This window comes from Pelmatolapia mariae, linkage group LG18 (genome assembly GCF_036321145.2).
Source record: "Pelmatolapia mariae isolate MD_Pm_ZW linkage group LG18, Pm_UMD_F_2, whole genome shotgun sequence".
In the NCBI taxonomy this organism is placed as follows: Eukaryota; Metazoa; Chordata; class Actinopteri; order Cichliformes; family Cichlidae; genus Pelmatolapia; species Pelmatolapia mariae.
Window position 1 is genome coordinate 23,986,778 of NC_086243.1, and position 144,179 is coordinate 24,130,956.

The window sequence follows — 144,179 nt, forward strand, 5'->3', positions numbered from 1 at the left end:
TGCAAATACAGTGAGCTCTCACTTCCCCTCAAAGGGGCTCGGCTCTCTGAGAGAGTTTAACAGTATGATTTACATTCAACTGATGACTTCTGACCATGAAACCTCTTACAAACTAAAACTGCAGCTAATGTTTTTCTTTACTGAGGCAAGGTGCATATAAAATGCCTCACAAGAGAAAAGGGAATGATTGAAAAAGTTATCAGATCTTATGAGAAAACCCAAACCTGACCCTGAATTGGATAAGTGAACGGAAATGGATGGGTAGGGGTGCAGCATGATGGTACAGTGGTTAGCGCTGTTGCGTCATGGCAAGAAGGGTTTAAATCTACCGGCTGGGGTCGTACAGCTGCGGCCTTTGTATGTAGAGCTTGTGTGAGTTCACTCTGTGTACTCTGGCTTCGGTCCAAAGACATGCAATGGGTTCGGTTAACTGCCAGTTCTAAACTGGCTGTAGATATGAATGTGAGAGTGAATCTCTCCTTGTGTTAGCCCTGTCCAGGGTGTGCCCCGCCCTTCACCCTATAGCAGCTGGAACAGACTCCAGCAGCCTCCCACGACCCTGAATTGGAAAAGCGGAAGAAAATGGGTGGATGAATTGAATTGTCATAACATGACATATATGATCTGATGGCAGCTCCACCAAATACATGCAAAACATTCTGATTAAAATCTGAAAATAATGTGTTATTCTTCTTTTTAGTGCTCTTACTGGGATTGTATGGGGAAGTTGCCCTCATAAGAAAAAAAAAAATTGTATCGATTGTTCATTTAGAAACATGAGCAAACATGAATGGTAGTTTTGCTTAATTCATTAATTTATATGCTAGATGAATAACTTAAGAAAAATAACTCAATCTGACCACAGTGCTTTTGTTTCTTGGAAGTCCTTACAGTTACTTGGCCCACTAAGAGAAAGGCCCTGAGTCACATGACCTATTCGAAAATCCTAGGGAAATGATCAATTCTGTGCTTACAAGAGAGTAGAAGATGTATGAGCGGTTGACTTTAACGCTTCAAAAATGTCATTATGAGGAAAGGTATCGAGGAAAGAAGAAATTGTACAGAAGACTTAGTGAGTATCGGTGACAAAGTAGAAAATGCTCATTAATTCTTTTTGCTGTAGTCATATGCAGTGATTGCTAAGTATGCCATAGGCCACCATTGCTGAATGGTCTGTCGAACTGAGACGAGTTAATAAGTAAAACAAGAGAAGGTAAGAACACAGCCACCCTCCTCCCTGCTCGCCCGTATGGTGTTGCTAAGTCTCCATGAGGACTCTATCAGTGCTACCCAGCAATTAAGATCTCACAGATCAAAGCAGTCTAAATGAGCTAATCCTCAGAGAACTGCTGCTCTCTGTCTATCTCTCTCTCCGTGTCTCCCTCACCCCAGTTACTTCCTCTTGACTCATGGGCTCCATGTGCTGACTGCGCTTTGATGCTTGACAGCGGTGGGTCTTCTAAATGTAAAATGGTGAATAAATGTGTATTAATGGGTAATGCTTTCATATCCTTAATGTCAATTTGCACAGGCTGGGGAGCATGTTTTCAAAGCTCTTAAGACATAATTGACGATCACGAATCTGTAGCCACTGTATCTGATGTCCACATGCAGTGCACAAAACCTCTGAGGACCGCATCAGCAGGAAGAGATTTAATACAACGTTTGATAACAGGCAGTATTAAAATGTCCAGGCCTGCATTAAAACGAATGATGCAACAAGCCCCTTCTGAGTGTGGCGAGTTGGAAGCAGCAGTGGCGTGAAAGCGAGTGACAGCTTTGAGGTCAATAGTTGTTCACAGGAGCGTGACGCTGGTAGCTGCTTAGCAGGTCGGTCATTATCATAGGAAAAGCAGAGCATCTGCCTGTGACTCCCGGGGACAGGTTTAACGAGGTGGTGGTGCTTGTCATGGGGGCTTGCTTTGGCAGGGTCTGTCTGTCTCTAACCCCACCTGCTCACCCCCCACCCCCCTTCATGTCTACCTCTTCTCCTCCAACCCTTTCCTTCAGGTCTGCCAAATGGGGGTGTTCATGTTTACAGCTGCCTCCTCCATCAGGGAACCATTGTTTCATGGCAGCCTTTTGTGATGAAGGTCTCTGTCTTCCCGCTATAATTTCTCCCCACTTGATTCCCTGTGTTTTTTGTTTTGTTTTTGTTTTTTGTCCCTCTTGTTTGCATCTAAGCTGTCTATCTTCATGTTACTTCGGTCTTCGTCACTCTGTTTTTGTCATTCTCTGTTTATATTCTTCTGCTTGTTTGACCCCCATTATTTGTGCCACTACCTCCTGCTTTCTTTTAATACATGTAATAGCAATCCTTTGATTCACTAACTGCCAAAGTCAATACTGCTTTGTAATAAATCACGAATAAATGCTTAATAAAATAACGTTAAGTCTGTGTGCTGACTTGGAAACAGAAACAGAGGAAAAAGTATTCTGGCTTTTCACAATCCTCCCTGTTTATCCAGGCTTGGACCGGCACTAGATGTATACCGGCATGTGACCCCCTTGTGGCTGGATCAGAGAAGTATGTAAGTGTGGCAATGGTGATGTATGAAGCTGACAGATGAGGACAGGCAGGATTCTCTGTGGACTATGACGTTTGCAGATGATAATGTGATCTGTAGTGAGAGTAGCGAGCCGGTGGAAGAGAGCCTGGAGAGATGAAGGTATGCTCTGGAGAGAAGTGGAAGTGTGTAGAAGCACAACAGAATACATGTGTTTGAATGGTGAACGTCTAAGGAGTAGAGATAGTGCAGGTAGATGAGTTTAAATAACTTGGGTCAGCTATCTAAAGCAAAGGACACTGCACGAGAGAGAGGGAAAAGAGAGTGCAGGCAGGGTGAAGTGGGTGGAGAGGAGTGTCAGGGGTGATTTGTTATAGAAGGACACCAAGCAAGAGTGAAAGGGAAGATTTACAAGATGGTAGTGAGATCCACTATAATGTATGGTTTGGAGATGATGGCACGGACAAAAAGACATGATGCTGATGTGGAAGTGGCAGAGTTGAAGATCTCATGATTTTAATTGAAATTGACCAGGATGGAAGTTTAAAAATGAGTATATCAGAGGGGGTAAAAGAGACAAAGTTAGAGAGGTGAGGCTGTTATGGTTTGGACATGTGCAAAGGAGGGATAGTGAATATATTCACTATCCCTCCTTTGCACATAAGTAGTATGTTGGAGAAGGAGCTGCCAGGGAGGAGGACAAGGGAAAGACCACAGAGAAGATTCATGGATCTAGTGAAGGAGGAACTGCAGATGGTTAATGTGACAAAAGAGGATGTCTATTTCATGTCAAGATTATGGCCGTGAAAAATGTCAGCTGCAGAACATGAATTACAGGTGTAAAGAAAAGATTAATAAAATCCAAATATGCTTTAATTGGAGGGAAACGATAAAGAAGGTAGCTAATTCCTGCCAAAAGCAAAACATTCCAGCAGTCAGTGTATTCACATTATGCAACTGTGTGAAAAAAGTGCTATGCAGCAGTCTTGAGTCACACCTCACTTTTTTACATGTTGCTAGAAAAATGAAAATAGGTGCACTGATTTATTGAAACATGCACATATACAGTGAAATAGAGTTGTAAAAAAAAATCAATCCATACTAAACATTAAAATTGAATTAAGATGTTGTTGCAAATGAATATTGTAATTAGTAGTTAAGTAGTTTCATATCACTTTAGGAGGAATTTCAAAGGTCAGTAAAGCTCCTGTTTCAGCAATATCAAGTATTAACTATATAAAATGCTAACTTGGTCTGTGCACAACGTAATGTTAGCTGTTTATTAGCAATCACCCACATTAGCCATCCATTATCATCAACAGAGCACCTAGCTCACTGAGGGTCATGGATGGAATATTGAGCTGTGGCGTAGCGGATTGTGGACACATGGAGAACCAGGGGAACTAATCCGAGTAAATAAAGATTTAAATCTGGAGCAGAGCAGAAGAATCAGATGGTTTCAAGCCTGAAAAGTAGAGCTGAGAATGTAAAAAGCTGCAAAAATGAGGCAGAGCAGTGTGAATGGTGATGAGAGGCAGACATGGGAAGCTGCAGGCAGATGTGGAAAAGGTGATAAACTTTAACCTTTCTACAATCATTTATTAAAATGTATTTTTTGTTTTGTTGTTGCCAGCTGTGTGGTCAGTTTTAAAATGCAGGCAGTTCAAATATTTCACAGTGAGCGCTCTGTTATTTACATCACCTTATTTTATCATAACTAATACCACACTTTATCCAAAGTTCATTTTAAATTTTTCTCTAGGGCTCTTTTTCTACAATAATGAAACGATTTAGATGTATTGAGGAACTGTGCTTTTGTGCCCTTTGCTTATTAGTCGGTTATAAAAATATACTTTACGTTTGGGATCTGTAATGAAAAAATGATGACGTGTAAAATGAGCTTAACTTAATCGTAAAGTACTTATTTTGTTAAATCTAATTTACAATTGGGAAAATTAGTTAAAAATTAAAGTAAAAAGGTAATTAAGTTACCTTGCATGTCTTTTTTGTGTCATGTATGGCTGGGGCAGGCAGGAAGTGGGCCCAAATGCAGACACTCGTGCATGAAAAATAAACTTTATTTTATTTTTTAGCTTTATTTTTTGCCGGAGGAACATCCTTCATAGCATAAACTCATAATATATATTCATCACTTCACAAGTATATTTCTTGTGTAATTTGGAGCACTTCAGCCATTTTTCTCCCTATTTCTGTTCTTAAGATCGGGTTCTTGACAGCCACCTTTCCACTGAAATCAGGTTTCAGGGAACAGTCGATGAATCTGCTGAAGGGCTGGCTGGATCTCTCAGGTATTTAGTATGTAGGCATGTCCACAATGGTAAACTGACTGGTACTTAAATAGCCTCTTTCTACTCAATTGAGCACTCAAAGTGTGTTCTCGTAGAAGTCTCATTCACCCGGTCCCACAATCATCAGTTTTATATGTGCCTAATCATGTTCTAATATTCACTATATTCTAATACTCCAATGGATGCATGGGGGTGTACTCAAGGAACAGTAACTTACCCAAGGATACTTGGACTGGAGAAGTCAGAGACTGATTGACTTGGTAGTCGGCCTGCTACAGCTGCAATTTAGGACCAACAGGATCAATACAACTTCAATTTTAAGTTTCAATAATTTGAATCTCTCATTTGGAAAAATATTTTTCCCATACCCAGAAAACAACTCAGATTTTCTTAATATACATGTAGCCTATAACTGCATCTCAGTTTATATATCACAGTCTGAGTGTAGACTGTACTTAATAACAGGTGGCAATCTTTCACACATTCTCCAGGTGTGTTATTTTTATTTTTCCAGTCAGACGTGTTTGTAATGCAACCTAGGGGTTCAACACAAAAAAACACATTCTTGCCAGCATGCAAAAAAATGAGGATAAACCATTTCTTCCAAGCTCCAGGAACTCTGGAACAGACTGTGAAAGGTATCTTTTATTTATGGACAGTGTTGGTGTGATACATAAATAATTTCTTCGACAGGGTGTTGGGGTGCTCGTGGTGCCAATCCCAGACGGAGCTGATTTGCAATTTAGGTGTGGCACTGAAGGCCAGAAGTGCTGGATCTGGCTCTGAAGAAAACAGTAAAAGACAAGTGCTGTGATCATGTTTGACACTGAAAAAGACTGCAATCTGTAGCAAAGATTGTATCGAAGTGAGGGGGACATCAGATTGATTTAAGCAAAATTTTCTGTAAGGTTTCTTTTAATCTCTACAACATGACACTGCTCTGCTTAAAGCTATCTATGCTTTTCAAGCAAATAAGAAATATTTTGTAATTATTTCCCCTCAGTTAGACAACTATTATAGCACAAGTGTCCAACAACACAAGGACTGATATCAAAACATTTTGAACAATAATATTAATCCCATCTTCCACAAAATAGTTAAAGAGTAAAAGGACTTCCACATTTAAGAACAGAGTAAATGGGTATTTCAAGAATTCTTCAGCAGGGGCAGCTTAACTTCCTCTTTGTTCTGTCTATTGATTCCAGCGTACTCTGGCTCTCTGTGCCAAGCCAGCAAACCACCCACCAGCTGTCCTTGCAATGTCAGGAATGTGAATAGCAGTTTGATAAAGCCACATATGGCATGCTGCTCCAACCTCTCCATAAGTGCCATTCCTGATGTGGTGTCACATAAATGAAGTCGATAAACATTGATCAGGATGGAGGGGGTGGAAAGTCCTATAGATGCTGGTGAGTCAGTGTACACATAAGCGCACAGGTGATGCAGGTTTGCAAGTATGCTTCTTTCAGGCTGTCACATAAGGTGTTAAACCTCTTTATGCTGGCTCAGAAAGTAAATATCTAAAAGTGCTAAATTACCCTGCTCAATTCTGGCACCAAAACAACATTACTGCCATTTATCTGTTTAATAAATGCTCTTATTTTTTATTCAAAACACCTGACTTGTGCTCTGCTAATATGTGGATACAGTAGCTGTGTTAAAACAGCAGATATCTCCTTGCAGAGGTTTTCTGCACCTCCATGGTCTTTTTATTTTTGATTTTCTCAGGTTGAGCGAAGTTTTAAGGCTGTAAGGCATCCTCATGGTAGCATTTAGACGAACCCAATTTTGAAGTAAAATCATTTTAAACAGGACTGTTGTAATGAAAAGATTTACTTGAAAGGACCAAGACTGTCCGCTCACTGGTTCCTCTAAAGGGTCCAAAATGAAAATTTTATGCTACTGAACTACAGAAGGAATTATTTTAAAACAGTTACGAGAGATATGTTGTCCCTTATTTACTAGGCTCACTAACTGATGGTTAAACCTGACTACTTGACACTTAATATTACTGTACTTAAGTTCAAATCAAAAGTTTATCCTAAAGATTATTAAAGTTTAAGCAGAAAGTTTATTAAGATAATGTACAAAAAATGCCTTTAATTTGATGTGTCTAAAGAAGAGTCGCATTTAACTTTTTTTCTTTTCAAATGGGAGCTAGCATTTGCAAAACAAACAAATAAAACTATGAACAATGCAACTGTAAGTAAGTCAGTAAGCGTAACTCAATAAATGAAACGATAAGTAAGTAAGTGAATAAATAAAACAACTTTCACCGCAATGGATAAAGTTGCTTTAGTGCCGCATGAACAAGACAATCTTTATGGAAAGTGCAACTCTCCATATGGTGTCATCCCCTCATCCTTTCTTTTGTTACAGTGACAGCTGAACCAGCAGTTGAAGCTTGCTAAGCGACAGGGTCAAGGACGAGTTCATGTTGCAAACAGAATGGAGTTTATCAATATTCAAATATTTAGACAAATTTGATAGGTTTATGGATAACAAAGTGCAGATCATTAATACGATCTGTAATGCTGATTGACAGAAAAGTGGAGATTTCTGTCGTGGAACAGCACCAGTTCTATTGCTGGGTATTTTAGAGCTGAATATGGATATTGGTTTGCTCAGTGCTCCAGTCATGTTGCTGAGCCTCTTCTTTCCTCGATATTGAATACCCCTTGTCTTACGTTATGTAACCTTCTGTTGGTGCCACCAGTGCTGACAGTGGCAGAACACAAGGACTGCACATGTCTAAAAATGTCCTCCTAATACCCCCTCCTGAGTCTTAGATGTGAAAGTAAAAAGGACAAGGCGTTGCTGTGACATAAAACAGTAGGGAACAGAGCTAGTGAAGGAAAAAAAAAACCTTTCTTTCTCTCTGTGGTCTAAATTCTGGTGACCGAAAAATCATCATGCATTACAAAATCATCCCAGTTATTCAACTTCCACTGTCGCCACCAATAAGTTAGTAAGAATTCTTGAATAAAAATATCTACCTTCCACCTTTATTTTTGTTCTCTCCAAAGACAGATAAGGTAGTGAGAAAAACATATTGATATTACCATTAAAATATGTCAGTGCTAAGCAGACTGTTTCCTTGTGAATCTCAATGCAAGAGTGTTGGAGCAGCTTTTGAGTTGGAGCAATGCTCCCTATCCAGTCATTCATCAGTATTTAAGGGCAAGAGACTTGGATTTAACCTTAAAACTTTTTAGTGGCAATAGCTAAATACAGCCCAAAGCTAAGAGAAAGGGTCATAAAGCACTAGTTTTATTGCACTAACATGTCATAAAGGTAATTTTCTTTTCTACACACACACATGCTGGATCACACTGCTTTAAAAACTTCTTTTCCTTGAACTATAACCACAGCCTCAAGTGGACCACTTCACATTCTCCAAAGCCAGTTCGGAGACAGGAACCTTGAAGCAAAGTATTAAATCACTGAAGGCGATATAATGCTGGACAGATGAAGTTGCTGCTGTATTTAGGATAACAGTGTAGTTATTTGCCAATTTACTCACACATCCTAAAGAGCTGAGCACAATCCCCCTACTGCTGAGACACATATGAAGCCTTCTGTTCTCACATGGTGAATATAACAATGGAGCCAACTTTACCATTACATGTATTAGTCATTCCGGATGAAAAATGGATAGTCATTTCTAGCTAATTATAATAGCACCTTTTACCAAATAGATTTTATTAGCTAGTGCTGTTTCTGGCTCACTTCTTTCTGCTTTAGATCAGGTCATTTAAAAAAAAAAAGGATGAAAGTTTCCATTAATCTGATGCCTGCAATATAATGTGAAATAATTAAAGCTAAAACTGTATGTCCCAGGGAAAAGTCTGCATCACCAGCTAATGATTTCAGACATTCAAATAAAAAAGCTGCTGTTTTTTAAGATAAAACAAGTATAATAAATCACAGGCCTAATTATAGCTGAGCAGCTTAGCTTACGCACTTGCTTGCTACATAGGATACCTGAATAAACAAGATAGAAAACGTAGCTTTTACGTTTTTTGTCTGTCCCCTTGTATGTTTCTTTTTTATTATTATTACAGCCCTTTCAGTGAAAACTGTGATAAACTCAGAGCTGAATATTTGGTAGTGTGTGAACCTTCATGAATCCATCACAGAACTGCAAGTGGTCTATAAACTACAAGTCGGACAAAATTTGTGGCAGAAATCTGGCACCTACAGACATTAGACAAATACTCCACAGTATATGCACTACTCTGAGTAGAGACTTTCAAAATATGAAATTTTCCTTGGCTTTAAAAGCAGCTCAATTATTGCTGTTGCTGGTAAGTAGTTAGCTTGCAATCCTTAGCGTAATGTTCAGTTAGAACCTCTCAGTCAGATGACTGTATTTCAAAGTTAGACGTAGCTTTTGGATATCATTACGACTGTGGTCTAATTTGTTAGTTTTAAGTCTGGTTGAACACAACATGATGCTCACATCATGCATTATTGCTCCCATGGACTCCTATATAGGCTACAGCTGTGTGTGCTTTTAGGGTGGAGTGGTAAAGTGTGCAGCATCCCCTTGTTTCCTTGACTTGTGTTGTCAAGATAAAAATGCTCAGCTCAGTGCTTCATGACTTGTCTCCATTAACCAGTGGGTGATGTCACATTGGCTATCGTCATTATTAATATACAGAGGATGGGACAACTATAGTAAAAAAGTAATTTCCCTTCTGTAATTTCCATCTGCAGTAGTTTGGCAGCATAGCACTGTTGGAGCAGAACAGGGCCCAGTCCTTCCATATGCATATGGAAGGACTGGGCCCTGGGCCTCGTAATTGAAAGAGCAATGCCTAACATAAAATTCAACCCTTTTAATCAGCTTCAGATATTATGTCTGCTTTATTCATCAACAGGCCTCAGCTGGTCATGAAAATGATTGTCAGTCAGTTGTTAGCCAGCTGTTAGTTATCAATTAATTTTGAAATGGGGAAAGTATGAAAATGGCTGTAATTCCCAAACACTTAATATGTTTTTTGTAAAACCCCTTGCATTAAAGCTACATGTCATGCACAATATAGATCTAACTGTACCTGGAAATAATACGTGGGGAGAGCAAGAGTGCTCAGCTGTCTGCATTAATAACACTGCCAGCAAAAACACTTGCTCATATTTTCTGCTGAGCACATTGTCCACATGTGTTTTTGTACTTCATGTCTGTAAGGTTGAGTGTTAATTCTCAGCATTTCAGGTTTTGGTTGAGGATTTGGTTCAAATTTCTGAGCAAAGGTAAACAAATAATATAATATTGAGATCAAAACAAGGAGTCGTAAGAGTGTGGTGGTGGCCTGTGGGGTGATGATGGACTGAGGCCTATGCAGACAATTGGTCATCACAGTCTCTAGGATCCTGGAGATTGTTCTTTCTTTGCTGATCCATCAGGATGACACCTTATGGGTCAGCTGATACCCTTCTGTGCAGCTGATGATGTGGCTTGGCACTGAGATCAGCTGATCTCAGTGGGCTTGGCACTGAGTCGCAGGCCCACGTAGGGTTTTGAGACAGATTTTCACACAGATCCACAAATGTAAGCTGCATTCAAGTCCTAGTTGAAAACTGGGACATCTGGCCTTCCACTGTATTCTTTTGGTAAGTAAACAGAATAGCTCATCACACCTCAACTAGAAAACATAGATTTAGCCTTTTTAATACAGTCGGGTGTAGACCAAACCTGTTGCTGCTGACTCATTTTCTGAATAACTGATAAGTCTGTTAGTGTTTCCTGCATCAGAAATTCTAAGCAAAAGATTTTGTTTTTTCTCTTCCAAAACTTTAAACCTTGCTAAATAAAATACATCCATACCTTTCTAGTGATTACATATAGCGAATTAGCCTTTTTCAAATACCCTGTGTTGGTTCTCAAAGGACGCTTTATAAGCAAGAGTCTGTCAAAAAAGGCATTTGCAACTCTTATCATAGATAGTAATTTAATGAGAGGCACTTATAATAGACTCTAGCACAATTAGATGTTTCATGACAACCTTTGGGAGTACAATTAATCTCTCAAATGAAATTGGTCTCAGTGCTCAATATGTCACCCAGTGGGATGCATCTTAATTTCTATTCATTGACCCTGCATGAATTAAAGCTCATTTCCTCAACGTGTAGCTTTGTGGTGGCTGCCACAGCAGGATGCAGGCTTTCAGTCGCACTAGCTCAGAAAAACGTCCCCTCTTCCCATTTGATTCAAGGATTAGATCTGATTACAGACTTGAGCTGAACAACCTCTGTGACAGCGGAGCAATCTCCTTTTCTTTGAATCTTCTTGTTAAATTTACATAAAATTGATGGGATTTTGTCTTGAGTTTCTTTTCATTCTCCCATGTTTCATGAGCACAACAAGAGCGTGTCACAGCACAGTAAAATAACCAGCCATGGACAAAGAACCAGGGAGTTACGCGTTAACTGATATTTTTTATCAGCAACTGCTTTGGGTTTAAAATCCTTTATAATGACATTCATCTATTGTCACTGGTTTGCACCTACCTAGAAACAATAAACCCGTAACTCTACATATGTTGTTTCAAATGTTACTGACTAATAATGTTACCATTGTTCAACAACAACACAAAGACATGTTTCGCTTTTTCGCTTTGGTGGAAGTGTATTGTGTAAGTGGGAATGTAAACATAGTTTTGACAGCAGTTCTCAAACCATGAAGAGAACCATGTGCCACACAAGCAAAGAAATAATACAACCAAAACTCCTTACGCACTCATAGTCCACATCTACTATATGACAGGTCGCCAGCAATAGAAAACAAGTAATACATCTTTTTTGTTTTGCGTAGTCATGAAAATATCTGTTTTATACAAAATTAAATACAGTTACAGTATGTTACACCTTTTTTCCCCCATACAGGTGAGTTCAAGCATGACTACAAAGCCTCTTAAAAAAAAACAAACAAACAAAAAAAAACATACTAGATTGGTACTTTTAGGGAATTGAAAACGCATGTGCAGCTTTTGGCAAAACAACAGACGCCCTTCCGTAAAGTAAAATCACCAGGGTCACCAAAGCACATGAAGGAGAAAGTGAGGGAAAAAGGCCAGAGTAAAGGAAAAGAGGAAAGGAGAGAAGATGGTAGCAAGTAAGGAAGGAGGCAGTGAGGCAACATGATTTTAGTCCCGTCCACACTATTATATATGTATATATATATATACTTTTTTTTTTTTTTTTAACTTCAGATGATACTTAGAAATCATGTGTGTAGTTTTATACAGTTTGCTCTCAGGATGTAGGTATCTTTATCTGAGTGGAGTATCCAGTCTGCCTTTATTGAAGTATAAGCCAATGACAAGATCACAAAGCAAAGGCTCCAACCGTTTCCTCTGGGAAGTTATAAGACAGCAGTGATTTCACCAGACCTTTCATAAATCCTTCTATCATTCAGTATAACACATCAGTGCACAGCCATTTGCGCTAATAACACTGCCATCCACCACTGTGGCCTTGGATATACAAAAAAGAGTTGCTTATATTGTCTGCTGAGCACATTGTCCACACATTCTTTGTTCTTCATGTCCTTAAGGTTGAGTGTTCATTCTCAGCATTTCGTGTTTTGGTTGAGGATTTGGTTCAGGTCCCTCAGCAAAGGGAAACGAATAATAGCGGGAACACTACAAGGGTAAGAGTGTGGTGGTGGCCTGTGGGGCGATGATGGAGCGAGGCCTGTCCAGACAATTGGTCATCGCAGTCTCCTGGACCCTGGCAGCGAGCTCTCTCGCACAGGATGCCCGTGAAGCCGGGGGAGCAATGGCAGCGTTGATGGTGGTGGCACGTGCCGCCGTTCTGACAGCGCAGCATCGCGTTGTCACACACCCGAGCTGCAGAGACAAAGCAGAAAGGGCAGGGGAGACAGGAAAGCGTGATTAATAGATCACTCAGTGATAGGGCGGCAGAGAACATCAACAGGCAGGTTCACAGGGCACAAGCTGCCTCTTCCTGTCCTGTCTGTACTGCTCTGTGTCCTTAGAGCACAGCTGACACATTAGAGAGGGTAAAGCCAAGGACTTCAGAAAGTGTGCAAAAAAAGGAAGAGGACACCGACAGCAAGGGTACATATTAAAAGAACATAACGCTTCCAACAGCCTCTGAAAATACTTAACAAAGGAACACAGACATTGTATGGATTCATGGATATTTTTAGTAGCGCCAAAGGGACTTTATAGCAAATAATTCTGGCAAAACAAAAGAGCAAGCAAACCATGGCACTGATGAGGTGAATTTAATTATTTGAGAATCAAAGGATGCCAGAGTATTGTGAAACAGCCCCTCTGTGCTGAGGTGAAGAGAACAGAAAGAGGAGAAGACACGGGATGGATACCTGGCTCCATCACATCACCACAACCTTTCATATGCAAATGAGCATTTCCAGGTATTTCACCAGTAGCTGTTATTTTCTTCTCTGTGGTTAACCTTACAGCAAGCAATACAACATTGTCAGAAGAAGGATGTAATATCAGTGGCTGGAGTTTTACTGGCTAACAAACATTTCTTTGTTTTGATGTAGACTGATTAGGACTACATAAGTTAATATCCACATTTCCAGACAAAAACTCACAACTCAATTATCCCAGGAAGCCTCTCTGCTTGCAGAGGTGAAATCCTGGAAGAGGTAATATTTGCCAAGAGATTTCAGTGTAATTGGATATCTCTCCTTGCATAAATAGTAATCACATTTTTGGTTTTCAGTAATGTGGCTCATGCATCAGAATAAACTCAACAAATAATCATTGCTCATGCCAAAACCGATTAAGAAGGCATTGGTATTGCATTTAACTTAATAATATTCCCACCCACTGCACATAGACACCACTGCTGTTATGCACTTTAAATGGAAATTCCACCTGTGGACACAGGGTTTTATCTTTAATATAGGATTTTCAATAACTTTGTGATGAAGTGTTGGAAATGATGCTTCTGGTAGATCTGCTTTTCCTGACATGTCTGCATCTTCTTTGAACAGTCTCCAGACTTGTTTTGTGTTAGCCTTGTTATGTTTAATGGCCTTTCTGTGCTTTTATTTAAAGCGTCAATAACAGTGGTACTAAACGAGCAAATATGGTAGTCAAACCCTTTATTTTAATAGCAGCAGGTCTTGTAAGTTTGTTACTGTATGCAAACGTTTTTTTCTTTGTGTAGCTGTTTAAAAGAATGAGTCTGGAAAGGAGAGTTCTAAAAAAGACCCAAATGCAGAAGGGCGGGTAAGGCAAACAAAGGTGAAATTTAATGAAATTTACTAGAGTTGAATAACAAAAAGATGCTTGAGGGTTAAGACATGTAATACCAACAAGCCAATAAAATAAAAATCAAAGAAACAACCCACCCCACCAAATAAAACAGTAAGAGAAAGAAATAAGCAAGTGAAAATGGGCAGGAAACACAAAATAACTCACACATGCACTAACAGCTGACTAAAAAACATAACAAGTAAAACTAACAGGGTTGGGAAAAGCAATCAAACTGACTGAAATAGAGACAAGGGCAGGGCAAAACAAAGCATGACACAAGCTAAGTAACACATGAGACAGGAATATAATTTACATGTAGATATATGTAAATGCCATAAACAAACTAAACTAATTAATAATAAAATGGGCCTATGGCAAATCCAGTCTCTGTACACGGCTTGAATGCTGTGGGACTTTCAGTTTACAACCTTTTCATAACTAAATAGGTTGTCAATCAAATGTCAATGCATTAATCGTGTCTTTCTGTTGTGTGAAACTGACTGACTGGACCACCACGTGGGAGCAATGTTGTAGTTGTTGCTCTCAAAGAAGGGGCAAATATGACTGGGGAGATATTTTAACCAGGTGTGGTGGGAATGGACTCATGAATTATGGGTCCAGAGTGGGCGCAAACATTAATGGCCCTCTGGCAATTCCCCAATCAGTGATTTCTAGTCAGTTAAAAAAAATAAATAACTAAAAAATTCTAACAGCTAATGCAAACACCTGCTCAGTGTGTTTTGGAAAACACTTCAAGTCTCAGCAGTTTAGTCAACACATTAACATTGTTGCCTGTGGCCGAAGGATAATCTGTGTATCCTCCAGCAGACCCTCAGGACCATTACCTCTCTAAAAGCATCTGTAAAACCAATTAGTTTGCTTATGCAGAGGCTTAAGACTGTTCTGTCTTTGTTGTGCTGTCGTGACAAAAGATGCTTTACGCTATAAATTAATTATTTTTTTTTGTTATCTAAAGTGAAATGAAAACTTTCTCAGTGGTTGTATTATAGTAACAAAGGACAGCAGACCAAGCATGGTAGAATACAACATCCACAAAGTAAACTACCTGGATGCAATGCATTTCACATAACAGTGTACAGAGTGGACAACAGAAGAAGAACAGATTGGCTTACATCCACCCCAGCCCTCAACCCAGAGTGCTTCCTAGGTTTAAAATTGGGGTGTGGAACGTTTGTTAAATTACTTATCTTTTTTTTTTTTTAAGAATAAATCCTATCTATTTTCTCAGCTCTTCTGCTATCGCTGAAGTGACTAATACTGGGTCAGCTTTTATCATGAAGTCTTTGTATATACCCAATATTTTTAAAACTACTGGGCAAACATTAGAGTAAATCTGTTACTCAGTTCTCCCCTGTGGTGATAATAGTTGTCAAGTTATATCAAGAAATATTCTTTAAAGACAACAAATGCACCCAGTCTCTCCAGGCCTGCAATCTGGAGCAGTAAGATCATATAATCTAAAATAATTCCTGACATGAATATATGTATTTATTCAAGACCTGCTATTAGATGTGGTTTACTAACACTAGGTATCACACCATCTTCCATGAGAGAAAAGTGTCTTTGGAATTGGAAGGCGTGAATGAGAAATTCGTTATTATGGGTAGTTTAAATTTCCTGAGCTAGATTGTTACTGTAGTTTACTTTTTTAAGTGACACATTAAATAAGTGCACTGGCAGTGAAAGTTAAACTGTCCTCCTGCTTCAAACCCATCCAGTGGCACAAATGCATCTCTTAGTCAATAGGCAATGGAGCGGATGCTGGCAGCACAGTAATAATGTGTGAAATTCGGCAGAGCCGGTCCTCCTTCTATCTTCAATTTACAAAGATGAGCCTTTCCCATGTAAGAATAATGGAATCTGAAAGGACACCGTGGGACACTGTGGGGAGTGTCCCTGTAGAGATTCCTCACTGTATGCCACACCAGCTCTTAGCTTAAAATTTGTAGTCTTCAGTCTGGCTCGGAGGAATTAATGAAAACATTAAAGGGCTATTTTTCAGCCTTTGTAAAGCTCCCTCCAGAGGACATTAAAAATCTTTTTTTCTCTCCCCCCCCCTTTTTTTTTTTTAATGCAGTGGGTCTACAAATTTACCCTGTCTGACATCACTCACTCTTGGGCTTGTGCAGCAAGTGAAGACACAGCAATTCCAGTCCTACCCAAGGACCGGCGTACTCTGCGGGAGACATATGTGCACCTCACACCTCTGTCAGATGTGTGACATTTTAGCAGTATAACTGTTATGACAGAGCCACTCTGGGGTTTTGGTGCTGCACGAAGCAACATGGAGAAAATTTACCAAAGCAACAGCACAGAAGTGACAGGAAGGACAAACACCTGAATTATGTTTCCCATTGCCTTTTGTGGAATTGCAATTGTGACACAATTTAAAGCAATTAAATGTAAATCTGTCTTGCATTGTACTGCAACTGGATTAGACTATTGTGGATACATTGAATCTATTGTGGTTGTGACACTTTGGACTTAGTCATCCTTCTTTTCTGTTTTTTAAAAGGAGATTGTTGTCTGTTTGTCCAAAAGCACACTCAGACAGTTCTTTTATCCTCTCATCTCTGTGAACTCTTGGTGTCCTCAGATACTCTGCAGCTGAAGTGTCTGAGATACAGAAAATCACAGCACGATAAGTTAAAAGACACAAATCGATAAGCTGGATCATACTGTAGCTAGTGTCACTCTTTTAATGAAAGATCTAGATATGTCATGTAGTGGAGGTGTATTCTGTTGAACATCCAATCTTGTTACATTCATCTGTCCGTATCAGCCAGTTGGATATTACATGAATGAGGTTTGCTCATGATGACTGAAAGTGAGTCATAAAGTTTAAGATCCAATTTTTTAAAAAGACGACCCTGCAGATACAAAATGCCCCTGTATTTAATTAAAGTTTAAAATATATTCATTCACAGTTATGCATTTAATATTTTTAAAATGTCTCTATAACTATGGATTCGTACAGGTAATTGACTTTACCTGGAGACAGTTGTCAGATACAGGATCTTCTAATTATCTGCTTGGAGACAGAATACTGTTGTTTCAATTACACTCAGTCAATATCTTTTGCCATGATGTCAGTGAAAGCTGAAACTTTCATTCAGCCATATCCCCAGTTATCATATTAGCATGAAGGCTTCATCATTAGTCAGTGATTCAGCGCTCTGAAGTTCAATATAAACTGTCAGTTGTATAGTAGCATTTGAAGGTGGTGAGGATCTGAAGACAGAAAGTGCATGATTTTTCCTTTTACTCGAGTGTTGCAGTTGTTACTGCTTGTCAACTCAAAACTGCAAGATCTGAAAGTTGCATTTAAGAAAATTTTAGTATATGTGCTTAGTTACTTCTGGGCTGACAGTATGATGAGGACAAGGCTATCACTTTTATGTTGATATGCTATACTTCAATACAGCTAACATGCTACCAGTTTAGCTTAGCACACGGGAAACACGGGAGAAACCTCTGCTAATGTAGTTTGTTAGTTGATTTTTTTTGTGTGTTTTGCTTTTTATTGGGTCTTGGCAAACAACAGAAGTGCATATTAGGTTAATTATATACCCATTATTATAGTCCAGACTGGTTTGTTGTAAATGCTATTTACACTTAAGAGCAATTAAATCAGCGGCTGTTCAGGTTAAGGTTTTAGTTTTATATATCACAAATCAACAGAAAATTAACAGATCATTTTCTAAATAATTACTCAAAACGTCTGCTTCAAACTACTGGTGGAGTAAAATAATCCATTTAAAGATGTCATGTTTGATTTAGAAAATTCTTGATGGAGTTGTTGTTTAATGGCCAATTTCATTTAATTATTTTTTGACGGCAGAAAGATTAGATTATTGTTTAATCTCATCCACAGTTTTGCAAATCCAGAAAAAGAAAAAAAAGAGGGAACACCCCCCATCTCAATTGTGGAAATCCTCAAAATCTTCTTTTAATTTTTTTTCTCTCCTGGTTGTGAGAGCAGTGGTGCAGATGTGACTTAACACACACTACACAGAAAATCTGGGCCTGAGGATTATCTGGAGATAGCTGGAGATCAATCTACATAAACCCCCCCTGGAGCCTATTCTCTCCTTCCTTCTCCTTCTTCTCTTTTTTCTCCCTGTTTTTTCTTCTTCTTCATTTTTTTTCTTTCAGAACGTGGCAGAAAGGGTGCACCCCTAGAGAGCGTACTGGGTAATTAAAAAAAGGGCATGATCAAAGGGGTTAGAAGGCTGTGGACTCGGTGATCACGAGGCATGTGGTCCATTCCCTGCAGTGTTCTCACAACAAAAGGTCTGCCTTGTAAGGACCAGCGTGTGTTTGTTTGCATGCAGGATGAAAGCATTGGGGCTTTGGGAAGACAACCTACTGCACACAAGAATTTGCATATTCTACATTACACTTTTGTTTTTTTCCAAACGGTCAATCAATAACCAGTCGGTAATTTTTTTTATCTATGGGTAATGTCATGCTGAAGTTACAAAGCCAATAAGCCTACCTTGATTACGATTTGCAACACCAAGAGATGAAGCATTTGCCCGATCTGTGTAAAAATGGGAAAGGTTATGTATTACACTGGCTGTCAAATAAGTCATGCTGTTATTTAGTTAAAGCACAGGGACAGCATGCATAGTTGCTGGTTTTTACAATAATGACCTTTATCAGGCATCAGGCCAAAGATATGTCCAAATTTCCAGAAGATTCCTGCCATACATTTGGAGTAGTAAATGGCTTAATGTAGAATAGTGTGCATGCAGCTTAAATGAATTTTCCACAGTACAAAGATAGCAATGTGTATGCATGGTAGCTGCTTTTGTTATCCAGTATGTGGAGACACCTTCAGGCATCAACATGCAGAGGGAAGCATGGCTGGAACCACACCTTCATAAAAAAAAGGTTTTCCTTTCTTTAGGGCAAATATCTGTCTGTGCGCTTAGAACAAATATTCTAGTTTGAAAAGGAAAAATCATTCTGATACACTGGCCAGACACTCGGGACTTCCACCATATTTTATAAACTCGCCAGTACCAAGATGTATCAATTGTTACCATTATTTTGCAAGTTTTCACATAATAGCTACCAAATATACATAATATTTCTAACCACCAATCCAATTTATGCATAGCTTAAAGTAATGAATATGGCAAATCTTAAGATCTGAATTTGTTTTAAACCTCAAAGATTATTCAGACTGGCTTATGGTATAATTAAAACCCAGAAATTTGAAAGCTTAATTCAAAGAAGTGTAACTGATTTAGTGCCATATGGGAATTAATGCACACTGTTTTTCATTTAATATGGCAAAAACACAATAACTCCAAACTATGAAAACCGGCAGCATGAAATATGAAAAACTGCTGGAATGTGAAGTGGAAAAGGTTTGAAATAAATTAGAGGAATGTTAAAAGGTTAAATTTTTATTAGTAGGATAAACTTTAAAGTTTTCAAACACTCTTACTTTTATGTCAGTGATCATTATTAGAACTACATCAGAGAAACTCAACCTCACGCCATGCATCGTTTCACCCCCTCTATAAACGTAGGGTATTAGGATTCAATTCTACATGAGTGCCCTGGTAGGATGGATTTTTTTTCCCACTGTGGAAAACATGCTGATCAATGGTAATGGTAACGTACAGCACAATTTCTTACACAACATCATCAGTCAAACAAGAGTTAGCCATGACTGAGGGAGGAAAATATTAGTCAGCATGCCAATAAAAAAGCCTGATCAACTTACGCACTGGTCCATGATTACTGGGAATACCTGTGGAAAGAGCAAGGAAATAATGTATCATTAAGGCATCGACTCATTTCTTTTTACTCGTGAGAGAAAATACTGTTGATGGTGCTGTTTACTTTGAAAAAACAAAAAACAAAAAAACAAAACACCAGCACTTATCACATTGATCTCCAATGCATTCGCTGATTAGCAGCAGCTACTGTATTGCTCTAAAGAGAACCTGACCACTCCGCCTTCTTCTGATGATAATAACAGGCCTGCCAGCAACAAAATGCCAGCTGAATCAAAACTCTATTGAAAAAGTCTTGTCATCAGCAGTTTCATTCATGTTTTCAATAAACAGAGTTTTTCTCTCTCATCTGCTTTTGGCTTATGTTCACCATTTTTCAATATCATCTTTGAACGAATGAATCAACACATCAAACGTCATCTACAAATGCTAGCTGCCGTAATCGTCTCTTATTGTCAGGTTTGCTGAACTTTCTAATATGTAGAAAAGAGAGATAAAAGCCCATTAAACACACTGGGGAAGAAGAACAACAGAAAATTACCTTCAACTGTCGAGACACAGCCGCAGCCTTAAAACAAAACACACATTTGCAAACAATGACAACCTGACAATCCATGTGTGTTTCGATCTGGCTGTTGATTCACCATCTTTGTGTGATATTTATCACCAAGCAAATCTGACTCCAGGATTAGTGCAATTTTGGATGCCTTTCACAAGCTTTATCACTTTGCGTCACGTGATTATGTTTCACTGGGGGTTTTAATATTGTTTGCAGCCTATTCATCACTAAATTACCTGTTACAACAACTGTTGAAAAAAACGGAAAATCAGAGATTCTGAGCTCCAATTTGCAAAAAGCACATTTAGGCTGCAATTTCTCACTCATAGCTTTATGTGAGAAATGGAGGGCAAACAATATTGCCCTTTGAAGCCAAAGCACATTCTACAGTCTGATCAAACTCTCAGACCCAACCTGCCTTAACCTCTGAACCTGCTTTGGAACACAAGATGAGTTGACGCTCTTTGCAAAGTGAACTGTCAACATAATTCTTGAAGTGATTCCTCTTCTGCTCTGAAGGCAACTTACAGACAACACCCCTTTCCCCCACCACCACCACACACACACACACACACACACACACACACACACACACACACACACACACACACACACACACACACACACACACACACACACACACACACAGAGCTATTTACTTCAGAAAATCATGGATTTGAATCACTCTCAGTCTTTCTGCTGCTGACAGCTATGGCCCCTAGCAACTCAGTGCACCATTTTGGGCTAAAATTTATTAGATGAAGGGTCACGTATGTCCATATATCTGCATGTACAGTGGTTTTGAATATGTAATAGACCCTGCCCTGTTCCTAGCGGTGAGATAAATGACTTCCGAGATTAAAGAGGAAGACTTGATGACAGATGAAAGCTATTAAATCGTAATTACATTTCGCATGTTCCACATATTTGTGGTAATATAAGGGCTGTATGTTTAATATCCTCATGGGAAAAATGAGCTTCACATAATAGGTAAAGGCATATTATGGGACCCAAGCTTAGAAATAAGAATCATTCAAGACAAAAGTGTGTTCATTCAACACCTGGGGGACCAATATTGTTACGTCACTACCATGTGCAACATTATTGCATTTTATGCCACTTCCAAACAAGTGCTAATATTGCTTTTGATATGGGTAGACCTTGGTTTCATCAGTTCAGTGCAGATGCGGCCAAGTGTTGGATTTTTTAATAACACCCTGTCAATCTGACAGTGAGCACCACATTGCCAGGAGATTCATAACACAGAGGAGGTGTAGGGGTAAATCCAGCAATATCTCCTTAGAGTTCACAAATGTTCCCACAAACAGACTCCCACACACAATCGAGTGTGGTGCGTGAGCGTGTACGTCATGCGTGTGCGTGCACACAGCTTAGTGTGCATACATGCAAACAGGAGACTGATAAAAAAATTCAAATGAACGAATAATCATCCAATCCATCAATGAGAAATTTCCCTTAGAAGAGCAAGAAAACTAGTGTTACTGCACAAATTTACCAACACAGTGGATCAATAGCAATACCATATCTCTGTACAAATCTAATCATAACACGGTGTCTGAGAATTCAAGTGAGACAATCAAACTGAACATCTGAAGAACTTGCTGTCAATCCCAGCAGACGGCTGCTATGAGAGAGTTTCTGACTGGAGGCTGAATCAGAGCGAATGGGGGACCAGAGGGCTAGATCTTCCACCATCTGGCCTTGCCTGGCCGTCTACCACCATATCCCTGCGTGGCTGTATTAGATTTATTGAAGCAATGAGCCCCCTGCCTCAGGCATGGGATTTGATAAATGTGACTCAACTCCAGTCCAAGATTATAATGGGGATAATGCAAAAGAGCACCTTCTGCCTCAGAGATACCAAATTCACACTTGTCATGGAGTTGAGGTAGCAATAACAAATTCAATGTTAAAGTGTTACTACTGTAGGAGGACTATTGACACTTATTTAATAGTGAATACTAAATGAATGAAATACAGAAAATAGCTTGCCAGTGATGCAAAGACCCTAAGACTAACAGGTTACAGTGAATTTGTGTCAGTGATCCCATTGCGTTCGCATCCCAGGGCACAAAATACTTCTATTCCGTCAGATGCAGAGATATGGACAAAGTGTCCTTTGGTGTCAGTGCCTTGACTTGCTGGCTGCAGCAATATTAGACACAGAGAGATTAAAGTTCTCTGTTAAAGCTCGCTATAGTACGCCTTACGTTTGTCAGACAGGAGAAAGCTGTCTGTGACCTGCTCAGGAGCTTTCCCCTTCCCAACATTAACCCTTCACACTGAAAAATGGAGGCTTACTCAGTATGTTTAAATGTGACACCGATGAATCCTTTACATACACATACATCCATATGTCACATGTTTGGACTCAGTGGCCCATCTGGTTATTGCCTGACAAAACATGAATGTGAACAGGGTTTTTTTTCTATATTTTTCTTTTTTTTTTTCTATATTGGCTTTGCTAACTGCTTGGAAATACTTTAAAATTATTTATAAGTAGCAATTTAAAACAATATCCAAATAAGAAAAATAATAAAATTAATTAAAATTATCTGAAAAAAATCATTAGCGAGAACAAATACTAGTGCATCTAGTATTATCAAGAAATCAAATACCATGAAAATTTCATTCAAAAGGGTAAATTTTCATATTTTATATACACATTCAATATATGTTACACATAAAGTGAAATATTTCTGGCTTAATTTTTGTTTCAATTTGAATTATTATGGGTTACAATTTATGACATTCAGAAATCCACAGCCTTGAGAGTTGTAGGCGTTTCACAAGTAGTGGACTGAGGCTGGTCTATGGACAGATGTTTTCAGGAAAGGGGCTCGTTGTATTTCCAATATCAAACCACTTCTGAGCAGAGACAGTTCCCAGGAAGCATCTTTCCTGGGATAAGGAGAAAAAGGTCTAAACTCGTCTTTTTAGGTGAAAGTAAATTTCACCTAAAATTAAAGAGTCTGGATGAAGAGTGGAGGGACACAAAATCCAAGTTGCTTGAAGTCCAGTGTGAAGTTTCCACACTCTAAAATGATTTGCTGTGCCATGTCACTGGAAATGTGTTTTAATTCCAAAGCAGCAATCTAATAGAAATTTTTAGTGAGCTTTATGATTCCATCTGCTGACAAGCTTGATGCTGATTTCCTTTCCCAGCAGTACCGAACATCTACCCACAGCACCAAAGCTACTACCAAATGGTTTGCTGACCTTCAGATTACTGTGCTTGACTAACCAGCCAACTTGCCAGACTTGAACCACCAGGTATTGTCAAGAGACAGATAAGAAACAAATGACCCAGAAATACAGATGAGCCAAAGGCCGCTTCTAAAGCAACCTGGCCTTCATTAACACCTCAGCAGTGCCAAAAGCTGATCTGCTCCAAACCACACCACACTTTACCAAGCAATTCTTGGTAATCTACCGAATGTTTAAATGGACATACTTTTTGAAAGCTGGACATCATTTATTCTAATAAATTGAGACAATTGAGTTTTGATTGTTTTTTTTATTGAAAACACAAAAAAGCTTGAATTATTTGACTTTACATGAAATGAATATTGAATAAATGAAAGCTCACCCTTTTTATTTATGAAAAAAAACTTTTCATAATTTAATGTTTTTGTGTTTATAACTAATATGTTGTAATTTCTCTTGACAAATGATTTGATTAAACTATGTTGAAAGGCAAAAGAAGGCTGTGCACTCTTGGAATACCCAGCTATTCACCAGTCAGCTTGTCACAATGTAAACATGGGTCTTTTAACGAGTTTCACCTCAAATGTCAAAAATACAAGTTATACTACTGATCATTGTCAAATATGATGTGACATGCAAGTCCTCAGTATGCAGTTTGTTAAATCTGCCATGCACTAGAAAACATAGTCAAAAAACTAGGCTAAAAACAGCATCTGGCAAAGATGCAGTGCAGTGGCAAAAAGCTGAAATCATAAAGAGGTAGAATAATCTCTCAAAGAGAATGAAAAAAGATGTTTCATTGTGGCTCCTTTTATTGGTAACAAGCAGCAAGAGTGGAAACAGTGTGCTGCCAGCCACTTGCAAATTAGCTGCATGGCCAGTGCTTGTCCACATAGCATTACAAGCGCTTCTATACTTACATATATTTGCAGTTCCTTTGGGTATAGGGAGGTAGGACCCCACACTCCAGGCTCTTCCATGGTAGTGCTTCTTACAGCGGCTGCAGTCTGGCCCTGTGGTGTTGTGTTCACACTCACAGCCCAGCTTCCCCTTGTCAAACACACAGCTGTTGGCATGCAGGTTACACTTGCACCTGAGACACAAGAATAACAACAAAAGACAGAGACATGAATAGGCATCATTCTGCATCCATTGAATCAATACCTTCTGGAGGGAATATGCATACCCTGTTTTTTTCAGCTTTCTAATTTTTTGACAGTGGTAAATTAAAATCCTGGTGGGTTATCTGACTTGGATCGTTCCTCCACAAAGCTTCATTATGCTCTCCTTTAAAAAAAAAAACAAGGCCTCATTTGTTACTGCCCCTGCGGAGAGAACAGCAATGCGAATAAGGTCACTTTTGCCACTCTGAGAGCTAAATGAAAGGCACTCTGTAAGATTCGCTAATTGAGCACAAAGCAGGGATCTGATAGAGAGATGATAGAATAAAGAGAAGCTGGGCAGCCAGAGAATACTCCTTTTTTTCTTTCTCTTCAAAGTTATTTGGCAAGGGAGCTTTCAGACAGGAAACCCTACCAGTTGGCAAAGCTGGTTTATTAGACCGAACTGTGGCAGAGCTGACAGATTCTCCTGACAGGAGAAGAGAAAAGGGCGGATGGCTTTCAGGCACTCCAAATCCACCTCCCTTCTGACCACATGGAAGAAGCATGCGCCTATGCTTGCTGAAAAAGAACAAGCTGTTTGCAATTTGAGTCTCCTCTGAGTGTTTCTAAGAGAGTAAACTACGTGCACTTAGAATATAACCTTTTTCATTTGTGTTTACTCCAAGGAAAGAGCTCTACCTGAGGCAGAACAAGCTGTTTTTGTCGCCAAATGAGATAATACAGTTTCAAATAGTAAGTGTTCCAAATATAATTCCCTTTATTTGATTTCAGTCCCATGAGGGTAAAAGGTTACAGCTAGTGACCTCAGATCTTGTAAGGAGGAGGGCACTGATACAGAAACAGCTGGGATGCAGGCCATTGAGTGAATCTGACACGGGAGACCTCCCCAGAGGTTTGGTCGGCTCATGGTTTCACATCATGCCTTTGTTTGTTTTTACAATGTGCTTCCGAGGGAAGATTTCTCTCATTTGAGAGTCAGGATCTGGGTATCTGTTTTCTATAATCACCGCTGAACATGAGACAAAGAAATAGCAGCAGCAATCTGAAATACATCTGTTCTAATTGACTTTCTGGCCTTACTGTGACATCTCACTTTAATGATAGATAACTGCGGGAAACAAAGGAAACTAGACCCCGTCTGGTATTGCTGTTAAACAGCATTAGAGAGTCAGTGAATAAGGTTTAAAGGAGCGGTTCTCAAACTATTTCTGCCTACTTCAATCAATACCAACAAAAGAAGTTCAAAAGTGTACTTTACATAAAATAATAGTAGAATTTAGATAAAAACAGGACATTAAATAACCATCAGCACAATAGTATCAGAACTATTTTAAGATTAGGATTTAGACTTTCCTTTTTCACTTACAGTATATACAATATCAATTGGATAAAGTGACCCTGAATCCACCCTTGGTTATGCTACATTACTTGGGCTACTGGAGTGTTTCTCCTTCTCTCATACTTTTTCACTCATTACGCATTTATACACAACTTTGTAGTTTTAGAAGTTTTTATTCATCTCTGGTTCTCTTCCACACGTCTTTGTCCTGTCTCCCTCCCCTCTCCCCCAAACCGTCGTGACTTGTGTGACATAGTGACATTAATGTCGTCACATCCTTGTGACTGCTTCTGCTGGAGGATTCTTCCTGTTAAAGGGGAGTTTTGCTTTGAGTGCTTGCTCAAAGGGGATCATCTTTGTATTATTGCAGGGGCTTTACTTTACAATATAAAGCACCTCGAGGTGACTTGTTGTGATTTGGCTGTGTATAGATAAAACTGAACTGAATAGAAAAAGTATCTATCTATCTATCTATCTATCTATCTATCTATCTATCTATCTATCTATCTATCTATCTATCTATCTATCTAGCTATCTATCTATCTATCTATCTGTGTCTGTCTAAATGCACGCACACAAATCATCTTTCCTCATTAGCAACCATTATAAATTGCGATGAATATTGGACGACAATCACAGCAATGAAATACTAGTGCCTCTTACCACGCATTCCCTATAGTCCTTAACTTTTTAATCAATTAAAGTCCCCGCTTCATAAAATTAATGACTGGGTGTAGCTCTTCTGCCATGCAGACAGCATCAGCTCCCTGAAGTCAAGAGCGATGAGATTTGACCTTCCACTTAATTAAAAACCAGCAAAATCTGGATCATCAGGCCCAACCGGTGCAGCTAGCAGGCTGATAGAGTAGAGGATGTGGACTCGGGGGAGCTTGGGGATGTGACGCTTTTGCCACTGGCATTGTCATATTGAAATCAAAGAATTTTATTTTTTTATAAATGGTTTTGGCCACAAGAGGAAAGCGGTCCCCTGTAATTCCAACCTATTGAGCTCAAAACACTATAAAAACACATTTTATAATTGCTGGTTCAGTACTGATATAGGCGTGTTTTGTCTGCAATGAGGGGATTATTAAACAATTACAACATGAGCATCTCAGTAAATACAAATGACAAAAACAGGTAGCTAGCACTAAAATATTAAAATCTTCCTGTCAGTCAATTATGCAACAAAGTAACAATGAACTCTATTTCAAATGCCAAAACAGCTGACTGCTGCTGTGCAAAGAAAGAAAACATTTTAAAATGTGGTAATTTAAAAGGAGCAACACTGCAGATTTAACAGGGTGGAATAGATGTTTCATCCTACTACTGCTGTCAACAAAACAAAACAAAACAAAACAAAGCAAAAAGAGTCTTTAATCTTGACATTAAAAAAGAAGACATTATAATACTGCTAATTGTTGCTACATGTGGAAAATAAAGAGACATACGGATCTTGATTCCAACTAATTTTGCTCCCTGTAAATGTTCATGCAATTAGCAAATTATTAAGCAAGAAGGATTTTTGGTTTATTTTCTGTTGATACTCTCAAGTAGACAGCAGAAGTGCCTTTTCTTCTCCTCTGGCTGCTGCCTAACCTTGGCTTCTCCTAGCTGCTTGGCACTGTGTTGACAGGCTCACTATGTCTAACACAGCTTTCCTTCCCTGTGACAGCTTCTAGCATCACTGATTCAAGACAAGAGAGAAGTACAGAACTTAAGTTAAATAGAAAGCCTGAACTGGCAGGTTAGTGAAACTTTCTTTTTGTTTTTATTACAGTTTTTCTTTCTTTTTTCATTTCCCTTTATTACATTTGTGTTGCTAATTTTCAAATTGGATTTTCCAAAGAGAAAAAAAACATTAATTTATCTACTAGAGTGTAGTTTTACTTCAGATAAATGCCTGTAATTACTGCAGTTTTCCACAGTTATATAAACGTATACCCTGTTTTATTGTGAAGCAGTACTGACTAATAAACCACTGTAATAAACTATTTTGATAAAACGATATTATTATTACAATTTCATTTAAGAAAACTGCAAACATTTCAAACATTTTAATAACAAGAAATCTTAGTTAAGAAAAGAGGCATCATACTAGGTACCTACTAATTTGTGCTTATTAACATGAATAAAAAAACTCCACCGCAAAAATGAACTTCTTGGACAGTCTGTTAGTAACGTTACCTTAAAGAATCATATTAGATAATTCCCTTTAAAATGCAATACAATCATGGTCAAGTGATTGAAAACCTTGAGTTAGTTCCTTAAATTATTGATACTTTAGATATAAGACCAGATATCCACTTTTTAAGGAGGTCAAGGTGACCACAGTTGGCTTGTGGAGCCAGCCTTAAGTGGGCACTCGAGGAACTTAATGTTTTGCTTCTGCACTGGTCTGAACCTGAAAAAATATATACTTCTTTTTTCCTTTTGACAAGCTATATAAGCTAAAGGACAGGCATGAATGATATAATTGATGGGTGAAAAATTCAATTTAGCTGTCATGGTTTGCAGGCTTTCTAAGTGCATCTTGATCTAGCTCTTTTTGTATTCACTTTATACAACACAATCTTTCAGGTTTGTGTGGAAGGCAAAGTTGATGTTTTATTGAACAAACAAAAACAAGAAGTGACAAAGTGCAATGGAAACAGACAAAAAAAAATCATTTTGTGAGATTACATTTTCTGCATTGCTTTAAGGGCACTTTCAAGATACAGTTAAGATGAAAGAGAAACCTGTCTGCAATTTATGTTTTCTGAAGCACTTTATTAGGACAGAATCAATATTATTAGTAACATATATACTTTTCCTACTAATTTTCTATGTTGAAAAGGTCTGCTGGTGCACTGAGTCTGGCCTTTACCTTTTATAATTCCCAGGAGAGCTCTGCTAACTTTAGCCTGAACATAGGTCCAGTCAATCAAGTGCGCTGGTGTGCAGGAACATGTGTGCAGACCACTGACATTAAAGAAGATGTTGGTTATATATAAACTTGTTCCAGTAGTATTTTACTGTTAGCAGATTAATAAATCAGCAAATCCATGTCTACCAAAAAGCTACATAAAGCTTAAATGCTACAAACTCTCTGTTTCTAACTTATTTCACATCTTACTTTTTTATCTTAGGTCCATCCATCCATCGATCCATCTTAGTTATTTATCTAATGAGTCTATCACGGCTGTCACAGGGCAAGAGACAGGATATACCCTGCACAGGTCCCATTCCATCACAGTGCTAACACAGAGGGACAGACCATTTACAGTCACATTCACACCTATAGCCAATTTTGAATCACTAATTAACTTAATAGCAGGACTGTAGGAGGAAGCTGGAAGCCCTTTTTTTCTTTTACCACTTCAATTAATTTGTTGCTGCTATAAATATTATTTCATGTTAATGTGTTAATGTGCGATGTGCCTTGTTGTAACTGGTTCAACTTGGATTCTTGAAATGATATAAATTACTGTGTTTGCATGCAAGCTGACACTTCTACATAGTTAGGATATAAACTGCTAAAGCGTTGTCCACTGCTATGAAAACAGGCAAAATAAGAACACCTCCAAATAACTTACACTTAAAAAATACAACAGATTAATATTATTAAATTATTATTATTATTATTATTATTATTATTATTATTATTATTATTCATTATTATTCTTTTTTTGTCAAAGAGCATCACTGCAAGAAAATTGTCTAAAAAAGCTGAAAATGTTTATGTTGGTACTACTTTCAGATTTTTTTTTTCTAAAATGGACACACAGTATCTTAGAATGGAAAGCCTTTCTCCCTTTTTCATTCGAGATTTAACCCATGGCCGACACTTTGACTGATAAGACTGAGCAAACCAGTCTCCCTCAGCTCCATATCTCACCTGTTTCCTCACACAAGTCACCCATGGTCAGAGTCTGTAATGTGCCTCCATGCTGTATAAATACATACTGAGGTTTCCTGACACTTTTTCTCTACAAGACACTGTACAGAGCCTCACATATCCTGACCAGTGATAGCTTTGACAGATATGGAGAGATCAAGGCTGTTGAGGGAAACTTTGGCCTTGGTGAGAGTTTTAGAATGTCAATGTGTTGCTGGGAAAGACAGAAAAAAGGCCACCACCTAACAGAGAGATGGTGGCTGTTTGAAGGGACACTGTAGTGCAAGTAAGTTACAGGGCTTCAAAATAAGAAAAAAATCACCCAAGTCCTTGTTTTATTTTAAAAAGAATTATTTCCCCTGAAACAATATCAAACCTCTTAAGCCCCAAAGGGGTTTCTGAGCTTCCTGCTCGAAAATGAAATGCCCAAAATTAATTGAATGGCAATGGCCCTTTTCTGCCGTGGGCATGGAGCGTTTAATTGGTCTCTGGCCCTTTAAAGTCTGAGGGGCTGTAACTTTGGTTTCTTTTGGTCAATTTGCACGATTGACACCTCTTTTTAATCATTTTAGCCAATAGGATCGCAATAACCATGCCACGTTCACGTTACTTCAACCAATCAGAAGTTGCAAGGCCAAAACCCACGTGGGCCCAAATTTACTGCATGTGGAGTCTGTCCAGTCACGTGTCTGTAGGTGGGTCTAAAATGGAGGTTGTTGACGGAAACGGCTCTGATGCAGCTAGTTAGGCATGGTAACTGCTGATAACCACGTGGCTACCGGCTACCAGCGAAAATAACGGAAATTAGTAAGGTAAGCCAATTTCTGTCTTAGCGCATTTGCGCCGCTGTGTGTTTTTGTGGTCTTCTTTTGCAGCTCATTCAGTGAATTTTGGTCAGAGTGTGGTGAAACTTGATGTTTGGAATTGGTGATAGCTCTGGAAGATAACCAGCCTGTCTTTAGCTGGTTACATGAAGTCTGAAGAATTTCTTGTTCGGTTTTGTTTGTTTAGCGGACTTGTGCGCATTTACTTAACTGCTCGTTTAATCACGGCTTGTTTTTGTTGTGTTTGGTGGTTGTAGAAATGGTTTATAAGCGATTTTAGCTGAGATTCAGAGGTTTCTGTGGATACCACACCTGTCGGGACTTATATTTCTCAACCCGTGTTATAACCGATTAAACGTGATCTCCTCCTTTTTGAGGTACTGGGGGGCGTGGGGCTTAAGTGGCTAAGACGATATTTACATTTCTGGAATAACCTTAAAGCCAGTTATTGGGGAAATATATATCAGTGAGTGTCAAGGTTTAATGATATTGCAAGTGGCCATGAATTGTCATAATGGCTATGAATACTATGGTAATTTTTTTTGAAGTTTTGTTTTTCCTGGGTGTAATGATTGCACGGCATATGTCTTTCATTTCTTCAAACAGCAATTGGGTGCACAAGTTTGAATTGATTTATTATTTGATTTATTATTTATTGATTTATTATTGAAAAAAAAATGTGTGTGTGTGTGTGTGTATATATATAGATAGATAGATAGATATAACCCTATAAAACCTACTAATACTTGGTTAATAAATTGCACCTTGACCAGGTGCTTGTGGTAGCCATTAACAGGTGTGTGGCATCATTCCGACTGGATATTTGACCATCATTCTTGGCAGAGTTTATTTAAAGTTAAATGTCAGTCTGCCCCAGGGCAGCTGTGGCTACAACTGTAGCTTGCCTTCACCAGTGTATGAATGTGAGAGTGAATGAATAGTGGTATTGTAAAGCGCTTTGAGGGGTCCCGAAAAGCGCTATATAAATGCAATCCATTATTATTATTATAAATTGGTTGGTTTCCTGGCACAGACCAGGTTTTCCAAAAAACAGGTTTGATTTGGGGCCTTTCCAGAAACTTAAAGTTAGCCTGCTTAATCCATTCCAAAACCAGGTTTACTTTGTGTTTGGGATCAACATCTTGTTAAAATACACAATTTTGGCCCTAGTTACCAGTTAGCTGTTGATTTGAGGAGAAATTGAAGAATTTGGAGGTAATCCTCTTCATTGTACTATGTTCTGCAATGTATAAATATCACAGACAGCAAAACAGCTCCAGAACATGACGCTGCTACCACCATGCTTGACAGTTGGTACAGTGTTCTTAAGCTTGAAGGCCTCACCTTTACCTTTCATAAACTGGCATAACATCAAAATGCAATGAAAAGAAAACACAAGTCTTTCTACAGCATGAACAGAGCAAATCCAGCTACCACAGTGATCTTGACAGGGTTTCTTTACATTGAATTCCTTCACATTTCAGATGGCATTGAAGTTTTTCACAAAAGGCCGGTGAGTCGCAGAGTCACCTCATTACAGCAGGCTGTGTCACCGTGAAATTGAAGAGTCCGATTAGGCTTGTTTTTGTCGCTCTACGCTGTTGCCAATTTTGTCATTCTTCGTGGTGTTATGCAATACATATCAAGCAAATTGTTTGTGTTCCCCATTGAAATATAGAGTAGCACCGCCAGGGCTCCGCAAAACGCTGGAGAAATATTAGGAGCGGATCACAAGTTAATTCCCCCTGCTCCAATTTTCTGCTGAAGTGAAATGAAATTTGAATTTGCATGGCTTGGGCCACTGCCCCTGAAAGCCTGTGATTTGTTTACATGACAGGGCCTATTATTGAGGTTGTGCTTTGATGTAGGAATACAGTATGGTAATGTCTATCCCCCTAATCCCACCTCACTCCTCATGGTGGAGAGCTGTATCATTCGTGATGTGATCTAAGCAGCTGAGACAAGGAGGAAGTAGTGAAGGAACCAGAAAGGGAAAGCTGTATTAATATGAAAATCAGAGTTTGGCTGCATGCTCTACAGTATATCTGACAGCATAGGCCCTTGCATGGGGACGCAGTCACCTAGTGCAGTCTGATGAGTGAAAGCATTAATAAAACATTTTCAGGGAAATAGTTTTAGCACTTTAATAGGAAGAGGAGAGAAAACAATTTGCCACTGCATTCATTAAGGGTGGAAACACCCACATAAACCTTTACATGCCCATATAGCATTAGCGCTCAAGAAGCCAAAGCAACCTTGTCTGTTTCACTTCTGGTATAGCCTTATCGTTCAATATCATACAATAAATGTAGCAAGAGAACATTTGTGATGATTTTACTGGAAAAATGACTGATGCCTCTCTAGAGACTGCTTATGTTGATTTACTTTCTCTATCTACCATATATTATTTACAAAGAAAACCTAGGCCTTAATGAGCACTAATTAAACACTGGAGACTAGGAGATGACTGGCAGAAAACATCGCAGCATGTGACAGACATCTGGTGGAAGATAAGTGAGCAGGCGTTGGCAGAGCTGGGAAGAACCTTACGTTGGAAGCAGAGTAATGCTGGGGTCGTGTGAACCTGCACTTGAACCTGACTTTCAAACTCTGTCAATCAAGCTGGCTACAGCTGTCATGGTTCACAGGGCATGGGCTTAGAGGATTGGGAGTGTGTGTATGTGTGTGTACTGTATGTAAAAGACTGGATAAGAGCCAGTAAGTCGGTGTGCTTGTTTTGTGTGCAAGCATGTTTGCAGTTTGTGCTGGCTTCTGTGGCTATGTGAAGAGCAAGCTCACATTTGCAGTGGCAGCAATAGAGATTCTGTAACAAAAAAACTAACAAGAAAAACACAAAACTGTGTTTAAGTCACAGTGAGACAGTGCTTTGAACAATATATCTCCTTCCAGCTATTCACTTTGTCGTGTGTCAGTGAAACTTTGTAAAATGTAAAATTAGAATAAAAAAAACCCATAAATATCAAAAATCCTTTTATTAATCACCTTTTATTAATAACCTAAAAAATAACAACTGTATCAGTATTTCTTTCAGATACACTGTGCTGTAACTGTACACAACAACTAATAAGGACTTTTTATGTTGTCTATAGCTTGATAATGATAAACGGTCACTAAAGCTCGTTAACCCGCTATAGATTTTTATGTACTGTGTATACCTGTAGGTTGGGTATCATTTAAATGCAATTAGTGCACAGTTCCTTTAAATTTTGGGCCGTGGCAGCAAGGTCTGACACACTCTGAGGGCAACCTCCTACAAGGGAGGGAAAGAGAAATTATGCAAAGAAGGTGATTTTGGTTTCTGGAAAATTTCCATGTAAAAATTCTTCAGGACGAAAAAATATAACATTGAACAAGCTATGGTAAGAACCCAGCGACTAAGCTGATTCACAGAGCATGGGTTTTCTATGCAGTAGTTTTAAAATAAATCAGTTCTCAGTCCTGTTAAGGGTGACAACCTAGAACACAACTAGCAGCTATACAATATTATCAGCACAAAATACCACACTGCGGAGCAAAACTGCTAAGCATTTCCCAAATCAGATACACTGTGATGTTATGAAAAATTCTCCAATCAAGGTCAAACTACTGCCATTTGTCAGCAGCACAGGCTTCAATTGTAGAATATGGGAGATGGATTAAACTAAGATTTAAGGAGAAAATCCATAGTGCTACAAACACTGATATAAACTGAGAAACTTGAAAGAAAGATCTGCAGAGACAGTAAAAAGGCTATCTTTTGCATAGAATGATATTCAAATGTCAGTTCTAGTTTAAATGAGGGAGGGAAATGTGTAGGCACATTATACAGGAGATAACGTGGCATAATGTCATTACTCTGCTTTTTCCCCAATTCCTGTGTGCAGCTCTTTGAGACACAAACTGATAGATATCCTCTGGGTTTAGATCTTCTTTATGCGGTTCAATGGGGTGTGGTGCCGATCATGTGATGACACTGGGGAAGAGCTACAAATTTAGTCTCCTTTTAAGTGCAAGATACAGTTGAAATGTGGGATACAGTACTTTTATGCACTCAGGATTCCCACAAGGGGAGGGAGATGTAAAGTTTTTCTGTGGCTTGAGGGGAACATTTGGGAGTGTAAAATAACAGTAAAATGTTTCATACCTTATCTAAACCTATTATTCTTTTTATTCAAATTGCCTTTGAATAACTCCCATGTCTACCTCAGAGGAACTGTTCAGGATTACATATTTTTTGGTCTTTGAAAATTTGGTTTGGTTTAAAATTTGTCAGCATAAAAAGTCAGTGGGGGATAAAGGATCTCTTTTTAATTTCTGAAAGCCTGCAGTTATGTCAACATTAGATACTCTTATGTGTTACAGAGCTTGGATTTTACACTGATCTGCACTAGATCTGTTGATAGAAAAACTAGCATATCATGTCTATTCTAAGTTTAAAACTGGCTTATTACACAAAAGTTACACAAGTACAGCCCATAATCCTAGCCAAGGCATGCCATCTGCAATCTTGTATTCACCCACAACAACTGTAATCTATTCATGCTTTTGCAGTAGCTGCCAGTTGGTTGCATATCTAACTAAACCAACCGATGCAGCTACAGCATTACTCTACTACAGATGGCAAAGTAAAATATTCATTTTTATTAACATGTCATACTGGTCAGTTGTTACAAATTAATCAAACCTATTCATAATGGAAATACATCCCAGTGAGACCTACCAGTCAAACCACAGCATTGAAAATAAAATGAAAATACAGGTACATTCTGAAAGCAATCACATTCAACCATTAACAAAACATATGACCAAGCAACTGCGATGTCTTGGAAAATGATTGTGGCATTTCAGCAATATCTCTTGGTTGATCTATATTCAGCCAGTCTATGGTCATTCTAAAGATTCATGACTGACATCAATCAAAGAAAAAGCACAACGTCTTCTTTTAATGCTTTTTTTTGTTGTTGTTGTGTCATGAAATGTCTCAGTCAGTAAGAAGGCTGTAAAATGGACCTCAGACCTTTTACTTTGATTAAATGAACATTTCAGACAAATACTCACACGAGAGAAGAAAATCTGCATCTTTGCTAACACCTAAACGCAGCTACACTAACTACACTAAACACAAGTATAATGATTGTACAATTCCCAATCAACAGTCAACTTAGAAAGTGCTATAGTCATTCATGGCTAAGATATCAAGGTTTAATACTAGATATGTGACAGTGCTGCTTTTCCTCACCCCTTCCCCTAGGCTACATTCACACTGCAGGTCTTAATGCTCAATTCCGATTTTTTGATCAAATCCGATTTTTTTGTCTGCTTGTTCACACTACAAATAAAATGTGACAGCAAACGCGCTCTAGTGTGAACGCTCAAAGCGGCCCGCATGCGCAAAAGAAGACGTCACACACAACGCGCTCTGTTTAGACCCAGACCAAACAATATTGTTCGACTGTTTCGGACTTTACGTTTCCCAATTTTGCTTTAAGTTATAAAGTTATTTTGTTATTTACATATGGCCTAATAATTACCCTTATTGCTGTTTTAGAGAGGAGCGGTGCTTCAAAGGATAGTTGCAGATTTCTTTCAGAATCTGCAGATTATACAGTACAAATAAAATGTTCACGTTTCTCCAACGTTGTCTTCCCAACAGTTTCACTAACATCTACAGTGGATGGCCAGGAAGCATTCACGATGTCTTCTCCGGCGCTGATAATTGGCTTCTGTCTTGTGTCAGTGACGTAAAAGACGGATTTAATGCGACATGACCATTCAAACAGCAGTTGCTTTCTAAAACATCAGATATGTATCGGATTCAGCACCACATACGAAAGTAACCCAGTATGGATTTGAAAATATCAGATTTGTGCCGTTCACGCTGTCATACCATGATCGGATATGGGTCGCATAGGGTCAAAAAAGTCGGATTTGATGCGCTTTCGCCTGCAGTGTGAACGTAGCCCTAGTGTCATGTCTGCCACACCCACATCACCTTGCTCTCAGTTTTCCCATTAGCCTGCCTATTTCCATTCATCACTCTGGCATAGTGTACAATATATTCAAGATTCTCTGTCTCTCCAAATTTACTCTTCCCAGGTTGTCTTTGGATGTTCAGTCAAGCATTCCAGCCTTGTTTTGTCCTGTTTACTTTATTGCCTTCTGAGATTTCTTGCCTTACTTACAGTCTTTATTCTGTTCACACCCTCCAGTGTTGTTTGCTTGATCCTTTTTTCTAATTAACCCATAATCAACTTTTCCTGACTTGCTTTGGTATGCATTTGGGATGTCCTCGCTGCCTTCCCAACATTGAACTGTGACAGGAACTTTAAAAAGACTAACAAAAATTGACACAAACCAATAAATAAATAGTTGGCGGAAGACAAATCAATATTTTATTTACAAAATTGCACTTGCAAGATAACAGGGGGTGTTTAAATCCTTTCATACACAGGACAGTGTTCATCTAAACGCATCTAAAGGCGCTTTATTTACCAAGGTGAGTTTGTTCATACAACAGAGCAAAAACCACAGATTTTCTCTACGTTCTGTCTCACCTAAAAAGAACCTTGTGTTTGGCAATCTGTGATCCTGAAGTGATCTTACACAGTATCCATCATGAGGCAACCGTAGCCATGTTGTTGACAGTTGCTAATTTTAATGTTACTTTGAGACCGTTCTGTGTAAAATGGGAAATGAAAGAGAACAAAACAGTGATGCTCAAAGTAAGAAATAAAGGAGAAAAGGTTAAAAAAAAAACTAGAGCGTGACATGGAGAATACGAGAAATAGCACATTAGCACTTATAGATTAGATGCCTCTCATTCCCAGGCCCCACTGCAGCCCTGCAGATGTGCAGCGGTGACCGCGCAACCTGCCGGTAGCGGTCATGTCTTAATTAACAAGCAGACATCTGATCAATAAGTGAGGAAAGATGGAGAGGGAGACGAGAAAGGTGGGCCCGCTTGCATGGTTCAAGGTTTTTGTTTTCTGTTGATGTGGAATAACATTAGAAATCAATAGCACAGCTAGCAGTGCCGCACTCTCTGACTCTCTATTCAGAAGAGGTGAAAAGGAGAACTCCATTTCAATTCTTTTCCCTTTTACCCATCTCCTTTCTGTCACAATAAATCATTACAGGGGATGATTTGTGGCAGTATTGGTACATTTTGAATCAAAGCACTGTTGAGGCATTTTATAAACAACTCATAGATTATTAAAGGAGAAATCCAGTCCTTTTTTTGGCTGCCCTAAGAGGTAAAGGTTCCTCACATTTGTAATGTGAATCTGCTAAGGTATGTCATCTGCATGAACCATTTAGGTAAAAGCTGCCATTTTCTTTTTTAAAGCATATTTGCAGTTTATTTGTGATAGCTACTAGAGCTGTATGGATGAATGCAGATTTAGTGAAAAATCATAAGATTTTAGTGATAGAGATGTGATGTATAACAGTTAAGGCAAAACATGATATTTGAATGTCTATAAACTTCTTGTTAGTAATCATGATTGACTACAAATGATCTCTGATTTCACAACCATCAGCTCTAACAACTAATGCAAGTTAATTGGATGTGTAACAAACTGTGACTGTTAGATTAGAAGAAACTGATTAGGATGTTTAGGAACAATCCAGGAACCACCAAGGTTCAAGACTGCCATGACCTGAAAACTGCTGGAACTCCAGGATCACTGTACACAGTAAAATGAGTTTTACATTGCCATGGACAGAGAGGCTGCTGATCAAAAAACAGAAGCCCATCTCCAAAATCGACAGCATCAAGCTTGCCTGAAATTTGAAGCTGCCCACATAGAGAAACCAAACACTTTTCATTGCTCTGAAATCCTTCCTCTTGGGCATGAAGCTGTCAGATTTAAAAACATTCAGTAGGAAGCAGACTGAGCTGCCTTTAGTACAACAAGATATGACGTGGCAACTTCTCAACATCTTCAACTTCTCCTCAAACCAACAGGCAAATGGCTGAAACTTGGACACAGTTGGGTGTTCCAACAGGACAACGATCCCAAATACATATCAAAACTGGTTTTGGAATGGATATAGCAAGCTTACATTCGCTCGCTGAGAAGGTGATTGGCTGCAGACTCCCATCTCTGCAGGACCTGTACACCTTCAGGACACTGGGGCGTGCAGCTTGGATCACAGCTGACCCTGATCGGATCATCACCTGCATTGATGTATATATCAATCTGCTTAGGACTTTTTATTTTTATTTAAGTGTTTGTCTTATCATATGTCTTGCGCAAAGTAACGCAGCAATTTCCTAATGTTGTAAATCTGCTCAACATTTGGCAATAAAACCTCTTTCTGATTCTGATTCTGAACTTCTTTGGATGAATTCAACTGGGTTCTCTCCGGATGGAGATGGTGAGCCTGTGTCCAGACTGAACTGAACTGTTGTTGAAGATCTTATTCTTCTCTCTCAAGAGAGGCATCAAAGTGGTAACACTCAAACTGCAAAACCAAAACAAAAAAGGAACTAGACTAACAACTACAATGACAAAGACTAATGACCAAAAAGGACAAACTGAAATACTGAGGTCAATACGACTGTTTTGGGGTTTGTTTTTTTTTGTTTTGTTTTTTTTGTTATGCCGGCTTATTATTACTATTACTGCTGTTATTTGTGTCTCATTTTATTTTCATTTCTGTAAAACAAAAACAAAAAACCTTTTGTCACTAATTTCCTGTCTCCAGTCATTTCATTTCGCATCCACCTCAGTTCCTATTGTAATCATGTCGAACCTAGCAACTGGTCTGTACATTTGGCTGTTCTAAACCATTTAACGTGAGTCAGGGGTTACATATGCACTCTATATTTTATTAAAAAATCTTAAAAAACCCCAAATTGTCATGACATGCAATAAACAAAAAAAGAGAATTATCATTACTACTTTATAAATCCAAACCATCAATTTTTGTTTACAGTAAAAGGGATATTGAAAGACAGTGTGTCACTGCAAAATATGTACATCCAAATCCAAAGTTATAGATCACTGTGAAAAAATCATTTAATATTTTTGAGCAATAACATCACATTTACAAACACTTCAGGATGTAACTTGAGACTAAATATTCTGGTGTGTGTGTGTGTGTGTATACGTGAGTTAAAGTTTATCAGCGTTTGTGGAGTATTCTGGGAATTCTTGGACAGGATGGCCATTCTGTGATAAGGCTTTCACATTTGGTTGTAGCCAGAAGGCTGCTGAGGCTGGTGGGAACTCTAATCAGTCTCTCCCCACCTGCCTCCATCACCCTCTTTCATGTGAGTTACTGATCCACCTCTGGACAAAAATCGTATGTTTATTTTCTTTTCTTTCTCAGTGCAAACTTTTGGTCAAAAATTGAATTTGATGCCCAGGGGCAAGGTGGAAAATTGGGAAAAATAGCTTATTTTCCTCAAATTCAACCTTTTGCTACTCTTTCTAATGAATGGCAGAATAAGATATCTGGGGGAGATGCTATTCTGTGCTGTGGAGCAATCTCTGCAATTTAAAACCCATCAATTCATGTTTACAGAAAAAAGGATGAATATTGAAAGACTATGTCTCACTGCAAAATATGTACATTCATTGGCCACTTTGTTAGGTACGCCTGTTCGTCATCTAGGATGTAGATACATCAAGATGACCTGCTGAAGTTCACACTTGGTATCAGAATAGAAAAAAACTGTGATAGGAGTGACTTTGAATGTGGCATGGGTGTTGTTCCAAATGGGCTGGTGCAAATATTTCAGAAAGGGATGGTCTAGCTGGTTTTCCCACACAACCATATCAAGGGTTAACTGAGAATGGTCCATTATCCAGTGAGAGACAGTTCTCTGGATGAAAATACTTTTTTGATGCCTGAGGTCAGAGGAAAATAACCAAACTTTTCAAGTTCACAAGAACGGTAACTCAAATATACACACATTACAACCAAAGTATGAGGAAGAGCATCTCTGAACTCATAACACATTGAATCTTGAAGCAGCTGGGTTACAGAAGTAGAAGACCACGGTGAAGGCCACTCCTGTCAAATAAGAACAGTAATCTGAGACTACCATTTGCACAAAGAATGGAAAAATGTTGCCTGAAGAGCTTCATATTTATTTTCAGTTGGTATGGTCAGAAGTTGGAGTAAAAAACATAAAAGCATGGAACTATCTTGCCTTGTGTCAACAGTTCAGGACCAAAGTCTCTGAGGAATATTTCCAGTAGCTTGCTTAATGAAAGTCATGAAGAGTTAAAGATGTTTTGATGATTGCACATGATCATGATGCTGTTGGCAGAAGTTTTGCTGCATCTCCCAGCACAGTCTCAAGAGCATGGAGGAGATTCCAGGAGACAGGCAACTACTCTTGGAGAGCTCCACAGGGCCATAGCGGGTCCTGAACTCAACAGCAGGATTGGTGTCTGCTCCTGGGCTTGGTATTTGCTTATGATGCTGCCAGAGCATCATAATATGACCTCCAGCAGTCCACCAATTTGAATGTATCTGACCAAACAATCAGAAACAGACTTCATGAGGGTGCCTTGAGGCAGCTGGTGGGCTAGTGGGCCTTGTGCTCACTACCTCAACCGGCATGTCCATGAAGGGATGCACAGACCTCTACAGACTCGGCAACAGCACCCGAACTGCAATTAGGTACTGAGATGAAATCCTTCGACCTACTGTCAGACTCAGTGTTGGTGCTGTGGGTCCTGGGTTCCTTCTGGCTCATAACCATGACTGGGAGAGGTAATTGTAGTCAGAGTATGCAGGCAGTTCCTAGAGAATGAAGGATTTGATACCATTGACACTGCCAGGTTGCACCTCAGACTGTCCAGAAGCTCAATTGATGCCCTGATGCAGATCTGGGAGGAGATTAGGGCTGTGCGATATGACCAAAATCTCATATCCCGATATTAAGACATCTATCGTCCAAAAACAATATAAATCACAAAAATGTAACATTTTCTGTAAATTCTGTGAATCTCGGGCAGCTCGACTTGCGTGAAGTGTTTCCAGCTGGGCGTCGCGTACCTGGAGTCCAGTGTTTTAACTGATGCATGAAACTATACATTTTTAGACATAGGTTGTAACGGCCGCCGTTTCCTTTGTGAGTATTTATTACACAGCGTGCTGCGGGGAAAAGCCTGTTCTAATGTTTGAGTCTAAGGTTTATTTTTTAGCACCTGACGGCTCTTTTTTGCTTCTCATCCGTAAACACTCTGCATCTTTCACGTAATCCAGTTTATTTTGAAAAGTCTCAACAGGATCTTGAGCTTTATTGTGAAAGGTTTATGTGGAACAAGCGGACACCCGGTGGTTTTACCGTCGTTGTTGCTAACGACAACGCATAAAAACAAGCGCTTGTCTGTCTGTAGTGTGGTTATATTAAATATAAGAGAAAGAGAGAACTTTGAGAAATGAATGTAGCCACTACAGTGACCATCAAAATAATGAAAAAATATTGCCGTAAACAGTTTATTTTGCGACACCACGAAACAAACGATAGCGTAAAATGAAACGATGGACATTTTATATCGTCATCCGATATATATCGTTATATCGAACAGCCCTAGAGGAGATCCTGACAGGATGCATTCATCGTCTCATTAGGAGCATTTCCCAACATTGTCAGGCTTACATACAAGCATGTGGAGGCCTTACAACCTACTGAGTAACATTTTGAGCAACTAAAATGAAATTTCCAAAAATGAACAAGCCTGCAGCACCATTTTTTCACTGTGAGGTTTTGGTGTTTATTAATTCAATCATCTGTAGTTTGATAGTTTTCAGTTCCATCAAACAATGTAGCATCCTTTCTTTTCTAACACATTACACAGTCCATATTAGTATAGATATCCAGCATGTTTTTCTTCCAAGTGAGATCAGATGTGTATTCAAAATGTTCCTTTAATCTTTTGAGCAGTGTAATAATAAGAATATTAGAGACCTGTGAAACTGTTACTTCTGAAGCAAAAAGTGTTGCTCGCTCAAATAGGAAACCTCGTTGACACAACATAAATCTACTCGTTATTAAAGAGGGCAAGGCTAAATTTGGAACAACAGCCTGGTAATTGTAAATGTATTCACGTTTCACTGATGTGTCCCTGATGATTACCATTTAATCAGCTGCAAATGCTCTTAATTACAAGATTAGTCTCCTACCAATTAGCCAATGTGCTAATAGTTCTAATCTGCCATTGAAGTTGACTGAATTCTAATTAGGGACTAACTGTTTTAATTCACCTAGGGCCCATCTGATGGGTCATTACCAACCTAGTTACCCTCCTATAAACTCACTGCAGAAAGCAGCACAGGTCCCATTTGGGGAGCAGCTGTGGAGGCTTTATGATCATCATGTGGGTGATTTCCATGCATCATGAAATGACAGTGTTTCCATTTCCTTTCCTCACAGAGGCATTCTGATGACTCACTGAAAAAAAACGCTATTATTCTCTGTAATATCACAAGGTATGTAAATTAAACGCGCACCATAAGTTCCCTTGATTTTACTAAACAAAGCATGGTTGTTTAAATATAAAATATAGGAAAAAGAGGGATTTACTTTTGTTGAAGAGCATTGAAATTAAAATATGTCAAATATGGTTATAGGCTTGAAAAAGAGCTCAGCACCAAATGCCTTTTTTTAGGTGCCAGTGGACAGAATGGCAAAATTAATTAAATAGATAAATAGATCTTTTCGACAATTACCCAAAAATAATGGATGTTCATAATCAGAAAACAATTCTACTGATAAAAATATCATTAGCTCTCAATGCCATCAGAGAACAGCTGATAAAAGGCTATTAGCTGATAGCCTTTTATGAATCTCACCATATTTATGGTTACATTGTGTTCTACAATTGTTCCACATCTGCAAGGTGCTTTGCAACCCAACTTTTCCCCAGCTCCTCCCTCTCATGACTTCATCTAAGTTACAGCAAATATTATTGAGTTTATGCTCTTCTCATCTTGGGATATTTTGTAGGTATACAACCTAACAGATAGCAATGTGTGCACTAAATATAGCCATAACACCAAACACCAATTCATACATTTATTTTTCTGACAGTAATGGTCTTGACTGACTATTGACTGCACGGCCAGCAGATTTTCAAAGCAAACACTTATAAGGTAACTCTTGATCTACAGCTTGACTCAATGATTGTTTCTTAATCCTCCAGCCATTCGTCCGTCAAGTTATTTTTCTGATAAATAATTAAGAAATTTAGTATCAGCTCAGGCCTCTCCTTCTCCCAAAATTCTGGTCAAATTAAATAAAAAGGCTGCATTGAACTTAGCCTTTGCAAACTAAACACTTGTGAAAGTTTAAAAGGTTTCTATAAGAGTGGTACAGCGTCTTATCTTTCTGAATTATCTTTGTACCAATTTCTTTCATTAGGAAGCCTGCTTATCAACATGAATCCAGGCTTTCAATCATTCATCTCACTTCATATCTGGACAGTGGGGGACAAAATGTAAAGTACTGTCTCCAGGCAATTTTTTTTCAAGTGGTTTCTGCACACAGGATGATTGCAGACACTCAATGATGCCAGTGGTTTCACAGTCAGGTGATTGTAACTGATTGATTGTAACAAACAGTGAACATTAACAACAATACAAGCCAGTAGTATTGTTAGACCTACAAGTCAAAATCATTTGTCATTCATTCAGTAGCACCGAACATAAACAAAAAATATGCAACTACAACAACCTATTAAGGAAGAAGTGCTTCTTTCATGTGTGTGTGTGTGTGTGTGTGTGTGTGTGTGTGTGTGTGTGTGTACGGGTTCGTACTATCCTGGTGGGGACCAAAATCTGACTTTTACTATCCTGGTGGGGACTTTCTGCACCGTGGGGACCAAAATCCAGGTCCCCTCGGGGTTGAAAGCAATTTTCACACTCAAAATGCGGTTTTACTGTCAGGGCTACAATTAGGTTATGGTTAGGTTTAGGGTAAGGGTTAGGGTTAGGCATTCATTTTTAATGGTTAGGGTTAGGGTAAGGGGCTAGGGAAAGCATTGTGTCAATGGGATGTCCCCACGAGGATAGCAAACCAGACATGCGTGTGTGTGTGTGTGTGTATGCATGTATGCATGAATATGATAAGCTCATAGTTTTTGTTCAAACAGAATGATTTAGGGGGAAAACAACTTTTATTTGCTTGTAACTGTTTACTTATCCATTTTAAAAAGCCCTAAATGAGAAAATCTTAATTTTCTGTGACTTTCAAAAATATTCAGACCTATCAACCACTCTGCAGTACTTTCTGAAAACCTGACAGTTTTGTAGATGGAAATTTATGTAGTTTTAAAAAAATCAATAGCTCATAATGATGACGTGAAAAGATGATTTTAAATTTTTGTATCAGCAGTGTAAAATCATTTCTAAATTTTCAGTTCCCATAAATCTGCCATCTCAGTGATTCTGAAATAAGGGAGGTTTGGAATGACCAGACTAGAAATGCTAAATATAAGTAACTAAGAAACACATGAAAGCTCACATCTGAGTTGACAAACAGAATTTAAAGTAAAATATAAAGGAAAAGATTCTCTGTTCTGACGAGACAGAGACTGAACTGAACCCTGCTGTTGAACACTGTCTGTTGAACAGCCTAGGGGCAAATACCTTTACAGTGAAACATGGTGGTGAACCTCAATAGCAAGGACCGGGAGAGTGCTCAGATGTGACACGGGAATGAAATCAGCCACAAATCAAAGAGTCCAAAGACTACTACTTCTTCTTCATCATGGCTAAGTTGTGTAGACTGGGAGTAAAATATTGACCCCCAAAATGCTCGTATATTATCTTTGCAAGTCCATCTTAACAAAGCAGGTAAAAATCTGCTCAACATGGAAAAAAAACAGCTGAAGTGCAAAAATGATAAGAATCTGAATACTTTCTGAGGAAACTATTACTACTTAACATTAACATATGTAAAAGAGCTTACCTGCCCTGCACTTTGATGTCAGAGATTGCGTAGAAGTATCTAGATAGGTTGTTCTCATCTACCATGGTGGCTCCAGTGGCTGGCTTCAGCAGCCTAATCCTTAGATCAGTGATTGTGAAGAAGTCTCTCAGGTTCTTGGTGGTATCCAACTGGCCATATAGTGAGGCCATGTTGTGTAGTCGAGGCCCAGCAAACAATGCAAAGCGGTCCTTTATCTCAAAACGTACTGTCTTGTCATTCTTCCACACGTACCCTCTAGAGTAGTCCTCGGTACAAATGATGTCCAGCAAGGTCTGCTGGGTGAGGTCATTCGCTGTCTTGGGCTCCATGGTGAAAGCGTCCAGGCAGTCGGTGGCGTAAAACTGGTAAGGGGTCCAGGTCCGGCCGTAGTCGAGTGATTTTTCCAGGACCATCTGTTCTGGTCGGCCTGACTCGAATGTGAGTACGATGTCATCAGTCAGCTCAATTGTCTTGTTCCATGACAGCGTGATGTTGACCTGCAGAGGTTTTGGGTATTTCTTCCATGATGTTGATTGCCAAAAAGTTGTTGGGTTGCGACCCTCAATGTCAAACATCAACTCTGGAGGATGAGCCAGCTCCTCAGTGGCAGCATCACATTCATTGTTGCACATATAAGGATTCTCCTATAAAAAAACCCAAAAAAAGATATATATATAAGTATCGATTAACATGTTTGTTTTTGCCCCATTCTGTATATGATGCAATCCAGTATTTAAAAGTATATCCCTAATAATGTATTACTTTAAAAATGCCCATTGAGCGATGACGTGAGCTCTTTAACATGTACAAGAAAACTTGAGTATCTGTAACAATTTTAGTGAAAAGCACAAGAGAACTGTAGCATAAAAACACGAAATGAAATGCAACATCAAATTTACCAAAAGAAAGTTAAAACTGCACGACTTATTCGTGAGAGTGGATTAAGATTTCACAATTCGCTGACAAGCGTTCAGAGTGTGCAAGGTATGTTGAAACTGCACTTCTTTATACACTGCTTCCCTTTTAACATCTGTACAATCTATCAGGGAGCAACTCCCTCAGCTAAACAGGCAGACAGGCAATACTACAGCACATGGATTTGATCAGAACTGATCAAAGCAGCAGTAAAACATTAGAAATGAAGCCAATACTGAAAATTTTTTAACATGCCAGTTTACCTTTGCACAGAAATTGTTTTCTACTATGTACTTGACAGTTTAAAAGCTGCCCTTTGTGGTTTTAGAAAAGAAAGCTTGGCAAGTGAATTGTCAAAACGGTAGGTAAATATTTAGTTTTTCATAAAGTATTCAGTAGAAATGCCACAACTTACAAAACAGTTATAAGGCAACACTGAACAATATTCTCATCCAAAAATATCCCACAGGTTGAGGTACTTTAACTTGAAAAGTTATTTACTTTTACATTGCCTTGTTGGCTCACGATCCTATCATGATCCCACTGCTGTACTCAGTAACATTCTATCACATTCAGGGCCAATGTGTATTTTATAATCTGCTCCAGGAGACAGTGACCCTCTCATTAAGATGACACTGTGGATGCCATATTCTAGCTGCACGAATTCCCTGCCTAAACTGCCACCCAAATTGCTTTCGTAATTGATATTCCTGTGTGGTATTTCAGGTGAGATGGGAATGGAATCCTGATGAGTGTTTCTTATGAAACACGCAAAGGGACATGCATTTTTCATAGGCCTGTGTCTGCTCTGTACCATAGTGAGTCTGGATGTTTGAGTGAGCATGTTTGTGAGGAGAAAAAGAGGAGCTCTTGATGTCTGTGTGTTTGTTTGTGAGTGAGAGGGATAGAGAGCTCTGAATGTGTTTGTTTGTGTGTGTGTGTGTATTTGTATGTATGTGTGTGTGTGTGTGTGTGTGGATGGCAAAGAGAGGAACAGAGAGAGCTGAAACAGGCCCAGAGAGCAGAAGACGCACTCCAATTGACATTCCTCTCACCTCTGCTGCAGGAACAATGAGGTTAAGTGCTGAAGAGATTCAGATCAACTGTAAAGCGGTTCGATAATCAGCAATCATCCAACACTCTACACGCAAAATTATCTAAAGGTGAGAAAAGTGCTATCTGCAACATTAGTCACTTATCTCTCCAATATTGTAGTGCATTCAACCCAGACTGCCACTTTCTCTGAAGATCACTGCCAGGAATACTGATAAGCAGACGCTATTATATTTCATTTGAAAAGACCAGTGGCTGCTTTTTGTTTTTGAGTAAGTGCTTCAAATATCTCCTCCCCAAAGAGGAAAAAAAAAAGTGATGCCTTATCTTCTTCACAGGAAAATGTATGGATGACTTCCCTGCTTTAGATATAGCTCTCCAGAGACCACATTATTTCCTGTCAGACTATGATATGTTATCAGTTACTTACTCCTCAGCTAAAAGTGATAACTATTTGATGACAAGACTGAAAGATTGTGGGTCACTAGGCCTGCTCAGCTGACTCAAAGGAGCATTGCATGATCCAATTAGGAGGGTAATAAGGGTTATGCTGCCACCACAGATTGTAAGAATAAGAGAGAGTGGGAGGGAAAGTGAATGTAACCTTTTTTAAAGCAAGACTTCAGCTGCTAAAAGTATTCTCCTCTCACGCCCATGCACACCCACACACATACAAAGCTAACACAAAAGCTTGAAAGGCCGGGCTGTAGAAACTCAGAGAGAGAGATTTGAAGGAGAGAGTTGCGCAGTAATAGGCAGGTTGGTGGCTGCCTGAGTTCTGCCACAGGGACAATAAATTGTACTTGAGTCAACTGTTTACCAGTGATGTGTGCTAAGGCTCCTTATATTCCCTACTTGTGCTTGAACAGCCTTGGAGGTCTGCTCAGAACTCAAACCTTAATGTTACGTAGAGAGAGAGGGGGGGAGAGAAATATATTGTAAGAGAGTGATTTCCCTGTTGTCATTCAAGACCATGAATTTTCACCTATATTTGATTTATTTGTTGTCATGGTTTGGTTCGGGGAGCAGTGGGGTGGCTGCTTTTGCATCTTCCGAAATGGCAGCCTTATTCACAGTCGATATGAAGAACTCCGACCACGGCGTCCGTAGCTAATGAGAAAAACAATTTCCCAGCAGAACAGTGAGAAACAGAGTAAACAGAGGCTTTAAAAAGAGAGAAATTTGCTTCATCACACTAGTAGAAGTGTTCGGAGACCAGTGGAAAGCAGTCATAAATTTGATCCATAATCATTTTCTTAGTGCCTGCCTCAACTTTCAGGCCTTCGGGGAAGTGATCACTCTAACCAAACAGCCCATTCATATTTGGGAGCTGGCTGGGGACAAACCTTTCATAAAAGCCCTGTCCATCATTAATAACAAACAATAATCTAAAGTCTCTTTTCCAGTTGAACGTGAAGTGACATGTACAGTATTTACTTTCTACCAGTAAACCCCACCATATGTCACTGCTTTCATATAGCCCAGTTTAGGTGAAATGAAAGACTTAGAGAAAGGTCAGGACCTTCCATCGGATTTCCTGTGGTGGTTATTTAACAACAAAAACAGTGCCTTATGAAGATCAATACCTTCTGTGGTCATTCAAGACCAAGGCTACAGCGCTATGCTGGGGGGGAAACTATTAAAAAACAATAAACCCTCTCAACTTGATCCTTTACCTGTGATCATAGGGGGAAGTAGTCAGCAGAGGATTTGGGAAAAAAACCTGAGTTTTGGACTAAAATGAGATATCGATCAAATGAAAAATGTGGCCAAACAAATTAACTGGTGCCACAAAAATATAATTGAAGTAATAATGTTACCACTTCTAACCAAAATGTTTCATGGTGATGATATGATTTGACTACTGTTAAATCAATTCCACTGCATGTTTGAAATACTAAAAACAAATTTTTGCTAAAGCAGCATGTTTTTTTTTTTTTAAATATCACTTTATTTTAGTAGGCACGAGAAGATTTATTTCACATTTAACAGACAGAAAGCATTTAGACAAAACTGTGAAAAAACTAACTGTCGAATTAGAAAAATTATAGTAGATAACATATTTGCACGGTCCTTATGGTCACGTGAAAAGCAAAGTTTTCAAAGGACTCTATGCAGACTTGTGAAAAACATTCTTACTTTCAGGAATTAAGTTACCAGGTCTCTCTTGAAAATGAGATTTGTATCTCAATGAGATTTTTTACCTGGATAAATAAGTATTTAAAAATACATTGCTAAACAATGCGCCTAATAAATTAATTATCAATAAGTGGGAGCACTTCTATAAAAGAGGTCTCTGCACACAGGATCATTGCAGACACACAGTGATGCCAGTGGTTTCACAGTCGGATGATTGTAACTGACTGATTGTAACAAAAAGACAGTGAACATTAACAATGCAAGCCAGTAGTACTGTTAGACCTGCAGGTCAAAATAATTTGCCATTTATTCAGTAGCACTGAACATAAACAAAAATATGCAACTAGAGCAACCTAATAAGGAAATAGTGCTTCCAGTTTAGCATCAGAAAGCTGAGTTCATATTTTTCCTTCAAACAGAATAATTTAGGGGGAAACCAACTTTTATTTGCTTGTAACTGTTTAGTTATCCATTTTAAAAAGCCCTAAATTAGCTAGCTTAATTTTCTGTGGCTTTTGAAAATACTCAGACCTATCAACCCCTCTGCAGTACTTTCTGAACACCTGACAGTTTTGTAGATGGAAAAAACAGTAAAAATAAAAATAAAAATCAATAGCTCATAATGATGAAGTGAAAAGATGCTTTTAAATTTTTGCAGATGTAATTAACCATAATGCAGACTGCGAGTCAGGACTGATTTTAACTGCATGAAGTCCAAGAAACTCTCTGCAGACAGAGGTTTTGATAGTTTGCTCATCTAGAGCATTCAGCTGATGGTTGAAGAAAGAAAAAGAAAAGAATCAAAATGTTGCAATGACAAAGTCAAAGTCCAGACCTCAACTTGATTGAAATGTGGTGGTAGAGAATAAAAAAAGCCGTCCTTAAACAAAGTCCACAAATCACAATGAACTAAAGACATGTTGTAAAATAACTCCACAATGATGTAAGAGACCGAAAAACTCATACAGAAAATAATTACTTCAACTTATCACTGCTAAGAGTGTTTCTATAAACCATTGTCTCATGGGGTAGTGTACTTTGTGTTTTTTTACAGAACTGCATAGAGTCATGTGAAAACTTTCTTCTTCATGCAGATGTACAAATCCATATTATCACTATAATTTCTCATTAAATTTTTATCTTGCATAGTACATAAAGGTTCATGTTATAGATTGATGACCTTCCTATGTATCTCACACCCACTGACATTACAGAACATACAACACTGCAAGAGCGTCTAATCATCGGTCATCATTCATTGGCATTGCTGACATCTCTATTACCCTCATGGCTGCTGTGTAACGGAGCACAGTTTCTATTGATGCTATATGATCCGTCCGGGGGCACTGCCTTAGTGAAAGAGTGAAAGGAGGCATGAACAGCAAATGATGTCCTAATCTCTGGAGCCTATACTGTACAGCCATTTATGAGGGACACCCACATTTTACACACACACACACACACACACACGCACACGCACACACACACACACACACACACACACACACACACACACATAATATGTGAGGCAGATGCTTAAATGAGTGACATATGGCCTGTGAGATAGACAAAGTGCAACCTCCTGTTGAGGTGCCGTTTGACAGAGGATGTGGCTCGGAAGATAAATTCTGTGGCCAATGACAGCCACTGCTGAAGAACGGATAGAGGCAATCCAACCAATCAGTTTAGCTGACAGATTTCTGGACCTGAAGCACAGATTACATATTGAACTCAGCATAGTTTTGCACTCCAGTCATCTTCTTTAAGGCGTGCTTATTATTTCAGACTTGTGATTTGAACATTAACATGTTTTGGCTGGTTTACTTTATCTGTCTATTGCTTGGAGACATATCGCTTTGCGTAGTAAATGTGTATTAAATGAATTAGGCTTCACTTTTTTCATGGTGATGTCTCATTTAAATTTACACACTACCCTGTGATAAATGTGTTCAATTTTAGGTGCAAAAAGAGGCTCAGAGGATATGAAGAGAGATGCAATTTGTGCACTTAAGTTTACCTTGAGTAAGAAAAACAAAAGGAAGATATAATGATATTTATAAAATCATATTTTTCAAGTTATTACCAAGAGTCAGACTAAATCAAACAACTTCTTTGGGTTTTCATGTGGAGTGTTAACCCACATACAAAATAATACATATCTACAATGATACTCTGTATGCATACTTATACAAATGGAGTAGAGAACACATTTATACAAAAAAACAGGAGAGAAATCCCATTTTCATTTCTAGCTAAAATTCAAAATTACCCTGACAAGTTGATAACAATGATTCAGTAAACATTTATGTTAAAAAACCAAAATGCAATTTTATCAGATTCAATGCAACAAAAATAAGCATATAAATGCAGCAAGCATTTTTTTCTTGGAGTCTGGGTGGCCAAAGTAAATGTGACAATCAGAAGCACTATTTGCATGATAAAATCTGAGCGGGTAAGGGAAAAAACAAGAGTTTATCTAGATTATCTAAACCGCATTATTTGGAGGTTTATAGAAAATAGCAGTGGACTTAAAATGGAAAAGTTTAAATTAGCAAGATTTTGAATAATTGTAATAGAGGTTGATAATTATTTTGATAATATATATGATAATATTATGATAATTTCCCACTCACCCACACTTTTTCTTTCCCGGTAAATCTGACTAACCTGTGGGCTTCCTGAAATACACAACAACATGACTTCTTGGTACTTTGGAGATTGTTGTAGTATAATTTTGTGGTTTCCATTCTTATTCATGAAATCTGCAACTACAATTTTTAAGATGCTTCAGTATTTGTTTATATGTACAATTTGAAGTAAAAGTACAATATGAACCCTATGGTAATATTAATCTGTGACCTGCGTGTACCTCGCTAGTTTGTGCTGAGACTTCAGTAACTTATTTGACTCAGCACCTCTGTGGCAGCAAAATCTCTCCCATTGGACCTGAGGTGTTGCTGGATTAATCAGCCCATCATCCTGCTCGGCCTTGCACCTCCTAACTTGCCGCATGACACCTGCAGACCTGTCGCTGGCCCAAACCCCCTTTATCACACGTTCGGATGCCCATCCTCATTCATGGGGTGCACCAGAGGAGGAGAAATGACAGTTTGAAGATCTAACTCGGCTGCGATTCAGTGTTCAGGTAGTTGATCCAAGAAAACCGATAATTTGAGCTGAAGCACCACTCGACAAAATCAGAAGATGCCCATCAGACGCAACAATAAATTCTCAACTCTCAGGAAAACTCTCTTTTGAACTGAACTCACACTGTTCCTGGCTTTAAGTGAGGTTGATACATTTGTAATGACGCACAGGCGACAGGCCAAAAGGAAGATATCCAGGAATGCACATGTGTATAGTGAGCACAGAGGCTGGGTGTTGATCTTTTCAGGGCTTGGTATAAATTGGACAGAAAAGACAGCTGAGATGAGCCATGGTGAGATATTGGTAGAGTCAGAGCTTTGGCAGAAACTCAATAGAGCTTTAATGACCTGCAGTCAGGGCCAGCAGTGGTTCACAACAGAGCCAGACTTTTCATTCTTCTGACCTTCAGAGGAATGAAGGACATCTGACCTGTGTGTGTGTGTGTGTGTGTGTGTGTGTGTGTGTGTGTGTGTGTGTGTGTGTGTGTGTGTGTGTGTGTGTGGGCGGGCTATCATATCATTTCTGAGGTCGGTGGGATATGGGTGTTACTGACCTGACGACACATAAGTTAAATTATATATAAAACATGTACATTTAATACACAAGACAATAGGATAGTTTAAACTAAATATTTTTAACAGTAAAATTATACTTATTATAAATTGCAGGAGCTTTACAGAGGAGATAAAAAAAAGTTAATATAACCATTACTTAACCTCAGAGGTGTGAAGTAATGAAGTACAAATACTTTGTTACTGTACTTACATAGAATTTTCAGGTATCTGTACTTTACTTGAGTATTTATTTTTCTAGCAACTTTTTACTTTCTACTCCTTACATTGCATCTGGCTAGCGCTACAGAAGATACGGAAACGTGAAGGGAGGAGGATTTTTGTCAGGTAATTTAAGGAAGCTGTAGGAAGACAGACAGGACAGGAGAGGAAGAAAAAAGGTTAGATTTAAAGGTAAGGACTGCTCAGTAACACTCGATAAACTGCAAATTTAAAGCTTATATCTGATGTCATAATTTTAATCACATATTGGTTTTGTATAGGATGTGTTTTGATAAATTATGTATTTTCATATTGTGAAACCTCCTGCAAAACAAACTAAGTATACTATGCCTGTGTTATTCAAATGTTGCATGAAAATACTGGATAGTTTTGTGCAGGATAAGCAGGTTAGCTTGCAGTAGAATTCACAGTGGCTGTGGTGCTCGTGGTCAGATTTAGGTTTACATCAAGTGTAGCAGAGATCATTTTGCATTAAGCTGATTAATTCAAATTAAGTGACTGAATTCCAACTTTATACTGTGAGTATAAACAGTATAGTGTCAGTGAAGGGGATGGACATCAGGCATGATAACTTCTCAAACTGTGTACATCTTGCTTGATTCAGATGTGTAAATCCACAATCAGCAGCAGATCAGCTGATCATATCCTGCAGACTAAGAAAATCTACTGAAGCTCACAACAGAAATTATTGTGATCTTTTTCCCCTGTGCTGAGCCACTGCACAGATATTAGGGTTCCCCCACCTTCTGAATCTCACTTTAACCCTTGACTGCATAGAAAGTAAAGAAAGAATGCCTGTAAATGGGTGAATGAAGCAAGTTGTATAAAGCACTTTGAGTGCTCGGGTAGAGTAGCACAGCGCTATATAAGAACCAGTCCATTTACCATTTACCAGTTACAAAAGGTAGGAACTCAAGATGCTACATAAAAATGGCAGAAAAATATTACATCTAACGAAGGAAAAAAAAAAATAACGTAGGGGAAAAAAATCCTCAAGGACACAAGGTTGGACAAACAGATTGATATACAAAACCGAACATGGAAAACAAAAAATCTGAAAAAGAGGCTATATAAAGGACTTATATATCGATGTTAGGCTATATATGCATTCTCAGGGGAGACTGACAATGTCACACAAGTGAAAACAATTAGGGCAGACATTACAAAAGGCAGGAAAACAAAGATAAGAAGAAAAGACAAGATATGAAGTATTTTCAAAATAAAACAGGAAATTAAGATTAGCTAGTCCTTAAACTCATGACAAAAAATGTGGCCCCATGACAAATGTAATAGCAAGAATTTTTATGCCCATCAAAGGTAATAAATAAGACATACTCAATGGTTATTTGAGAAAACTGTGCAAATACACCAGTATGTTCCTCTGAGTGTCATGCATGACACCGCATACTGCAGATAAAATCATATGCATGAGATAGTTATGCAAACAACATATCAGAGGGCGTTGTAATTTGCTATTGGTGCAGACGTTTGATCAAAACGAAAACACAAACTTCTCCCGGCGCTCGTGTTTCAATTTGCCACATGCCAAACACTCCGCCCTTTGGAACACAGCTCTTGCCAAAGGAGTCCCTTTGAGGGTTGCAGCACAGCCAGTCTGGCCTTTTAAAGTACACTGCTTGGCAAATCAAGCGCACCACGATCCAGTGCCCCAGTCTTGATTGGGATTCACAGGGTGTCAACAGACTAGGAGAAACGCACTCCACATTAATTAACACCTGGCCTCATTATCTATCCCATGTGGCAGAGTTCCAGTGGGGTATATTTAACACTGCCTTATTATCATGGGGGATGGTGGAGGTGAGCACTTGAGTCTGTGTATGAAATTGTGCATTTATGTATGGAGAAGTGAATTAAAGTGTTTTGTACTTGTGTATTTGTGTGGCTGATTTTGCTTGTATATGTGGATATGTGGATGTGTATGTTTATACACCCATGTGTATCTGTGTATTGCTGTGTGTGCTTGGTTGTAGGTATCTGCTTTGTGTGGGATATATCCTCTCTTGTGTCAGAATTCAATAAAAAGCTTTAGCAATGCTATAAAGAGTGGATGTTTAATTCTCTTTGGTAGATTTCTATCTCTTTGCCTACTTATATGGCACAATTTATATTTCTCTTGTCAAGACCTGTCAGACAGAAAACTTAATGCAATCAGATATTTCTGTGTAAAAAAACACCACTCAAATTTAAAAGGTTTTGAGTCTGTATAAAGTAAGCAAGCGTGTTCACAGGTGCAGAAGTAAATTGGACAGGTTGGACAGACTAACATAATTTTAAATAGCGGAAAACAGACTCTGCTGGGTTAAGATCAAACTATCCAATTTCTTTGCCTTGAAAAACTTTTTTTTTTTTGGCAGTTTATTCTGGGTCATTATCCACTTGCACTGTGAAGTGATCAGTGATCAGTTCTACACCATCTGGCTGAATCTGAACAGACTGTATAGCCCTGTACTCTTCAAAAATCATTCTCCTATTTATATTAGCACTCACATAATAAATAAACCATAGTAGTTTCACTGGCAGCCATACAGATCCATGATCTAACACTGTCTCCACTATGTTTGATAGATAATATGCTATTCTTCAGACTATGAGCTGTTCCTTTCCTTATCCTTACTTTTGCCATCATTCTTGTACAAGTACAAAGGAGTATTAGGGGCACATAAAAAAAAAATACTATCAATCATTTTGAGATATTGTTTAAAATTGTTGTTTCAAGACAAACTGCCATAGATGCTATACCCTCTGAGTTAGTGAAATCATACTTCAGAATCAGCTTTAGTAACAAGGAAGGAAAGGAAGGAGGAAACATATTGTGGTGATAAGTATAAGGATGCTGAAAAGCTGGTGCAGAAAGCTGGTGCAGAAAGCTGGTGCAGAAAGCTGCGGCTGCGGCGGCTCAGTCAGAAAAATCACACAAACTTGGAAGAGTGGATTTATACAAAATGAAATTTCTGTTAATGGCTAGATGCAAGGATGGTTACATCCTTGCACAATAAAGAGGATGTATGTTTTATCACAAGACGGCTGATCAGTTCGTTCCACTAACTCTACTACACAAGGCTTTTTTGTAAAGGGTATAGCAAATATTGCAGTTTGTCTTTCTCGAAATATTATTTCAACTTTTTCCTCAAAATACAATTTTGACTATTTTCAAAATGATCAACAATACTTTTTTTTCTTAATATGGCCTTATACTATGTCATAAAGCTTGCATTTATATGTTCAGAGAATCCTTTCCCACAACTGGGCACTGCCTTTAAGAGCTTTTTATAGAGTTTAAGCAGTGGTTTACACCTTTTCTAAACTGTCTGTATTTCTATTGCTGAAGGTGTCTGTTCATTGTAGATGTCATCAATGATACATCTGCCTCCTCAGGACTATTTTTGACTTGGCTAGACACTGAGATGTGGTTTTTCTTAATCAAGGGAACAACTCTGTGATCATCCACTCGAGATGTCTTCTGTGATCTTTCAGGCTTGTTGGTGTTGTTGAGCAGGCCTGTAGATTCACTTTCTTTAAGGATGAACCAGATTGCTAATCTAACCACTATTAGGAAGTTTTTGTCATCTCTCTGATAGATTTATTTTTTTCTTCAGTTTAATAATGGACCTCTTTCAAATGCACCAGCAGCTCTTTGGTCCTCATATTGAGATTTCCCATAGGCAGCTACCAAATGTAAGTTCATGAGAAAGAATCAGCTCCAGATTTTTTATCTGCTTAATTTGTCATGAAAGAAAGAAAGAAGAAAACAGCCCTCACTTGCCATAAACCTGCCCGAAAGTCCAGTTATTTTTAAGCGTCTAAAAATGGAGAACTATTTACAAAATTGCCTGCATTTCTTACATAATTATCGCAGTATTTTAAATCAATTGAATTAAAGCTAAAAGTCACTAGATTAGTCCAACCTCGTTTTGATTATTCAATTTAAAATGCACCGTGGTGTTGTACAGCGGCAGAATTACAAAAAAAATCATTGTCCAAATACTTTGACAGTATTTTTGGAAGAGTTGTTTTCTGTACCCATAGTAAGGACCCAGCAAGACATGAAAAACCACAGAATTACATTTTGAGCCTTTGTCTTATGTGACTGCATATATTGACATTATACTTTTTAGCACATATACTCTTTGTTTGCCAGTTTAGTCACGGATATCTTGCACATCTTGTGTTTATGTCTTATACACAAATATTAAGTATGGAACTTGCTTATAATAGAAGCCCAGCTCAAGTTTCCATAGCAATGCAAAACAGTAGGTTGTGTTTACATTTGGAGATTGGAAGTGATTTATTTACACCTTCTAACAAACTTTTATTTGCATGAATTTTTTTTTTCATTTTGGCTAAATGCCATTTTGTTTTTACATGATACAAAGTCTTACTTGCATGCCTGTGTCAGTGAAATCAATATATATCTGTCCAGACATGAGCAATCATATCAGGGTTCAGAATGGTGGTCCACAAACTAAAGAATAAGGTCACAATGACCTTGATATTAGATCTAAATCTAATCAGTTAATCCAAAAGTGCAAGTAAATGACTCCAAACAGTCCTAAAGAGATCATATAAACCATTGTTTCAGGCATAATTCTGAACTAATACCAGCTAAAGAGTATAATCTGTATCGCCTTCTTATCTACCTCTTGCCATTAAATGTCACGTTCAAATGTTTTCAGCCCTGGAAGTTCATGTTCACCAAAGTCAAACTTATTAATACCAAGTAATTTGACCTCATAAACAAATTATTCCACTGGAATTAATATATTTTTCACTCTGTAGTCCAGGTAAACTTGCTTCTGCTGAGTAAAGAGGCTTGTGTCTTGGTTAACATTTGCCACATAAAACCCACAAAATGGTAACTGTTTGCATCAGTGCACTCACTTTCAGTCCTATTTGGCCCTACAGTTTGCAAGTATTTTGAAACTAAATTAGAATTAAAGTGTAATCCAATTCTTGCCTCAGAATGCTGACAGGCTAAGTATACATTGATAAGCTGCCGTGAAATCAATATTTTATTGATTTGACTCATTTGTTTCATATAAGCAGCTTGGAATCAGATAGAAATCGATCACTGGTTCTAGGCGCACTCTAATTGAGAAGAAAATCAAAAGACACCTACTCAGTCCTTAGCTGTTCACAATGGGATGCAGGGGCCATCTCTAAGAAATTGGTAGAAACTGGGATGAAATTGAAAGAGTGAAAGCAAGAATGGGGGAGTGTGAGAGTGAAATTGCTGCATTGTTCATCAGTGTGTTAGCTCATAGTGTGTCAACTCATCCTCCATCTTTTCAGTCTGCATAGTTATTAGAGGCTTTTATTAATTTGAAATGCCAAAGTAAGGAATAAAGCATTACTGAAATGTCACCATTTCACTGAGCATGATAAAATCGCACCAGCCACTTTTGGAAACGAACACTCTTCCCCTCTGTACTTTACATCGCTACCTCTCCTCTCTCACTTCCTCCCTCTCTTTACAGCACAGTCTCTTTCACTCTTTCTCAGCGATCAATATGGCCTGACAACATGATGGCTGGGTTTCCTAAGGGGAGGTGGGTTGCAACAGTTGCCTGTCATCTCCTAACCATTTCTCTCTTTCAAGTCTGACCCCTTTTACTCAGTGCATGATTCTTTAAAAAACAAAATACAAAAACATAAAACAATGCTCTGTAAGGCCTGACCTTTTCAAATTTCATTTTTCTCATTTGGACTTGTTTGAGATTTTAAAGGCAACATAGTCTGATGCAATATAAATATTATCACCTTAAAAGAACAGTGCAGAATTGTTTTGGTCATATTTGTGGATAATTTGAAGCTGCAATTGATATGCCTTTTGCCTGCTTAGCTTAAAGACTTGAAGATGGAAAGAGCTAGTCTAGATCTGCCTGAAATACCCCTGTCATCATTCCAAAAGTTAACTTGCTTCATTAAATATAAAAAATAACAAATAGGATAACTTCTTAAGGAAGATGTATATTTACATCTTCTGATACTGTAACAGTAAAGCAGTAAAATGTAGACGCTATAGTCTATAACTCAACTTTTTGAACATTTAGCTCCAAATGAAGGTGGTGCCAATATCCAGATGCGACCTCATGTAATTCTTGGACATTCTTGCCAGCCACAAAAAAAAAAATCACATTATACAAACCTAAGTTAAACTTTTAATCTCTTCTTCCAGGGACCATTTCTCGTATCCTGGCACTAATTTAATTTAAAAAAAAAAAATAAATTATACATCTTTATATACAAGCTATATATCTCTATATATCTATAGATTGATATTCTGGGCATCTCTGCTCAAGCTTGTGACCCGAACCCAGATAAGTGATAGAAAATGGAAGCATTCACGAATAATTTTCTAATATTAAAATTTGTTTGATGATCTAAAAGAGTTTTGACAAATATGCAAAAAACAAAACAAAGCAAAGCAATCGGTAAGGGGGAAACACTTTTTCACACTGCTGTAGATAGACTGTGCTTGTTTCAGTGCATGTGCTCAATCTCTCTGATTAATTTCCTTGTATGAATTAACACTGCCTCTCATCTATTAATCAGCTCAATAATCATTGATCATTCTGATCAACCTAAATCCTCCATATCCAGCACCGTAGACATTTGACAAAAATGCCTTTCTGGAAATTCAACAAAATGGTTTTTTTTCTGGAAATTGGCAAAAGAGCACTAACATTATTTTCCAAAAACATTTGAATAAAAAAAATTCAAACGCTTTAATACTTTACATCACTTTGCATTTTATTGAATTAAAACATTTGCTGTGTTTTTAACACTAATAACTGGTAACCTGTTAAACATCTCACCAACAAAGACTTCTGTGTTTACTGCTTTGAAAGCATTCCTCCCCTATGAGAGAACTTCTTGATTGCTTAAAACCCTTTATTCTAGGCAAAATTATAGGCAATGTCTTGAGGGATTGGAAGTCCTTCACACACACATGCACTTCACATCTTAGAAAAAAAAAATCTTTCACAGATGGATGAACCAAGTGGAGTTTTTTCAGGGGGCACCAATAGAAAGCCATGCTGCCAAGTAGGTTTTGAGTAATTGAATTACTATATCTTAATAAGAATTTAATTCAGTTTGTCAAGCATGAAGGGTGCTGAATAGATATACAAGCACTGAAGGCTGAGAAAGCGCAAAGAATGCAGTTTAATAGTGAAAGAATATCTTTTTATTTTTTAAATTGCAGCAGACAGTGTCCAGTCACCTTTATGTCTTTACTGAAAAGCTACAGGAGGCAAGGTGTGCAAAGCAAAACATGCTCACATGGAAGTCACTGCAACAATATCTTCACTGGGAAAGCACTTCATTAACAGCTCTGAATTATAACTTCTCTTGAAGAGTTAAGCTGTCTCACTGGTAGTGACAGGCACCATGCCCAGTGAAATGACAAATTATTTCTTAAGTGCTCATTTACTCATGTTTGTATTATGTCTTTGCCAGTAGAGTGCCACGAATGTGCTAGCACAGTTATAGACCACACACAGCCCACTTTGATCTTAGGAAGCCCGGACCCATGACACTCCCCTTTCTGTGTAAAGTCACATATTTTACTTTTTCTACCTGTTAAGGAAAAAGCTGCTGTGACAAAGAAAGAAATCGGTCAGCATGACTCTTTGGACTTAAATTGTAAGAAATAAATGTATAGAATTACAGAAGTAGTTCTGGTAGCTCATTGCCTAGATTGTCCATTTTTTGTGGTTGTTGTTGTTGTTTCTTTAACTTTAGTCATAAAAAAACAGAGATTTCTATAGTAGAAAGCGAAAAACAGAAACAAAGTCACAGAGGTTTTATTAGAGACATAGTTCAGCGTTTTCCATAAATTGTGAAAGCTGAAATGTCTTTGGTGCTGTAGGCTTTCTTGTCAGATGACATTTTTTGGGGAAAAAGAAACAGCGGTTGACAACACTGTACACAACGGCAGACTGGTGCGTAATAAGCTTTTAGCTGAGATTCTGACCTTTCTGTCGATACCACACATTACTATATTTAAATAACAGATCTGGTGGTACATCACGTTAAACTAGCTGTTCTCCTTCTCATCCCTGGTACCAGGGCTCACTGAGGTTCAAGCAAACGAAATGCATTGTGGTTTCATACATGCCGCTTTACGGCCAATGTGCGCTTTTAGGCAGCGTACACTAAACTTATTTTAAGACAATCGTGCACAAGCTCTCGTGGGCCACATAAAATGACTTGGTGGGCAACATTTGGCCCACGGGCCTTGAGTTTGACACGTGCTAGCATTTGCATGTGTAGCAAACTAACTGTATGTGGCTAAACTATGGGAAAAAAGATGTCATAGATGATGTAAGTGGATTTCCTGTGAATCATTTTGAGATACATATTCCTACTACAGTCTTGTGAAAAAGAAACTTTGCACAGAACTGTGCATTTGTCTGAAAAACTAAGTACACCCCATGTTTCAGTAGCTTTTACAACTGCTTTTAGCAGCAACAACTCAAAGAAATCATTTTCTATATAACTTTATAAGACTCACATTGTTGTGTATGAATTTTGGCCCGTTCTTCTTGACAATGTGGCTTCAGTTCATTGAGGTTTGTGAGAAATCATTAATGTCCATCTCTGTTGAGGTCCTGCCCCAGCATTTCATTCAGGCTGAACTACTGACATTGACTGGGCTATTGCAACACTTGATTCTTTTCTTTTTTTGCTGATGTGCTTGCCATCATTGTCCTACTGCATGACACAATTTCTTTCTGGCTTTAGGTGTCAAACAGATGGCCTCACGTTTGAGACTAGAATACTTTGGTATACAGATGAGTTCATCTGTACTTGTGCATCTGTCATTGTACCATGAAGTTCAAATTGCATGGAAAACATCAACTTCTGTATCCAAATTACTTTGTGCTGAAAATCATCACAATGATTTGTGGGTCTCAGACTACAAGCACGCAGCTTCCAAACCCAAAGGCAGGACATGATGTCAGGTATGTGACCAGAAGCATGCTTGTTTACAGGGTTTTATTCTGAGAATTTTCCCACATTTTTGTCACACCAACACAACCCTCCCTTAACCTTCCCACCCTACTTGCCATATTTGTCTCTGTCTTTTGACTTTGTCCTTTTTCTCAAAGTAAATTAAAACAATACATAACAAATGCACTAGAAAGCATACCTTCTCCATGAACCAACTCTGAAGGGGGGATCGGGCAGATTTAAATTATGGATAATGTTTGGTTATCGTTGACAGAATCATGGAACTTTGTGTCACTACTCATAATGAAATGTTTTGACGTTGAAACAGAGAATGATGAGGTACTGAGATGTATTCAGCTCACAATAATCTCTCTTACATACAGTTTGTGGAAGGGAGTGTTTTTCATTGAATTATTCTATTCGCTAAATGTTTCCAGTATAGGCTTAATAACTTTCTCTGTGGAAAATGAAAACCCCAGCTATCCAAATTAAACATGCTCCAATGAAAGGATTGGGGTCACAAATAATATTTACCTTACTTTGGCAAGAAAGCAATTTGATGAATAGCAATTACAGAGCCTCTGAGTCAGCAAAGTGAATACACTTTGATAATGGATCAAGAGTTATCCAGATAAATTACAAAACCCCCCACAAAAAAGGGTAACACCTGTTTTCACCTGTCTATGCTGACATATGTAGCAAAAATGTAAGGCTTAGGATTTGCAGACATATATAAAAATAAAAATCTGTGAAACAGCTGGCCAATGTTATAACAATAAAAGTTTAAATATATGCTGGTAATTCAGCTGAAAAAGCTCCCTGCATTTCCTGACTTGCGTGTGCTTGACCCCAGCTGTGTTAAGTGGAAATGTATGTCACATTTTTACTTGATTTCAAAAGCAGTTGGCAAACATAATGTCAAGAAACATCACGGTCTGACAATCTGCCGTGCCAACCAGCTTGGTTCCATCACATGCTGGTGAAAGTAGTCGAGTGTAAAACTCACAAATCCACAATAAGAACTGAACCATCTGTTTCACTGAATCAGAATGGTAAGCTTTCTCGTTTCATAATAGATAATAGATAATCTTAATAGGCATGCACTTTTATATGGATAGCAAATATCATGGGGGTGTAATTTGAGATTATAGCAACACAATTAGTAAAATTTTTGCCCAGGAAGCAGTATTTTCATATACACATTAAAATGTCAAAACTGGCTTTTGTGTACTCGACAACAGAATAAAGCAATTACGATATACAGCAATAATACTGTATGTGCTCTAAATCAGAGTGAAAACATGCTTTGAATATTAAGCCAGGAATACTCTGCCTATTTAAGCCACAATGCCCATCATTTTCTTTTATATCTCCATGCATAATTCATCCGTCTTTGTATTTACAACCCTCTAAGATTTAACCTGTCACAGATCCTGGGGAAATAATGCCGACATATCTCTATCTGTCAAGTGCTCACCTCATATGGAGCATCCAACCTCCACATGTTCAAACAAGACATGGATATTATGCATCATCAGCTGACAGAAAACAAGGGAGAAGGAAATTAAAAAGCCAGGAGACAAAAGAAGTGGCAGGCGAGTGAAAGAATAAATGATGACTCTCCTCCTCTCTCGGAGTCAGGGGACATGTTGCATGTCATCTCGGTGTCTTGGTACGCAGTGGTGCGGTGATGATGTGCTGGGCAGGGCCAGTTCAGAACAGAGTCAAGGGCATCGGGGTGACGGCAAGTTAAATGCTCCAACTGTTCCCTGTCTCCAAACAAATACATGGATGAGTGAATTCCCCACCGAGGAGGAGGGGTACAGAGATCAGAGAGGTCCAGTGACAGTTTCTGGCTTGACCTCTGAACTGCTTGGTTAGTTCCACAACTGGAGATAGACACATAACTCCTGAGACCACTACTTAACCTGGTTCTGCACAGACATGTTCATCACTTATTGCTGGCCCTCATTTTATCTCAGAAAATTGGACTAGTGAGAGATTACAGCTGATCACAAACTATACAAAATAATAAAATGAATAATGCTGCTTCTTTATTCGCTGAAATAGGAATAACTGGGAGTAGTGTAAAAAGTGATTTTGGTCAAAACCATAAGCATAAATAATGTTTGAACTAGTTGGAATTGTTGGATTATTGCTTTTCTTTTAAATGGGGATAAATCAGTTGTCCCGGTCCTTTAAAAAAATGTATTTTTATGTAACTAATTTGCAGCAGCTATACAGTTGTAAATAATGCTATGCAGTGTAAGGTCAATTTTCTCCTCTATAAGCTCAGATTTTAATTCTATTTTAAAAATTTTGCTACCAATTACAATGTATTCTCATATTTTATATAATCTAATTTTTTCTGCCTTACAATTGGTACTAGGTTGATGGTATAGTGTGAGTGTGATTATGTGGTGGCAGCTGCAGGGGAGGGGTGGAGCAGTGGGTCCAGGGTGTGGTGGCATAGGAGGCTGACCCACACCGCTGTTCTTCATCACCTGGTCAAGCCTTCCCTATTTTAGTGGGTTGTAGGGACCTGACAGTGTGAAGTGTTGAGCGAAGAAGGTAGCTGGAAAGCTGCTCTAACAAAAGCACGAAAGATGCTGAAAATAAGGATCACTGGACTTGCACTGATATCTGCTTCAGGTCTTTTTGTTACAGATTAATCCAAACATCAGTGCAGACTTGACATTGAAGACCTAACGCTTTTTACTTTACCAAGTTTTAGCCCTAATTACAAGCTTTGCACAACCAAATATTTCACCAACTCAGGCCTAAAAACACACATGATATATGCTTTGTTAACAGATGAGCATTTTGTATTTTGAAACTTGAAGTTGACACGCAAGATGTTTCACTGCAATTGGGGCCACAATCTAATAAGTGCACACCATGATCTATTGAAAACAACTGGAAGCTGGCAAGATCAGGGGGAATATTTACCAAAGTCACAGAGTGAGACGTAGTTTGACTTTCTCATAGAATAGGTCTTCACTGATTCATGCAACCATGGCCCCTACATGCCATGAGAAAATAGCCATTTTGCAGATTCACCATATCTGTCAGTGGCCTCACATCCAATGTACGTATCAAAGGTTATGTCCCCTTTTCTCCCCCATAATCTAGTTGTCTTTTTATAGTCTATTACGTCAATTCTGCGTGCATGTAAGACACAGACTGAAATTTCACAATGACTGCTGTCATTGCCAGCAAAGATAAGTCTACTGCATTGACTGTCAATAATGTGGCAGTCTCCAAGCAGCTTACTCGGAGCTCTCGTCTCGTCTCTCCTTACTAAGCCTCCAAAGGGGGCCGTGTGGCAAACTGGCAGCCACAACTTCTTTCATCCATTCTGAGAGAGCTGAATAAAGTTCAGAGGAATTACAAGAATATACCCAGTTAGACCCAGAGTAGCTGGCATAAGCACGATTACTGAATCACTCTCAGAAATGTTTACACAATTGCCAACTTGATGTGGTTGAACCAGCATGGCTCAAGAGCGTAGAGCATGTGGGCAGATGACACCTAACTCAGAGCTCACATTCATTCGTTTAGATTAACTGCCAGATCCTTAGATGTTGTGGAAGCACAGAGTATCTCTCATCTTCTGCCACGTTTCAAATCACCAAACCACTGGGTTCTCTAATCAGAAAGGTACAATCCAGACACTACTACACTATGGCAGCTTCAGAGGGAAATTCTTGACAGGGTGGTCTATTCAGCAAAAGAGAATTTATTTATCCAGTATATCCAGATCCATCTTCCTGATGCTAATTTATGCTTTGTGGAGTAAACATATCCATGCTCATGCACTTGAACTACAAAAAATTAAGTCTATCTATGAAATGCTTGAACATTAAACCTTATTTCTCGCTGCATTTGATCCAGTGGTTTGCTACTTGAATGAATTACTATCAGATCCCCACAAGCCAGCCTAATATGGCCTTTAGAGACAGAAAAAAGCTGTGTAATTAAAAACACTTATTTAGTTTCTCTGTTTTAACAGCTAATTTTCATTAATGCCCAAGTGGTACAATAGTATAATTATCATTTGGCCAGCAACTTTTTAAATACATTTAATTGGATCATTTGTATTAATACAGAATATTACAATTTTATTGTTTCCTTCCTTTCACACAACCTGTACAGTAAAAAATACCAGTGCTGAGTGCTACTGAGTGACAGCACCATAGCACACCGTAGGAGAACAGGCTTAATACCAACACATTCTGAAGAACCCCTGAAGGTCTGCAGCTAAAAATATAAACAAGGCTAACTCCTTGATGCAGAACACATCTCCTACACCCTGTATATCCTGGAGTCTCATTATTGAATATTGAGTCTCTATTTCAAAAAGTTGGATCTTTGTGATTTTAGCAAAACCACAACACAGTTGAATGATTAATGAACCTTTCATATGCATAAAACCTTCCTTGAGCAGCAATCGAAATAGGAAATGGGAATCATAAACACATGGAGAAAGGGATGGGAGCCAAGACATTGAGGATTCTTTGACCATCCGCTATGAGGAAAACCAACTCCTGGGAAAAACTGATTAGATCCGGCTCACAACGACAGACAACTTAGTGATTGGCTGAAAGAGCTCATTTGCATGCTCCTCTCATCTTCAACAAAGTCTCAGGAAGCACTGGTGGATAAGGTCACTGGTGTCAGTCTGCATGTGTGCCAGCTGAGAATGTAAACAGATCAAACACACAACAGGCATTTAAGTGTTTCCAGAAGGAGCCTGTGTTCTTGATGATCTAGATAATCATGACCCCAAATTCATGTCAGAGGTGAAAGGCATTCTAGTCAGAAGCAAGAATAGTTGAGGGTTACCATACAGCTGGAATTTACACTAATGGGACTGCTCTATCCTACCAATGAGGCAGAAAAGTCTCACAACAGATCAGTATGGTTTGTCCTCAGCTAATCTTTTTAATTTATTTAATTTGGTGACTGAACACAGTCTACTTGTGTCTTTACGCACATGCAATCATCCAGCGAAGGAAAATCCACGAAGGTTGATTATTTTCAACATGACATTATGTTTTCTTAGGGACTTCCTAAGCGAAACAGCAAGTGTTGCTGATGTCATTTGTTAAGCAGTGTAATCTATTGTAAATAAAGTGTTCCGCATAGAAAACATTATGTAAAGCATCTCAAGGGAGAACTGAAATTCTGTAGCAAAGTCAGAACCAAATATTATAAAAGTCCTGTGAAACATGTAAATTCCACCAAAACCTTTATATCATGTGCGAACTATGAATGCTTGTTCAAAAAATCTGATGCCATCCATCTTGTGAATGGAGTCGTACATACAGATTTTCTTGTAAATACTGACATATTTCAGTCTGAATTTAAGTGCTGGACTCACTAGACAGACTGATTTCAGAACAATATAAGTTGCACTGAAGTATTTATTATTAGTTCTTATTAATCTCTGGCTCTTTTCCACAGCATGTCTTTGTCCTGTCTTCTTCCCCTTCACCCCGAGGTTTCTTCCTGTTAAAAGGGAGTTTTTCCTTGCCGCTGTCGGCTCATAGGGGATCATATGTTTGTCTGGGTTTTCTCTGTTGTCTTTGTATTATTGTAGGCTCTTTGCCTTACAATATAAAGTGCCTCGAGGCAACTGCTGTGGCGATTTGTCCGTATATAAATACAACTGAATGAAATTGAACTGAAACTATTTTACTTAAAATTGTTTTTTCTTTGTCCCTGTGAATCATAACAAATGTGGAGAAAACTGATCCACAATATATTTTGTTAGTTCTGTATTTTGCCAACATCAAAATAGATAGAGAGTTCATGTGCTATTAATATTTTAATAAAATCAATAAATTTAAGTTATGTAATAATAACTAAATAATAAAAAGAAAAATAGATTACTAAAAAAGAAATATAAAACATTAGTGTGCCTAAATTATACATAAGCATAGTATGCATAAAAAATGACATCGCAAAGAAATATAAGACATCTTTTCTATGAACAAATTCTGTATTGACAAGAAAAATCAAACAAACATACAAAATATTCCAACCATGTTGACTCTGTTTGTCTCTGTTCTGTTCTTTATGCGCCCTGTGTTATGTAAATGTTGAACATTCAGGATAATCTACTGGTCTGATAAAGGTTTCAGTTTGTGTTTTGATAGAAAAAAAAAAAAAGCTTACCAGAACGTCACACCCGACTGGAGACTAGCTCCTTTTTCATCCTACAGTGGCATTAAATGTCTCAATGCCATCTGGAGCTGTGAGAAGAAAAGCCCTCCTTTTAAAGATGCCCATTTTAATTGGTAAATATTTACTCGCACGAGCTCTTGGCAGGCATGAACATAACGTCTAATGAAGCACTTTAAAGCCTATGGGCTCTTACAGCTTACTTTGAGTGTGATTCTAAACAAATGCAACCTGGGGTTGAACTGTTGATGAAGGCTGATAAGGGGGCTGAACGCTGCAGTGACTGTTCTTTGTTTAATAACAGTGCCAGCACCAGTGCAGTTACCCTGTCAGTGCCTGTGTGTGTGTGTGCCTGTGTGTGTGTGTGTGTGTCTGCAGTCATCTGTACAGATGCAGTCAGTCTTCAGTCAGCTATAAAGATAGATGTTTGTTTATGTATTTGCATGTACTTTGTCTATTTAGACTTAGTAATAAATCAATTTTCACAATATTTTTGCCCCAGTATAATTTGATATTAAAACATATTTATTAGAGCTATCCTAAATTTTCCTTTGTATGACTGCTAAAGGGCAATAGTTGGAAGGACATCAAAAACTTAAATAAAAAATAAATTTGCAAGAGAATTTGAACAGAATATGGAAAAAAATGGCTCCAAATTTGTGTACATCTAATGTACACAAACAGCTTTGTGTATGCCTGTGCATCAGTTGTTCAAAGACATATTTACAGATTGTTTGTGCATGTAACTGTTTCGAGTTGTTGTTTTGTGCATCTGTCTGTTTTTACATTTACCAGTCTCTCCAAATTCATCTCCAAGATTTGCACAACATCATGTGTCTTTGTCTTTGTGTGTGTTGCTGCTGCTGTCCTAATGCACAGGTCTACATGTACATTAATCTCCGCTGCAGCGGCAGCTCATTGCCTTGTATGCTCCGCTCTCTATCCCTGACCCAGTATGCTGTGCGATCCTGCCTACAGCCTCATTTGTCTCCATCAGGGAACAACCGAGGTTACGACTCACCAAAGCGCAGTATGTTTCTGGCGGATCTCCACACGTGATATTTGGAGGGTCGAGGGTCACTCGCAGGTACTCTGTCATGTCAGTGGCTTCTGGCTGACAGGCCATGTAGTCCCATGCCAGGCCTTCCTCTGTGTAGATCTGGGATTTGCACACATCATAGTGTCCCCAGACCGCAGGGTAATGTTGCATAGCGTGGCCCACACTGGTGCACAAAGCTTGCAGAGCGAACAACACAGGCAAGAGCATCGCTGATCTCATTCAGTATGGTTTCTGTAGGATTCTTCTTTTCTTTTCTTTTTCTTTTTTGTCTTTATAAATAACTTTTGCTTAGTCACAGAAATGACGATAGCAGTCTAACTTAACAGCAGCTTTGAACGGGGCAATAGAGCATTTAGGAACTGTGGCAGCATCTTGCTAGTTTTGTGTGAGGAGCTTCAGGCAACTATTAGCCCCCGTTCAGTTATTTTGTCTTTGATTGCCACCGCTTCTGCCAGGCTGATGAGGTGTGTCAACAAGGGGGTGTCTTCAATAGTGTTGGTAGTTGATGAAAGGGTGAACTAACGGTCAGATGTGATGTGCAGAGGAGTGACACTCCTCATAAATCAGCAGATGTCTGAACTTGATCCCCAAGTATACTTTTTGGCACCAGCAGCATCCTAAAGGACAGAAGAAAAGGATAGCTTAATGAATTAAAAAGATTGGATACAATCACAAAACATTTGAAATGCGACATTAAAATATTAAATGAGTTTTAACATGGCTTGCAGGCAGCTAGGTGGAGAAGTGTTACATCTCACGACCCACTCCAACACATGCACAAACCCAGACACAAAGACACACGTATGTGCAATAAGTGCACAAGTGTAATGTATGGCTTTGCTGCTTTTATGGGTCCCTCAGTAATAACCTTTTCAAAATCACTGTGTACAATTCAAATTGAGCTTCTTCTGTAGAGTCTAATCTCCATGTGATTTTCATACATTGTGCAAAAAGACTTATTTCCATGTGTCAAGTCACTACATTTAAGTTATTGCCTTTTCTGATTCTTGCTCCTTTATAGCCGAATGTGGAGTTGCATTTGTCTCAGCGCCTTAAGAGGCATTTGGGAAATATTAAAGTAAAATTGGAAGACAGAAATAGTCTATTTGAGGGATTGTACATTTCTCAAAGCAATCGCAAGCCATCAGTCAGATGGCCCGACTCATCAGGTAATGGTGCCTGGCAGCAGTCAGCGGAGACCTGCACCATCTCAGTGACTCAGGTAAAAAGTGTGTGCAGTAGCAGGGACTAAATGAAGCAAGCATACACTAGCACCTCCAACTGGGTATCACTTTAAATAAGAGTTAAGCTACTGTTGACTGTCAATTTGCTCAGATGGCCAGAGCTTTTGCCTTAGTGAAAAGTATTTGTTGCTGTGAATAGCTGTACAGAAAAAAATACATTTCAATCTAACCTTTGCCCACACAGGTCACAATGTTAAGAAACGCGCATGGTTATCCTCTTAAGTGCAGGTTAAACGCATTGTGCAAGGGGAGTTCAGCAGTACTTGTTGAGGCAGAACCATTACTCATTGAATTTCTCTGCTCTGATTCCTCCAGCTGATACAGTACATGAAGTTGAACCCGTAACTTTACGGTCAGCAGCTTTCCTCTCTACCCTTCAGGCTACAGCCACCCCCCCTGTGACTGACAGTTACAGCTGAAATTTATTTATTTATTTAGGTAACCTGGGGTTTGAAGCGTGTGGAGGGAGTTTTATGTTCAGAAGAGTGAGATAATTTTGTGTTTCAACACAAAGTATTACCATATTTGAGAGGTTATTAAATCAAATTAATTAATTAAGCAATTTAACAATATTTATCAAAAGAAACTCATTTTAATGAGCGATGTCTCTGTTCACGAACACATACTACGTGATGCCTGCTAGCGTGTGGAGGTATTAGAATTCAATATTTTAATTTGGTCATCTTGTCTTGGACTGAAAATGGTGCCAATTTGAAGGAGTTAAGACCACATTTAAGACTTCCTTAGAAATACTGCATTCCTTTTTCTAACCTAATGCGCCTTTTACAAAATGACTATGGGCTTGAATACATTCCAAGTGTAATGAAAGTTATTCATCTGAGCCGGAGAAATTACTGAGCTGCTTTTCAGACCCTTCAAAGTGGGCCATGACAAAAGGTATGGATGAATGGTTGTTTAAAAAAGAAAGAAAGCAGAGGAAATAAAGGCGAAAAGGTAGAATTCTTTTTCTTTAAATACACTCGTATCAGTTGGCAAAGTGTCTTGAAAACATGCCTGGAAGTGTAATTGATGAATAAGTCATTTCTTTCGCAGGATGTGTGTATAAGATTTCATAAATATAAATGTCAGTGTCTGATCGGAGGTGCGTCATGGGATGGAGCACTTACGATTGACATGCAAACCAACACACACACCGTGATACTGCAAAGTCCCACACCCCCTTTCATAATACTGAGGTTGACTTTCATAAGACAGTCAAATTAGGTAGCAGCAGCAGGGTGGTGTAGGTCACTTATCTCTAGGAACATTCAAAGCTAATAAGGGATAACAAATAGGCCTGGCCATGGGATACTGGATTTAATTCACAGACATCTAGAGCAATGAAATTATATCCAGATGAAAGGCAGGTATCAGGTAGCTCAGTAAATCGGCATAGACAGGTATGCTCATTGGTGCTAAGGTAGGAAAAAGGAATTGCATTTTTTTTTAATCTTTACTCCTCTAAAAGAGAAAATTAGTGCGCCGAGTAAGCGTTCCCACACAATTTATGAAGTAAATTCAACTGCTTTTCAATTAAACATGACCAAGATAGGGGACATATGTGATAGCCACAGCAATTTGTACTGCATTAATAATATGCCTCCGTGCTGTAGTGTTTGCATATTGGGCTATACAGCAACAACATCAGCCACAACATTAAAACCACTGACATAAAAGCCTGTTTAACACTTGGGACATGTCTCAAGAAAACGCGTTCTGTGTGTTGACCTCCAGTCTCCACAGATCCCAAACTGATTAAGCATCCATAGGAGGTACCAAAACAAGGCAGCTCCATAGAGGACCATAATACCAGCTGACAATGTACTCTAGCCTGACACCATAGGACACCATAGAAATGTCAGTGCCCCAATGGACCAGAGCTGCTTTGGCTGCACATGGAAACACATTGCAATAATTGGCAAAACTGTATATTTTGCATCAAAATGATTACACTGAAAAAATTAAATGCAGAAGAACACTTGTTTCCTCTGTCATCGCATGTCTACCTCATATTCTGTGCTACTCAAAGTGCAAGGAGAAACCTGTGAATGTCATAATTTCACTGAGAAAAATATGAAGTCAGATTCTATATTAGAAGTTATTAATATTTGAGTAGCCCTCCATATGCCGGGAGAGAGAGCTCAGAACTTTGGATGACCACCCCCCCCCCCCCCCCCCCCACTCCTTCTCTCTCTCCCTTCCCCTCTCTCTTCATCTCTTTTCCTTCACTTGTTTTTGAAGCCTCTGAAACACCCCCTTGTGTCCACTTGCATTCCATCCCCTGGGCAGCTCAAGCATAGCAGAGTGTTTTAAAAGTCAGCAGGCAGTCGTGCCCCGTGGCTTATATTGGTTACAAACTCCCAGCCAGACTCTTAAAAACCATAACGGATGTATTCCATTCATTTTATAGTAATCCCGCTTAAGTGTGGCTTTTCTCTCTGTCTCTGAGTGTGGCTTTTTCATCCCCTCTTGGCTCTCATTTTATAACCAACGTGAAAGAGAGCTGTCCATGGTGCTGAAAGGCAGGACCTCAGATCTACTCCAATACTCTGCACCAACTGACATCAATGATTGCAAAATAACACTTGTATTGATTTTAAAATCAAAAAAGACCCTGACATGACAGTCTGATTTGCGCTTTGTGGTTTTTCCACTAACAATTGCTATTTTACCGTCTTACCTTTTCTATTTTTTTGTACTGGGCATCAGTCAGGCTTTTGGATGTGCACACATACAATACCTCCTTATTGTGTTCATTGATTTTGTTGAATTCCAACCAATAACTTATGATCCATAGCCAGTTTGAGCAGACTAATGCTTTGTTTCTGGCTGATGAGTGCAACAATAAACGGGTTAATGCTTCCAAATTTCTTACAGCCAAGAACAAACCCCCCAATATGAGTCACAGTGGGATCGACTGGCAAGCAGAAGCATGTCTGTACTGTAACACATTTATCTTCTGACTGTCATTCCTTTCTGTCTTGATCCTTCATTCAATTGTTATTTTCCTTCAACCATCTCTTTCTGTCTCTCTCTCTGTGTGCAACTGTGTCTCTTAGCTTCTCCCAATATGAACACTCCTGAACGGCATAAAACATACAATTATTGCCCCAGGGCTGCACCTTTAACCTCTCCAACTGGAGCCACGTTAGGTCACTTGTTATTTAAGGACTCACTCTAGGATGTGGTTGATGTAGTCACAGTGTGATGGCCCCAGACACAGCCAGACAGCCTTCACTACAATCACATATGAAATCATGCTGTCATGTATTATTCAGAGTTCTTCTCCGGGACGACTAACATGCAAAAACGCACCGCATCAAAACAAATTTTTGAAATTATTGTTCAGCACATGTAATGTTCAAAGACAGAGCCTCGAGCAAAAGTCTTTTAAATTAAAAAAAAAAGTATTTTTCTGGCCTTTAAATGATTTCAAAATGGAACATGCAAATATCTGATAGAACTTGAAAAATTTACATATTTTAAAGAAGCTGTATTCTGTTTTATGTTCTGAATCCAGTTTTGCGCAGAGGCATGGCACACCTAGATTTGACTTTGCTGACTTGCTGCGCAACAGGTTAAACTGACATTGTTTCCACTATTAAACGAGAATTTTGGGGGCGGACTTTAAAAAAGGGTTTAGGTTTAGGTGCCGACTACACATTTCAGTTTCTTGTTAAACGAAGAAAACCTTCTGAATACATTTAAACTCTTTGAAGAAGGACGCCAATTAAACACTATGGACATGCACAACATTTTTTTATATATCTAATATAAAACTCGTGGTTATGTTACCCACTTCTCACCTAACAAACGTTACCGTTCCCACAAACAGCTTACTGCAATTACCCTATTACGGCCCATTTAGTAACGACGATCCCGGTCACAGAAGCAACAGTATACAAATAACGAAAACGTACAAACTCATCTAAATGCTCAAAACACAACACTTACATGTAAATACCCTCCCGGGACAATCTGATCATTCAACAAGTTATTTTGAGGCCACCGGTAGTTGCAGAAAGACGTTTATTGGTCTCTGACTGGCTCTTTTGTTTCTAATTTCCTTCTATTTTTTTTTTTTTTTTTGCACCAGATAGATCAATAAAAATGATGTGTGCGCAGAAAGCGGGAACTGACCTGGAGACTACGATGTTCTCTCTTGCTCCCAACTTTCTTTAAACTTTTGCATCCGAATAATGATACGGGGACCCGATCACCAGAGCTTTTCTTCCCCCTTTTACAAACGCCACTGTGCCTTCACGGGTGTCCACACAAGCGGCTCCTTGATTTACGCAGCGCTGGTTGGCGCAGCGTTCATCCGAATGGCGCACGAGAATACTTCAGAAGCCTTTAAGGTAATTCTCAGTTGTCCCAAATTCGATGAAGTCCATCAACGGGTATTAAAATACATCCCGATGAAGAACAACTCTCGGGGTCGTTTGGATAGGTTAGACTGATTTCTCAGCCCAGCCGAGTTGTGCTCGGAGGAGGAAAGAGATAAGCAATCTTCCTCAAATGGAGCTACTATGTCCAGTTGCATATGAGCGCTCCGCCGGGTCCTAAAGATAACACTGACTGGCTGGTAAATCTCAACTTCAGTCGTTGTTTTACCAGAATATTACAGCCAGTTCCCCTTTACGCGCAAATTAAATGTAATCAGAGCAGGCACAGTAAAACATGCGCTTTTCAAAAATGCTAGAATATTTGAGCATTTGATTATTTTTAATCTACATTAAATTATTCCAAAGTAGACAAACTTGCTGTAGTCTCGAAGTTGAATAATATTCATAAAGTTGCTCCATGATCTCTTGCAACGGACTACATCGGTTTCTACATAAGCTTCCAACTCATTTGAAGCCAGCTGTAACTGTAAATGCGCTAATGATATTTCGAAACCACAGCTGCACTGCACACACATACATACATACACACACACACACACACACACACACACACACACAATAATGATGTCCACCTAGATTTACTGTATAACAGTTCTGAATCTAACCCTATTGCCGCACAGATCTCACCATCAGCAAAACTCACTGCGGTTTCATTATCACATCGCACGAACCATGAAATGGAAGGGCTGCACGTGAAGAGTAAAACCCCCCAAAACTTGACAGCTGCGAGTCTTCGGGGCGAAAATTTAAAGTACAGCACAATTAGAATGCAGCCTGCGGAGTTTTGAGAACACGAGCTCGGAAGAAATAAGTGAAGGACCCCCCCTCTAAAAATATAATATAGGTTATTCATCTATGCACCAATAATCGCCCGATTGTCTGACACACTGATTGCTATTACAACAACACCGCCTCGGGTTTTAATGCGATCAGAAAATAAATAAAGGGGGAAAAAAAGATCTTACCTGTACATGTTACAATGTGGGGAAATAACTGCGCTTGTAAAACAGATAAGTGAAAAAAAACCTCCTCCGGTCGGAGTTCGTGCTGTAATTATTCGTTGAATTTTGCGGGCAGAGCTAAAAGAATAACTACAGTTAGGTGCGTCTGGCGGGCTCCCTTGGCGCGGAGTCACAGATGTCACCCGCTCCACTACAGGGTGCCAAGCAGCACGGCAAACAACCACGGTGACAGGTCGCTTTGAATACGCATTTTAATTGTGTTGTAATGCCAACTGGTGGCGATTGCTCGATAAGAACAACCGCGCCCAGCTGAAGGTCACCACAGTAATTGAGCAGTCCGCATCTCACGTCGACGCTGGAACCGTTTAAAAACTTCTAAATCAATCCGAATCAATAAGTCTCGCGCTTATTCTTAGTTCATATTTCTACCAACTGCAAAATTACTATGCACATTCAGAGGCACGAAGTGAAAAACGGTCTTTTTTCTGTTGTAAGTTTAATAAGAAATGCAAATATTCATATTTCTCTGATAATCTTTTCTCCGATTAAACATTTTCACCGTTTTTGCGACTCGCATGAATCTTGAGTACTCTGGGCGGCTCTTGCGACCTTTAGGCAAACTGACCGGCTGTATAAGTGGATTTTCAATAAGAGCAAAAGATTTTTCAAATATGTGACGTTTCAAAGCTCTGCGTTGAAGTTGTTTGCTATAATAGGTAATAATTATTGCGTTTTTGAAAGCCCGAGGGCTTTCCAGTATTGGCTGTTGGCGTTTTCTGTCCTTTCCTTCTCATATCTATGGATGCAGATGACCTTCCTTTCTTCCCTTCTTATATTCATCATCCATTCATCCATTTAATTTACAATTTTTTTTCTTGTATTTTCAAGGCATCTACTTGACCTTCATTCCTTCTTTGTTCCCTTTCCTCCCGCCTTTTTTTTTTCCAGAAATCTGAATAGAAGTCTTATTCCTACCCTTCATTTCCCTGCTTGTCCCTGGTTTTGTAGAATGTAAGCTAAGCAGTTAAGTGTTTTAAATGCCCCCAAATAGGACCAAAGCCCATATTGATTTCTTGCAAATTAATATGCAATGAAAGACCTGTAATCCCATTAAAAAGTGACAATGCCATTTCTGTTCTGATAAAGGCAGATTTTGGTTAGGACTGGAGCTGCATGACAACAAGTCTCTCAACCCCAGTGAGTAAAGTGTCTCACGCTGTATCAGAGGGTTCAGCCTTTGCTTCCAGCTACTGCTGCTCTTGACATTTCCATTAAATCATTCCTCCTGGAAATACTACTATACCACCCTGACAGTCACATGACTGCCCCGCTTCATTTTAATTTGAGACATACATACATAAATAGATAGATAGATAGATAGATAGATAGACTGACCATGTGAATTTGATATAGTTGTAATTTCTGATTGCACAATGTCGGTGAAGTACTGGGATCTTTAATCTAGGCAGACTGCTATTCAAGTTGATCTATATAAAAAAATGCAGACCGCTACTCTTCCAAACCCCAATCTCAGCCCCTCCTGGTCAAAGGCTCCAGGGTCAGCTCAGTGAATAGACAAAACCTCCTTGAAATCACATCAGAGAGTTAGAATTCCACCATAGCAGCTCCACAGTTTTTCAGCAGAGTGCTACAGTGTTTGACGAGGATACAGAGGTGGAGTCTGCCCTCTCACCCTCTGCACACCCTTTCCCTTGGTGCCACCAAGAACCTAGGCTGACAGAGATGGAGCGCTTGCTGTTTGATTCAGTTCCCGGGGGTCTATTGATAGTTTCAAAGTGGAGTCCACCTGCCACTGCTTTAATCATCTGTGACCCCACTGCATGTTGGAAGACCACAGTGGGACAGCAGGATCAGCAGCCTCGTGCTTAGAGTGTGTGTGAGCAGTCAAGAGGAAGAGGAAAAGAAGGAGAGGCTGACATGCAGAGATGATAAGGAAACATTTGGACCTGCAGAGATGAGATAGATAGGATGTTTTTGGTGAGCTGCACCTTTTTCAAATTCCAAACATTTTCTTTGTTCTGCCTAGCTTAAGATTTCTTTCTTTTTTCCTCATGACACATTTCTATCCTATTTAAATGTATTATTGGTGTATTTTATCTTATTTCTCTCTAGAGGTGGGGCAAAGTGAATCAGCATGCAGGCACAACTTATGGCTGCCAAATTAATTCAATTTATTCAGAAACCTTTCTTAAGGCCAAGGTTGTAATTATGGCATGCAATTAGAGGGGGTATAAATATTAGATAACTTCCCAAGTCCCTGTGAAAGTTAACCCAAAAGCTGTTTTTTTCAGGTATTGGTGATTTACATAAAGATCTCAGAGGCCTGCCGGCTATAATTAAAGTAAAATTCACATGCTCTGACAAACATCACTCAGCTATTGCAGAATTTAGGTGAAAAGGTTCTTATAACTGTTTACACGTGCTGATTGCATCACTAGAAGCTTACTCACAATTGAAGTGAAACTTCACCTCTGAAGTGATGAGCTGAGCAACCCTGTGTTGGCATGTGACAGTATAGCTTTTCACCTGGCAAGACATAGTTGTGAATTTGAGTGGGTTGTTACCACACTTAAAAGTGTCTGTGTAGAAGGAATATGTGACACTTTTCTGGAGAGTATGCCAAAGCCACTGCGGTGCAGCTTAGAACAGGAAGTGATCAGGGTAAGGAAGGAGCTGGGAGAAGCAGGAAACACTCTTTGGAATTAGTTCAAGCACTTGCAGTGTGTCCTTGTGTGCATGTGTTTGTTTGAGTACATGTGTGTTCAGGCAAGAGTATTGCTCATTTGAGACACTTAAGTTTGTAAACATCCTTATTTACTTCTTTGGTGAGATGTTACAGATGAAAGTTAGTGGATTACATCACTATCTTAAAATCTTTATTTCTTTTATTTACCAGTGCACAAAAAAAGTGTCAACACAACAGAACTGCCAACAACAAATAAATCTATATGCTGTCTGCACCTTTCATTAGAGCAGACCCACCACTGAGCAGGAATTGGGTAGAGTATTGGTACACTAATTAGTGCTGTTGCCTCACAGCATTAAGGTCCTGGGTTTGAATCTGGTGGCCTCCTGGAGCCTTGCACCTTGTAAAGGACTCGCAGCCTAGCCAGTCGAGTTATTGTTGTTGTTGCTGAGGACAAAATTAATGAAGGCGCTTCTCCTTTAATGCCAGCAATTTCAAAATGTCATTAGATTTATGATTTGAAAGTTTTTTGTATTAAAGTTTAATTTATCGGAATTTCTCAGCAAGACTTGCATGGTAAATCATGCTAATTATTGCCTGAACAATTCATGGATATGCTTGAGTGAGCGTTGTCTCTTGCCGTCTCTTGTTCCCCACTATGGATTGTTCTTTATGCCTGAAAAACAGAAACCTAAAGACGATGTCAGACTAAACAAGTGAAAAGAAGCAGAGATACTCACTGATTGTCAGGCTAACAGTAGTAGTGGAAATCTTTCTCAGAGCTTAAACCACATTATGAATAAACCCAGTTGTTTCCTATAGCCTTGTGTAAAACACAGGAAGCACCTTACATTACATATAGGAATGGCTCATCATTGTAAACATCACTATAAATAAATATTTTTAGACTAGATATTGTGTTGAGTGGGTACTGGGTAGTACACCTAAACTGTTTGCCAGCTATGATCTGGCCCCAAAACCAGGGCTCATAAGCAGCTGGAACCCAGCATCGCTTGGTTTGGGAGCTGCTGGCAAAAAGCCAAACTCTCTGGGAGCTGTTCTACATTTTACAACATGATGGATGGCATAAGTCAATTTTAACCGTAACAACAAATCAGTTCATCAAGAGCGCTCGTTAATAGTCGAGAGGAGGTAAAGGCTTTCTTTTAGGACGACGGCTAAAATTTAAAACCTCTAATGAGGTGATAACTGTGAACGATTCCCATCTGAACGATAGGCCAATTGACACGTTCTGATTATTTCCTGCCCTTTTACTTCAGTAGACAGATGAGATGATGCTATTGAGTATTCAACTGTGGCTTTATGTGCGGCGGATAGCTCATACTCGCCATGGGCTTATTCAAATTTTCAGGAAAAGATGACCTTGAAAAAAACTGTATTCATAATGATAGAATCAAAGTGCTTGAGGTTTCACAAAACAAGCCTGAAAGTGAGTGGACAAGCTTGAAAATAAAAACACTTCAAGGTTTGGAGGTGAAAAAGAACATTCGACTTGGTAATAGACTGAAGGAGCCCTTTCATGTTTTTTTTTTTTTTTTTAAAAACAAAAGCATTGATTCTGATAGCTCTAAGATCTGATTCACATGTCTACAAACCCATGTGAGTCTCTTGACATTTATTAGGTATGGCATGCCAAAAAGTCCCGTATTCCCTGAGGTTCTTTTGCTGTGTCTTGACAAGGTTTTGACTTTTTATGTGGCGCAGAGGAAAGCTGAGGTTTTCTTCCAAGAGTTCTGGTGGATCATAATGCTAACAGTCTATTCCACAGCACAGTGAGTCACAATTTCAGATTCTAAAACAGACTTTAAATAGATTTTTGGTAACCATAGGTATTTGCTGGGTCGTAATTGCTGTTTGGCTTTATCTTTGCCAGCATGACATTTGGTAGCGTTTAATGCCAGATTCCAGAGAAACTGCTGTGTCACTTATACATTGTAAAGTTTATTAAATCCCCTGACTTTTTCAGGCAGAATAAAAAAGAAAATCATTAGATTCAGGGTGGGATGCTGTTTCTTGGCTCGGCATGGATGTCTAGAAGCTTTTCAGTAGTTGGGTGACCACTAACATACTTCCCAGAAGGCTGACTTAGTTGGACTATATCCCAGAATCAATGATCTATAAATTGGATTGTATTACAAAGAACAAGAGTTCTGAATATAGCTTGTCGAGGTACTCTGGAGAGAAACCGAGTTTAACCAGCTGATGCTAGGCACATGTTAAAACACTTTAGGACAGACCACTGTTTAAACTGTCATTAATTAAAGTTCTGATCAGTCATTCATTAATCCTTGTTCACAGTCAAATGCTTCCCTCTGTTTTACAAGCATTGTCATGGGCATGTTTTCTTGCAAACGCTATTAATTGATAGGAGTTTTCTTGTGTTCTGCCTTATTTATCACCTGACTATCAATTAAGCCTGCACAGTCTGTTACTCCCATATATCATGCTATTTGTGTCTGTCATGTTTTCAGCGGTTCATTATTTTCAACATGGACCATTGGCAGCCAACAAGGTAGTCAGTGACCTCTGCCTAATCTATTTTTGATTGAGGGTGACATATTTTCACATAAAAACTGCTTCTGATGTCTAGGTGTGGTTTCAGAATATTGATTCCCAGATTATGGGAATGTTAAAAAAAAAAAAAAAGGAGTCCACTGTCTTGATTTCTGTGTGCAAATGCGATATGCAAATGCTGAACTAAGTAGTCACCAGTCCATCCGTAATCTATTTTTTATTGAGGTTAACATTTTGGGATGTTAAAAACCACAGGGACTCTAGCTGCTCGTAAACTGAACTCAGTTGCATAAGCTTCTTTACTATCAGGAGAGCAGAGATCACATCTTCAAAAACTCCAGCCAGCAGAAGGAATAACAAACCTGCTCCCACTAGCTCCTCCAAACTACACACATTTCACTTTCGAATTAGAATAGTGCATAAATTGGCTTACTGCTGTTTCAGAGACTATTAACTTGCTTGTCTCTTGCCACCAAACACGGCAAGATATTATTATTTCTAAATAGTTGTTATAAAAAAGAATCATTATCGACTGCACCTTATATAATAGTCACAAATTACCCAGCGTGGCTTCTGTAACCTCAGGGGTGGACTCTGGAAAAAGTTAGTTTTCAGACCAAATCCAGGTTAGTCTGAGGTTAGACCAGGTTTATAAGATCATCTGTTAATGCATTCATCCCCATTCACACATATAGTGGAGAATGACAACAACTGGTTTGTCTTGCTCCCAGTATTAACAGATACTGACATGCCTCCAGCTCAGTATTTCATCAGAAACTCAGGTGATTAAAAGTAGAGGGGGAGCAGATTTCCAATTGTTGGAATGTCTCAGCCACAAGTTTTCTGGAGCATTGCGTGAGCATACTTTTATGTTGGAGATAACTGTCATCACATATTTTTTTTCTGCCAATCTCATCTTCCCCCAAAACATGATATTTTGGGAAATAGAGCTACTGTATTTTGCAGGCTTATGAATTTGCCCATAGTGTTCTCTGTTCTCTCTCTATACTACCCCTTATATGTTGGTACTTTTATTTATTCCACCCACACAAGATAGATACATATGCAGACAAGTACGCTGACACCAGCACACACACATCATTCCAACAAGAATACACATATTTGTAAACAGCGCCCTCAAACAGAGGCATCCTCGTCAAACATTTCCTGTTGTTTTCTCGTTCGGCTTTGCTGTACTCCTTGAAGTAACCTTTCCCATTCTGAGAATCTGCAATGCAGGCTGCCTTCATTTAGGTGTTTGTTGGGTGGGCAGGATGAAGACTGCATTATTTATGATGAGGCAAACCAGCAGCAAGTGATAGGCACCAAACAGACACGAGAACAGCCCCTCATAGCCGAGTGAAGCAATCAAACAGTCCCGCTGCATTTAGTGACACCTCATGACACCTCTTTTCATTTTAAACATAGAACATTGCATCCTTCCCTGCTGAGAGCCTCGGAGAGGACACAAACAAGAGTCTTCAGAATTGGAAGTCCCAAAGGAGGTCGCTTGGGATATCTACTTCAAATGCTGGTGTAAAAAGTGTTGCAGCTGATTTGTCAGAAGAGAAGGAAATGTGTGGGAATCATGATAAACATTTCCCCAGATGAACAAGGACACTTCTATCTCCACCCCTCATCTGGAGGAAGCATCATTTTCCACAAAAACAACAAAACACCACATCACTGCTGAAATAGGCAGCCATCTCCAGGATATAGACCGATCTAATAAATTCACATTACGATGCAAATAGCAGCTATTCTTTATCATCCACTACTGAATCTTCTTTGTTTGCTGGGATTTACATTAATCCAAGAATCCAGAGAGAGGCTGACAGACAGAGACTTACTTGTGATGTTCATGTTATGGAAAATGAATAAGGCATGAAGGCGAAGTGTTTGGGTGCAGACCAGGCTTTGTGTCCAAGACAGGGATGGCTTGAGAGTAGCGGTGGGTGTACGGGAGAGTGGGTAGGGGGTGTTGTGGGATGGAGGGCAGTGTGGAGGCCACAGGGTCTGCAGGCCAGGTCTGCAGAGAAATCCTCAGTTTTTCTTCAGCATGCGAGTCAGGTGCTTGAATCCAGCAAAACCTCTTAAATATTAAACGCCAACCACCTGCAATATTTTTCCTCTTTCTGTTCAATAATAGAGGCCAGCAGTTGAAGCTGTAATATTTCTATGTGTAAGAGAGTGGTGATTGCATAACAGTGAAAGATATAAAGCATATTTGCAATAATGCTAAAAACATAAACATCCAACAGTGTGTATTATTACACATGTATTTACATCCTTTACAGCATGTATAGACTGTTATGGAAGAATAAATAACATATTTTGCTCTCTAATGAATCCCTTGTATCCACAGCCTTTAAGAGCAAGCTGACAGGTCATTCATTTGATCTAAAATATGGGGGTAAGAAGAACTGCGAAACAGTAGTAGTCTAATTTGTGTACATTTTACTTAATTAGATGACATGCACGTTGCATGTAACAAATAGATGGTTTGTTGATCTTTTCATCCCTTGAATTGACTTCAATCCCCCAAATGGAATTTGGGTATTTTTCTGGAGGCCCAGTGCTGGCCTCATTTCCTGATCAAAAGAGTTCTCTGTTCCTGTCTGGGACAGATGTGGGATTAAATGGCTATCTTTGATGACTCACTTAGAAAAATTACAACCCTGTCTCCAAAGATTACCCTCCCTAGTCCACCCCCTCCCCCTGTTTGGCAGTTAAAAGACTTAATTTTGAGATGTCAGAGCATTTGATGGACTCGTCGCATAAACTTGTTCATTTTATATTTCAATTAGATAATTTCTTAGTCTAGCTTTCCTGTCTATGTTTGAGATTTGTTCCCTGTTTTAATTTATCTGACATGTTTTCTTGTATTTCTAAGCGATTAGTAATTATTCACATTTTTGCAGTGCCTCCTGTATCTCTTTGTCATTGTCTATCATCTATTGTTTTCTCTCAGTGTTAGCTTCCCTGTCCTCCCTTTGCTTTATTTTGAGCTTCTTTAAGCATATCTGGTGCTTTTGCTATGTTTTTTCATCCTTTGTGACTGTCTGTCTCATACACAACAGTTCATCCCTGAATGTATGAGTTGTGTCTACTCACGATGGAATTGTTTTGTTTTAAGTAGCTCATTGAGCTAAATATTTCTTGCTTTTTTGTTTTAGACACTGAAGACTTGCTTTCTCATTATTAATTATGCTTCATGGTCATGCATTTGGGTCTTTTCCCCTGTGTTATATTAACAGAATGAAATGACCATAACTTTTAACCAGATTTTTGACAGTCTATATTGCCCCTCTCTTAGCTATTTATGTTCATTGTACCCGCAGCTCCCCAGCGTGCCAGGGTCACTGTTCCCTAGTGCTTTGGAGGTCCTGCTGCCACTGCAGTTCCCTGGCCTCTAATGCTTCCAGGTCCATGGCTGGCCTTGGTCTCTTTCAGCTTCTGCAGTTGGTGACCTCTTGAGGTCTCTCTCCTGTCTCCTAGCTCCAGAGCAACTGTTCTTGTCTGCCATGCTCTCCGGCTATTTATTCGACCTTTCCTGCTCATCTGTTTTCCTATGCCACTCCACCTGGACACCCAGGTCTCTCTGCTCCATGTTTGGTTTTGGCAAAATCCGTCATATGTCAGTACACCAAAGTAAGAGTATGTAGAGTATTTCTGAGCAGGTGCTGTTTTAAAATAGTTCAGGAATTTTAATTTGTCATGCCTATAATTAAACAAAATTCTAGTTTTGTTGAGGATTCTGACTTTTTATGTAATATAAACATTCACTTTTACTACAAGTGGCAAAGCATTTGGCAACTCAGCAAAAAAACAAAAGAAAGAAAGAAGCCAATGTTGAATTACCACTTGACTGGAGCCTTCTTACAAAAAGAAAGCTAAAATTTACAGTATGATTAGTGTCTTGGTGCTGACTTTCAGCCCAGCTATGTTCAGCCGTTGATAGGGTTTCTTTATGCCAGCAACTTCTTCTATCTGCCAATGGCACTTGCCTTGCGGGGGCCTGTCCTTCCATGGTGGTTCCTCTTCTTGCTTTATCTTCTTTCTCAGGTTTCTGCTGCCTGAAGTATTCACCAAGCACTTGGTTGATCGTGGCCATCTTCCTAATATAGTTATGGATCTTTGTATATATCTTTTAATATATATATGTAGCACTGTTGCCTGAGTTCAAATCCACCATCTGGCCGGGGCCTTTCTGTGTGGAGTTTGCATGTTCTCCCCATTCTCTCTGGATACTCCGGCCTCCTCCCACAGTCTAAAGACATGCAGTTAGTGGGGTTAGGTTAACTGGTGCTTCTAAATTGCCCGTAGGTGTGAATGTGAGAGTGAATAGTTGTTTGTCTCTCTGTGTTAGTCCTTCATCAGATTGTCAACCTGTCCAGGGTGTATACCTCGTCGGACACCCTATGGTAGCTAGGACAGCCCCAGCCCCCCAGACTGACCTGCACACCGCCTGGATTGACAACAAGAAAGTCGTCTAAGGAGCTTGGAAAGAAAGTCTCACACATGGATCCTGGACTACGTCAACGTAGGAGAGATGAAGTCCGAAACTTGATGCGTTCTGGTTAACTGAATCACGATGTTAACACAAACACCCTTGTGTTTCAAATTGAAATCCCTCATTTAATGCACAGTGGATGTTTGCTCTTGCAGTCTGTGGGCATAATATTAAATCATTACTGAGCAGTCATCAAGAGAAATGTGTAGTGGACTGCCTCGCTTACAGGGTTGGTTTGTGCTTCTCTATAACTGACAAGGAGCAGAATCCGCTTCAGTTACTGGAAACAGTATTTAAATATGTACAGTCACATTTAAGAATATTCACACTTATATATTGTCTTTGAACAGCTTAATAAAATTTGGGCTTAGCATAGAGGTTTCCACCTATTTATAGTCTTTAGGCTAAGTTGAGCTAAATTAAGTTAAGCTTGTACCAGTTTCATACTATAAAGAAAGACAAAGAGAAAGAGAAGCTTCTTTTCAAATAACTGGCAGGACTACTATTAAGATTTACAGTTTTAAAAAGCTGAACTATCCCTTTAACCTTACACCAGGTCACTTATTGCAGAACTAAGAAATGCTGCTAATCTCAGTATATTTTGCTTAATAATTATGAAGAATTGTAAAATGTAGTAATGAGCTGTTAGTGGCTGTTAGTGGCTGGGAGGAGATGGTATGAATATTAGGAAGGTGCGCGGGGCTCCATCTATATCTGAACCAAAAAGCACAGTGCTTGAATATCTAGCTTACCACAGTAGTCATCACTCTTGACAAGTGAGTTTATTTCCCAATATTTGAAAGCGTTCTTTAATTTTGACTCTATCACCCCTAGGGTGATGAGTCTTTGATTCACTTCAAACAAAAGCATGCATTACCTTTGCAGTTCAACAGCAGCCTTACAAACTGTGTTCTGTGCATTAAGTAATTATTTTTTTCTTAATGGGTTATTTAACCAGTTCTTTACATATTCTTCTTTTTGCTTTTTTGAGCATTAATGAGGAGAGTGGAAATTATGGACCTGAAAAATTCTGCAATTGAAACAGACAATGGAATTTAAATTAATATCAAAGATGAAAAGAAGTATATCCATGCTGATGGTGAACCTGTAGACAATGCATAGAGTACAGTCTCCACTCTCAGTTAAAGCATATGGAAATTAGTTTCTTTTGAGGTTTTATTTAATTTTAATAGTGTGGCTGGTCTGGAATAAGTGCTTAGTGACCACTGGGAATATCTTATTGGACAAAGAGAAAGTATTAACAATAACAGCAAATGCAGCCTGAAATTTAAAAACAAAAAATCAAGTGTGTCCGATGTTCATATTGTTAAATGTGTCATTTATTTTTCGCATACTGCAGTTTAAACATGGAATGCCTGTACTCAATTGACATTGGGTTTTAGTGATTGTCCAGAGCCGTTAAACTGAGGTTTTGGCTGGTGGGTTTCCAAACAATTCCTCAACTCAACAACCTTACATTTTTGTTTTTTAAAACTGTCTCTGTAGCCTTTGGTTTTTACTCTTAATTAGGCAAATATTCATGCTGTCTAGAGAAGTCCTAATGACTCTGGTTGTTCATTGACTTTTTATTTGGGGCTAACATAAAGTTTTGACCAAAATGCCTGAACAGCTATTGGATAGACTGTCATTAAAATGTTTCTGTTCAGTGTGTAGACTTCTAATTTGTGTTTAGAGCTACAGCAATTAGTAGATGTGGACATGGTATCACAATAAATATTGCTAAACAGCAACTTGTTAGTATTGTTAAAGTTGTACAGCTTGACTTGCTATAGAAGAACGGTAGACTCTTAGTCTTGCTTCTGTAAATATTCTGAATGTCACTCAAAAGTAACCTTTGGGACCTTTCATGAGTATTTTCAGCATAGTGTGTGACAGGAACATGGATAAATGGAGTACTAGTAATACACTAATAACAAAATAATTCCACTTGGGAGGGACAAGTAAAATTATCTATATATTTTACACTGTACAGACAATTTTTCAAAGGCGCAAAGCCCTATATAGCTATATAAGTAAAAACTAGGAATAATCACAATACAATAAAACAGAAAATTAAAACACCTTTAATACCAATGCAAACCTGTTAAAACAGGATACAAACATAATAAAACATAACAAAAACAGACAGTAAGAAAGATAACTTCCACTGACTATCTTTTAATAGCAATTCCACATGGAAACACATTAATTAAACATAAACTGCGTAATTTTGATTGTTACTGATAATTGTTGTTAATGTTCCCCTTCGCGAATCGCTACCTTATTGTGGTGCAGGGGTCTGTGTGTATCAGGGATTCCAGGGGATATGTTGTACTGGGGCTCTTTGCCCCCTGGTAGGGTCTCAATGGCTAAATTGGTCCTGGGTGAGGCCTTTGGACCAGACAAAGAGCGATTCAAAAGACCCCTATGAATGCACAATCAAGGGGACAGTTCAAACTGCCCAGGATAAGGTTACCGGGGCCCTAAACCCTGGAGCCAAGCCTGGGAAGGGTGCAGGAGGGCGAGCGTCTGGTGGCTGGGCCTTACTCCATGGGGCCTGGCCGGGCACAGCCCGAAAAAGGGACGTGGGCCCATCCTCCTGCAGGCCCACCACCCGCAGGAGGTGCCATAGGGATCGGGTGCAATGTGTGCCAAGCGGTGGCCAGGAGCGGAGGCCTCGGTTGGCTGATCCCCACCTACCGAGACTGATAAATAACATATATGCAATATTTAGTAAATAGTACTGTGCAAAAGTATAGTCACCCCTTATTTCATCATATTTTGCTCCCAAGGAGCATGGCTTTCTGGTTTTGAAGAATACTTCTCCAGACTTTCTGAAGTTATTTCAGAGATTTTCTTTTGATATTTTCTGCTTGACCATTTTTTAGAGGAAAGGTTATTTTGTTTGTTATAGCACTTAACACTGATGTATGAAACATAATGTTTCATACATCAGTGGGGTCAGATCCGACCCCATTGGTTTTCTAGGGAAACCATGGGGTCAAATTTGACCCCATGGGTTCTCCAGGGTTAAAACTATATACAGCAGATGAACAGTATTTGAAAATCAAGTAATTATGAAATAGGAAAAAAATCAAGCAAAGTTGACACAGGACCTGACAGATACATCTGACCCTTCAGTTAATCCATCTACTATTTCTTTGTTTGGTCTGTATTATTGTAGGGTCTTTACCTTACAATATAAACTGCCTCGAGGCAGCTGTTGTTTTGATTTGAAGCTATATAAATAAAATTGATTTGGACTGAACTGAATTGAACTGAATATTTTCCCGAGGCCTCATCTAAAATAGTCTGGTGGCTGTCAAGAAGCTATTGTTAATGAAGGAAAATGCGCAGAAAAGGTTGAGGTATGCCAAATTACACAAGAACTGGACTGAAAATCTTGTGCAACTTTCGTCTTATGGAATGATGAATTGAAACATCAAACTTTGTGTTCAGATTGTACAAAGGAGGTCAGGACACATATACAATAGCTATAGACATCTCTAAAAACATGGCAGAATGTCTGTCTTCATTTGGGGCTGCATTTCAGGCAGTGGCCTGAAAATGAACGCAGAAAAATTTGGTCAGATTTTGACTCACCACGCAATCATATCTAAAAAAGGTGTCTGGTTGATCATTTTTCATCAGGACAATAATCCCAAACACACTAGGATTGAAGCACTAAAAACATATCAGTGTAGAAAAACACACAATGGAGCACAATCATAGACTGGGCTCCCCAGAGACTGGACCTCAACTATATTGAGGCAGTGTTGGATCATCTTGACAGAGAACTGAACAATAGGCAGCCAACAATGAAAGAAGAGCTTCAGAATGTCCTTCAAGAAGTGTGGGGAAGTGTTTTGGGAGGACTACTGATAAATTACTGAAAAGCTACCCCAAGAGAGTTCAGGCTATGCTGAAGAAAAAGGGTGGTCATTCCAAATATTAACTTTCAGGTCTATTTGAATTGTACAAACACTGTTTTTGCTTTATGCAATGCATTTTAATCAGCAGTAATAATACATTGCTGCTCCTATTTCCTACTTTTATAGCAAATATTGAGAAATGGGGATTGACTAATTTGCACAGACTTTTACACAGTAATATATATATATATATGTGTATATATATATATATATATATATATATATATATATATATATATATATATATATATATAACATTTATAAATAATACTTTTATATACTATACTATTATTTAAAAATAATATTGACATTATCAAAATAAATTTAAACCACAACAAGTGCAGATCATAAATACTTGCATACTCTTAAGTATGAATCTGGGAACATTCTTACAAATAGAGAACAATGGGCACACATTTTTACATGTTGTCAACACCATGGATACACACTCACTGTGACTTTCCCCAAGGTACCTTAAATCTCAACAAACAACATCTCCTTTAATGGAGCAGTCCATCAATTCTTCCTCATAGTGTCTCCCTCAGATGTGTACTTAAAAGTTAATCCCATTTCAAGGGGCAACTGTGAATGTGGCACACTTCTGATGGGCTATAAAGCCTTTTCTTTGGCTTGGATGATAGTGTTAACAAGGTCCAACACGGCACTATTAGGGTGCATTTCAAATGTTGCCATTATGTCATTGTGTTGCCTGACAGCTGTGAATGGCAGAGACAGAGGGGTTATAATGGGGAATTTCATCTGCTCTCTGACGAGGGGTGAGCTGAGACATGAGAACCTCTGTCAAGGCAATCCCAAGCTTGCCTGACAGATACCTGATACCTGGGCTTTAAAAGAAATGAGAATGAGAGTAAGTCTAGGGCATCATAATCCCTTTGGAAAGGTTTTCCATCTGTCACAAACGGTGGTGACCGGGCTTGGGTAATTTCCCCCCAGGATTTACAGAGAACATTAAAAAAGGAGCCATGTAATATTCGCCCTACCTTAGAGAGGCTGGCAGGTAGAGAGCAGCAGAAATGCCATGTATGCAAGGATATTAAGATCCACTCTTTTCATTTCACATGAAAAGCCAGGCTCTAAGTTTGAAAGCCTCGTTAGGCTTGCGTCTGTTGTTACCTGTCGTTTGCTTGGATCCGAATTTCTAGTACTCACACCTCACCACATAGTTATTATTCAACAATATTATATTCCATTCAGAGACTCTAGACTGTATGATTGTGCTTTGAGTGATTATTTATTTAATTAAAAAAATTAATGCAGCTGACACTGACTCTTAATTCAAATGTTCATAAGTCATGGGGCACAGAAGATGTTGTGATACAATGTCAGTAGACACAACCACTGCAAAAGAGTTTTGGTGTAATATCAATAATCATTTATTTGTCTAGACACATGTGGCCAAGAAGGCAGCAAACAATGTAACAAGTCTGGACATAAGTAAAGAAACAAATACAACTGGACACAGTACAAGCAAGTGAACACAACACTGGGATCATGTGCAATAACATAACCCTAACTCTAAATCCAACCATATCTCCTTGAATTCACCCACAATTACTTTTAAAGAAAAATAATGAGAGCATTTTGTAAATTATTTACCAGGAAAGCTGAAAAATGTACTGAATATATCCTCAAATTTTCATTGCTATAAAATGTTCACTCAAATTGTATTTTATCTGTTTTAAACCCAAACAGCCTCGTACAATATTGTATTTACTTAAAGTGACTGTAGCAGGATCAAAACAACATTAAAAAAACTAAAACCTTTATCAGAAGTAAAATTCACAATATGAACCATCATTTAATTTAAAACGTGCTTGTTTCATAATGTAAGTTTGATACCTAGCTCAGTCATGACTGACTCCATCCATCACTAATTAACTCATCGCTATCGCTGTTTAAATTTTTGCATAACCATAAGTGGAACTTAGCTCAGTGGAAAAATTTGACAGCACCAGTGATCAGCTGCAAGGGAAAGCTAGAAAACATTGACTGAAGGGTCAGGGGTCACTAGAGCTCATTGCCCCTGACAAGCCTCTGCCATCTGTAATTGGATTCTGCATCATAATAGGTGGTGTTTCACAGAAGGAAAGAAGCACAGCTCTGACAAAAGGCTTGCCTGCGAATCATATTAAAAGTCCATACCTTGCTTGTGTGAAGAGTGCCGTAGACAGTTTATAAACAGTTCCAATTTTACATATACCTAAACAAAAGACACCATTGGTCTGGAAGTTTTCTGTGACATGTTTTGTACTAACTTTTTAATTAGCAGTGTCAGCAGTGTGTTTCTGTGCAGCACAGTGGCAGTGTGGTAAGTACTACCTTTTACCATCAACAAGGTTCTGGGTTTGAATCCATTAAGCGGCCAGGGCCTGTCTGCATGGAGCTTGTTCTTCTTTTGCCTGTGTGGGTACTCTGCCATACTCCCACACTCTAAAGACTGGGGTGAGACATGTATGTTAGATTGACTGATGATTCTGAATTGGCCATCAGTGTGAATGACCGTCTGTCTCTCTGTTCTAGCCCTTTAAAAGACTAAATGACAACTTCTCCATGGTGTAGCCTGCTTTTTGCCTTATAACACATGAGAAAGGCTCTAGCTTCTCTCAGACTCTGAAGTGGATGAACGGTTAAGAAAACGGATGGGCAGAATTGTTTTCTTTTTGTAAAGCTCAGACAGAAATTGCATGAGGCACATCAATCTTACTACGATACACAAAATCACGCTCTGTTCGCTTGTTTGTTTCTTGGTCCTTGAACTACTCCTTGACCACATGGAGTTTACTAGCCAGATTGTACACACAGGTATATCTTATGCACCTGAAGGTTCTTAGCTGTATTAGATACCGAGATGTTGTCTAGCAACCAATGGACTAAAATGGCTCATTTTACCATTTATGAACATATAATACCCCATGAAATCATCCTATCATTTTAATTTCACAACAATAACATGTCATTTATGTCCACTCAAGGTGAATTATTCATGAAATCTCCTGCAATGGGGAAGTATGGCAATTTTGTTTTAGCATAAAGAAATAATCTCCCACCACTTGATTTCTATTTTATTTTATTTTCATTTATTTATTTATTTACTTTCCTCAATTTAATTAAGAATATTTGTTAGCCAAAAGCATGAACAGGCCACATTGGGTGTAGCATGGAGTTAAACACAGTCTTATTATTATGTTATTTAAGATTTTTATGTACATATTGCACATTTGAGTCCTTGCCTAAAAGGCAATGTTAGATCTCTTCCTATATAACATTTGTAAATCAGTTCCCTTATGATGTAAAGTGCCCTGAAAAGATTGTTTTTGTGCTATTTAAATACATTTCTTGTGAAAATGAATTTTGTAATTATTGCCTACAAATGAAACTCTGGGTTGCTTCCTGTATCCGTGCTAAGAACCAGGAGGAGGCAGATGAGACTGTGCTTTGTGTTTTGAGGTGTTGTTGTACTTAATACACCTGCCTATTTTGCTTTCCACCACCTACTGTTTGGCAGCTGGGATAGCTGGTGGGTGGCATTTGCTGACTGAGAGAGGGTGTTGTAGAAGAGACCTGTGGGCCAAGAAGAGACCTGTGGGTGTGAGAGACAGATGCCTAGGCCTACAGTGCTGAGCACCGAGTCAAACCTTCTACGCTATACTGCATGTTTGCACCAACTTTTCCAACAGGCAAAGCTACGTGGGAAGTAGCACATTTCCCTGACGGTTGGCGTGTGTCAGGTTCAGCACTCTTTGCTATAGGGAGAGACCTGTGGGTATGAATGATGAGAGCTTTTGTATATGATGTGGGGTGCTGACATCAGCCCTGTGTCACCTGAGCTATCCACCATGATGCATGACACACGGAGATGTCATGATTATTTCCAGCAACCTTGCTGAAAAGTGACAGTACGGTATGTGAGAATGTGATTTAAGCAAAACACTGCTGAATACCATTTGAGTTTAGGTCACTGACATGTAAAGACAGTACAGAGCATTGTGTCATGGCGTCTCATAACTATGACTTGTTGAAAATCAAGTGTATAAAGATGAAAGGAATGTGATGTTGGGAAATAAAAGTTCCTCATAACCTTATATAATAATAACAAATGAAAAAAGAAGGCTTGTAAGAGTAAGGGAGAAGTAAAATGCCAGAATCTTCACTGTTACCATTAAATAAAATAGATGTAAAAATCAGAAACTGTCAGTTTCAGAAAGTTACAGCTAATGTTTAACACAAACACACACTGTGTAATATCCGACATGTGTCAAGATGCTTCTGACTCTTTGTTCAGTTGACATGCATTTCATACACAGATATACATTTCTGTTAACTCCCATTGTAACATGAGCATATTGTACCATATGCTACTATAGAATTGCTGAGTGGACACAAACATGACACGAAAATTATGCCAAGCCAAGATGTGATTGTTGCATTTGCTTATCTAAATGCCAACACAGTTAGAGAGAGAGGGAGGGAGAGAAATAGCATTCACAATATCCTGAACAGAACTTTACAGGAGAACTGCATAATGCATAATAAAATGGTTGTGTTCAAGCCACTGCTTCCAAAGAGCCAAACAGCAGCCAAGCCTGGAAATATATGTGCCAGTCATGTTGTTCCACTGAAGCAAGATCATGAGAGAACTGTGTGATCTGTTCATTAGGCTACTTTATCCACATCATTAGCATGTTCTTTGTTCAAACACTTTAGTAGGAAGATCCAAAAATGGACCTCATTCACAAAACTGTGAGTCAGTGATTTGTCAATATTTTCATTCCTAAATGTGTTCGTGCTCTCCAAACAAATTTGGAAGACCTTCCGACCATATATGCAAACTAAGGTTTTACACACACCCTTAACTGAATACAATTGCTAACACTGGAGAAACAGCATTGAGAACTTGGAGCCTCAAGAGTTTTTAATTAATTAAAAATTAATTGGATAATGGATCAGTGAAGATGCCGTATGTTGTTGTCTGCTTATACACCGAGCTAAAGTGTCACCACATTAAATATTTGAAACCATGGAAAACTGTAATTTTTCCGGTTTCCTTGGTGGCCACTATTGTTTCAATTTTTTTGTTGGAATTTCTCCAAGTAACTTATTTTATCCAGGTTAACACTGGATTCAAAGTACGATGATGCGGTATACAGTCATTATATCTTACCCTGTAAAGCTAATCTAAACCTAATCTGGTTATTCTAAAGATTAGAGAACAATATTTATGGACGTATATAAACATTTGTTTACTGCCACTGACCAATCAGTTCTTCGGAAAATAGCATCACCATTTCTGGAAATTCCCATGGATTTCTGTGCAGGGATAGTCGGAGGATCTGAAATTATTTTAATAATATCTAATGTCTTTGTGTTTCCCCTATGAGTATCAGTAAATATAGATTAAATATAGATTATTTTATGTAACTTTACACCTTGTTTTTTCTGTTGGCTGCTAACAATTTAAGCATTAGCATATGATTCTAAAACTGCAGAGCTTTTTGTACTTATGGACCAAATTTGCCTGTAGACTAGGCCTACTATTGGATTCTGTTTTTATATGTATTCTTTACTCTCAGACTTTTAAACATCAACAAGACTGCAGAGAGAGTAAAAACTAAAAATGTCTTTTAAACATCAATTTAGTGAAATACTCAATTATAAACCATCAGATTCTCCTGTGTCTTAATGATAGAGTTATGATATTGACGAGTCTGTTAATATTTTTCCAGGCCTTCTTTCCTTTCTTCGAATAAGGTGGACTTTATTAATGTAGTAGCGCTGTTCCAGTCTTACCTACCAAAGTGCTTAAGCGTACACTTTTATTACTATATTACTCTACAGTGCTTTCCCTCTTGTGCACACTTACACTATTGCTTTGTCGGGAGCAGCTGTGTTGTTTTCAGTTTGTATTTTGTTAAACTTCTTCAGATTTTTTCTCCATATTATAGATTCATCTTCCACTTGTTGGCATTACACTTTTGTAGTAACTGGAATTGGTCAGATGCTGCCAATGTCATGTCTTTCATGTGCACTTTCATGCAGGGGAAACCCTGGGTTAACAAAAAGAGTTGATAACTAAGGGTAAGGGAATCCAGATAACAGAAACGTATGCTAGGTATGTTGAACTCCCTTTGTAATGCAGGGACCTACTTTCTTGCCTTAAGCGGTGTAGGTTTGTCTTTCACATTGTAACCAGTTTCTCCATTTCACCTGGAGGTTTGAGAAATGGGGCACTATGCAGATTGTGTGCAGATTTCACAAGCCTTATGGTTCAGAATGGTAAGAACAAAATATTCTGGTGCACAGGGTTTTATGATGGTAATCGTGCATATGCATTTGTTTTTTGTGCAGGGTAGGACCATTTTCACATAAATATTAGTGAATGAGAGCCACTATTCTAGTCAGCCCTCTGGATTAATTCATAAATGAAGCAGCAAGTTGCGAAACTTTGTAGATACATAGTAAACATAGTAAAACTATAATATGAAGAGGGAAAGTTTCAAACTTTCTAAGAACTTTTTTAAGAAGTTAAAGGTACACTATTTATTTATTTAGAATTTACCAAGACTACAAGGACACTGACCAAACCAAAATTCATGAAACTTGGCCAGAGTTGTAGCATTGGCAACATCAGAACTGACTGAAGTAAGTTGTAAAATTTTATACGATGTTCAAAATGTACTCTCTGGCTCCCCTTCTAGTTACTCTTGTTAGTATAAAATATAAAAAAGTAAACTATAAGTTTTAAAATGTATAAAAATCTCAGGCATAGAAAAGGAAAAAGGGCAAATGCACATTGTAAGGCACGTTGATCAGGGGGCACAATAAGAAATAGCAAATCAGCAGACTTGGGAAGCATTCTTGTGTTACTGCTTTTATATGGGTCATTCTTGCTGTTTCCACATTATTACATGAGTAAAAATAATATTGTGTAATAATTATTGTGCAGTATATCTCAAAATTCTCTACAAAATTCAAAGACAAATTTACAAATGTAGCCATCCATCCTCTGGGACTGTATGTTTTTTCACTGTATTACTTTTCGTCCACTTCCTAGTTTACTTGTACAATCAGGCAGATACTCCTAGGTTTAACGTGTGTTTTTTCTTTGTGATATATTGAAGATCTGTCTAAAGTATTTCTATGTTTTTACCCAGCACTGCTAAATGTTCAAACTTCTCAAATCTAAAAAGGTTACAGAGTTGGTCAGAAAAAGATTAAATATTTATTTTGCAGTCAAGTTACAGACCATTGTTTAAATGTTCTAATACAAAATCTAAAGTCCCTTATGCTCCTTCAGTTGATCTAACAGTTTCTCCTTGTTCACTTGTTCTTCCTTCAACTAAACAGGTAAATATGGCTCAGCATAGTAATGTGAGCAACAGTGCATGGCCCTGGAATTATGCCTGTCTGATGCTCACCCTTGAGACACAGTTGAACAGTTCAGTGCTGAACCAGAGCAGAGCAGCAAGAATGAATATGCACTTTGACTGGGTGAGTAGAAACCATAACCTCCTTAGCCAGGCTGTCTGACAACCTCCTGCTGTTTAGTACTTGACTTGTGGCAGCTTACATTTTTTTTTATTATGGATTATATGTTTTAGTGGCTCAAAAGCTAAGCTGCCCCTAAATGATAAGAGGAAAACTTTATTATATACTTGTTTAGGTTGGTCACTTAATTTACAAAATTATTATCTGGAGACTGACAAGGAATCTATTTGCAGGACAAACAAAAGTATGTATAGAGGTTATATAAATATAGAGGTTAGATAAAGATATAATTTATCTAACCTCTTTATTCTTCTTTGTTTGTTTCTTATGCCACAATCAAAGTGACAGTGATTTTTTCCTAAAGTGGTGTCAGAATGCAATTACTGACCTAGTAACAAAAGAACGCAGTATACAGAATTGGCGCCCTTCAGAAATACTTGTGGAACTGTCGTATGTAAAAGTAATTAAGTACTTGTTTATCCCCAGCTGAAATTTTTGAGAAGGATACCAACAAGTGCCTTTTATACTCCCTCATGCAACAGCCCCCTGAAGTCAATAGGTGCAGAAGTCCTCGGCTGCTGAGGGTTGAAGATATGCACATTATTTTGAAACTGATGAACAAAAGAATGTGATGGTAAAGCACAGAGATCTTGCATGTGTTCTGCTTATAAGATCAGGGATTTGTGCTAATACCTGGGCAGTTTCAGGGTTTTTATTATTAACTGTCAGTTAAGTGACACTGGATCCCTGGTGATGTTGCAGAGAACAAAACAAGCCGTAAGACCAGTGTAACAAATTAAAATGAAAAGTAATTAGAAATGTGTAATACACTGCCTTTTTGAATAATGGCCCCAAGACTTGGGCAGGGCTGCATGCTTTAACTGTGGGAGCCAGCATGGCCAGTGGGCTAACAACAGCAGGCCAATAATTTGCAGGTTATACCTGCTGTTATCAACCTCTGTCACTGTCCGTGCTTTCACTGCAGATGACCAGCTTCCTCTCTTTGATTTTGTTTCTACCATTTTACTCAGCGTTTCAGAATTGTTGAATGAAAATCCAGTCCTTAATTCAAGTGAACTTAAACTGTAAACATAAATTTCCTATTCTATTCAAATGTATTTTGACACAAAAAGAGGCTATACATGAAGAACAGAACAATAAATTACAATGATCCCAAACGTTTCAGGAATATTATAGACATGTGCACCTACATTTTTACTGCATACATAGATCACAAAGTTGTGCTTTGACCTATAGCAACATCTCCATTACTTTCTTTGACATAAAGGCCTTAGAGGCCTTACAGTAAAGAGGAAGTTAAGTTACTGTAAAGCACTTCCCTGTATGGTCTGTCACAATGAAAAAGAAGCTCAGTGGAGCGAGAAGAAAGAGGAGCACATGGGATGTGAAAGGCAGGACTGGGGCTAAGTGTTGTGCAGAAACAGGCAGTGACCTCGTGGGAAAGGTACACACCATCTTAGTTCATGAATTGGCTCCAGATGGGAACTGGCAAGTGGGAAAAGCGGAACAGAATTGTATTGACAAGCTATGCCTGGACAGGCCCTGAGCAAAGCCATTAGCCATGTTGCCGAGTCACCAGGGAAAGCTCCGTCGGTTTGAGATTTCACTTCACTTGAGTGTTGATGGGGACGCTCTCCACACGTCCGGTACAGCAGCCAAACACTGTGACAGAGCCTTTATCAAAATACTGATGAGAAAAGCATCACACAACTCACTTCATTTTTCCAGGCTCATTTTTTAATGAGATTACAAAAATCTTTTTTTACTTTTACTATGTTCTCACAGACAAAGATGAGGGTAAATGACATAACTGGGTATTTATCAGAAGATTTCATCACTGTGGTTCTCTAAAGATGGTGTTTGTTTCTAAATACTAAATAGTGATTATAATGTATAATTATCTAGAATAGAATATTAGGATATTATGGAACACTCAAAATTATTGGCCTCATTGGACACACAAAGAAATTAAAAGAAATAATGATCCCTTCATTTTCCTGCACTTATTCAATTCAGAATCACAAGGGAATATAACCTATCCCAGCTGTCATTGGACATGAGGCAGGGAATACCCTGGACAGGTCACTGATGAGTCGCTGGTATAAAACATAAAGACAGACAACCATTCACACCTACATCCAAAAATTAACCTTTGGACTGTGGGAGGAAGCTGGAATACCTGCAATACCAAACAGAAAGGATTCAGAAGCAGGACCTTCTGGCTGTGAGGAGGCAGAACTAACTACCATATGACGAGAAATAATAACTGTATGGTATAATGTAGCACGTTTAACAAACTTGCCAATGTGCTGATTCAATAAATGAATAAATAAATAAATCTGCTTTCTGTCTAATTGTCATAAGACATGCAAAGAGATGGGTTTCATCATTAGCTGAGGGCCAGTGAGTAAGCAGTAGTTGTTATTCAGATCATTCAGATAATCTTTTTAGTCTTAAATTAGTAGGTAACACGGTAAAAAAATGCAATGAGAAAACAAAAGAAAGAAAGAAAGAAAGAAAGAAAATGGGCATTTATGAGAGTTTAACAAGATGTTACAGCCCATCTCTATGTTATAAAGTGAGCATCCAAGTGCAGGCCCCACTTTTTGACAGCAGTGACAGACGTGATGTGGAGCTCACCCGGCAGTGCTGAGAGAGGCGTCTATTCTGATCAGTTCCACTTGGAGCAGGATATCTGGAGTGAACACTGTCAAAACCCTCTGCAGTCCTCTTCCCAGCTGAAGACAACCATGCCACAGCGCATCCGTATAGACAGGCCTCAATACCTCTGTCGCTGCAAGAGAAAATTTTGTGACTGTGTGAATGCATAAAAAAGTTAGGAGATGGTATTTTTCTTTAATGTGGGGCAAATATATTGGGGTAGACAAGCTTTAATGAATTTTTGATAAACCCCACCATATCAGCAAGCTAGATAGAATATTTTTTTCAGGAGTACTTTAAAAAGATTTGTAGCTTTTTAAATGGTACAGATTTTGTCACATTGATGTAGTGGTGTGTTTTTTTAAGGATTATGGATGATGTGATTATCTATGTTATTAATAGCAAAAATTAAAACCAGAATCAGATTTTACAGTACACTTGTTTTTGCCTTCCTATCCATCTTTGAACCTCTCTCTCACCTTATACAGTATGTATGTGAATGCATTCTTCCTCCTCTAACTTGTCTATCACCACCTACAGTATGTGTTGGCGTACGCCTGTGTGTATGTATGTGTTCACTGTCTGACTCCATAAGCCAGTGGAGTCGAGGGAGTTGTCAGAAGGTGGTTGCCCTGGTTTCCTTAGCAAGAAAGATGAGCATCTCCTGCACAACCCCAGAACAAAGATGCAACCTGCCTGAATGCAGCAAATAAAAAATAACCATTAGGAAAAGCTCTGAAAAAAGGGAAACTCTCGTACAAGGCAGAACTAAGTAGATTGGGTCTGACCATACTGAGAACGATGAGCAGCTCTGTCATTATTTTAGTGTTATGCACCTTCACAGTAAATCTGGATTATGAATCCTCATCTGATGGGAAGCAGTAAATTGTGTCAGAGGATTAAAACTCTTCTGCACACTTGTCTCAGCTTCTTGGGAACAGTTTGTTTGCTGTACTTGTGTCTGAACTCCTCCACAAGCTGATGGATTTTGAAGATCCAGAACACAGCCTCCTTGGGCTGTGTTAAATGAATTAGGTAGGCCTGAGTAGCTACATTTTTAGCTTCGTGCACTAGATGCACATTATCCTGAGCTGTTGAAAGCCTAAATACCTGCTGGGCCTCTCTATAAACGTTCAGCTGCCATCAAGAGCCCACAGAGAGGTCGGAAAGGACGAGAGACTGCACAGGATAGAGAGAGCGTTCAGCAGAGAGTGGCTGATGACAGCAAAATCGATTAATTGAATGAGTGGACAACTCTTGCATGGATCGAGTTTCACTGCTTTGATAAAACAAAGTGCACATTACGTTATAAAACGAGTAAAAAACGAGTTAAGCACCTGGAGGCTGAGCAAAGATACTGACTGTACTCATTGCTTCACATCTCTTACAGCTACAGAGGCTCCCTGCGTTATGCTGCTGCTCACACAGACGCTGTGGCACCAGAAGACGCCTTTGCTTTCCCTCCCAGGAGAATAACATCCTCCATCAATATTTAAGTTTGTTTATGTTTAGCTGTTTCACTTTATTGACCACGCTCAGGGAACTTAATATTTTCCTTTCTTGTCTTTGTTTTCATAATGCAACAGCTCCAAGCCGCTAGGTTTGTATGTACTGTTTTGTCTAGGTTTCTTGTGTTAATTCAGTTTGTCCTAGAAAACACGATCAAAAACATTTCTAAACTGTCCTGCTAAACCTTGAACTAAAGGCCTTATCATTTCTTTCTGTTTATGAATACCATCAGTGCTGTTTTAACTTGACTCTCTTCCATAAAAGCGTCAACATTACCTACATACAAACTGTTATCAGCAGTTTCATTCACCTCTTCTGTCCAGTGTTTTCCCCTGACAATATCTAGTTCAGTGCTCACTTATTTTAAGTCTAATGATCTATGACAGCCCAGGAACTCTTACAAAAGCCTCACTGGTTTGCTACCAGCTTTATTCATGATTAAGATAAGACAAGATAACCAGATCACAGGTGCACCGCATCAGTCTCTGCTACTGTCAATGGGATTACCTGTCCTCTGTAGCCCAAGCTGTACAGAGGGAGGGATAGAGCAAAGAAGCTGGGGAAATAGGTCAAGCACACAGATAAGGGCAGGTGTTCTTTTGAAGATGTCTCTACAGTCTCAGAGGGACCAAGTACCGCAAAACATTACAACTTCAATAAAAAAGAGGGAGCTCCTGTTAAACTCAGTGCAGGGGTACAAGAGGTTCTGTTCAATAAGTTTGATTAAATTCAGAAGTGCGTGTCTTAGCAGCGTAATTATTGGATTTAGAGGATATCCATTTCATTGCTGTAATGTTCAACACACTCTCTCTTTTTCTCAAACACGCAGATAGTAAGATAAAATGTGAAATAATACTTTTTTGTGTGGTTCACTGATTTCCTTGCCTACAAGTACCATTAAAAATATACAGGTCCTCAAAGCTTTATCAAGGGGAAATAAAGCTTGTGCTAATAGAGATCCTGCTTGTTAGTCAAAATGATACTACAGTGAAGCATAGGGAGTTTCAGTCAACAGTCACACGGAGATTTGAATAGCAAAAAGCTTTCCATACGCAATATTTAATACTAAAAAAGTAATTTTTTGATCAGATAACTCATTTGAAGTAAAAGTTAATACAATACACACATTTCATTATTGCACGTAAATGTTAGGGATTACATTTTTTCTTCCTAAAATGGTTATAGTGTAATAAAAAGAGTGTCAAAGAAAGATCCTGTCAACAAATCATTCTAAATGTTGAAGCTTTATCCCCCCCGATGTTATCATTCTTCTGTGTAAGCGAGCGTTTGATTGAACCATTCCCAATGAAATGTAGGATTTTATCTTAATATACAGAATTCCACTTTAACAAGATAAGTTCTCAGGTGCACCCAGAGGGATGATGTCATTGTGATGAAAGGCAAAGTGGTCATGTCTTTCATGTCGACAATCCCTCCATTAAATACCAGATGAAAGAGCAGCTAAAGAGAAAGGAGAGCTGGTCATGCTGGATGGAAAAGACAAAGCTGATGCTTAGAACAGTATTTCAAGGACAGGTGGCATTGTAACTCTGCACTGACAATGAATCTGCCGACCCCTCTGTCATCTTGGGAAGTAGCTTTGACCTCGGTGACGGATTTTGCATTTGGCATCCTTTTGACTTTCCTCCAATGCCGACATGAAAAAGAATCCAGATACTTTGAAGTTAGGTGTCAAAACACAAGTCCTCACTTGCTATTGAATAAGTTATGACAGCACCTCTTGTGGACAAAATTTGATTCTTCAAGGTTTGTTTGGAAGAAGTTAAAAAACACATACTTGTAATGCTGCAAAAAGTAATGTAGCAACATATTTCATGGTAATAAGGTTGTGGTTTATATGCTATAGCTGTATTTAAAAGAAGATAAAATGTTTAACATCTAACGGTAAAACTTGTGAAATTATGAAATATAGTATAGTATACCAGCCAAAGAAACAATTGATCTGCAAAAAATAAGTACGTTTTTTATTTTTTGTAGGACTTTTTTCTCCTTAAACTTAACTGTGTTGCTATTGTGTATATGTATATGTATACTAATATCTTTTATATTGGACGTTTTTTATGAGTGGGGTTAGTCTGAAAACCCTTTTCTGTCTGAAATACATGTTTTATAAAGCAAATTTAACCTTCGGACATTAATTGTTTAAATTAATTATTGTGAGCAGGAGAAACAGATTGTTACATATTGTAATTATTTTACTCACACGCCTACCATTTTGCCTTCAGGAGAAATCAACTTCAACAAGATGCTGGTGACATGATGATACTCGCTTCCACCACCAGTGGGATACAGTGAAAGATTTGTCTATAATTTTGTTTTCTATACAAGTACTCATTCATAAACATAGCAAGGGAGGGTGTGTTTTCCATCTGTTATGTAAAAAAATAAAAAATTTACAAGACTCTGCATGTAGCTCATTATATGGATTTCAAACAAGCCATCATATCGGTTGTATAGCAGTTTAGCTTGCCAAGATTTAATTGTCTGTTACCCCAATGTCAGTTGATGCTGCTGTTTGCTACAACCCCCTGTCTCCTCATCTCACCATAGCCATCCCACCCCCTCATTAAGTGAATCATTTCTTAGGATGCTCTAATGGCTCCTAAATTGTTTATGGGGCAATTTAATTTGTGTGTTAGGAATCCTAATAAACACTCTTGGCACACAGACAAGTAATTATACGATTGGCTAAATAGATAATTGGATGGGCTTGAAGATAAATTAGTGCTTCTGAGGAATGCTTTGAAATGCAGTAATTTTTGAAGAAATCCAAAGCAGCAAATTTACAGTATGCCATACTATGATAACTACTGATTTACGAGTCCATAAAACCAGGTGAAATTGCTTTTTTTCTTAGTAAATAAAGTGTGTTTTCAGATTTTGTAAAATATTGTTTGTCGGCATTATGTTTTCTGAGAAAAGAGCAAATATCGAACCACTTTGGGTTTGTGTTTACAATATAATCTAAGCTACCATTGTGTAGCTTCATCCAATAAGATGAACTCTCCCTGGAAATCTCACATATTGCTTTGTTTCACTGAGGAATACTAACCTCTGACAAAGATAAGAGTCTTTTGCTATTGAGGTCAAGCACAATAGCAGTGGCAATATAGCATCAACAAGGCTATAATGTGGAATAAATTGAATTACTCCCTTATTCTTAATTTAGAACATTGATTCACAATATTTATTATTAAATTATATTGACCATATGGCCACAAGTAAGATGCATGAATGATTGCATTTGTAAAAGTGCAGCAACATATATGTACAGAGTGGCATGATGTAATGGTCGTATGTCGTGGTTTGAAGCTTGAACAACAGCTCTGACCATTTTTGCATATCAGTGGTGACATGAGACTTCCGTGGGCTTTCCTGGAAGTTTTCATCAGCAGAGCATCAAACAGCCTGAGTTTGTGTCAAACTGAAATCTCTACGCGCCAGAGCTTGAATGATTTATGCATTTGTCATTTCTCATTTGTTGAAACAAGGTGTCAACTTTTTTGTTCCATTGCACCAGTCAAGCCCGCAAAGTCGAAGAGATAAGCATGGAGCAAATGTCCTTGAAGAAAATAGCAAAGTCAACTTGGCAATTTGTTGATGCTCAAGTATTTCCTTGTGAAACTGCACTGTAGTAGTCGGTGACCGTGTGACTTATTTGGTAATCTGTCCTTCGATGCGATGGTTTCACAATGGATATTTGTGCATCATGAAAAAAAATAGTGCTCTGTCTCAAGAGAAAATTGCTTCGTTTTTAAACACACCTAGTCATGGTAGACTGATTCAATGCTTTGATACACTTTTACTTTGACAAATCACTACAATATGGGCCCAAATATGGGAAAAACCTGGTTATAAGATCATCCCCAAGGAATTGGAAGCGCTGTCTCATTCAACACTGATGATGATGTCCATGGGTTGTAGACTTCAGGTAGTCACTGACTACAAAAAGTTTACAAGTGTTAAAAACAACCTTTATATTTAAAATTATCCAGTTAATTTTGTGTAAAAATACAGATTGTTAATGCAATACTTTTGTATTTTATATATATATGTATATATATATATATATATACCTATGTCACTGTCTAAATACTTATGGACCTATCTGTACATAAACCTACATCTGTATATGCCATGTCTAGAGACTGTGACTCATATATTCACAGTGTTTGCCATCAGGTAGTGGTCAGGATCATTTGTTCTGAGCATTTTTCAGACCGACTTTTTGATCTCATCATCTGTGCGAGGTATAATTCTTCACTGTTGATTATGATGATCTGCATAATTCTTTCTTTGGCTTCAATGTTTCAATGGAATTGATAAATGAAAACTGCTCTATATGAAAACTGCACATTAAAGGTAAAAAGGTGGCTATGGAATTTGATATGTATCTTAATTAATATATATATTAATCTTAATTAATATATAATTGTTATATATAAGTTGATATATATAAAATATATAATGTATAAAATATATATACATTATATAATATAGAAAAATATAGTATATAGTGAGCAATATAAATATATACAAACTTAAAGGCAACCAAAATTATATATAATGCAAAGCTCAAACTGAGGATCTAACAGCATGCTTTTCTTTAGCCCTTGTGCCATAATGTCCGTCCATCATACAATGAATCAGATCCCTTGTGGACTAACAGATGGAGCCTAAACATGTTAGTCATTCAAGCATTCATGAAATTTGTTATGGGAAGGATATTCAAAATGCAAACTCAGGACAAAGATTAAATTAGGCACAAAATGTCAATGTCAGGCTGGTGTGAAATGACAAAAACATGCTGAACACCAGCAGTGAGGGATGACTTCCCGTAGAGACAATTCAAACCATGTAAAATCAAACACTGCACCAGATTTTATCTTTGCTCACCCCTCTGAGTGCTCACCATCAGTCTGCTTTCTGCTGCTTCTGGTGACTAGAACTTACATAAATGGAAGTGCTGCTTTAAACTGGAGTGTTGCTGTATTATAGAATGTGGCAGCAGTGGTAAAAAGATAATATATCTTCAGTGTAATAAATGTCATGAATACCTGGCTTAAAGGCTCAGGTTACCCCCAGAAGCTGCAACATTTCAGGTTTGTCTTTCAAAACCTTTTTTAACACTACAATGACTATTATTATAAATGCATAAAGTGTAAGAAAATCTAATGGTTTTGTTATGTATAATAAATTCATGTTCAGCTCTGCAGTGTGCACGTGACTCTCAATAATGCCTATTGTATGACATTTGGAGGATACTGGGTTTCTTTCCCCACATGGCTCATGGGATGCTTGTTGTGTCTATGTGCACAATTATTGTGCATGGATTTGGAGTAATTTCACTGATTCTCATCATCTGATGGGAGTGCACCTACTAACAGTAGATTTACTTCATCAGCCTCTCTCTCTCTCTCTCATGTCATCAACAACCTCCCAGTGTAATTTTTCCATGTGGCGTCAAAAATAATTCAGAAAGAAATTATTTTTGAAATCTGAAACAAGGCCAACTGTCTCACTAAATAGTAAGCTTTAAGAGGCAGCAAGAGCTTAATAAAGGCTCTCTCTGTCTCTATCTTCTCCCTCCCCCTGAAGTCATCCTTGTTCCAGACAGGTTTTTATGACAGATGTATCGCCTGCAAAACTGGTCCGATCTGATCGTGTAATAAGCCTCAGTAAAAAGGCTCAGTAAATGATGTATTTTAGCTTTGGTCCGATCAGGTCCGATTATTGCATTTTTTTATCATATGAACCCACAGTTTCATTGCAACCCTGTTTCCTTGATGCCTTGTTTCTTGGCACTTAAGATAGAGAGACCATAATAATATAATCCTGTGCATTGCTGATGTTATGTCACGAAATAATGCCACCCTGCATGCCATTAACTTGTGTTCTCTCTGTCATAGTGTATTGTTCCTGTTTTGTTATTCTCCTATATTACTGAGGTGGAACCTTTTTGTTGCACCCTCTTTTGCCTTCAGAAATTTCTTAATTCTTAATTCAGCAAGGTGCTGGAAACATTTCTTATTCTTTTCTGGGCACAGTGACATTGATAGCATCCCTCAGTTGCTAAAGAGTTGTAGGTTGCACCTCCTTGATGTGAATATCTCTTTCTACCACATCTCAAAGGTGAATCGAGATCAAAAGCCATTTCAGTATACTCAACTTGTCATATTGAAGAAACCAGTTTGAGATTATCTGAGCTTTGTGACGTGATGCTAAAGCAGCCATCGGAAGATGGGTACAGTTTGGACATAAACGGGTGGACATGATCAGCAACAGTGCTGGTAGGTAGGCTGTGGAATTTAAATGATGCCCATTTGGGAATCAAAGAGTCCCAAGAAAATGCTTTCGGCACCATTACACCACCAGTGTGAATTATTGATACAGTTAGTAATCTGTTCAAGCCGAATTCTGAGTGGATGTTGTGTATCTAGGCATATTCAGATGACTGTATCTTGTAAAAAAGTATTTGAAAAATGTTTAACTTTATATTACATGTTTACACAAACTGATATTTTCCCATTGCCATTTTTTTTCTGCTTTTGCAAACCTTCTTGCATATACTGCATACATAACTTTTGGGTAAGTTTGGCCTCATCCTGTCAGTCCAGGAGCTTTTGCTGTGTGTGTCAAAGGAAGGTTTCTGCTGTAGACTTGAGGGATTCGCTAACTAACGCTGAACAGGTGGAGCGAGATGGTGACAGATAGAATGGGAGACAGACAGACGGACAAAACTGAAAAGAATGACAGATACAGAAAAAGAGAGACTGAGGCTTGGGAAGAGTGATGCGTACGTGTCTGATATAGAGGGGGTTTAAAGTGCCCCAGGCTAAACCATGTGTAAAGACGGCAGAGCCTGAGAACTCCCTGCTGCTGGGGAAACAAGACAAAACAACAAGCCCAAATGTATAAACTTTAACACCCTGTCCTTCCTTGTAAGTGTATGAGAAATACCCAAACCCACTCTGACATTTCACTAACTCAGTGTGGGACAGAGCACTTTGAAATGATGGTTCACATGCAGCTACTGTTGGATTGAGCTACACTAGGTTAAACTAAAATATCCTTCTGAATTTTTATCGCAGTGATGTCCAAACACTCAAGGTCAGTGGAGTCAGAGATTAGATTCACAATATTTATTTTTTTCCTCACTAGCAACCTACAGTTATATGCAGAGGCTTCCCTTTTTATGGCTGAATTCGCAATTTGCCAGCAAAAATAAACGTCATTTGTACATGACCAACAGAGATTAGGCTTTTGGCATTTAAAAAACAAAACAAACAAACGAAACTAATACTTCTTTAAATGCTCCTCTGAATAGTGATTGTCCAGAGTTTAGAAACTGAACCTGTCACTGCTTGCTTTGTATTCCTCAACACATGAAAGCAGTGTGCAGGACACTGCAATAAAAGAGATACTAGGAATTTAATGTGTGATATGCTTTTTTTTCAAGTGCAGCAGTGAAAATGTCAGACAACATAGAAAGCTTCTTTAGAAAGTGTTTTTTCGTGTCCATCTGATGTCCATCTGATGTCCATCTCACACAACAGACTTCCATTCTACTAAATCTGTCAATCCACACTGATTGCTCACCTACACCTGTGAACAACCCGCCCACATAGCACCCACATTTTGTGCGTAAATGTTTCAAGCCTATCCCTTTTTTAACACTAATTTTATGTTGTCTAATTTTTAAAAGCTACTATTTGTAATCACTTTCTCTTGACCTGAAAACTCTTTCTTGCATATTTTTTGTCTGATTTATGAACTGTTGCTGTCTAGTGGATTTCTCCTATTTTTCAGCTTCTCTTAGCTCCTCTGTATTGCAGACAGACAGCTTATTTCAAGGACAAAGCTGGCAAATGGAGCTCGGGGTCATGTGGACTGAATGTGTCAAATACTTCAGCAGAGGTTACCCACAGCTCACATCTTACTTTCAAGAAGCAGTTTGTATGAATAGTATACACATCAGCCAAGTCAGACTCCACAGTAGTAAAAAAGAAAAGAAAAGAAGAATAGAATGATTAAAGTCAATTTTGAACAATAAACTCACCTTCCACCAGTACAGGAGTAGCAAAAATAATTAACTAAAGAGAAAAGTCTTGACCAATGTGCAGTTACTGGAGGTAAGCATACTTTTCTTTTAAGTTACGTAGCTTGTTTAGTTGTGCACAAACATAAAACTAAATGTAGGTTTTCACCCTCAGCATAAGGGAATCATACACCATATAGTATCAAGGCAATGACAAAACCTCTTCCAAATCTAAGACAGAGCAGCGAGACAAGATACTTTGAAAGTCACAATACTAAGGGCATAGGAAATGACTTCAGCACAATAGTAGTCTGCTCAATGTTCAATTATTGCTGATGAAAGGGACATTTTGTGGAGCGGACATCAGAGAGTGGGATTAGTGAAAGTGATTTCCTTGTCCTGGGTTGTTTGACAAAGTCTGCCTGTAATCCTCTTGAAAACTTTGCCTGTCTTGGCTTTTCCTGACCGCTGGCTTTCCTCTCAGCTGAAGATGGCACACAGAAGAAAAAAGGACAAAAAAAGATGTCTACTTATCAAGCAGGACCTGCAAAAATATTTAGTAGTAGAGTAACCTAAAATCTGAGTGTCATGAAAATAAAGAAAAAATATATTTTATTACTCTTTGTCTGTATGCTATGCAAATAAAGAGGAATTTCATGGTGCAAATGTTAATAAAGCAGTTTAAATACTAAACATGTCACAACTATAAAAAGGACATAAAAGATGTTTTACAAATGAAAATGAAAGTGTGACCTAAATTTCAAAGCTTTTAAATAATTATTTCCCGGTTCACTGTTACCCACAACAGTCAGTGTGAAGATTAATCCTATTAAAGTATAAAAGCCTTGATTAATTTAGTGTAAAGGGAGCAAATAGTGCTTAAAAATGGAATAAAAGCATTATTTCCATTGTCTTGTAGCTGCTCATAACAAGCCTAAAGCCTTTGCTTAGACGGAAGGTGGCTGATTTTATGCACAATTTGCAACTCTTAAAAGTATGAGCAACAAGTTTTACCATATACAATGTGTGTGCATGTGCACTTCGTTATTTTCATTAAGGAGGCAGTGAAACAACGGCAGCTATTCCATTGTACAGATGATCAGTATAATAATAAATTTGAATTTGGATATTGCTAAACATACTCAGTCTTTTCCAGGATCATTTATACATAAAAAAAGATAGCAAGGGGATTTTTCTGTAATTATTCCCATATTCAAATCCAATAAAGATTCAAGTTTATAATTCAAAAACAAGATTACCTGAAATTAGTTCAGTTCAGATTCAACTCTAGTTTCAATATGGCTGAAAAATTGTATTCAGTTTGTCTTTCTTTGTGACAATTTTTCATACAGTTCCAAGATCCAACCAAGTGGATCCAAAGACATGAGGATTTAATAAAACATACCAAGATTTGGCAGACAGTCACCATTTAAATAAGGCAGGATTATAAAGATGGAGCACGCTGGTAGCGGTGAGATTCTTGCTGCCTGAGGCTGTCATAGAAGAAAGATTTACCCCACAGAGGTCTTTCTGACAGGGAATGAAGAAAATAATACCTTCTTCACATTTCACATGTGCATGTATATTGCAAACCAAGAGATGGGGCATTCACTGGTTGCATGCAACATCTCCTCTCAGTGGAGAAACAAGAATTTCTCTATATGAGAGTACAGCAGCAGATAAGGGCATGGTTATACTAGATATGTGTTGACTGAAGACAGCAATTGTTTACATGTTTGGCATATTGTATTTCTACTAGATAGAATTTTCAGCTTTGCATATTTCTGTAAACATGAACATGACAAAAAGGAACAGACATCGTTTTAAATATTGTAATGAATTAATGTGAATAATGAATCAATTTGTTTTCTTTGCACTCACCTTTTTTCACTCACTATGTGCTTAAACACCACTCTACATTTAATCATTAGTTCTCCAAAGGTTGAATCTGTTCATCTGGACGTAGCGTTTTGTGGGAGAAACGTTTCGTCACTCATCCAAGTGACTTTTTCAGTCTCAGCTGACTGCAGGTTTCCCCAAATCTTATAAACAGACATTTGCATAATGACTGAAACCAGCCCACTGAAGGAACAATGGGCTGGGAGGTCAGTTCCTTAATCATAATTATGCAAATTCTCATGACCATTGATCAACAACCACTGACCAAAACCCACTGATCAAAGACCACTGAGCAATGGCCATGAGCACCATTCACAGAGAGTTGGGGAATGGTTGCAATCACAGCATTGTAAGATGGCGAAAGATGTACCCTTAGGCCCCCCTCCTCGATTCAGAGATGGTCTTTCCCTTTTCATGTAAATCATTAGTTATTTTTAATCTTTGGCTCTATTCTTATACTTCCTCCCATCACCCACAACCTGTCCCACAAGATGGCCATCCCCCCCAGCCTGTTTCTGTTGGAGGTTTCTTTCTGTTAAAAGGGAGTTTTTCCTCTCTACTGTCGCCAAATATTTGCTCGTACGGGGTTGTTTAATTATCGATTGGATTACTGTACGGTCTTTACTCTATAATATAAGATACCTTGAGGCGACTGCTTTTGTGAATGATGCTATATAAAAAAACTGAATTGAATTAAATTTAAAAAAAAATTTTAAAATAGAAACAGACTTTGAATTGCATTATCAGCAAGAACTGAGCATTTCTTTTTTAAGTGGAGCTCAATTAATTTTCAGTTCTACCAGCCAGCAACCTTACCTGGAGAGGCCAGTAAAAAAAATAAATCTGACGGTTCCATTTTTAGGCCAGATCTAACTTGTTAAATTAGATTCTTGTTTGTGAAAAGCCTTTGTTTAAATTTGTAAAAAGAAAAAGAAAAAAAAAGGAGGAGCGGAGTTTTATTTTTTTTACACAGGAAGTTGAATGTCACATTGTGAAGGCTTAGTGTCATAGTCGTAGAAAGTTGAGTGAGATAGTAGATCATCAGATAATAGAGCTACATCAGTTATGTTATATATTAGTTTTTGGGTAATAAAGCTACTCTATTACATTGACTAGATTAATTAAACTGAGCTAATGATTGTGATTTGGGTTCCAATAAACCCCTTTACAAAGTTATCCACACAAGCTTTTTTGGTAGAAAGCTCTCTGGTTTAAAGGAGACAAGGCTCTCTGAGAGAAAGCCCTGAAGTCAAAATTCTTCAATGTGCATTAGGGGTACACCTGATCCTCTTGTGGTGTGAAATCAATATTACAGAAACAACCTCTTATTTTAAGCACCTGCAACTTTTTTCTTATCATTCTCTCATTCTTTTTTTTTATGTGATGTTTGTAGCCATGAGTATGTCAGGAACACAGTAAGCTGCACAAATGTCAGGCGAAATTTGCTTCTCTCAAAAACATTTTTCCTTGTCAATATTTAGTAGTGATAAAAGGGCCCAAAAGCAAGAAAAGCTAAGAATGAGCTACACATTTCAATGCCAAAGACCAGCATTAGATATCATGTAATTTGAGTCAAGTAGTAGACACAAGCACAAATGACAAAAAGGTTAAAGACAACGGCAGCACTCAGTGTTAGGAAGTTCAGTAGCTTGCTGTGTCACAAGAATTCTAGCAGTAATATATATTTGAAGTAAAAGCAGAAAGACAGGTCTACGACTTGCCCTCAGGGACTAAAGTTTGTAGGATCAAAGATCCACAATTCTTTACTCTATGACTTTTGTGTCAGCTTTCACTGTAGCTGGGGATTTTTAGATTGAGTTTCTGGGCTTTACCAGCGACACTGTTAGACACATAAGTTAACAGCTTTGATTTAAATTTGTGAATCATTTGTAGATATCTTAAACTTTTCTAGGAATAAAATATGCATTGCTGTTAAGAATGCAGTTTGAGCAAATCAAGATTAAACCATTTGATCAGAAACCCAAAAAGGCAAAACCAGTCAAATCAGAAGAATTATTTTAAGGATCTGTATGTACAGGAAAGCTCTGCGCTGTATCTGTCCTTCAGGGGAAATGTATTTTGAGAATATTCATTAAAATGTCCAGATGATGTTTAGATCACACCTGCAATGGTTAGGATGTGTTGTACAGTATGTGTCAAATTATTTGAGATGAAGGTGGATAACAGCTTTAATCTCCATAGTGGATTAAAATGCCAGGAACAGAGCCTGGGCAAATCCATAGCTCTCTAATCACCGAGGTGTGCTGGCCCCTGTGAATATGTATAATCTGTTTAGTATTCTTAGACAGATCCACTGCATTTTCTTCCGATGCTCATCCCTTTCTCTCCATTTATTGAATCGTAATAGGATATTTAAATGTAAAGAATCATGTTGAAGAAATAATTCCATGTTGTCCCCATTAATCCACGCACAAAAGGGGGGAACCCCGTGCTGAGGTCTACACCATACTGTTATCTGGGGAAAAAAGTAAATAAATAGATATTTGTTTTCTGCATTGCTATATCTGCATTTGATCATTATTGAACAACAGTGATTATGTGATTATTACCTTATGAAATATGACATTTAGAGATTGGATAAAATAGGCTTAGTAAACAATTTTCTATCTATGCAAGAATATTCTTGCAGAAACAATAAAAAACAATCTGGCTGTTTTTATCTGTCTAGGGCATATTCCTAGAAGCTAGACGATTTATCCAGTCATTCAAGGTCGTCTACTTGGGCATGTCCACACTAACTCAATTTCGGTTGCTATTTTATGCTCACTTACTGGAGTCGCCTTGACCACTTGCACATTACTGTTTCACCAATGGACTTGCACATGTGTCTTCCAAGCTGAACTGAATTTCAGGTGATTAGACCTTGGTCTCTTGCAATGACTGTCCTGTTTACAGTTTTTTTCAGTTGCAGGCTCTACACTTAAGGCATAGCATCAGGTAAGGAGTGAAGCCATTCATTCATTCATTCTTTTAACATTCATCAGGGTGTGCATTATGTCTTCCCTATAGTTCAGGGGTGGGGAACCCCAGACCTCAAGGGCCAGTGTCCTGCAGGATTTAGATATCACCTAAATCCTGCAGGTGATATCTAATCAAATAGTTAGTTCTTTACCAGGCCTCTGGAGAACTTCAAGACATGTTGAGGAGGTAATTTAGCTATTTAAATCAGCTGTCTTGGATCAAGGGCACATCTAAAACCTGCAGGACACCAGTTCTTGAGGCCTGGAGTTCCCGACCCCTCCTATAGTGAGACTGCAACTTGTCAACTTGGCTGTATTGTCCCGAGGTCTAAAGAAGAACATTCAGAGGAAATAAGCTGAACTGCCATGCATGCTGTCTTTTGCATGTCAGAGAGCAGTGATAATGTGACATTTTCTTGTCCACATAAATATACTCTTCATTCACCTAGAACACTTGTCAGATCTGACCCCCTGCAACTTTTTCCACTTCCCAAAAATGAAAATCAAGTTAAAGAATTTCCATTTTGACACACTAGAGGAAAGCCAGTACTCATGGGAGAAGCATAGATGTAAAGGACTTAGGGATTCTAGAAATAGTGGCCATTCTGAAAATGGTCCAGAGGCACACGAGCTGATAACACTGAACATGATATTAGGCAAATGATCTTTTCTGAGAACTTTTTCCTCACACCTTCCAAAAACATTTATTTCTGTTGGTCTGTTATCTTAAGTCATCGTCCTTAATTCTGTTTTTCTGCCAGACATCTGTTCATATGTCTGTGAATTGTTCACTGTTTGGAATTCTTCTTCCTCTCTCTATTGCCAGCTGTATGGCTGCCTAACAGTCTAAGTACTGTTTTTCCTGCACCTGTTTTGTCTCCTCATCCTTCCTCAAAGTTTAATACTATGCATGGCTTTTAAAAATGGAGCCAGAACGATGAACATAGAGCTGCCAGGTATTGACAGGTAACAATCTAGTAGAAACTATGCTTCAGCTACCTGCTAATGATGGCTGAAATCACATCAATATGCTATACTGTGGTTGATATAAAAACTGCAAGGATGTATGAGATTCTTACTTTAAGAATATATTTAAAGAAAACATGAATAAGTGGCGGTGCTAAGTGGAGTGTGGCTTGGACAAAAGTTGAAAGAGAACCTGGATGTGGGAAGAGTTTTGTAAGGCCATGGAGCAAGATTTTCTGTTGGTCTCTAAGCAGTTTGGAGAAACTGTCTGGTGCCTCAGGAGAGTAAAGCAGCTTCCAGCTCATGTTATATCTAGCTGGATTGGACTCCTGCTGAGTTCAACTAAGGATATAGTTGGACCGTGGAAGGAATTCTTTGAGGATCTGCTAACTCCAGTGACACACCTTCTATAGCAGAAACAGAGTTTGGCGATAAAGGGGATGACCCATTCATTACTTTGTGTGAGGTCACTGAAGTATTTAAACATGCCTCTACAACATCATCCGCCATTGCCTGGTCCCAAGTCCAGGATGAGAAAGGAGGAGGGTTGGGCGTGTAGCTAGCAACCCCACCTTTTAAAAATAAACCATGCTACAGAAACTGCAACAACAACAAATACATCCCAACAACTGCCTGGACGGGAAGACTCCTCTTCAGCGGGGCTCATGACGCGTGCCGGTGAAAGCCTTCGGGAAGCCAGCTCGCCGACAAGCCTTCTTACGACCAAGGCCAAGACCAGGATAGGGACCTGGAACATCAGAAACCTGTATGAAAGTGGCAAGTCAGCACAGGTGGCCAGTGAGATGAGAAGATACAGCATCAAGGTTCTCAGACTATGTGAGACCCGATGGAATGGAAGCGGCCAGACCAGACTGTCTTCAGGTGAAACCATAATCTACTCCAGGCACGAGGACGCGGACCACGATCACACCCAAGGAGTCGCGCTACTGTTGGCGCCAGAGGCTACGAGGGCACTGATGGCATGGGAACCCGTCTCACCAAGACTAATGATAGCCAGGTTCAACTCCAAGGGCAGGAAGATCACCATTATCCAATGCTATGCACCCACTAACGCAGCACAAGCAGAAGAAAAAGAAGATTTTTACAGTTCCTTGCAATCCCTTTTCGACCGGACTCCACGAAGAGACATAAAGATCGTCATGGGCGACTTGAACGCGAAGGTGGGTGGCGACAACACAGACAGAGAACTCATCATGGGCAGACACGGCATAGGCACCTGCAACGAGAACGGAGAGCTGTTCACAGACTTCTGTTCCTTCAATGACCTAGTCATAGGTGGCACCATCTACCCACACAGGAAGATCCATAAGACCACTTGGACTTCACCAGATGGGAAGACTGACAACCAGATCGACCACTTCACCATCGACCACAAGTGGAGACGAAGTATGCTGGAGGTCATAGTAAGGCGTGGCGCAGATGCAGCCTCAGACCATCAGCTGCTAGTGGCAACACTGAAGACCAAGTTGAGATCCATCTGGGACTCTTCAGGAAGACCACACCATAAGTTCAACGTACAGTTTTTGAAAGACGGCATGAAAGTTAAAGAGTTCAACTGTGAAGTCAGGAACAGGTTCGAGGCGTTGGGGGATCTGGTCGAAGAGACAATAGAGAACCACTGGACAGAAATAAAGAAGACCTGGAAGGCCGTTTGTACCAAAGTCCTGGGGAAGAAGGAGAGGGAGCAGAAAGAGTGGATGACAAAAGAGACATGGGAGAAGATAGAGAAGAGGAAGGAGGTGAAGCAGAAAATTAACAGATGTCAAGATCAACAGGAGAAAACAGACCTCAGAGCGCAATATTGGGAGGTGAACCGAGAAGTGAAGAAGAGTGCCAGACGGGACAAAAGACAATTTGTGCACAGTATGACAGAAGAGGCAGAAACAGCAGCCAAGCAGAACAATATGAAGAGAGTGTATGAGATCACCCGGACCTTGTCAGGAAAGAGTTTCAACCCAAGTAAGCCAGTCAAGGACAAGAATGGGAAAACCAGCACAAGTGACGAAGAGCAAAGAAGAAGATGGGTGGAACATTTGGAAGAGATCCTGAATTGACCACCACCGCAAACAGTTCCCGACATACCACCAGCAGAAGGGCCCCTCTGTATCAACACCAATCCACCAACCAAGGCAGAGATTACCAAGGCCATCAAGTCCTTGAAAAATGGAAAGGCACCAGGGCCTGACGGCATCCCTCCAGAAACTCTCAAGGCAGATGCGGCAGCAGCAGCGGAGATGCTACATCCGCTCCTAGTGAAGATATGGGAACAGGAGCAAGTGCCTGCCGACTGGAAGCTTGGGTACCTGGTGAAGCTCCCCAAGAAAGGCGACCTATCCCAATGTGGCAACTGGCGAAGAATTATGCTGCTGTCCATACCAAGCAAGGTGTTGACCAGAATCATCTTAGAGAGACTGAAGGAGGCATTGGACAAGAGACTGAGATCAGAGCAGGCAGGATTTAGACAAGAGAGATCATGTACAGACCACATCGCCACTCTGCGCATCATCATCGAGCAGTCTATCGAATGGCAGTCTCCCTTGTACACAACCTTCGTCAACTTTGAAAAAGCCTTCGACAGCGTCGACAGGGAGACCATGTGGAAACTGATGCAGCACTACGGAATTCCGCAGAAGCTCATCAACATCATCCAACAGCTCTATGAAGACTCGTCCTGCCAGATCATCCACAATGGAAAACTGACCAACCCCTTCGCAGTGAAAACCGGAGTGAGGCAAGGCTGCATGCTGTCACCGACAATCTTCCTGATCGTCATGGACTGGATCATGAGAAGAACCACAGAGGGCAGCAACACCGGTATCCAGTGGACCCTCACCAAACAGCTGGAGGACCTGGATTTTGCAGACGACATCAGCCTTCTGTCCCATAAGCAGCAACATGCACAGTCCAAGCTTACCTGGCTCGCTGAGGAGGCAGAAAAGATCGGCCTGAAGATCGACGTCAGAAAAACGAAGGCGATGCGGTTGAACAACCGACAAGAACATCCACTGCAGCTACAGGGAGAAGACTTGGTGGAAACCAACTGCTTCGTCTACCTAGGAAGCATAGTCAACAGCGATGGCAGCGCAGATGAAGACGTTAGGCGCCGGATCAACAAAGCAAGGCTTGCATTCAACACCCTGTGACCCATTTGGAACTCCAAAGCCTTATCTCAGCACAGCAAGATCTGCATCTTCAACCGCAATGTGAAAGCAGTCCTTCTGTATGGGTCCGAGACGTGGCGGGTGACCAAGACCACTACCAGCAAGATACAGATTTTCATCAACAAGTGCTTGAGACACATCCTCAACATCAGATGGCCTGAGAAGATCTCAAACACAGACCTGTGGAAGAGAACCAGCCAGAACCCGGTCGGTCAAGACATCAAGAAGAGAAAATGGGGCTGGATAGGCCACACACTTCGAAAACCACTCGACAATGTCGCAAGGCAAGCACTGGACTGGAACCCACAAGGGAAAAGGAAAGTGGGGAGACCCAAACAGACGTGGAGAAGATCTGTCGAGAGCGAAGTGAAGGCCGCCGGAATGACGTGGACCCAGCTGAAGAGAGCAGCCCAGAACAGAGTCCGTTGGCGTGGTGTTGTTGCGGACCTATGCTCCCCCAGGAGTCAACAGTGTACATCATCTACAACATCAAGTGGAGGTCGGGGCCAATGGCAGCTGGGTTGGAAAGTCTGCCCATTAGTTAAACCTCAAAGGAACAAATTTTGACTAATCCTGGTCGTGGAAAAATTTCCTCTTTTTCCTCTAGAGGATATTTGAGGGTTCATGCAAGTTTGCCCAACAGTCTACATGTGTTTTGTATACATGGAAGGCATTTGACTGCAGGATGGCCTCTCAGGATGTCCTTTTGGGGGTGCTTTGGGACAATGGGGTATCTGGCACATTGTTGCGGGTTATCCAGTCCCTGACAGTGAGAGTCTAGTGGTCAGCAATACATTAGACTCCCTTTTTAGCATAAAACAAGGAGCTGTTTTAAACCAGAAAATGGTTTACTGTTTCACCTAAAGTTTAAAATTAACAGTGTATTTGCCACATTACTCAGTAGCCTTATCAGTTGAGTCACTGTTAAGATGAAGAGGTCACCAATCTCAGCATCTTGTGCTCCAAATATGTCATGACCAAAACATCAGGGAGACATCACATCCCTCTCCTACACAGGAATCCACAAAACTACAAGGAAGCTTTGTAAATTTATCAGCAAAGTAAGAAACAGAAACAGAATTTTTCACTGGGAGAATACATGATGATAAATGTATAAAAGATAAACTGTCTTTTGTCAAACAATCTAAAATGCTTGTGTGAAAAAAGAGAGCCTGTCTGTCAGCACTCCAACATTGCCCCTGTGTTTACTCTAACATTTGTGAAGAATATATTGAGGAGTAATCTTTGCAGCACAGCAATGCTTTATGTCTGCATCCTATATTGTATGATGCAAAGTAAATGCACATATCTATGTGACAATTATCATTTCCTGTGCTTTTTCTTTAAAATGATGGAAACATTGCAAAATAATATTAGAAACATAATATCATAATATTTTAATTATGTTTTGTTTGCAAATTCTAGTGAGCATCACTTGGTCCATATTGCTTGCAGTAAGTTAGACTTTTTTCCAGTTGGTATTGGACTCCAAGGGCTGCCTGGGTAGAGTTTTGGTGGACAAAAGTTCTTGGTGCAGTTAGGTGAGAGTCTGCACTTTGCTGACTCTCCTTTGCTTTTTGCAAAAGCAAAGGAGATTTTTTTCCTTTGCTTTTTGCAAAAGATGTGGTTCTGTTGGATTCATCAAGTGGTGGCCTCCAGTTTGCACTGACATAGTTTTCTGTTAGTGTGAGAATGGAATGTGGGTATGGAAATTTGCACCTCTTGGTACAAAGCCATGATTCCCACCTTGAAAAGGAGTGGACTGTTCACTCAAAGACAAGGATGAGTTGCTGCCCTAAGTAGAGGAGTTGTTCATGAGTGAGGGTTGACTTAGGCATAACACTGACAGATAGACTGATGTAGGGGCAGCAATGATGTGAATGTTGCACCGATCTATTGTGGTGATGAGAATGCTGTGTGTAAAAGTGACGCTGTGAATGTTCCTACACTCACCAATGGTCATGAGCTTTGGGTAGTGACTGAAAGAATGAGACTGGCTGGGGGCCGAATATCTCTTGGCATGTTTGGAGATGTTTGGGTGTGCCTCTAGATGAGGTGACTGGGAAGAGGGAGGTGGGGCCCAAGTGAAACTTCCAGGCGAGCGATTGAAGCACTTAATACATAATTAATTAATATATAACCTGGTAGTAAATACATTAGTGAGTTACCAAGGCAACCAGAGCTAGAAATGTCTGCAGGCAACCAGCTGTCATCTTCAAAGCAATGTACAAATTTACTTTTCTTTTTCTTTTTCTAAGGAGCAGGTTGGAGAGTGGGTCAGTGGCCTCAGGCTTTCCGTAAAAGTCACGGCATGCCACTGGTTTCATATATTAAGATGAAACCAGTGGCAATTATTAAAACAATCATTTTAAAACATCAAACTCAATATATCCTTCTTTTAATGTATGTTCTGTTGTCATTAGTCCAACTTTGTTTTAGTGACTTTATTGCTAAAACAAATCTTATAATGACAAACTGGTTTGTGATAGACTTCACAGAGAGGTTCAACATTTGGAGCCATATGCATGCATCTTCTGCTCATAATATTTAGCCAGGTTTGAAAGCAAATATGGCAAAATCTTTCTACAGCACTCCAGCTTCCAAACAACAGAAGGTAACTAGAAATGAGAACTGGTGCACTATTTGCAAGACTCTCAAAATCTTAATGGTGATTGACAGCCATAAACACCTACATACATAAAATGGAGTTCAAAGGGGTTCATTTGCATTCACAACAAGATGGTTTTTGACAATTTCCCAGCTGCTCACTGTAGGAAACTTTCTAGAGATAATGATCCTCACTGACAGATTTGGTGCAATCAAACTTGTTTCTACAGTTTCTTTTCATTGTGCACACTCCACCCTAACAAAGATATTTCCAAAACAGGAAGTAAGAAGGTGTGCAACTAGGAGGAAACTGTTTGTGTCCAAGAGAAAGTTTAAAAAGAGGGTAATCCTGGGTGTTCAGTCTGTAAAACTGCTGTATAGCTTCTAGAAGATGATGCATTCTGAAATATTTGGTGCAACTGATAACACTGTAGTATATGTTATTACTACAGTCTAATAAAGGTACCAGATCCGTAGGGTTCAACTTTACAGGATTATTTTTCCTTTAATTTGTCACCCATCTGTAGCTGTCAACAGGAGCTGGTATGTTTGAAGTTGTCCATGGAGAGAGAGAAACCAGGCAGGAAAAACAGAGACAGGCTGACAGATGGAATGAGAGATGCCAGTGATTCATACCATGTCAAAGAGCCTTGTGATGGTGGCGGAGAGGAAGGGGGGTGAGAACTTCAACCTCACCCCAGGAACAGTAGCATTGTTGTTCTCTTGATCATTATTCCGACCACATGTGGTCTGCATGTTGATGCCTTGCAGAGTTAATGCACCTAACATCTCAATTTGTAACAACAATTGGTAATTGCATAAATTGCTCTGACTATATCTGATATTATCACAATCTGAAGCAAATACATGTGGAAAAAGGAACTATACTCATGCTGAGATTATTTTGGTATTGTATTTAGAAATGCATTTAATGAGATTTAATAAATGGTCCAAGTACCATATATTGTATATAGTTATGCATAAAATACACAAACACACACACACATATATATGCTATATATATGCTATATATATGCTATATATATATATATATATATATATATATATATATATATATATATATGCTTTATGCTTTATTATATAGTAAGTAATAGCAAGCATCATCAAACCAGGATAGCTGCTAAATCACTATGTGATATATTGTAAAGTTGATTTCTTTAACATTGAGAATATGAATTATAATCTTCATACCTCGATTTAATTTTGTTTTATTGAAAAAGACACAGATGTGAGGAAACTGTAGTGTTTAGCAAAAATTACTCAAATGCCACTGCACAGGCCATTTGTTTTGGACTTCCACTGATTAGTATGCATTTGTTGCACCAGTTACTATCTGCAGCAGTCAGACAGCTTACATGGGTCTGACTAAAACTGCAGTTCTCTTGTGCACCATATTGAAAGATCATGTCAACACATTGGTGTGCTGCACTAATGTGTTTTTCATAGTTTTAATGCTGACTTTTTAAAGCATAGAAGAATACATTTCATCCAGCCTTGCCTTTTTAGTTAACGGTTAGGATTAGTTCATTCCTATTTTTAGTGCAATTTGTAGACAACAAGAAAAATATAGATTATTGCCTGTCTTGCCCTTTAAAAGTTGTGAAACCATAAACAACAGAAATTCAATAAATGTTGTCATTACTAGCACTGAGTGATCTCACAGTTCAGTTTTGTGGCTTAAGCAGAAAAGATCTGGCAACAATGTACTCCGCTAACTGATAACACTTCAAATTCCTTTCAAACTGTAATATTGCTGTGTAATTGCAGAATAAGTAGCTTCACACTCCAATCTAAATGAGTCTTCAGATCACAATCCTTTTCCAAACACAGCCAGGCCAATCGACAGCACAATTGATTTCCTGATTAATGTCCTGGCCCACCTACTAGCACTGCAGCCTAGAGACATAATTTTCTTGTGAGCATGATCAATAGCAGCATCAACATAAATAAATGCAGGAAGAAAAGAAATTTTCCTTAGTTGGGGCATTGAATCCAAAAAGTAATAGCATCTTTGACTGTTTTGCAGCAATCTAGAGCAATCTAAATTAAAAATTTATACTTTATTGATGTTTAGCTACAAAGTACTTATTGGTAAAATACAAGAAACATGCAATTATAAGAAGAAAATATAAAGTATTAATTTATTTAACCAAAACAGTAAAAGACTATCAAGATGTGCCTTATAGTATTTCTTCTTAGAAAGCACTGTACTAATTTATAGAAATTCAACTTCACAGTCAGCTGAAAAGCAAAAAGAACAACTGTAAGGTTGACTTGAGTGTAATAGTTGCCAGTGATGTTAGAACACTGAGGTAGAGGAATTTTCTCAGGACTGGACTGCTGACCTCTTACTAACTTGCTTTTAAATGATGAGCAGAGATAAAATATGTAGTAGGCAGTCATCTAATTTTAGCTTCTAGCTCGTTCATCATCACTTTCTAAGTTTTGTGCTTAAAAAAGATCTTCTGGACACATCATCATATCCTGACAATATTACATAGCAACAGCTACAGTGTCAGACAGGATATGTGGTTATAGACTTTAAAGGTACATTTAGAAGGGCTGTTCTAAGGGTGGCAATGATATTAGGTGCACACACTCTCTCCAACATAGTGACAGGTCTAAAAATCTGTGTCCATCAGATATTAATGTCATGTTGTGAAACCAAAATAGTTTGACCAGAATTGCTCTAATCTAACTGGTCAGAATACAGTGCATCTGGAAAGTATTCACAGTGCTTCACTTATTCTACATTTGAAATGTTACAGACTTATTTCAAAATGTATTAAATTCATGTTTCAACTCAAAATTCTACACACAGTTCCCCATACTAACTGACTAAGTGTTTGCTTGAAATTCTTGGAGAATTATTAAAAAATAAAAACAAAACTATAACATATTTTGTCTTTGGTACTCAAAATTGAGCTCAGTTGGTTCCTGTTTACATTGATCATCTGTCACGTTTCGATCATTTGATTGGAGTCCACCTGTGGTAAATTCAGTCAACTGGACATGATTTAATAATAACAACAATGGATTGCACTTATATAGCGCTTTTCGAGACCCTCAAAGCGCTTTACAATTCCACTATTCATTCACTCTCACATTCACACACTGGTGGAGGCAAGCTACAGTTGTAGCCACAGCTGCCCTAGGAGAAGCGAGGCTGCCATATCGCACCATCAGCCCCTCTGGCCATCACCAGTAGGCGGAAGGTGAAGTGTCTTGCCCATGGACACAACGACCAAGACAGACAGAGCTGGGGATCGAACCGGCAACCTTCTGGTTACAAGATGAGCTTCCCAACCCCCTGAACCACGGTCGCCCCATTTGGATTTGGAAAGACACATACCTATCTACAGAAGGTGCCATAGTTGGCAGTGCATATCATAACAAAAACCAAACCAGGAAGTCCAAAGAAATGACTGCTGACCTCTGAGACAAGACTTGCACAGATCTGGGGAAGGGTACAGAAAGCTTTCTGTAGTTTCAGTGAGCACAGTCGCCATCATCTGTCAACGGAAGAAGTTTGGAACCACCAGGACTCTTTCTAGAGCTTGCCCAGAGGCCCAACTTGAAAGTAATTGAATGGATCTGAAAAGATCTGAAAATGGCAGTACATCAACACTCCCCATTCAACCCAATGGAGTATAAAAGGTTCTGCAATGAAAAAGGGGAGAAACTGCCCCAAAACAGGTTTGCCAAACTTGTAACATCATACTCAAAAAGACTTGAGCTTGTAATTGCTGCAAAAGGTGCTTCAAGTATCGAGTATTTATTTTTTTTAATACATTTGCAAGAATTTGAAGCAAAGACTTCTTTCATTTTTTTCTTTGAAAGATTTTGTCATATGTTTAGGTTACAGGTAGGTAGCAGTGGCTTTATATTTAACCTGAAAATATAATAGTGGGATCAATCACTTCATTTAATTAGCTCTTGACAAGAAAAAGAATTAAATATATTCCATAAATGTCAAAGTACTCCAATTTTTCCAGCATTAAAATGTACACTAATATTAATTGCCACAATTCCTGGTGCTGCAAAGTGACCCTAAAAAAAAAACCTGTGAATTATTTGGTACACTGAGGACCAGCATTGGTTCCAGCCACTGATGACTTTGAAAGAATAATTAAAGTGTGGGCTAAGTGTTGCTTGGGGATATTTTACATTCAGTAGAAGGGATGGGACAGGGAAGCGGCCAGAGATATTGATTACTGCTGGGATTACAGCACCATGAGCATCGCTCTCAGTCCAACAATGTAATCATCAGCCTTCTACTTGTAATGCGCAAGTCGCCTCTGCCTCACCAGGGGAAGGGAAGGAGAGAGGCAAAGGGAGCCATGCAAGTGGACAGAGAACAGATGGATAATGTTTCATCTGACATTGTCCTTCAACTCGTGATGGATTTAAGGCTGAAAGTTTCAGTTTGGGTATTCTTTTCAAGGCTTAAAGGAGCTGTCTCCTAGAATTTGCTTTGATTTCAGCACCTAATGTGTATTTACTGTTAAAAATATCTCTACAAAATAATTGTTTTTATAACACCTGTTCTGCTAAATAAATTAGATCCATTTGGTAGAACAAGGCTGTACTCTTTCCACAGCTTATGCTGAGCTTAAGATTGTTTTCCCCTCTTCAGTGACTGTCACCATGGCTGCTAGCTCTAGATTGGATTCACAGATTGCACTGATGTAAGTTGGCAGATACTTTCCTCCTCTTGAAAGTTTAATCTTTAAATGCATGACAGTGCTGATGCAGCAGTTTCTTTTTGTTACTTTCAAATACTTTTCACTGTTGTCTAACTCAACACTATCTCATATCACATGATTATAGATAGATAGATAGATAGATAGATAGATAGATAGATAGATAGATAGATAGATAGATAGATAGATAGATAGATAGATAGATAGATAGATAGATAGATAGATAGATAGATAGATAGATAGGGTTACATGGGGATTTCAGTTGAAAACAAGTATAATGCATTTTTTGAATATTTTATTTATTTACTTTTATTTCTAAGCAAGTACTTCTTAAGATTTTAAAACCTAAGCTTTTCTTTATGTACAGCCATAATTACAATAATACATAGATATTTAACATTACTGTGGATACCACACAATCAGCTATGTAATTGCTCTTTGTTTGACTACCTTTACATTGTGAAGTGAAAGTGCTCTTGAGACGGTCAAGGGTATTTCTTAGAGTTCTTTGAGACACTGTAGGCCCTAGGGCGTTCCTTGAAACAACTCCCCATCAGAGGCAGGACATCTAAAAAAAGCGGGCTAGGTGACATCATGGTGTTCCTGTCTTTTCAATGCAAAGTGTCACACTTTCCAACTGTCGGGCAAACTGCAACTTTTTGACATGTATTCTTAAATAAATGTTTAAGAATCTAAAGGTAGAGTTGCAGTGGAAGGCTGAACATGCTTTTTATTATAAATTCTTACCTGTAATTGTATGATTTTTTTCTTATATTTCTTTGCACTGATGAACTTTGTGTATCCCACATGACAGCAGAATCTTTTCATTGTAGCTATGTTAATTATTGTAAATGACAACAGTGTCTTTTTTAATAGGAAAAATAGATGTGTGTTGCATACTGGAAACAGAAAATGCAAATCTATAACTTTTCAAGATTTAAGATTCAAGATTCAAGATTTTTATTTTGCCATTTGCACACAGGACCAACAGTCCATGTACACTGGAATTCTTGTGCAGAGCTCAAATCACACTTTAACAGTATAACAATATAATAATATAACAATATCAAGACCAGAAGGATAGAAGTAAAGTCCGGAGTGGGGTAATCATACTGTTTTCTATATACAAGGGAAAAGAAAATACTGTACAGAGTTTGTAGTTCTCTACCTCTTATTGTACTCATAGTATTGCACATTTTTCACAGTATTGCACGTTTGTTGCACGTTAGTAATTTGTTTTTAGTAATTTGTTCCTGTTGTTTGAAAGAAAGCATCAAGCAATAAGGACATTTAATATAGTATTTAATAATACTTTAATACCACACTAATGCACATTAAATGGTAAGTTCCACCATATCTGAAGGTAACAACACTAACATAGTTTTTTTTTTTTTTTTTAAATTTTAAATTTAATATACTGATAAGATCTACACAAGGAAGAACCAGTTGGTTAATGATCAACATAAAAAGACAGCAGTCCATACTGCCAATACTCAACTGAGTCATACCTGATGTTGGTGATAGAGATTTGGACTTGACCCACCACCCCGACTCAGATGGGGAAAAGAAGAGTTTGCCTCAAGGCAGTAGGTATTAGGTAGATAAGCGTCCTCTATGTTGCTCACAGCTGAGTAAATGGGATGATCATAGCAAAGGATATTTAATACGAAGAAGCTGTCTTTGCTTGAAGACAGATTGAAAAAGGTGTTTTGAAGTGCCTGTAAAATGTAATGAATATGCAGAAAATGCTTCTCAAAAGTGTGTCTCACTAACTCAAACAAAACATTTTTTGTAAACACAAACAGAGCAAACAAATGCTTCTCAGTACGTAGCATTTAGTCTAGCTAGGGAAAAGTTGGAATATAAGCACCAGTAACTGTATTGGGTCAGTCCATTCAGATGCCAGTCAGTGAGATTACAAAACTTGTTCAAATACCGCCTGGTCAAAAGGATAAACTGAAATCAAACGAAACTGAATTGCGACCTCACTTTCTACCCTTTGTGTGTTTGTGCTGGCAGCAGAAAACAAGGACAACTGGCACAGTATTGACAATCATCAAACACAGATGTTCAAACCCATGCAAAGGTATTGCTGCTTATTTGGTTGGGATCCAATGTGCTGAATTAGATAAGGAACAAAAAAGCATGAAAACAATGTTTACCAGTCATATGGTCAGAACAACAGAGTGGAGATTTCAGCACGCTTTCAAGGAGTGGGTTTTCACTTGAAAAGCAGCCCAATGTTGAAGATGTAACAAAGTATAATTTGGAATCAGTTATTATGATATATTATGACATAATTTTGTTGGTAGTGGTGAAACTGAGCATTTACTTCACCCTTGATATGCATTATGGAAGATAGAGGCAGCAGCAGTTTGAATTCCTTTGTTTAGGGAAAAGAGCATCTGCAGTGCTTCTCTGAGGTGGCACTTGTCATTGAAAGAGAAGAGAGAGATAACCAGCGGGCCTGCAGATAAGTGAATCTAAAGACCTCAATAAAGCTCAAGCCAGGAGAGGAGGACGACACAGACAGGTATTAGTCCATCCATCATTTTCTTCACTTGATCAGAGTACAAAAATATAACACTCTCATCTAATCTGCCTAGCTCTCTATCTTTGTCATTGGTGACTACAGATAGCCAACAGAGGCTAATCTCCAGATTATTGATGACTATAGGTTGTCAGTGATTTGGGTTTATAGCGAAGGTCTTACTCTCTCGTGTAAAAAGAGAAACCTTTTTTTTTATTATTGCTATATTTTATATTAAATATTACTTTATCACCTATTTATTTTACCTGTATTTTTAAGTCAATACTGCTTATTTGAGTTTCATTGCCAGATCTACTTACCGTATATTTTGCTTTCTTATAGGGTGTCATACAGGGGTAGTGTAACTGAAGACTTCATAAACTGGGACCCCAGGGTTGCAAGCTGCTGGAGGGGTGCAAGGTGCCCAGCATCCATTAGTGGCCAATCCAATTAAAGTTCAAAAAGTGTTCAAAGGCTCTTACCTTAACAAGCTGGTTGATAAATAAGAGTTTCAACATGTAATGGAGTTGAAAGAATTTTTGGGTGCATTTAACAATGTTTAAATATATTTTACCTATAATGAGTATTTACAGCCACTTCAGTTTCATTTAATCAATGTGATTTTCAATCAATTTTGTTACAGTCACACATTTGTGCCAACTAGTAAAACGTAGGACAAAACAAAACAAGCAAACAAACAAACAAACAAACAAACAAACAAAAAGGATGTAGGCAAAAGATGAGCTACAAAAAAAATACTGACAGATTACTTCATAGTTGATAGATTAAAAAAAAAACCATAAAATAACAGCTAACCTCTTATAATGTGGCCAAAAACCATAACAAAATCATTCAAAGACAAAATTCCAGTGAATAAATTATTGTAAATTGATGGTGTTAAAACTAGAAACCAGTACGACTTATCTTTACATCATGTGAAAGCCTAATGTCACTAATTAGTACCCAGCTTTTGTACGTCAAAGTGTGGCTGAAAATATTGTAATTATAAATGGAGTGCAAATAAATTAGTGAAAATGTCTGGCAAACATTATTATGATGGTGTTTAATAGCAGGTGAGGCAGACTTTTTGTTTGATCAAAGTTGCAGGGACGAGGGATGTGACAGGCAGAGAGCGCAGATGCTGTGTCAATATTGAAAAGTAAATCTGATTTAGTATATCGTGTTATTATGATAAAACCCTTTCAAAGTATACTGAAACATTTTGCCTTGAGTAGGATGTTGTAAATGACAACAAAAACCTTCAGATTTAAATCTCATAGCTACTGACATATTTTCTTTAACTTTCAGATAAATGATAGATGGGGGCAGATAGATGGGGGCAGGTCTCATTAAAATTACACCCAAAGGAAATATTGCAATTTCGTGTTTTGTTTTGTTTTATTGATGAAAACACAGATGTTTGATACACTGGAAATGGATTTACATAGAGCACTTTTCTAGTCTTACTGACCATTTAGTGCTTTAGACTGCATGTCACATTTACCTATGTCTTCATACAACACTTTGAGATTCTAAACAAGACCTCTATAGATGTGTTTGCAATACTTGATACACATTTCTGCGTACTTTCCAGTATATTTCTAGATCACTTCTAAGAGTACAAAACAAACCCTCATTGTATTTGGTCCATATTGCGTTGCTCTTCATTTAACAACGGTCATTTCGACATTTAAAACTGTGTATGAAATAGACTGTATAAACTGCTTAAATCCTCCAAATACTTTTCCATCTACCAAAGTGGGAACGTAAATGTTGACTTGCTGTAGACAGATCAATGGCAAGCTGACCTTTGTCATTTAGTGTCTTTCTTTAAGGCAGTTGCAAAAGATCCTGGTTGCTGCTGCCCTATTTGATTTTTTATTGTTGGCTTTGATGAGGAGTACTAAAACAGGTCATTTGTTTTATGTCCCTTTCTGTCCCATTTGCAGGCGTTTGATGTTGGCTTCACTAAAACTCAAGCCAGAGGTCGACATCAGTGAATTAATTGCAGGGTGCGAGAGATGCTATTCCTGGACAACATATTGATCTTGGTATGCTGAATATGCTAAACATTTGTCTAACAGAGGTGTTTTGAAAATTGGTGACGGTAGCTCCCCAGAATACCAGGACTCGATCTGTAGGGGACAGCATTAAATTATACTTCTAATAAAGGATGCAGAATTTTTATAATCAAGCATTTAATCATTTGGTCCTTTACTTTTGTCACAAGCAATTACCATGTTAAATAAGTCCATGATTAAAATTTTTAATTCCCTTATTATTAATGTTTGCTTTTGTACTGAGCAGGTTTTAGAATGGCTTTTCTCCATTTCTCGCTGAGACATGTAATCTCCTCAGAGTGAATATATGTGTACACGCATCCTTCACACACACGCACACACACACATCATCACATCCTTTTTAAACATGAGATTCTTCTCCTTTTTTTCTTTTTTTTTTAAATCTCTGACTTCTGACCTTGTAGATTTTTAGCAGCATAGAAAACTTTACTTAGCATTTTACGTTTTGTATAGCACATAACTTGTGGGTGAGAGGTATATGTACATAAATCCATCAAGCAAATGTTTGGCTCTTCCAAAAGCACCTGTTCCAGCTGTCAATCCTGTTGTATCAGCAAAATGTGTAAAAACTGATGTTAAAGAGTGTTAAACAGTGAATGATTACTTTTTTTTTTTAGACAACAAGCATTGTATTTTAGCAATATGGATTCTTTTCACTAGTCAGAAGCTCTGCAAGGTAGCTTTTCTATAACTGATGTTAGACTTGTTGCTTGTTGATTTCGGTGTTGCCAACTCTGTAGCCAGAGATTTGTCTGAAGTCAGAGCGAAAATTTTCCTCAAGATCCAGGAGTGTGAAATCAAATGTCTTTAATATCAATTAAGTTACCTCCAGTTTCATCTGAATCCTTTAAAGAAAGTGCTTCAGATTGGCCAATGTGGCTTTGAGATTAAGGTTAAATCCCCACCAATTGGTTTATCATTCTTTTTACGGCATATTAAAAGTGAATGAAAAGAAAAAACAGTTTAAAAATAGACAAACAAATTGCAAAAGAAATTAAATTAACAGACAAAAATTTTCAACAGGTAGCAAAACAGTATCTCCTGGATTACAAACTAGAATTTATGCCATGTCTACACTTTCAATCTTCTATGCAGACTTTGTGGGACTCTAATCTGGTGCTGTTGCCTCCCAGTGGCTGATATGGCTGCGGCCGGTGTATCAAGGTACTGGCTCCAGAGTGTGCTATGAGCATAATAGGGAAACACAGAAGGCATCTAACAGTTTTGGCCGGGACTGAGATGACCTTGGGTAGATTTTTACTTCCAAAATTATGTAAATAAATAAAAAAAAATCATATTTTTGAAATTATTCAAATTCTTATTAAGAATATGCATCTTTAAAAGAAATGAACTGGACTTTTAAAGCTTTATTGCCTTAATTTTTATGAGCTTGTTTAGTAACATATAAAAGCCAGATAGGCAGGCGGTAGGAAAAACTTTTGTCAGAATCAGAGTTAAGATTAAATGACTATAGCTACTTCCTGAGTGAAGTGCACACCAGAAATGCGAGAAAAGGTTTTGTCATTTACTTTACAGTATTCACAAAGTCACATCCATATTTAAGAAAGCCAATGAAATCTGAAGGATTTCAGCTCAACCCCTTTTGTAAAGCACAACTAAATATGCAATCGGAAACATATCCTGTTATCAAGAACATAAATGTCCCAACTATTGAGTCATTGTAGGTTTTATGTTAGCTGATCGGAGCACTGAGATTAAAAAACGTAAACATAAACTCAACAGTTACATTAAGCTACCCACTGCAGTATTAACTGTGTTAATGGTGAACAAAAAGAGAGGACAAATTCTACTGAAGAGAACAAAAGAATTTAGGTAATCAAGATTTAGTGAATGGAGCCTTCAGTCAACTCGATTTTCCTAAATGTGTCAGAATCAAAAGTCTGCTAAAAAATGCACACTAACCACCCAGATCAGTGTGGCAGTACTTTGTCTACTAAGCCTTTGAGACCCCTTTTTAGCTTTATAACTTTGAACTGTATCCAACTCAGAAATGTGCGCAAATCGAATGGAAATGGAAGCAAATTTGGAATAAATTGTAATGATCCCCTGTTAGTAGAAATATTCATAGGTATACCAAAATATTGCTATTTCTTTACTCTAATAAAACAATAATTTATTTAATTTTGTGGGACATAGCGGAAGTGCATTCTTCCTTTTTAATCAAAGTTCCAAAATTAAGTTGAATTTCAATGTCTAGAGTGACAGAAATCCATGCAGAATTGTAACTGCAGGATCTCTGTACTTTCATTTCTCTATCCTATCCCCCCCTCTCCTGTTTCATTATGCATTGTGCGTTCCAATGACTACACAATACAAACCGACCCTTCCCTCAACTAACATTATTGTCATGCAGTAGCTCCCAGTTCAGTCATATTCTCTCCTCACATCTCCAAACCAAAGCCTCCTCAAAAAGCCTTATAAAAATCTGTGCCCCGGGAGAGAGCAAACTGCAGAATACCAAAGCGTGCCAGGTGCAGCATTTAAAAAAGCATCACTCTGCTTAAACAGAGATGCATTATTTAAAAGACAACTGAGAGGCATAAATAGAGTGGATGCATGACAAGGCCCTACAATCTGTAGCCCCTAATAGGCCCCCAGTGGTCTTGGTGTGGTCTTCTTGTGTGAGATGAGTCGACTCGGTCCCCCTCTGGCTCAGGATAACATGCTGTTTGTCTTAGTTTGACCTTGAGCAGCTGTTTCTCAGTCAAACCACGATAATTTAGCCCAGTTGGACTGCTATGTGAAGTCACAGAGAGTTTTGAATGACAGTAAAAGCTACAGCAGTTTTGTATTGTATTGTATTACTAAATGAGCTGAATGCCATGTTGCAGAGGAACTCATCAAGGACAAGAAAACACACACACACACACACACACACACACACACACATATATATATAGCTACAATAGCTATGATATGATATGCAGTGTGTGTGTCTCAGTCTGTCTGTTTTTGTTTGCACCAATTATATGAATTATTCTTTTTTATCCAACAAACAGTCCTTCATTAACATATACAGAATCGTTTAAACCTCCATTTAAACTGTTCAGCATCTCTTGTACTGTACCTCCCAACAGTTCCTGGCTGCCATCTCTTTATCATGTGACACAGACAATCCAACAGCAGCTATGCCAAGCTGCAAACACATGGCACAAATGAATTGCTCAGATTCTGCCATGTGGTAGGCAAATGTCTAACTATATGCAACAGAAAAGAAAGCATAGGCTGTGTTACAGACACTGTGCACTGTGAGTCACAATCCACTTTGAACCATATCGAGTTTGGACAGAAAGCCAAAATGACCAACAAACACATGCTAATAAATTAGGGGTTATACCTGATTAACTTCTTTTGTTGTTGTTGTTGTTTATTGTCCAAAAGGGAAAATCTGGAAGTGCTAATTTTCAGGAGTTATGCCTAAATCAATTAGGTTAGTGGATTTGCTATAGTTGATGAAGCCAGTGCTGCATTTTAAGCACTGGAAGGCTTTTCTCTAACACTTAACTAAGGCCTTATACCTCTCTAGGCTCTAGTGAGCAATCTTCACAGATCGCTGGAGTGCAGGTGTGCCACAGAGACTCACATCTCATTAAAACGTGCATTACCCCCTTCCTGTCTTCTTTTCTCCACTCCTACCCAACCCTGCTGTAACCATATGGACCCCATACTGACTCTCATTATACGACATGAAGTGAATTCATTCCCAGGAAGACAAGGAAGGGGCAGAAGTGTTTGTGTGGTTAGGGTGCCATGTTTATAATCTGATCCAAATCTGCGGATGGAAAGGCTGTTATGCTGGCTCATTAATTCACGTCTAAAAAGAGGATGGTATTTCTTATTATAGGGAGGTGGAATGTGTGGAGGCACAGATTACCTTACACTAGAGCCACACAAAGTAACCGTTATTAGGTTATTCTGTTGCGTTACAATATTCTGCACTGGGAGCTGTTAATGGTGGAAATTTCAGTACCACTTTCAATGTTGCCATAAATATCATGACTGAAAAAAAACCTATTTTGCTTGTGGTCTCAATTTAAACAAATGAGTTCTGAAAAAAAACTAGACAAAAAAGGACAAAAAACAAGCAAACCCATCAAGCATAAATGGCCTTAAATAATTTGGGAATTCAATTTGATTTTTCCCAGGCAAAATCATTATGCAAGAGTTCAAACTAATATTATGTTACATCTATCTATCTATCTATCTATCTATCTATCTACAATATACAATATACAATAGAATAAAATAGAATCAACAGAATAGGTCCTCATCTTTAACATTTGGTAAATGTCTGGAAACTGAGAAAACCAGTTGCTGGACTTGCAAGAGAAATGTGGTGCTGAAAACAGGCCAAATGGTTCTTAAGGTCACATCCATCCTACCTTTGTCAAGATCTTTGGACTTGATCCTTGCACACAGAGATTTCTTCAGATTAACTGAAGCCTTTGATTATGAGATATTTAAAGTCTTATTTAAAGTCTTTGTATAGCTCCAGTCACTTTACCTTTTCTTGCCCAACTTCTTTGAGATCTCTCGCTACTATCAAATTCAAAATGCCACTTTAAACATTTCATATGTTTACTATGTTCTATTGTTAATCAAATAAGGGCTTTTGACAATTGCAAATCATTGCATTCTGTTTTACCCATATTTTATACAGCTTTCCAGCTTTTCTAGAACTGTGGTTGTAATCTAACAGTATATTTACATTATTTACTTACATTCTTAAGTAAAACATATACTTGCAACATGTGTGTAAACAAATTAAAGAAAGTCACTCGTGGACATATAGCACTCAGTCCACCCTCCTTTTAATCCATTATACACACTCAGAAGGGGTATATCGAAGCACTCTCAACCACCGTCATTAACCCCCTTTCCATCCGCTGACATAACAAAGTGAACAACCCCATAATAAGATGACAAGTGATGGAAAGAAATTAAGCAAGAGGAACAGGGAGGGTGGTGGAGAAGATTTCCTAAGCTTTCCTTAAAAGACAGCGTGCAGGAAATTGGGGTGTCAGCTAGCTGTCAGGGTGCATTGGCCTAACAGGCGATGGTGTGCCGGGCAGCTGTCATTGACATGTCAATCTTTCTCTCAACCAATCAATCTTTGACAGAAAGCAGAATAGTGGGGTAAAGAAGAAACTGCAAAAACAATCTGCCACTGATCCAATTATGCATGTTTAAAATACTGTCAATTTCTAAAATAAACTTTATTTACATTTTAAAACACAAAGATAAGGCTTAGCTCTAGACCAAAGCTAAATGAATCTCAACACAGCTTTTGACACACAAGTGAAATAAAAAGTTGATCCTTTTCCTTCTTTTTTGTCTCACCTACCAACCCCTGTTGTCACCCAAGGTCGAGCAAGTGTTTGGGAATGTCTGTGTTGGTGCATCAGAGGAGAACTGCTGCATGTGTTCAGTGCCAGCTCTGTCTGGGTGACCACCAAGCTGCCCATCTCCCCCTACTGCTTCTGCTTCCCTCTGCCTGGGCATGTCAACTTTCTGGGGCAGAGCAGCCTGGCTCCCCAGGGAGGGGAGACACAGCAGACCAAGGGGGGTGGGGGGGAGTGTGGGAGTTGGTTAGGGCATAAATAAAATAACACTTGTGTTTCACCTTGACGAGGCCAGTTGCCTGTTGTTGTTTTCCCCTATGCAGATTTAAGTCCAAAAAAAATGAATATCCAGAGGAAATGTGACATCCTCCCTTGGGCTTACATGTCTTCAAACCATGTTTTGGTCAGTGTTTAGAAGTTTTGCATTGTGACTGACAAGTTATTAACTTCTAATTGGTAGCATTTTTCACAGTTCACATGGAAGCTTGCTAATTGAATTTTCATGGCAATCACAGAGAGCAAAGGGGCATTCTTAGTGGAAGACTTTAATGTGCGTTTTGAAACTAATCGCCATGCAAATGCTAGCATAAACCTGATAGCATGTTCACTATCAATATGATAATTAGCACTAAACCGAAGTATAGCTGAGTCTAATAGAATGTAACTCTTTGCTGTTAAGGATAATTACAGTTATTAGAATTAATTAAAATAGAGGCATTAATGTCAGTTCCACACCAATCTGCCAAAACATCTAAATAAAAATAAAAGTGTCAACCTCAGGTTTGTTCTCAACGCCAAAAACGGACTTTAAAGAATTATATATTTACACATAGGGGACCTGTGTGATATGTTGCAATTTGTGCAGTAAGCTATAATAAAAAGTGTTATTTGCCTTATTTCCACTTTCAGTATTTGAAAAACACAGATGATTTGCATTCTCTAAATTATCAACATTCTCTGAGCTAGTTTTGACAGATGGCTCATGTTTTTTCAGATCATTAAACTTTTCTTTTTCAGTGAACATATGCGGTGGTGGTGCAGAAGCAGTTGTTGTAAGCTGATCGTTAAGCATGCCGAGTGTTAAATATTGATGTAAAAACTACAGAAGTTGATAGAAACAGGTTAATCTTTTCCAAATTATCTTAACAGAAAACCACTTTAGTTTGTGGTTTTATGAATTAAACTGGTAGCACGGTGGCAGATCACCGGGCTGGCAGGGTCACATAACAGATTCTGGCAACTCCTGTCTAAACCAAATCATACAAGTTTAATGTTGTATGTTGCCAAGGGCTACCATGTATAATTAAGCTGTTTCTGTGTGTCCCCCACCCACTCCAAAAATACCCAGTACCTGGTAGACAGATAGGTATTTAGGAAGATAGAGTGTTTTTCTGTAAAAATGGAAATGTGTACTGATAGGAGGCAAACAATGATAAAACAAACATATTGGAATTTATGAAATAAACTACAGTTTGTATGTGGTCAGATAACTGATTTTTAACATGTATATAGTGGTATTCAAAGCTTTAAGAATTTCTGCGCTCTTTAAGAAGTCATTGTCCCAGTATTACTCTGTGATTAGTATGTCAGAGTAGCAGAGGCGACCTTGATGATTCTGCCACTCTGCAAAATCCAGTGATGATGGGGGCCATTCCAGCACATCAATTATGTGAAGCATTTGTTGAGGTAATGTGCTGCACGCAAGGCAATGGGCGGGGGTGGACGAGACCTGCTGCACTATTCATGTCACCATCTGCTCCCTTTCACAAAGTCTTGCTCTACAGGTCTGTGGGCTCTAGAATCAGGCTTGGAGCCACTGCACAAACATGTGATTTAGACCAGCCAGTGCTGTTGCCCTCATTGTTTTGGTGTCAGCTATACTACTGCAATACAAGCAGTCAGGAAGAACACCCATGTGTGGGAATCTGTTGGAACAGGGAGAGAAAGGAGTTAACTTATGCAGCAGGAGACTTCCATAGAATTAACTATAAAGAAGGGCCAAAAGGGTCATAATGTAAGTTCCCAAAGCCAACACAAGAAATATGTATAGTACTGAAAAAGACCTGATTTCTTCTTGGAATTAACTGACAATGACCAAATGTCTATTGTGTTAATTTCAGTGTTAAACTTTAATATAAGTCATGTCTTATGGCAACATGACTCAGGAAGCTGCTGACCAAATTTGTTGTGGAGATGATTAGGACCTGGCAATGGCTTAATTGAAAGCCTTAGTTTGCACTTCTCCGAGTATGTTTGTAAAGTAAATCCATGCTCTGATTAAACGTAATATCCACAATGAGTATCTATGAGCCAGAGCTATTTAATCTGATGGAGGCATCTTATCAGTATGCAAATTGAAGAGCTCACTTTGCTCATTATATTAAACGAGCCATGACTGAATGAGTTTGTCTCAATTATTTCAAAGTTGTGCTGGGCGCCTGTTTCACGTAGTGGTATTTTAGCTTCATATTAGAGTTTCGGTCTGAAATTCAGGGCTAAATAGGGCTTGTCAGGCTCTACATTTGGGAAGCCTGGGGTACAGACCACACACACACATACACGCACCACACAGACTAAATATTGGCCACCCTGTGGGGTGTCAGCTATAAAAGATGACTTAGCTAGGCAATGATATCATTAAAGACTAAAGCAGAAAATGCATGAGGACACAAAAGGCCAACCTTCACATTGCTCTGTGTGCTGCTGCATAATCTGTTGGTGGGGGGTATGAATAAGCTCACTGCAAGGACGGCAAAGGTGTTGGAAAAGGGTAACTGTGACACACATCCATGTACTAATGGATATTATAGATTTAAAGCAATAACTGGCAAGTGTTTTTGATTTCTTTGCACACAGAAAAACATTTGATCGATGCAATCCTGTATGGTTAAATTATGAATGTATATTTGATGTAAAAACAATATAGTATGCATAAATGTATAAATAAAGACCTGTTTTATACAAGTACTGCATAGATATATTTAAGCATACTTCTTAAAAATAAGCAAGTTTAACTTTTATTGTAATTATGTGCTTATTACAGGTTTTAATCATATGTGAATTTGGGGCTAGAACACCTATAAGTCAGCAGTCATGTGTCAGTAATGACAACACGAAGCATTACTAATGAATGTATGCTTATTCAATTCATTTACTTATTTCTTGTTGTTCAAAGATCTCATTGGGATTCAAATTTGCATTTTTTAAGACAAAGGTGCTAGACAAAAATCGTTTTTGCATTTATAAGATAATAAAACTGTCATATCGTTAAAAAGTGGTTTAAAATATATTGACTTGTCTTTCCCAGGAGAAAGAATGACATAAAACATACCTGCTGAGATGTTTTCGGATCAAGTAATGAATGAATACAAAAAGGAACACTTGTATGTCATAAATGTCATGGTTTTTATCTATATACTAGTGTATTATCAAATAATATGGCAAATTTGAATGTACACATTACCATTGTATGCTGATACTACACAGAAATATGGAATTTTAGATATTAGCTGACTATAATGATTCAGCACTGATCAGAATGTGGTTGCCGATGATAGAAGATTCAAGTGCTTGAGATCATTAGCTTTCTATAGCTCTTAAACAGAGCGATTAGTGGAAAACACTGGTATTAATATCACACCAATTCACATAATTGATCTCTTACATGAATTAATATTACAGAAGGAGTTATGCTGTTTTGTGTGTTTTAAGTTTGTATGAACAAATGAGCAATGCCATTATATACCACTCACTTCTTTTACTTGGCCATTGACAGTGTATATAATTCATGTTCAATTTATATGATCCATCATGGATATATTTTTTTTCCTCTTGAATAATTCTGCACTGCATTTCATGAAGTTATGAGATAAATCGCACAGAGAGCAAAATGTCTCCTGGACCTTTTCAATCTTGTTTTGGAAAACTTTGTCTCATAGTTTTTGCTTCAACACTGCCCCCAAGTGATAGGAGACAGAATAGTATTAGGTACTAAACTGCTCAGAGAAGCCTTTGTTTTCTTTCACAAGTGAAGAGTTTGCTATGGAAATAGAAAATTTCAACTGAGCACCTAAACCTAAGCAAAAGAGTAGAAACAGAGCATACTATTCAAAATTCAAAATGTAGATTTGAACATTTGTGATTTTTTCTTTTTCTGATTTTAAAATTGACATTGTTAAAAGTCTGTTTCATTTTCTTTATTAGAGTAAAAGATGGACATCAACTACACTGTTTTTAATGTTCTCAGAGAGACCTGCACACTGTAGATCCAAAACTCAGCTGCTTCATCTTTAAGGTGATGACTGCCTTTCTCCTTGGGTGATGTGACAGGCAGGTCTGGTGCACCATATGAAATATAAAACAGGATGGGGACACCGCTGACAGCCATGTCACAAAGCATCAGTGAGGATGACAGCACGAAAGACCCTGGTCTACTATGCTGACAGCTCTGCAGCTAATCGGAAGGTACAGGTCCTCGCAGCTGCCGGACCAAAAGATGGAGAGTGGGTCAATAATTTAACAGTTGCAATATGTTGAGGCTAGTCTACCGCTAAGGTCGCCATATCCTTCTCCTGCACTCACTGTCTCACTGACATTTTGGCACATTTTGTGAACAAAGATTCATCACCTGCCATGTAGAGCTTTACATTAAACAGCATGTCACAGGTTTAGAACTCGATTCTCATCAAGCAGTTCTACTACCCAGGGTCATACTCCTACCTTAGTCTGAGGTTATGTGGAATTTTTATACGTTATAAAATTATAATTATTATGCATAAAACTATTCTTTAGTACAGTAACCAGAAAATCAATATTAGTATGATTTTGCAGGGACATGACAACTATTTGTAAATGTCAGTAAATATTTGATTAAAACAGCCAAATTCAAATAATGATATAGTTAGTAGGTGTTTGTAGCAATAACCACTAGTTATTGGAGTTTAGAATCTGTTTATAAGAACATTTATTAAACATGTGGTGTTGCCACTGGAGGTGTACTCGAGATAATCGGATGTGGCTGTGGGGGTACATCAGTCAAAAGGGGATGGGAACTACTCCTTTGTTAGGCTGCAAACAATGTAACACTTTTAGATGTCAGGATAATTAAGGTATGCAATATAATAATATATAATATAATATTTAACGTACAAAATTTAAAAAGTAATTTCACTGTCTATATATTGTAAAGTCATCACTTAAAAATTACATTTGCATCATTTATACTAATTTATACTGTATAAATTACTCAGTTCCGTTCACTGGCTCGTTTTATTTAAAATCTTCAAGAATTCTGCATTTTCTCTGCTCATGTGCTCTGTTGCCATAGCAACCAAGGTGAACCAAATTTTCTGGCAGGTATCACCTTTGCTGGCATTAAAGTGTCACTGGTCCATATCTTCTGACTGGAACAGTAACTCGACTGGGAAGATGGCAATGGGTTGAAAGTGAGGGGAACAAGAGAGGACATGAGATGGAGAAAATAAGAATGGTGGGTCAACTCACTGGGCCTCTAGGACCTGGAGCTGCCCTAATGAGAGATGCCACCAGTGTTCTGTATATACTTTCTGTCAGTGATTCCTGGAATACCGTTTACATGAGTTAAAATCACAGCCGGCATAAAAAGGATATTTGGGCCAGGATTTGGAAGTTGTTGGCCTTCTGTGGGGGATAGGAGAGCTTTTGAATGATCACCTAATGTGTCACAAAGGAATCTGCTGTGATGGCAATGATAGTCTGTGCTCTCTTACCCATCTGTAAAAGTTGGTTTTGGCCTTAAAATTACTGCAGCAACTTATCAAAGATGTGCGAAGTGCTGAAAGAGGAGTGTATTTTTACAAATTGTGTTATTAAAGAGTTTATTCATCGTAAGGATTCAGACTGTTCCTGCAGTTTCCCATAAATTTAGCGTGGTTTATTCCCTGAGGGGTCATATGATGATGATGAAGCTTTGATTGCACAATTCCAAGAGATGATGCATAAAATAGATATCAGCTGTTAATAATTTCCCGATTGCATAGCTGTTGTGGGGGCTGTACTCGTACTTGTGGGGGCTGTGAGTGCTGTTTGTATAGTCGCTCATAAAGATCATGTTGAACAGTAATAACTGTTCTCTCCTACCTGTGAGCACATTTTTTTCCACCTATAACTAAATAAATAAAAATACTGCAAGTAGGACACCTATTTGACTTATACCAGTTGTTGGATTTGGAGTGTCCCTTTCACCGCACAAAATTTTTAACAAGAGTATTAAAATAAATTGCGAAGGGGATGTACTAAGATTCGCGGCAGACAAGTTGAGTAAGAAGCCATGTCATTAGTGCTGTGACTGTTAATTTATTTGGAAAGGCCAGAATTACTAACAGTTTTAAGCACAATGCCAGAGCTTTGTGGTTCACTTCTACAGGAGCATTTTACTGACCTTATTAATCATCTGAAATATAAAGAACAAAGCACCACATATTTCTGGCAGAATGAATGAATGCGCCTCCATCATTACTGTTATCTATAAGCCAGTTATTGATCAGGATTCCATCATGGTCCTGTCAGGGATGAGGGGGCGGGAGGATGATGGACAGACCTAGCACACCTAAATGTATAGTGAGGGTGCACTGGGAACCTGTGGCAACTTCCACCTCTGCCAGAGCTTCAACTGCATTCCAAGGGAGGTCTGAGAAATTTAGTCCAAGTGGACCATGTTCTGCACCTCCATTGATGAGACTGTTGCAAGGAGCTGTGGCTGTTGTGGCCAAAAACACAGAACCAGTTGCTAAAGACCAGAGGGAGTTGTCAGTCTAGAATAGGAGTCTTATCAGGCTTGGTTAGCCTGTGGGACTCAAGAGGCAGCTGACAGGTAAAGGCAGGGCAAGCACAATGTTGCTCTGGCAGTGGGTGAAGCATAAACACGGGTGTGGGAAGAGACCATGGAACAGGAATTTTGGTCAGCCTGAAAGTGGTTCTACCGAACCGTCAGACAACTTATGAGGGGGAAGAAGTATTCCACACACACTGTCTACAGTTGCGGTGGGATGCTGCTGACCTCGACTGAGGATACAGTAAGGCGGTGGAACACTTTGAGGATTTCCTCAGTCCCATACTGAAACCTTCTATCATGGAAGCAAAGCAGAGTATGGGAAGGAAGGGGGATTACTCGCCCATCACTGGTTGCAAAGTCACTAATGTGGTTAAACAACTAGACAGTGGCAGGGCCCCTAGGATGGATCAGATTTGCCTTGAGTTCCTGAAAGTTCTTAATGTTGTAGGGCTGTCCTGACTGACATGTCTCTCCAAAGTTGCATTGAGGTCTGGAGCACTGGCAGACTGGGGTGGTGAGGTGGTGGTGGTTTCCTTGTTTAAAAAGATTTAGGAACAATGTGTCAGGGCTCTATGTGCGGTAGGCGGAGGTGAGGATCCAAACGCAGGACTCGTGAAGCCAAATTTCAACAGAAAACCACAGCTTTATTGCTGGCAAAGCACAAAACATGAACAGAACACAAACACTGAGAACCGGGAACACACAGGCATGATCTGATGGTACGACGCGACAACGAGCACGGGAAAACACAGGGCTTATATACACAGGGTAGTAATGAGGGAATGGGCAACAGGAGGTAGACACAGCTGCGAGAGATCAGGGCTAACGAGACAGGGGGAACAAAGCTGCACACACTAACATAAGACAAAGACTTTCACAATAAAACAGGAAACATGAAACACTACTCAAAGACACGGACAGAAAATAATACATGAGACCACAATTCCTAAAACATGGATAAACAGAAACATGAAACT

The 144,179-nt window shown here is 38.6% G+C and overlaps 1 protein-coding gene across 4 annotated transcripts; it reads right to left on the reverse strand.

Moving 5' to 3' along the window:
* Nucleotides 1–11,403: 11,403 nt before the first annotated feature.
* LOC134616766 (netrin-G1-like) lies at nt 11,404–76,742 on the reverse strand. 4 transcript variants are annotated; one of them, XM_063461757.1, is made up of 7 exons: nt 76,619–76,742; nt 69,965–70,620; nt 45,734–46,377; nt 24,558–24,730; nt 19,838–19,864; nt 18,596–18,640; nt 11,404–12,669 (listed from the first exon to the last, which is right to left on the reverse strand). In XM_063461757.1, the coding sequence occupies exons 2-7, from the start codon at nt 70,220–70,222 to the stop codon at nt 12,431–12,433; spliced, it is 1,386 nt and encodes a 461-aa protein (XP_063317827.1). In that variant the 5' UTR covers nt 70,223–70,620; nt 76,619–76,742; the 3' UTR covers nt 11,404–12,430. The 4 variants fall into 4 exon arrangements, with proteins under 4 accessions (XP_063317827.1, XP_063317826.1, XP_063317828.1 ...); XM_063461756.1 differs by lacking the exon at nt 76,619–76,742 and adding an exon at nt 75,388–75,963; XM_063461758.1 differs by lacking the exons at nt 18,596–18,640; nt 76,619–76,742 and adding an exon at nt 75,388–75,963.
* Between the last annotated feature and the right edge of the window lie 67,437 nt (nt 76,743–144,179).

Coding starts and splice junctions, on each gene's coding strand:
- LOC134616766 (XM_063461757.1), bottom strand. CDS start 70,222: ATGAGATCAGCGATGCTCTTGCCTGTGTTGTTCGCTCTGCAAGCTTTG. Junction 46,378..69,964: donor CAGAAACATACTGCGCTTTG/GTGAGTCGTAAC, acceptor GTTTTTTTATAG/GAGAATCCTTATATGTGCAA. Junction 12,670..18,595: donor TGTTGCAAATCGTAATCAAG/GTAGGCTTATTG, acceptor TTGTCTCTGCAG/CTCGGGTGTGTGACAACGCG.